The sequence below is a fragment of the Lepisma saccharinum genome, chromosome 1 (genome assembly GCF_977018435.1).
Source record: "Lepisma saccharinum chromosome 1, izLepSacc3.1, whole genome shotgun sequence".
Lineage (NCBI taxonomy): Eukaryota > Metazoa > Arthropoda > Insecta > Zygentoma > Lepismatidae > Lepisma > Lepisma saccharinum.
In genome coordinates, this window is record NC_139229.1 from 162,421,444 (window position 1) to 162,563,143 (window position 141,700).

Sequence of the window (141,700 nt, forward strand, 5' to 3'; positions counted from 1 at the left end):
TTCCAGTTTGTCCTATATATTCCTTGTTACATTCACACTTCATTTTATATACCCCTTTTTCATTCTCCCCCTCTTTTTTTCCCATTCATTTTATCTTTTTTGTATGCAGGACGATAGGAGTGAAGTAAAACATAAAATTCACATCATCGAAAATCAGATTAGGAAGGAAATGGTTAAGATTAAGGGAGGAAAGGCAGGGGAAAATAAGCATAAGAAATAAGAAAAGAAAGTTAAATAGTGTTAAAAAATGGGTTAAAGAAAACAACGTATTTTTGATCAGATCGGACAAGGAAGATAAAACGGTTGTTATTGACAAGGATGAATATAAAAGAAAGATGGAGGATTGTTTTGCGGTAATGATTTTGAGGTGTAGATCGAAACCCTATAAGCAAAATTAAAAGCGATGTCAAGAAAGGGGGTAGAAACCAGTATCACTTTGGCTAGAACGGAGAAAAAGAAATTGATTGAAAGTTGTAAATAAGGGAGTATACCAGTGGCCTTTGGGATTCCAAGAACCCACAAAGAACATAACCCTTTAAGACCCACAATTCCCATGTATTCACATCCAGGGTATTGTTTAGCCAAAACCCTTGTATTCAAAATTAAAAAGGTTGGGGATAACACCGAGTATACTGTAAGGAATTCGTGGGATGTGAAGAAAGAAAAACTCGAAATCACTAAGGAAGATAGGATAATGAGTTTTGATGTTGTCAACTTATACCCCAGTGTTCCTAGGGACAAGGCTGCAGATTGCTTAATGAGATGGTTAACGGAAAAATGGTGAATGTCATTGTTGCATGGGAGTACATAAGATGATTTCACTTGTGTACAGGGTATAACTATTTTAGCTTTAATGACAAGATTTATACGCAGATTGAAGGTTTGGCCATTAGAAACCCTGTCTCTGGAATTGTATCCAGAATTTTCATGCATTATATTGATAAAGCCACCTTGGACCAGCCGATGGCGGCTATTAAATACTTTGGGAGGTATGTGGACAATACCTTGATTATAGGAGACGAGAAGGGCCTTAATAGGATGTTTGAGGTTTTGGGGGAACAAGATAACAGGATCAGATTTACTAAGGAGGAAATGAAAGAAGATAAGATTAGCTTTTTAGATCTACAGATTATTAACACCGGAAAGGGAATTAGGACTGGGGTATACCATAAAGCCTTGGCAGGAGATCTGTATATTCACAACGAATCAGAACATGCAAGAAGAACTAAAAATGATAATAAGGCTATGTAATCACAGGGATGAACTGGGGAAAGAAGATAAATGGATAAAAGCTGTAGGAAAAAAGAATGGGTATAAAGAGATTGAATTGAGGAGGTTGCAAAGGGAAGCTCGTAAAATTTGCGAAAGGGAAGAAAAGGAAAAGAATAAAGATAGGGTAGTAGTGGAAAGTGTTAAGGATGAGGAAGGGGAAAGGATAAAGTATAAATACAAGGGGATCCCGTATTTCAAAGAAGTTTCAGAGAGAATCGAAAAAAGTGGCCAAAGAGTATGGAATTAAAAGTGGGATGATGCACCACGAACAATTGAAAAGCATTTTACTGAGTACAAAAAAGATAGAATGAATGGGGAAAAAGAGGGGGAGAATGAAAAAGGGGAATATAAAATGAAGTGTGAATGTAACAAGGAATATATAGGACAAACTGGAGGAAGTATGAAGATTAGATGGGGAGAGCACGATAAGGATATTAGAGGGGGGCTCCAAGAATGGGGTTGTCTGAACACATAATTGAGGAAGGGCATAAAATTAGGAAAAGAGAGGTGGTCAAAATTGAAAATAAACCAATAAGTAGAAATGTGTATGAAGCGGCGTTTATTTGCAAAGACAAGAATAATAAATTGAATAGGGATGATGGAAATGTGGATGAATTATGGATCAAGATGGTCAAGAGATGGGACGTGAGTAAAGGAAAAAGTATCAGTTTTTAGGTCACTCTGGTCGTAATCAACGTGACCCGCAAGATCCAGGATTTCTAGGAGAGGGATGGTAGTGGGCGGGGGCAGGATTCTGGCAACTTCCGGCATTCCTCGAGAAGCCAAACCAGTCGCCATATGGTATGTGTGTCACGATGTTAGATTATAACGTGTTAATGTGATGAAGTTTCTTATGATTCATATTTAATTTGAAGTTCTTACAAGGGGAATATGAAGTTTTATGTGTACTGGGGCCAGTTTGTACGAAATACGTTTTTATCCATGATTTTTACCATTACCTTACCCCTTGTCTTTTATTGTAATTGACGTGGCAATGAAGTGATTCCACTCGCCAAGATTGTGAACCTGATGAAGGGACCAGTTGTGTCTTGAAACGTTGTTTTTTTTTATAAAACGTATACTCACCAATCGTAAGTAGTTCATTTTATAGTATTTTTTTAAGTACTTTTATTATATCATCGTGAGTAAGTCGTACACACCTTAAATATGAGTATAAATATTTCATAAGATACTAAGGTTCGTTTTACGATGATATTTGAAGTGGTGTCTACTAAATAGACAAAGAAATAAAACTGAAACCTATTTTTCTTTCTGGAAGAACTACCTCTACAAACCATCATCAGCAATTCAATTTCACTCAAATAACACTTACCCAGTTTTTAAAATGATCAAGGCACTGAGCAAAGGCCGAAAATTCACCAATATCGTGTTATAGCATATTCTTGGCCGTAATACCCATGCTAGTTTAATGACAAAATACCAAACTTTAACCCAAAGACTTTCGGCGATATAAAGTCAACAGATTTGCTTTTCAAGCCTGATGGATCACTCCTGTTTAGTTACAAATCATCTCTTTCATATATACTTATTGGACAACATATTCTTCACTGCAAAACTACTGAGAATTTTCAGTTGTGGATGATATGGCTCTTGTCCAAAGGATTGGAAAACCAAAAGCAGGACAACTAGCAGACTCTTCATAGAGAAAAAGTCTTATTTTTACCCGTCATGTAAGAGAGTTGATATTTTCACTCAGTATGTTTCATGCACAAGTGCAACAAGATGCAGCAGAGCTACACCTATTTGCGAAATTATCAGCAGCAGACAAACTATTTTTCCTTAATCCTGGTCCAATTTCATGGCACTTGCCACTTTCAGCCTGTTTGTGGGATCGGTGGTGTAGCAAAGTTCTGAGCTAAGGAAACTATCGGAATATTATGAAAATGACCCAGAAGCGACCAAAAAGTAACGGTTGTATGGTTTTCAGTAGGAAAGGCTGAAAACTTCCCCAAGAAGTAAGTGTTGATGGACTTCATTCACAACAAAAAACGCAGACAAGAATAATATTCCACGGGAAGCATGCACTTCATCATAGTTTCACTTCACTTGTGTTTTCTTGTGACATTACCGATGTCTTGACTGATCTCATGTATAATCTAGCTCTTGGAGTATGGTTGAAAAGGAGCAATACTAAGTTATAATACCCACTCATAAAATTGCAGCAGATCTGTCTGACAAATATCAGTCATATTAGAAATCTGTCCCTTACAGTGGCTGTGCGGTCTAAGGCATCATGATTTGGGCTCTGGCTACGAGGTGCACGTTTCTTCTGGGAGAAGCGTAACAACTTTTCTCCTGAGATTTCGGCCTGTATATGGGATCGGTGGCCACCCACCATTGTAAGGAAACTGGGGAGCTATGAATGAGTAGGTAACGCGGTCATGGAAACCTTCAACAACGACTGGGGTTCGTCGTGTTCACCACACTTCACCCCGTAACTGGGTGGGTGATCTTCCACCTTGGCAGGTGGGAGTGCGGTAGGCAGTCTGTAGGTAGGCCCTGGCCCTCACAGGATGTTGTGTTATTTTTAGGATTCCATAACTTGATTGATTGTGATACTGTATGTCATAATATAATATAATATTATTAGAGGACATACAAAAAGCCAGCGTGGGAAGTTTTTATGGAACAATTCCTCCTACCCAAGATGTTCTTCGACTTCGACTGCACAAAACACGAGCCAATTATCAATTTGGAGAAATTATCTAATTTGGAGAAATACATTTCATACCAATCCAAATATTTTTTTTCGCCAGAAGATGGATGGATACTTTAAGGTAACATAATTATGTACTCCGATCATGGCAACTCTTAAATAATTTCCCAATGAATTACTGAGCATAACATGTTACAAATGGAGTAACGGATTAGGATGCTCTTGTACATCGGCAAAGCTCCCCTAATGTCCAGGTTGTGAATGTTATGGAAAAGAGTGCTACAATGAGCATACACGGGCAACTGCAGGGGTGTAAAAGTGGCCCTTCCTCAAGACACCCACATATCAACCTCACTTCAACATAGTACATTCTGAACTGCATTTTGCAGACTAGTAAGACTCTGGCGTCTGAACCCATGGCCAGTACAATCCTCTATGGGACTTATCTTATGAACTGTCTATGTGTGTTTGTCATTGCCCCTTCCATAGAATGGCATCGTTAGATCCAGACTGCATAGCGGAAATTCCACCTCAGAGTTTGAAGTTAGCGACGATTTTCATGATGCAGATGAATTTGAAGATTTGGAAGGTAGGTTATATTCATAATAATTCATTGTTGACAATATAAACAGTGTTGCAAACTCTAGTATTTTATGAATGAAGTGAGAAGAGGTATTTTTTTTGGATCTATTCATCTTGCCTCTTGCTTGATTCTCCTACATACACTGATGTATTTTTAGTTTTTCCATTTATTATTTTGTATAGTGTATGTCAAATGAAAATTTATTTTATTTATTTAGTTTATTTATTTGTTTGTTTAATTTTTACAGATGATGCAGAACCAACTGATACATCATCTGGTCCTGTCCTGCAGCCACTTTTTCATGCAAAAGCTAATTACCTGTAATTTGTAATTATTTTTTGTCATGTGCACATAAGAAGTATTCTTATGCAAGAAATTTCCAGATTACGAACTTAAAATATCTCTATATTAACATTTGTTACAATGTTGTACTTTTTTTCTTCTTCACAAAACAATGCTGAAAAAATATTCAAAAATGTCTGAAAATGAAAATAAAATTTAACAAATTTTTGTTCATTGAAAAAAGGAAATTTTGTAGATTTAAGAAATGTGTGATAGATAAAAACAAATTAAAAATATTTTTTCTATGATTTTTTGAAAAACAACGAAAAACCGCACTCCAGAGATAAAAATGCTGTATTATGAGGCCAGACCCGAATGTATTAAGTCCACTTTATGCACAGTAAGACTAATCGGGACTGGGCTTACAGTTTAAAGTAGGATCCGAACCACTATGTACTTCCACCATGTATTGAACCCAGGGCCCCTTGATTACAAGGCGACGACACTACCACTGTGTCATCGGGGAGGTCCCCATTTGAAATATATATTTAAAAGCACTAGCTTTACGAAATTACTTCTTCTTGGAGTTTAATATAAACTATATTTTTATTTCCGATAAGCATGGATTGATTGTAACGTCTCTCATGATAAACATTCTAGAACATCTACCTTCAAAGTGTTATTACTGTCTGCTATATTTATTTCAACAGAGCAGTAATATCATAAAATATCCTCGGTGTTGTGCATATTCCAGATCCACTTGCTCTGGCTACATGGTACCTTGCTTAACTTCCCAATAGAAAATAGGTAACTTTACTTTTTGACCACCCCTTGCACATCATTTTAAAGTATATCATTTCAAAAACTGTAAATCGTTACGAATGAAACATGTATTCAAATGTGCATTAAAGGTTGTGTGTCTTCTTCGTTATATCTTGGTAAACTGAACTGGAGAGTCTTAAATGCCAGGTTTCCAATCTGTGTTATAATACAACGCCGAGAAATATGGTTTGATTCATAACTTCAGAACTAAGAGAGATAACTTCCTCAAACAACTTGCAACATAATCATGAGAAACTGTACTTTACTTTTTATCATAATCATATTTTTGATCTGATTGATATTTATTTACCATATAATGAAACAAAATACAATTTCAAGAGCAAGAAAAATATTTATCTTTGAAAGTTTTTGTTTCTATATTCAACGGGTAACAATACAACTTAAGATTAATGGTAATTTTATACTTCGTTGGAGTTTTCTCTTTTGAATGACACCAGTTTTGCAAGTCTGTGTAGCATAGTAACGTTTCTATCATGAGAGACAGCAAGCTAAGTGTATTTCACCTGCTGCCATTTTCAATCCAATATGACGTCCACTGTCCCAGGTTGCGAAGTTGGCAACATCATTTTTTTAACTCACCATGATGACCTCTTTCAGAAAAATAGTGTTGCCGCTTGTAGCGGTGACGTTCCCATGAAGTGACAAGTTTTGGCCAGTTTGTCATCCTACTATTAGTATCCTGCACTCATTGCAGTCATAGTAGTTATGAATTGCAATCATTGTTGATTTTTATTTCTACAATGCTGCGTGACTTATAACTTCCTTATAATTGATAAAACTATTACACTCTACAAGTTCCAGAATCACAAACTGTTGGTTGGTGGAGTGGGTCCAGGTGAACTTGATAGAGCAGAAGTTGTTAGGTTGAGCCAGGAAAGTGAATAGGGATGGTTCTCCATGTGCCCAGAGCATGATATGGCTCGATGAAACGGAGGCAGAGAAGAGGTTTTAGGGGTTGGGTCCCCAGAAACTCTTGTTCGAGTTTGCCAATGAAAAGGTTGGTATAAAATGGAACCATTCTTGTGCCCATGCCTGTGCCTCGTATCTGAAGGTAATGCTCGTCTTCAAAGGTGTGAAGTTCTTGCATGCAAAGACAAGGGGACCTAGGTTGGTCAGGAAATTAGTGCTGAGGTTGTGGGGTTTCTGTCTGCTGTTGAGATAGAATCCCATGGATCAGAGACCATGAGAGTGAGCTTTGTTGGTATAAAGGGAAGTGACGCTGGAAACTTCCTGTTACACTGAGTATGAGAAATTACTTAAATCAAATATACGCTACCAAACTTAATCCTTTCTTTCGCATGACATTGGATTACATATGCTGGTAAAGCACTTCCAATCGCAAAACACACTTATTTAAGGACTTAGCTGTAATGTATGGAAAAACTGTGCCGTATATCATGGAAAACTTTTAAAAGCTAAGTATGAAGTTTTGCCAAAAAAAGAAAACAATTGTTTTGTGTGTACACAGACCAGTATTACTGAATACAAATTACATTACATAACTGAAAAAAAATCCTTCAATTTAAACTTCTCTACATTATTTCAGTTGACACAAATTCATTGAACCCGTGGGGTTTAGTAATGTCTCTACTATTCTTCTCACAGTTTCATGCTGGTACTGGAACAGTCCCTGTTGGCTTTTCTTCCCTTTCTGTTACTTCTACACTTGTGTCAATTGCAGAAGTGTCTGCACTATCAACATTCTCTTTTACATATGTTCTCATTAAGGGTTCCTTTGGTGGCATCCAATCTGGTATGATTTTTTCGTGAACCCTCCACTTGCCATACTGATTGGATAAGTGTTTCTCAAACACAATGTACTCTAAAACATCTTTGGCTAGGATTTCACTTCCATGCATCAACCTGCCAAATCTATCATAAACTGCCAATACCTGTGAAAGTAAAATACTTAATTAATTTTACAACAGAAAACATTTCCAGTAGGTTTTTCCCCCCTTTTCTTTGAAAAATCTCAAATTGTCTTTTCTCAGTCAATTAATTAGGAAGCATCACAGTATTAGGCAGGATAAGAAATATGTGTGTGTGAAGCATCTATTAACACTAAATATAACTACTGTTTGGCAAGTAAGTCAAAATGGGCAAATGACGTAGTTAGGTTTCACAATATATTATTTATCAGAGACTCATAAATTGTTCCAATATTAAGTTGTCATTATCAGAATAATCACAAGATGGTTCATATGTCGTATGTTCTAAATTTTGGTACCAGAAATACCATATTTCTTTGAATTCAAGATACCACTGAATGAAAGATGCCCCTTGAATATTGCTTCAACTTTTGAGGGAAAAAATGTACTTCCAATGTAAGGTACACAGATGTTCATACCGTCAATAATAATAACCTGTAGTCCAAGTATTAGCAAATTCATCATTAGACATTGTATTACATGACACATACTATGTTGTAGCACATTTTCATTAAGGGTTATCTATAGGAGCAGTATTTGCTATGATAGCAGGACTAGTACATTGATTTCCACTGTTCACAGGAGTAATAATAAACCCAGATTGATTAAAAATTCAATTTATTTCCATATTTATTGGAGTCAACTTAACATTCTTTCCGTAGCATTTCCTCGGGCTAAGAGGAATACCACAGCGATATTCAGACTATCCAGATGCCTACACAATAAGAAATATTGTCTCAAGATTAGGGTCAATCTTATCATTTACAGCAGTAGTTATTATAATTCTTATTACTTGGGAAGGTATAACAAGTGCTCGACCAACACTATTCAACTTACAACAAGCATCATCAATTGAATGATATCAAATATCACCTCCATCCGAGCATGTCCAGTGCATACCTACAGACTGGTAGCCTCACTCCCACCTTTGTGGCAGATTATCCAACCAGGGTGGTGTGTGGTCAACATGACGAACCCCCACTCATTGTAGGTTTTCTATGATTAGGTTATGCTACTCATATATAGCTCCCCCATTTTCCTTACGATGGTAGGTGGTCACTGATCCCATACACAGGCCAAAATCTCAGAAGAAAAGTTGTTACACCTCTCCCAGGAGACCGGAACCTGCACGCATCCCGCAGACAAGAGCCCAAAGTGCATGCTCACAGTGTCATACCGGCAATACCTGTACTCTACTAGGACAATCCCGTATAGTATTAGATGTAGATTTTTGTTACGTTATTGTTACATTTACCATCAACAATATTACCATGAGAAAATTTTGTTGAGGGTGATTTTTATCAATACCGGTAAAACATCAAGGAAAAACTTGATTATTGAAATTGCCAAATACTCCATTCCATATTACACTAATGCCACGGTATATTTTATACATATACAGAGGTTGTTCCGTCTACATTTGGCCAATTTTGACTTACCCAAAAATTTAGACGAATCCATGGCGCCAGGTCCGTAAGTGCTCGATGTGTGTCCCTTGGTTCCTAACAATAGCCCGACAGCGTAATTTCCACTGTAATAGGCTTCTCTGAAGAACTGGGAGGGGAATCTTGTCCCATTCACTTTGCACAGCTTTCCAAAATCCTTCCACAGTTGTCACATGCCGTTTTCCCAAAGCCCGCTTCAGCAAGCCAAATCCACAATAGTCCATAGGACTTGTGTCTGGAGATTTAACAGGTATCTCATTGAAAGTATCACCTGTATACCACTTGCCTCCTCCATCTCCCTGTAGAATGCGAGGGACGATCGTGAAGTATGTGATGAGGCCTTGTCCATGTGAATGCGCACCAGATTGGCATCATTTCCGTACATTGTTGGAATCTCATGCTCGTAGATCGGCCGCATGATCTGCTCCTGATAATACTGCGAGTTTATTTTGCAGTTCTTCGCCACCCTACGAATCTTCAGTTTACCTCGGTAACAGTATCCAGTAACGACCATGAACCCTTTTGGGAAGGATTCTTTACATACACGGACCCACCTTCTGAAGTTCTTTGCGCCTTTCTCTCGGTACATGATGGCTCTCGGTTTACCGCAGTCGGAAAGGTAAATCCATGCTTCATCGAGCGTTACGACGTGCTTCCTTCCACCTTTGTTTTGCCAGATGCCGTTCGTACAGCTTCCGGGCGTTACACTTTCGTTCCTTTTGGTGGGCATCCGTGAGAAGATGGCAGCGAGCTTTCATGACGTTTTCCAGCTTGAGTTGATGGTGTAAGGTCCGGCTCACAGTCCCCATAGACACGCCAAGACGATTAGCCATACACCTTTGTGTTGGCAGATTTTCTTGCATTGCCATTTTGCGCAGTTTCCTCTGCATGGTAGGGGTGGCCTTGGCCTTGGCCCGCTTCCTAGGCAACTTCGTTGGTGATCCAAATGGTGGAGCTTCGTTGCTCTTGTACTTTTTAATAACATTTTTTATTCCACTTAAACTGATGTTGCAACCATTCTTCTTGCACTGTTTTCTAATGACAGAAACACTAAACTGGGCGTCATAAAGAGCCACAACATAGCCTTCCCAAAACCGGCTTAGTTTGGGCGGCATGTTGGTCACAGAGCGGAAACCCACACACTTGGAAAAAGATTTCACACAACACTCACAACAATGGTCCTGTTTTGTGCGTTATTTTCGTCCCCGCAGATAAACAACTCCGTTCCCAGACAGTCACTGCACAACACTGCAGGATGCCATGCGCCAGTTCGGGTGAGTCCAATCTGCCCGGGAGGAGGGGAGGAACGAACTCGGCCAAACGTAGACGGAACAACCTCTGTATACTCGAATTCAAAATGCCATCGAGTCCAAGATGCACCTAAATTTTCAACATCCAAAAGCTGAAAAAAAGGTGGACCTTGTATTTGAAGAAATACAGTAATATTAGCACAAATTATTTTATCTAGTAATAACTAGACTTACCTGTTGTGTATGGAATCTGACAGTAATCTGTGCAAATATATTGTCTTTCGTTATCATGTCACCTGTACGCACATGAACTACTCTTGCTGGCTCCAATGACTGCAGAAACTTCCAATGAATTGTTTTGTCTTTCACATTTGTCATCATTCCCTAAAGTTAAAGTTAGATTAGATAGTTATGTGAACATTTTTATAAGAATTCAAAAAAAGGACTGAACTGATTGATATCAATATACAGAAATCAACTCATATTATATACTATCTCAGAGATTAGTTATCATGGGAGATATCCTACTTGCTGGAATATAACTTAATTACATACATTATAAAGGAAATATGCAAAAAAAAGGAGATGGATGTCATCTAAAGCTTTGATTATTTTTGCAAATGAACAGAATATTTTAAAGAAAAACTTCAAGAAACTAGTACAGTAACATTAAGTTCTAATTGGTAAATAAAGGGGCTAGTATAAATGATGTGATCAATTTGAAACTTATATTACTTGGGTTTAATGTAATTCAGGTGCAGAAAATTGGTACAGATGGAAAGATAAACTCAAAAAAATTATATGGGTCTACCTTGCAGTCACACAGTATGCACTGTCTGTCACCAGGAGCGACATTAGAGAAAAAAGGCCGGGCTAGGTGCCTCTACAGGTGGTTCCTATCAACTTTTTCTTACAGATGCAGTCCCTTCACTTATATTCAGAGCACTACTAATGAAATGCATACAAACTGGATGGATATTCAGCAAAACATAACATGGAAATGTCGTTGCACACAAATAACAAATTTGTGAATGTGGGAAAGCTCTCTGGTCTCTGATGGAACTATTTTCTTTAATGTCGATCCTGGTGGCACACTATGTGGCTGAAAGATCAACCAACATAAACTTTTTGAATTTATATTTCCAACTGTACCAATTTTCTGCACCTGAATTCCATTAAACGTTAGTAATATATGTTTCAAATTGATCACGTCATTTACGCTAGCCTTGTATAATCATCATTCACCCTCATTGCTGTGATTACCTAAAAATGACACAATAGAAGATATAAGTATAGGTGAATATGTACACACATTAGTTCTGGTGTGAGAAAAAAGTAAGTATTAGCTCATCCAAAAGAAATAAAAAGAAAGAAAACAGTAAAATGCAATAATCTTCACCATACGGAATTTTGTCATTTTCAGGTTGCATAAAAATATATTTTATAGGTAACCAAAATTATACATATTTCTGGATTTAAGAATTATGACTTGCTTTAAATTTTTGGAGATTCTTTCTTAAGACTAGTAACTTCCATGCAGAATATTATATAATTGAAATTTTCTACACACAGCAATACAAAAAGCACACTCTATTATCAGTGTTCTTGCCAAGGAGTCCTGGGCTCGATACTCTGTGGAGGCACATAGTGCTTCGGATCCCACTTTTAAACTGTAGATCCAGTCCCCTTTAACCTCTCTGTGCATAAAATAACATGAGTAATAATGATTAGTTCTACACACTAAAAACAGAAAACAGCCCATAATCAGCAGCAACTTATGTTCGAAGTCCAAGTTCTTACTTCGGCATGGCTGTTAATGAACACCCTTCAATTTCATTTAATTAACATTTGTCTTTACTACTGTGATAGCCAGTAGCAGAGAAGTCATAAGAACTGTACAAAGAAATTACAATCAGTTTATTGTAATAAATCTGAGAAGTTACTTACAGGGTAAGCGTGTTCAGTTACATATTCTCGCAGCTTATACTTGTCTTTGCTGTAAAGGAAGGAATTAAGTAAAAGATCAATGTTAACATAATAGTAAAAACAGTCATTAATCCAATGTACATGAATGTTCATATAATATATTGCATCAATATTTTCAGTTCAGCTTCTGTTTGTTATTGTACTGGCAGATATGGTAGATTGGATCAGAAAAAAATTTCATGTAGTAGCAAATCTTTTGCATCTTTGAAAAATCATGGTATTTTTTAAAAATATATATTATTATTATTATTTTACCACTGTGCTAGGAGGATATATTGAAGCAGTTAAGCAGTTATAAAGCTCCACAATCGATCATCGCAGGAAGCTACATGCTAAAGTGACAGGAAATGACAGGGATTAAATGCAGCTAGCATCCAATCATCATAACAACATAACTTTTTTCATATTTTTGGAAATGAGCGATGCAGTCGTAAATAATTACAGAGAAACTTAGTACTCATGGTTTCCGCAAAGCTGTTCTTAGTTTGTTTTATTCATTTTGGGGGCCACTACCACCATCCTCATTGGAACTTGTTGCGTTGTTGCTTGGCACGTTTAAACAAGTTCCAATAAGGATGGTGGTAGTGGTCCCCAAAATTAATAGAACAAACTAAAAACAGCTTCGTGGAAACCGAGAGTACTAAGTTTGTCTGTCATTATTAACATAACTTTAATAATTCAGGTACTCACGTTTTCCGCGAAGATGTTTTAAGTAATTTTCTTTCTATTAATTTCGGTAGCCACTGCCACCATCCTCGTTGGAAATCAACAGACTTCATGCTTTGAGTCTTACTAGCTATGCAGCATTGCACCCCAATGCAATTAATAATATAATTAGGGACAGTGTAAAATGTACACAACTTCAAAACATTCAAACTATTAGGCTGTCAATAAATAACGAGGCAGAGGATATTTCACAGTACATATGTAACAAACCTCAGAAGTATTGTCCGCCACTGTTTAAGCATTTATCCCATTGTGACACCAGTCACAAAATGACATGCTCGTAGAACTCCTTTGGCTGCTGTTGGAACCAATTGCGCACGTATTCCTTGACGTCATCGTCCGATTGAAACCGTTGTCTACGCAGTGGTTTTTTGAGCTCACCGAAGATGTGGTCTGGACTTCCACTCGATTTATTTCATACAATCCTTTGTTGCGTTGGCTAAGTGTGGTTTAGCATTGTCGTGCAATAAGACGACACCATGAGAAAGGGGACCGGGACATTTTGATGTGATTGCCTTCCTGAGCAATATAAGTCAAGTATTAAAACCTTACGTTACTATATTTTCTGAGCCTTTATTTAACCCAAATTTAAAAAAGAAAAAGAAAAGACTTTATTATTCTAAGTATGGAATGTAGTTTAACCTTACTTTGCAACGTCAGAAATAGGTGACATAAGTTACCTCATACTGACCAAAATGAGTTGAATCTAAAAGTTGAGATTTTTACTGTGAGTTAGGTTCATGAAGGGCTTCCTATGTGCCAAATTTCAGAATTTTTAAAGGGGACCCATCCGAGATATTTAACCCTGAAAACTGTCAAAATTCAATGAACGGCCATGTTTGAGCCCATGCTGTAAAAAAGGGGTGTATTTCTAAGCACTGATATTTTATATGCAGACACCCTGCAGCTAGGTCTACACATGAAAAAAAAATCAAGCCTTAGACTACACCCCTTCATTAAAAAAAATCGGGTTTAAAAATGCAATTTTTTAACTATTGTTACCTCATTTTCCACCATAATTTTCGTACTTACGATGCAATTTCAAGCAAAACATACCTGAATATCATAGGAAGTATACTTCATTAGCTACAAAATGAATTTCGTTTCAGGTCTCTAACTTTAATGGTTTTTGAGATATTAAGGTTTCTATATACTGCTACATGAGCACAAAAATCTATGCGCCATGTTGGAAAAATGGCTGCCCCAGGAGAACTAAAGACAATATTTTTTCACCATTGGTTTTGATATCTAGAAACATGTACAAACCTAAGTACTAAAAATGAAATTTTTCTAAAATGGTCATGCAACCATTTTTTAAAAAATTAGTTGATTTGACATGGAATGACCCGTAAGTCAATTAGACTATTGACAATATCTAGACAACGGTGAAAGAAAACTACATGAAAATTCACGTCAATGCTCTAGAAGGAATTCTAAGTGTATGTAATTTTTCATATTTTGAAATATCCAAGAGGTTTTTCGAATGGAGAGGAAAATTTGAAAACATTCTCCCATTCGCATGCCAAAGGTCCAGCCGAGCCTTAAAGATGTCTCATCCGATTGGCTATCGGTAGAAATGAACATTTCTTTTTTCACTGCCATAGATGCTGAGCTAATCCGCCTAACCAAACTGAATATTACCGACGGCATGTCCATACATGTGTTTTACGTGCCATTTTTCATGCTTTGTAAAAAATTTCATTTACACTTCCTGTTACATCTGGCAACACTGCGTGGACACTAATGAAATCCAATCGTTGTTCCCCAGTTTAAAAATATATACATGAACAAGGCTTCAATTTGGTATAAGCATTATATGTGTAACACTTCCGGTTCAAAAGTTGTACTATCCCCAACTCCCCGTTACGTTGTAAATGGAACACACTGTAGTATAATTCCAAGCATTTATGTCGTAAGTACAGGTTTTATGTTAACCTAAAAGCTATACCACCTTGTGGAAATATAATCACATTAATTATATATTAAATGCATGCGCATTATCTATGTAACTAGTACTGTCTCTCCTGTTTTTTTAAAATTATGTTATGGAATTTAAAATGAAAAATCAACAGTAATTGTAAATTTACTTACTGTACAAAGAAACTGTGAGCATTAACGTAAATTTCTTGTGCTTCATTCACAAAGTCAACTGGTTCAAAATCTTCATCAAAATTTCTTATTTTCCTCACTGCTGACATAGATTTCCCCTTCTTTTGGAGCCAGTCAAATTTCTGCTTTGCTCCCTTAAAAGACAAATACAACATTTTTATTCAACTTGTCACTTTCATAAACTGTTCTCCAATTATAATTGCATTAGGAATGATAAGGTAAAGACAATTCAAAGTAATTCTCCAGCATTACGAAACCCAGAAGTTTATTGTCATAGCAATAGAAACATGCAATCTGACCCTATCCTGGGCAAAATCAACCCAATGTAGACAATCCTTCAATCTCCTCCATCTTCCAAGCAGGAAAAAGTAAGTAATGAAATGTCTCTCACCCCTTTATTCACTCTATTTGTCACTCCTTTTATAATGGTACTTATTGTTCATGATTAGAGCCCAGAAGTTCAGGCATTTATTTTCGTTAAAATAGGCAGGCAAAAAGGCATTTATAATGTGGAAAATAGGCACTAAAAATGATAAAAAAAGGCAAAATAAACAGAAAAAGGCACATTTGGAAGTCGCTTACTTTTATCTATAATTTCTGGCAAAATGTTAAAATCTACATTGGGAAGAGCATTTCAATTTTCACCAAATTCACGCACGTAACCATGTAACTTAGCACTTAATGGCACACTAAATTTCGGCATGATGACAAATACACGATCGTTTCCCTCCAAAGTGCAGAACTAAACTAAAGATAGAGAACTTGATTTTGGAATCCATGCAAAGGCCCTTGGGCATTAGTGCTGTTTCTTGTCAATAACGTCCTGACACGGACGTGATGACGTAATTGTGAAGATGTTCTGCAACAGGTTTTCAGCAGTCAATCATGCACAAGGAAATGTTAACCGAAAGCCAATATCCTAACTCAGCATGAAATACTTCTCTCTCACACTTTTTTACTTCAGCAATGTTGAAACATGCGTGAGTTCAATATTACTTAAATAAAGCGAAAATTATTCACATAATAAAAGGAAGAAAAATAAATGCCAACAACGTTTTTTGGGAGGAAAATAATTTATATACACAGTTTTTTTTTTTTAAAAAAAAATGGTCCAATTTCATTGAAAAAGGCAAAAAAAAGGCATTATAATTAAAAATAGGCAGTGGGGTCCCAAATAGGCAAAATAGGCAAAATGAAAAGGCTTCTAAAACATTCGAAACAACATAAAAAACGTATATCCGGAAAAAAATTATAAATATATCCAGTAGATAAGAAGAGGCATTTTGCCAAACTTCCGGGCTCTATTCATGATTAAATAAAAAAACAGGAACAAGAAACACCTTAAACTTTCAACAAATCATGTGCACAGATATTTTGGAAAATATATATCAAAAAGTACTGATATGATACGAACATGTATTTAGAAATACTAATATAAAATGTAATAATACATACTGTGTATAAATAGATGATTTTTTTGGTAATATTACTTATTTTACACCTCTCTTGCACATCCATGTTAAAAGTGAAGGCTTTGAATATTTGAATTGTTAAGTCCACTTTCTGCACAGACATGCTAATCGGGACTGGACCCACAGTTTAAAGTGGAATCTTAACCACTGTGCAATGTGCCTTCACTGGGTATCAAACCCGGGACCCCTTCATTACAAGGTGATGACGTAGGGGAGGCCTTAGGAAGTGAAGGTCTGAACCATGATTTTGTAAGGTGGATTTCCACATGATTTTTTTTTTTAATATTGTAGAATAATATTTAGAGGCATGATGAATTTTTGGAGTCTGGATTTTTATATAGTATTTCTTGAAAATACACACAGAACTATGCAGCAAATTATAATGAAATATGTAGTATGGTTTTCAAGAAGTATATTTATTGTATATTTCCAAAATCATTCTGAAATTTTGATAAAAGTGATTGGTTGATTTGGTGTTTTAAGTCCACTTTATGCACAGTAAGGTTAATCAGGACTGGACCTACAGTTTAAAGTGAAATCTGAACCAACATGAGCCTCCACCAGGTATCGAACCCGGGACACCTTGATTACGAGGCCACGACGCTACCACTGTTGATAAAAGTGAATGTGTTAAGGGAAACAGTGATTCAAATCTTGTATATTTTACAAACACAAATTAATCATTAAAATAACACCTAGGTTCGAACTGTGAGAAGGCATGTGTGCTTCATTGTGTCTGTTCCCTCATCCATGCATTTAAATATTATTTATTGCAAAAATAATCTTAAAAAATATCTGCACCAAATTATCATACCCAAAAAGTCACTCAATTTACAGTAGATTCTATCTTCATTCGTTATTGCAAAGTTGAACTAACATGCATACAAATAAAAATCTATTAATCTTCCTGTTCATAAGTTGGCATACTTCAACTTTGCTCATTCTAAATATATACTTAGTGAATGACCTATAGTTAGGGATGCGAAGGTTTCATTTTAACGATAACACCGAAAAGTTGAGGAAAGCAAAATAAAGTGTTTAAATAAAATGTATTAGGGTATGTTAAGGAGGCAAGTTTTCGGAGTTTCGGAATCGCGAAATAATGCGAATTACGCCATTTTTCAGAATAACACTGAATTTACACTTTAATGCGAAAAACACCGCAAAATATGCAATATAAACTGGGCATAACAAAAACAACTACCTGAAGCTCTGTCATTTCTAGTCTCGCTGGTGAAACATCAATTCAAAAGAGATTGTCATGCTTCATTTATTGCAGTTTGGCGCATTAACGATTGACAATGCTTTGATCTCATCCTGAAATAAAATTCGCTGTCGGGATCTTCTCAGAAGGGAAGTTCCGTAGGAAGGGGAAATTTTCCAGGGAGAACCTGTTGTGTTGTAGTGTGGGGTGTGCGTGTATGTGTGTGTACATAAAACTGTATTTTGAGGTCAGAGTGGGATTTTTTGGCAATGTTAGGGAAATTTCATTCAGTCATTCATGGTTTGTGCACAGACTTGCATTTCCTTTTCCTTCTGTGGTGTACTCGATCGATAAACTACGGTGTACTTCGCAGCATGCCAAAGCCATCAGTAAATGCATTAGTTTTCATCTGAAAGATGTTATAGTTCAGATGGACCTACATTATTTTGTAATCACTGAATTGCAAAATATCAAGGGAGCGGAAGGATTTCTTGATTAAGCACAATGGAAGTGAGAGGAATAAAGAGATGAAAAGTTTGTGTGTTTGAATTGTTGTTTTACGTCCACTTTATGCACATAAAGGCTAATCAAGACTGGACCTACAGTTTAAAGTAGGATCCGAACCACTGTGGTGCCTCCACCGGGTATCGAACCTGGGACCGCTACATTACAAGGTGGCGACCTTACCACTATGCCATCGGGGAGGCCCGAGAAGAAAAGCAAAGCGAGTGAAATGAACTAGCAACTTTCTGTTGTTGAAGGCTTCGAGAAGCTCAAAAGAAGGAAAGAAGACAAGGAGTACATCACACTTCGTTAAAGCAATCATTTCATTTCAATGAATTGAAAGAAATTGCTTTCTCTTTATACAGTATAAGTGTGTTTTGTACTAGAAGTGTTGTGTTGTGAGTGAATATTGGGAACACTTACTATGCACTGTATGTGGAAAACCATCAATGTTATTGTAAATTGAAAAGTGAATTTAAGAAAACGATTTTTGAAAGTTTTATTCTGTGAGAGTGAAAAGTTGGAAATATGATTGTGTTCAAAGATTTGGTTGATATCCTTCAATATACATTTCATATTTAGTGGCCGATGACATGAAATGAAATAATTTTCTAATACTAAAGCAATGTGAAAATCTTATGCATAGAAGAAACAGTAAAAATGTATGTACAAATAACCGATTTTCAATTAATAACACCGAATTTTGTCTTAAATCGCGAAAAATAACACCGAAATTTAGGGAAAATAAAACGAAAACTTCAAGTCCCTACCTATAGAATTTTTTTTTGTTGTTGTTGTTTCCACATATTTATCGGTTGGAAAGGCAACACTAAACAAAACCGTATCTATTACACTGTCATAATAAATCTTGTCTTTTGTTACTTGGAAGACACTTACTGGTAAGGTAACAGCTGATATTTTGCCATCTCCTTCTGGCGGTACATATGGGTCCATAACACCCCGCGTACAGCTGATGTAGAAAGAGCGCTCCATCCAGGGTCTTGGAGGCAATATACCCTTCTCTTTAAGTTTCGCTCGCATTTCATCTTCTGTTAAATTTTTGGAACTTTCATCTGGGTTGAAGTTCGGCAATTCCACTTTAATATACTAAAAAAAACAACAACAGAAAATCGATTTGGACATGAGAAACAGAACAAAATTATCTGTGCTATGAAGGTATGCAAGAACCACTATTCAAGCCAAGCTCTATAGTAATCAAGGTACACATGAAAGTCTAATGCCCTGCTCATTTATAACTTTTGTCAGATGCCCTCTATTGACAAGGGAGACAAACTATTGGAACTGGTCAATAGTACGAACATAGAACATCAAAAGTTTTCAACAAAGTTTGCATTAAAAGGTTCAATCAAATAAATCTTAGAGGTTGATACTGAAGAAAGAACACTTTGTGTGTCAAAAAAGTAAATCCCCAGGCAGGAGCAATAGCAGGTTCAAGTTGGAAGTTTCCTACCCAAAATTGAAAAACAATATTTGTATACTATACAAGTTATGACAAAAACAAAGTAAAAATGTTACTTCTAATATTATTATTGTTTTAGTGGATGAAATGACTTTGTATGTTAAAGAACAAATAATGTTGTTTCATTGTCACATTTGATATTCTCATTAAAAAAAAGGTAAAGTGCTCCCCTGTGCTTAGCACCATGCCATGAAGGCATATAGGGGGCGTGGGGGTAACGCCCCACACTTTCTTGATCCGGTCGTGGTTGGATGTGATGTGATTAGCATCACGCCCCTGACTGCCTTTACCCTCCAGGGTTTCCTCCAGGTAGCCAGCCATGGCATTCGACGCTGGGTGAGCACCAGGGCCACTTCCAACGTTAGAAAAGTTCCCGGATTTGAACCGATTTGATATTCTCATGTGTGAAAAAAAATAGGTATTCAAATATAACATAATAAACAAACCAGGGTCATGTTACAAAATAATATTTATTATAAATTTATGGACTTTCGTCATTAATATTCTAGTCTGGTGTTGTTTTGGATTGTCGTATCAGGTGCTATATTCACTAATGTGAAGCCTTCAGACTGGGCTGACGTACATTATTAACACATCTCTTGTGAGCTAAAAATTACAGCAAACATTTATAAACAACATAATCTTCATAAACCAGGATTTTTTTTTTCACTCTCCAGAGATCGTAGAGACGGACAAGGGTATCAATATGGGTATGCTACAATCGCTTTACAAAGAACATGCAATGACTTTAGCCTTATTTTGCTAATGCAAAACTTTTTATTGTAAAGGTTAGAAAAAAATGAAACATGAACTTCTGGCACAGATGAATTACAATAAAAGTTAATGGAAAACTGAAGTTACAAACATTTGAAGATGGAAACCTGACATAGAATACCTTGTAGTTCAGGATCAATGTTTATAAATTATCACTGAGCAACAATTTCTTCAATCACTAACTTAAATTTCACTATGTGCTAAATGTTAATTTTCAGTTATGTGATTTCAATGCAAGAAAGCATGGAAGAAAGAAAACATGCACTAGGCAAGTTTAAAAAAGTTACACACTTGGAAATTGATGAATGATTCCACCTTATGGGTAAGATGAAAACTCTACTGTACCCTATCAGTATCGGTTGAAATCAGTTCAGCCCTACTTACTATTCTTTGTCATAAAACAAAGTTCACATATGGCATCTACACATATGAGCAGAACATCTTTACCATACCAATAGTGCAGAGGATTAAGTTATATGTACCACTGGCCTTCTGTTACGCAATTATTATTTATGTAAAAAATGTAGAGCTGGATTTAAGGTTTAAAACACCCTTGGTCAAACTTAACAGGATAACATGACATGAACATGACTAGAAAGTTACATTTAATAATAAAATTGATGTTACCTTCAATGCTCTTAACTTCTTAAATTTAGGATTCCAGTGCTTGCTTTTCCGATGCCTCACAATCTGAAGATTTACTTGTGCAGTGCATGCACAAGGATACAGAAGCCCTGGAAGATTCTGAAACAAGAGCAATACATTTGAGTTGGAACTTGAGAGAGTATTGATAAATTATCACAACTACTTACTTTCTTCCTACCTTAACATTCAATCGGACTGTTACACTGTGGAATTGCTCATGACTGTCTGTTTGCATGTTGCACGTCAAATTTAATGTATCAAAACTTGAGGGAACCAAGCCAGACTTTTCGTCTCCAGATGTAGGAGTTTCGAACTGCAAAAAGCAGTGTTGTCACATTCCTGCTTTTTCAAATTTAAAAAAAACATCTTCTGCTGTCAACATACACCCTGTATCATTTTGTAAAAATAAAATTCCCCAACTTTTCCAGGTTTTCCAGGCCAAGAACCAAAATTTTCGAGACCAACTTATTAGGACAATTCATGTATTTAAACATGTGTGTAAGAAGGTCAAATCAATATCAGACCTAGAATTCCGGTTAACCAAGTTCTTATTATATTCACTTTACATGTTATAAATAATAAAGACAAGAGAAACTGAACAAAAGTTGACTGCTGGATAGGAACATCAGGGGTGAGTTTCTACATAATACCGATTTCCTTTATGTTCATCTCATTTTCCTAGAGTATTTAATATACAGGGTATACCACAAGTGATAGCACAAACTGAAACGGCGAAAAGTACAAGGTTTATTTTTTAATTAGGGGCGGTTTTGAAATAAAACTAAAACATGCAAGGGAAGAAATGTAATCACCTCTGTGGCTGTTCATATGTACATTCAGCTACTTCTCAACGTAGTTCCCATAGTTGTTGAGACACTTATCGTAGTAGCAGATGAGCTTTTGTAGACCCTCATCAAAGAAATCTGCCGCCAAGTCAGACAGCCAATCTGTCATGGTCTGTTTGGCTTCATTGGTGCTGTTGAATCGCTTGGCTTCATCGGCGCTGTTGAATCGCTTCCCAGCGAGGAAAGTCTTCAAGTGGGGGAATAGGTGATAATCGCTAGGGGTGAGATCCGGACTGTACGGAGAGTGGTCCATCCGCTCCCAGTCAAATGAGTCAATGAGCGACTGTGTGGCAACTGCAGTGTGCGGCCATGCATTGTCATGCAGCAACATGATACTGGAAGACAGCATTCCTCGTAGTTTATTCTGTATTGCTCGGTGAAGTTTCTTGAGTGTGTTACAATACAAGGTTGGGTCAACTTTAGTCCATTTGGCAGAAACTCAATCAGAAGCACCCCGAACCTGTCCCAGAAGATGGTGAGCATGAGTTTCTTGGTGAAGGTCACTTGTTTGTGGGGGTGATGTGTGGCACAATTCCTTGGATTGTTGTTTCGTTTTGGGGGTGTAGTGGGACTGGCAATAAATTTCGCTGTCAAAAACCTGATCACTGATCGTATCTCACATTTGGTGGGATTTTCAATCACCTGAACCACTTCCATTGTCCACCACAACCACACCAAGCGTTTCACAACATGCAAATGGCATCTGTTTACGTGCAAGGCATGTTGGTAACTAACGCACATGCGCAAAACGCCAAGCATGCAGTGTTGCCAACGTGAGTGCAAAATGGCCCCTAATTAAAAAATAAACCTCATACGTGGAAGTAGAAGCAAAAATGTCTCAGTAAACATGGGGTCGCAAACGAACCGTTTGTGAGGTAATTGCAAATGTATGATTATGATCCGCAACTGACTTGATTGTTAGTACACATGCTTGTCACCTGACAAGTGAAGTGCCTGTTATGCTCTCCATCCTGTACAGGACGTACGTTTTGTTTATAACACCCCCTTTCAGCAGTGTTTAGTTTTAAACAAAGAAACCTCTAACTGCACAAGAAAACAAACGTACGATATGTACAAACAATCAAGTCAGTGGCAGACTGTAATCATACATTCGCAATTATCTTGAAAATGGTTCATTTGTAATTCCTTGTTTACTGAAACATTTTTGCTTCTACTATCGTGTGCTTCTTACCCAGGGTACGAAACCATTGAAGATTGATGGAGGAGGGGGGGAAGAATAACTTAGCCTACACACAAAAAAAAATATACATATGTATGCGTTATATATGAAATTTATGATATATATTTATAATGTTATTAAATATGAAAGTAAATTAGTAAATATTTAAAACTACATTAGTATTAAATGCATATAAAGGAAATAATTTCACACTTTTTTATGTATTAGATCTTTACTAACTGGTTAAAGATGTCAACAAATTACAATAATAGTTAAAATACTGTAGCTTTATTATGTATAAGTTTTTGTTTAGTCTTGCTTTCTATTAATATAAATCAATTTAATATCGTAGTTATATTAGTATTGCATTCTTGTTTCACTTTTACTGTGCATTTTGTTGTTGGTGTAATTTTTTAATGATCTCTTGAAAGAGAGAGAGAGGGGGGGGAGAGAGAGAGGGAGAAAGAGAGGAATAATTCAACACTCACACCAGCATTATTTTGTGTGTGTTTTCAAAATTATCCTTAGTAAAATATACTTGAAGTCAAAACTAATTGTGTATGTTTTGTTGCTGTAACAAAAGCTCCCCCCTGAAAATTTTTGGTGGGGGGAAATCCCCCTGGATTTTGAACCCTGTTCTTACCGTTTCTGTTTGCACTATCACTTCTGGTATACCCTACATAATTTGTACTGTAACTACCCGTAATACTCAGTATATCATACAAGAGTATAGTTTGTCCACAACAAATTTTTTAAAAAAAATGCTTGTCCTTTTTTGTTACTTAAAAAAACTATTTTTAGTGCAATACTACAAAAATGTTGATTTTTACAGAAAAACAGTAAATTTCTCTGACATTTCCATAAAATGTAAATTTCCTGACATTTACATAAAATGTAAATTCCTTGACTTTTCCAGGACTTCCTGATTTCTCAGACTGGTAGAAACCCTGTCTTTCCCCGCAGTTTAGGGAGGGGCAGAGAATAGAAGACCATTTGCCAGACCTTGGACCTCAAAATGTTGCTGTAAGGCATAAGTTTGGCAATGCAGTGTGCCATCTTGGCAATTAGACCAAGCTGAGTGATTCAAGGGTCATGCGTCCCTGCTTACTCTCCTGTGCAAGAGCCGAAAATAGAATTCCAACTATTTTCTCTCACTGTGCTGGTAATAAAAGATCAATTTAACTATCCCAGATCTTTCTGTATATGTGCTGACAATATAGGACCATGAATTTTGTTGCAATAAACTGCCTTGGTGTGCAGTCACACAGGAACACACAAAGCTTATTGGAATCACCACATAATTTAGGAGAGAAAGTATGTGTACTCAATTCATACACACTGGTGGTGGTTCCTCCATGGAACAGCATGTTTTCTCTTGTTTTGTAACCCTTCTAGCATTTATATTCATTTTTTTAAAAAAATACCACTGAAAAACTGCTTACATTGTCATAGGGATTAAATTTTACGGCGTGTCTCACATTTGAAACAGCCCATACAGGGTGTCTCAAAAGTAATAGCGCAAACTGACACAGGTGAAAGTACATGATAATAGAAGCAAAAAAGTCTCAGAAAATGAGCCATTTTTCGAGATAATCGCAAATGTGTGATTGCAAGCCGCCACTGACTGTATATGTAAATAAAGCAATATGCAGCAAGTAACAACTAATAATAACAATGAATCCTTTTATTTAGAGGGTAAGCTTCAGACATATGTTGCTCTAACTATTGTCATAAGCTACATAGCTTCCCGAAATCAGTTGGACCCATGGGCATGCTGTGGATGGTAAAGGTACGGCTGCTGCTGCTCCCTTTGAACTTTCCACGCAGTACTATGGGCCACACCAATTTCACATGCCACAGCCCATGTACTAATGGATGGTTTTCCTTCCACCCGATCCAGCATGGCTTCTTCAAGGTCGGGTGTCCTTGCAGTTCTTTGTCCTCCTTGTTCGTGGAATTGAGGTCGCACTTGCCCAGTCTCCTGTAATTGTTGGAAAAGTCTGGGAAACATAGTGTGCGCTGGATGTCTGCGCTGTGGATACGTGGTCCGATACAATCCTTCTGTTTCTCTAGTTCTCACTTGCTCATCCATACACAAACACCATATAAGCCAGTGGAGCGAATTTACAATACCGGACACCTCCCCGATTTTTGCAATATTTCACATACTCACTAATTGAGGCCTCGTAATTACAAATTTGAAGTTAAAATTTGGGGTCACGTGTATAAATTTGGAACGACTTAAGATGACCGGACCCCTCTCCGATTTTCTTCTTATTTGGCATATTTGGCATACTCACCAATTGAGGCTTCCTAATAACGAATCTGAAGTTAAAAGTTGTCAGAAACGTCTAGAAATTGCAAAATAAGCTAAAATAAGGTGTTAGTTTTCGGAATGGAAAACGTCGATTTACACGATTTTTTTTTTTTTTTTTGCAAGGAAATATATATATATTCCCGATACAACGACGACACCAAATTTTAACTATGTTTGCCTAACCTAACTGAAACTAACCTAACTACACGTCAATGGTTCATGGGGCTAGCGTTAATGGTTCAAAATTATTTTGCAATTTCTAGATCCTGATACTACCACAACACAAAATTTTAACTATGGTTGCCTAACCTAACCGAAACTAACCTAACGACACGTCAATGGTTGGTGGGGCTAGCGCCAATGGTTCGTGGGGCTAGCGTCAATGGTTTGCAATTATTTTGCAATTTTTAGACGTTTCCGTCAAATTTTAACTTCAGATTCCTCATTACCAGGCCTCAATTAGTAAGTATGTCAAATATGAAGAAAATTGGAGAGGGGTCCGGTCATCTTAAGTCATACCATAAATTGCAAACTAAACAAAATTGAGTGGTCCGCGATCGGAACAGAAACCCTGAATTTCTCTACGAAAACAAGGGTTATTTCAATATTTTGCATTTTAGAACGAAATTTTGACTATGTTTGCTTAATCTAACCTTACCGTAAATGGTTTGAGGGGCTATGCGTGAATGGTTTGTGGGGCACCGTAAAAAATGTCAGTTTCGTAGCACTTGAGCGACAAATTTTAACTACACAATCGTGATCAAGTCTCCTAAATTATTGACTATGCGAAATATGAACAAATACCCTGTCTTATTAATATGTACCCAACTAAAAGTTACTAAAAAAAAACTTAAGAACTTACTTATTTCCTACCTTCAAAGTCTCCATCTTCCTCACACCACACAGATTACTGAACAAGTGAATGCTCCATTGAACAAACATGGTTTCCATGCTTATATACGGAGAACGATCGCGGTAATAGGAAAGCTTATTTTACAACTTCTACAAATCAATAAACAATTTCAACACATCACCCCTACATGTTAACCTTAGATACTTCTTTGGGACTACGTATTTCGTGAGTATAAGAAGTAGGATAGAAATTACGGATGGGTCCGGTATTGTAAAATCTTACCAAGCCGGTTCCTCTAGTGTATACTCCACTGCACTGATTCCAGCCGCGACACTTGTGCTTCTAGACTACACACACCGATTGTGACGTTACATCTTCTCCAGGGCATCATGGTGGGTTCTTTTCCCTTTCCTTGATGGTTCCCCTCTGTGTTGTGCGTGGTTGCTTGCCCTCCAAAGGTTTTGGCTTGTAACTTTTGACTGGGGCATTTCCGGATCTGATTTCCCTATCTCATTTTGTTGCATTTGTTCCCTTCAATCATCCCTGCAGTGTGTAACACGGTCACAGAAACACCCTGTATATAGGTATTAACTGTTCATAGATCAGTATAATTGAGACAATTTCCATGTTGTACCTAGACTAAGTTTTTCTTGTATGTACGCATTGCTTGCATTCTAGACTTATTTTATTGTAGAAAACAGAAATACAGACAAAGATGAAAAATCTGTTGAAAATAAATTTGTGTGCATTCCATTCCACAAGGGATTCTCACATAAAATTGCAAAAATTTTTAGAAGTTTTAATTTCAAAATTATTTTTAGATTTTTAAACCAAGAAATTTGGAATGTACATTTAATGAATTCAAAATGAGTCCATAGTCCAAGGTGCCATTATGCCTTTTACACGAAAACAAACACTTCTTCAACTAAAATACCGCATTTTTCTAAGTGCTACCGAACGCACTTAACGGTGCGATATCGCTTACTTTGCGAATGATATTGCTTCTTTTGTTTTCAAATATCAATGTTTCCAACATTCTTCACCGAAAAATACCATCACGTGTGCAAATTGTGCACGGGTAGCTGACGGATAACCCCACGAACCATTCCAATAAGGTTTGGTTAGGTTAGGCAAGCATAGTTTAAAAAAAGGGGTTGGAAACACTGACATGATTTCCTGGTCAAATAGATACCACAATGAAAGAAAATACCTTGACTAACATTAGAAACCTTAGAGAAACTAATTTCCGTAAATAGTTTCGGTTAATGTCTGTTATCTCGGAGTCACATTTCTTCATTTTTACAGAAGAAACTACTTACGGAAATGAGTTTCTGTAGCATTTTGAAAGTTCGTGGAGGTATTTTCCTCACCGTAGAATGCTGCACAACAAGAAATAAGCACTTTTGATATAATAAAGTTGCATTTTGTGCAAAGCGACAACATTATACCGTTGTTTCCATTATGTACCTGCAGATGGCGCGAGCGTCAAAAGTCACGTGGTCTCGCCACTGTTTCCAAACGTGCCTTTCTTTTAACTATGCTTACTTAACCTAACCTTGCTGGTCTGTGGGGCTATCGTGAATGGTTTTTGGAGCTATCGGTAACACTTTACTATACCGGAGACGGATTTCTTCAAATTTACAGGAGAAAGTACTTACGCAAATCATTTTCTGTAGCGTTGTTGATGTTCGGGAATGTAGTTTTGATCCATTTTAATGCGAATGCATGTGTTTTTCTACGAAAATCTATTTCCGACGCGCTATTGCTGCTGCCGCCATTTGCTTTCTGCACAAGAGCACAATACGCGCTATTGCTGCTGCTACAACATGATGTGTCGAGGATGCGTCGTGAAGTTGTTGCCGGGAGTGGAAGATGCCGTGGAATTTGTAAATCCGATGTTGTCCGTATATGCTAAATTGAACGAAAGGAGTGCTAATGGAACCTAACCTAACAGGCCTACCCTAACCTATTAGGCATACCTCATCCCCGTGATGGTTCGTGGGCCATCGTATGTAAGAAATATACATTATTTTCGTTAGAAATCTATTATTTCACCTAAAGAAATGTTCTGCAACGCAGAATAGTACGTTATCAATGTAAAAAATTGCAAAATAAATCATTGATAGGTGTCTCCGGTATAGTAAAGTAGTACCAGGCTATCTGTCAATGGTTCGTGGGGCTATCGTGAATGGTTTTTGGGGCTATCAGTCAATGGTTTGTGATGACATATTGAACACGAAATTAGGTATTTTTCGGTTAAGAAGGTTGAAACACTGCATACCCACTCCAAATCGACAAAACACAAGCACGACGTGCGTCGATCCACAGCTGTGCACGCCATATTGTATGTTCCGCAACAGAAGAAGGACCCAAAAGAATTACTCGTAATGTGAAAAATCGAAGTTATTTTCCTGTAAAAAGCATATTGGCACCTTCAACTATGTTCCGCAATACATAATTGGTAAGTACGAACCATTTGAAACTGAAAATATCCGATAGAAATGTCTCTCCGATATAACAGACATTTTCCGTAGTTTCTTCTGTAAAAATGAAGAAATGTATCTCCGATGTATGAAACTGTTACATTTTTTTTTTATCTGAAATAAAAACAAAACAGACTGCTTCTTTTCACAGTTAAGTTGCTATATTACAACAATGTAACATTGATAACATCCATTATATAATGGATTCTTTTTGTTTAAAAGATTGCTAACCATTTTTATAACTGTATCTTTAGTCAAAATAAAAGTCTGACGAAGGGAGCGTGTGTTCTCCTGAAACGTCACAAGGAAAAACTGCTTTCTTATGCTTGTAATAACAGTAAACTACAGGAAAATAACTAGACTAAGGCTGACCATTAAGGGTAACAGTTTACTATACCAGAGACGGATTTCTTCAAATTTACAGGAGAAAGTACTTACGCAAATCATTTTCTGTAGCGTTGTTGATGTTCGGGAATGTAGTTTTGATTTATTTTAATGCGAATGCATGTGGTTTTCTAGGAAAATCTATTTCCGACCCGGATTTGCAGCTGCCGCCATTTGCTTTCTGCACGAGAGCACAATATGCTCTCGTATTGTCCGTATATGGTAAATTGAACGAAAGGAGTGCTAATAGAACCTAACCTAACAGGCCTAACCTAACCTAGTAGGCATACCTCGTCCTCGTGATGGTTTGTGGGGCTATCGTGAATTTTTGGGCTAACGTCAATGGTTTTGGGGCTACCCGTGGATGGTTTGTGGGAAATAAGGAACAACACTAAGTACCTACTCGTTAATGTAAGAAATACATTATTTTAGTTAGAAATTCATTATTTCACCTAAAGAAATATTCCGCAATGCAGAATAGTACGTTAGCAATGTAAAAAATTGCGAAATAAATCATTGATAGGTGTCTCCGGTATAGTAAAGTAGTACCAAAACGGATGCCATATTCGAAACCACAATGTCAGTTACCCCTAAAATGGCTAATTTCTAAAAAGTATAATGTAAAAAAGATATGCCACAATTTACAGCGTTATTATTAGTCAGACAGTGAAAAATTACAAGAGAGTAATAATATATATCTTACATAAATATATCCGAATCCGTTGCGCCATAACATATTTATTGCCATCTTGTATTTTCTATGCCAAAAATTACTATTTTCTAGTTTAGCCTATTCTAAAGTTTAATCAAGACAAGCCATTATTATGGCCTGATCCTATTTATCACTTATCAGACTTCCAACACTACAAATAATTTTCCAATTGACTTAAGTTATGAGACAGATCATAAAAACTAGATCATTGAATAACATTTCAGACAAAAATCTCTGTACAGGCAAGTGGCGATACAAACATGTATATATATTTCTATTATTATTATTACTATAAAAGTATGTAAACAGTGTTTATTTGCAGAATCAAATCAAAACATTTGCTCTTGGCACATCCGAATTATCCCGTGGTGACTTTACTACAGTCTAGGGGTGTGCGGGACTTTTTGGGTAGTGTCTGCTGCCACGTTCTTTTTCTGCTGGTCTGGAACCTCAAAAGAGATGCACGTGGCAGTTAACTCGGTCTTTGTTTTATCGTGATTTCATCATGCTATGTATTCAATTATAACACATACTGTGAAGTTGTAGCGATTACTTTCACAAAAATGTTTTAAGATTAGGTCCCTTAGCATTCTTCTAATAATAAACCTAAATGCTCTCCTAGTTAGGTTAGGATCCGTTAGCGTTAAAATAATATCGCTAAATGCTTTCTAAAGAAAAAGGTTCTAAATTACCTCTACATTCATTCCCACTAATCATAAACTTGCATTTTTCTCGTCTTCATCTGTTCTTAAGATTTGTAACATCGTTTTAGCAGACAAATTACGTGGCAGGAGCAAATTTGACGCTTATTCTTACTGCTGACACGTGCGTGGCGCAGACTCGGCCCAGAAGAAATCTGTACGTGTGATATAATCTGTGTCGTGATTGAACTCGATTTTGTAAGCTGTAGTACAAGTGAGATGAGATTTCTTGAATTTGAATCTGTGGTTCTTTGTTTGTGTCTGTCAGGCGTCCATGTGTGAGTCACACATCATTCCTGGAACTGGAAGTTCGTGAGTCATTCCGTTGAGAAAGATGAGAAGGTATTTTTTGCCTTATGTAACTAATAATAAAACTGTATTTATGTACGTACGCTCAAAACTGGCCTGTCATTAGTAAAAAGCATTTTACTTAGTAGTAGTATGAGTTGAGCCATGTATTACGCAACACCTTAGTAGTTTCTGATCTAATATCTACTGTATAGCTACACTTATCGCAGCCTATTTAAAGTTTCCTTGCGAGTGCTTGAAACGTCATTGTGCTAAAATATGACATGACAGGCAAGGCAGGTCTTAAAAGGCAGAAAATTGTGGCCGGTGACTAGCCCTTACATAATGGAGAAGTCATCTTTTTTTGTACTTGCAGATTTTAGTCTTCCACACGACACTATTTATTTCACTCGTCCATTTCGTCTTTTTTTTTTACATTCGTACTTACCTATTATGCATTGCAAAACATTATTTAAGGTGGGATTTTGCTTTTTTTCCACTGAAATAATTGTAATTTCTCACATTAGGAGTATTTATTGTTCGTTGTTTTTTCTCTTCTGTTACACGCAATATAGTGGAGAAATCTTGACTAGTGTATCATGTGTGGGTGTGCAGTGTTTCAAACCATCTTAACGGAAAAATTCCTACTTTCTTGTTACAGTTTTTGGAGCGAATTTACAATATAGAGAAAGTCTCCAATTTTGTTAATTTTCGGTATACTAACTAATTTTGACCTCCTAATCATGAATATGTTGAAGAAAGCCGGGGGTCACGTCTGAAAATTTGAAAAACAGCCGATTGAATTTTTTTTATATATAGGTGTATATGCATAGTTTTACGAACAAAAATGTAATCTCCTGTCATTGTGTCCAACCATGCCGTTGTTTTACAAGAAAATGATTTATGATGTTCAATTCTAGTAAGATCCCTATTTTTTCGATGAATTTAGGGGTGAAATGAGTGCTAATGGAAGTTAACCTAACAGGCCTAACCTAACCTCGTGAGAATGGTTCGTGGGGCTACCCGTGGATGGTTTTTGGGGCTAACGTCAATGGTTTGTGGGGCTACCCGTGGATGGTTTTTGGGCCTAACGTCAATGGTTTGTGGTGCTACCCGTGGATGTTTTTTGGGGCTACCCGTGGATGGTTTTTGGCGCTAACAAACAATTTTTCATCAAAATGTACAATTTCCAGACGTGACCCCCAGTTTTTTACAACAGATTCGTGATTAGGAGGCCAAAATTAGTTAGTATACCGAAAATTAACGAATTTGGAGACTTTCTCTATATTGTAAATTCTTACCCAGTTTTTTTCCGGGTTCCAAAACACCACGAACCACCATGCACACATAGCCCCACGAACCATTCACGGCAAAGTTAGGTTAAGCAAACATAGTTAAAATTGTCATGTTCTGGGAAAACAATTGCGTCGTTGGATACGCTGACCGGGGGTTACGTCATCGAAGTTAGTAAGTATACCGAATTTGAAACAAATTGGAGATATTTCTGTTATTGAAAATTAATGTTACCTATCCTTACCGTCAATGATTCGTTGAACAAACATACAATCTACACCCAAATTTCAACTCCATATTCATGATTATGATACCAAAAGTAGTAAGTATACCGAATTTGAAACAAATTGGGGATATTTCCATTACTGAAAATTAACGTAACCTATCCTTACCGTCAATGATTCGTTCAACAAACATACAATCGACACTATGCAACATGCCATTTTCTCACATACAAATGAATACTCCATGCAACTGGTATAACTTTCAGCATAACACACTAGGAACCACACCATTGCCAAACTTACCTCTATTCGAAGCAGCATTCCACAACCTCTTCCCCCTCCATATCCTAATCATCACTGTAAATAATTGCACCACATTAACGATCTTTTCATTCCTTCCCTCCTCCATTCTTCCACGATCAATGGTCTCCATCTAATACCAATGATCTCCAAGTGACAAATAAAAATGTTGCATTGCTGTAGACAGCGTAAGGAATACTAATCTTCAGTTGTTCACATCAAATATGGCTACCATAATAGTGTATCTATAATAATTGCACATCATTTCGCCATTTCTATATGCAAATCATACCGAATAATCATCAAGGAACACAGCCAAACAAAGTTCAAACCGTGACTTCCCACAAGAAAGGTAAACGCTCCCAAAAGAACAACTCGTATGTCGCCCCAAAAATGATTTTTTATTTTTTTTTATTATTTATTTTGCAATCACAGCTGAGCAGAGTTAGTATCGGGTGGAGGGGCAGTTGTTGTAACAGTCCGCTGATCCCCCTTCCTAGAATTTGGCATTGTTGGGTCAGAGTTAGAAAGAAACTGTAACCTTGTTTTTTGTTGGTGTTTGTCAAGTCCAGGGTACAAAGGAAGGTTAATTATTTTTGTTAATGTGCTCTCTTTCTCTTTGCAGCTTTCTTAGACAAAGGGGAGGGTGGGCAGCTTTCTTAGTGTGTTCCCTGGAGGGCCACCTGCAAGGTCAAGTGACCTTGTGCAATTTCCTTCTCCATGCAGGTGTTTTATCTTGAATAATTGAAACTTTTTATAGACTTTCGAGTGTGCTACTGATAATTACATGTGGTAGAAACTTGTGCCTTTTTGGGGTTTTGTCCCCTGTACCTTGCCTCATGTGAAAGAGAAAGAAAACACAAGAAAATGAAATAAAGCAAGTTGTCACTGAGCACTGATAAGGAATACCCTCCTCCCCCACGTAGGCCCCATTTGTGTATGACGACAAAAATGGGAATGTGGGCATTGGCATAGGTGTAAGTTGTAACCAAATTTGGAACAACCGGACCCCTCTCCGATTTTCTTCATATTTGGCGTACTTGCTAGTTGAGGCCTCCTAATAATGAATCTGAAGTTAAAAGTTGTTGGAAACGTGTAGATTGTAAAATAAGCGAAAATAAGGCATTAGTTTTCGGAATGGAAACAGTCTATTTTCGCGAAATTTTTTGTTTCACAAGGAAATATTTATATTCCTGATACTACGACAACACCAAATTTTAACTATGTTTGCCAAACCTAACCGAAACTAACCTAACCACACATCAATGGTTCGCAATTATTTTTGTTTCCGACAAATTTTAACTTCAGATTTATCATTAGCAGGCCTCGATTAGTAAGTATGTCAAATATGAAGAAAATCTGAGACTGTTCCGGTCATCTTAAGTCATACCCCAAGTTTTTATGTTTCTTGAAATTTACAACTTTTGTTAACCTCCTGGGAGCAAACTATTAATGAATATTTTTTCATGTTTTTTTTGCAAATGTAAGATTTATTAGCAGAAAAGTCCTGACACTAGTTAAGTAATAGATGAAAAACTAGATAATGTTCCCCACCCCCAAAGTGTTCCCCCCTCCTACCTTAAGCTCTAATTCATGCCCATGGTAATGGAGACGGTTGCATTCATCACTGTAGTGTTTGTAGAATTCTTACACCCTTCAGTCTCCCTCTGTGGTGGAGTGGTTAGCATCGCGTGCTACCGCTCCAGGGGTCCCAAATTTGAATTCTGGGCTGGGCTTACCATTCTCTCATAAACTTTATCATATTATCGCTCATCCTTATCTGAGCAGTTAGCCAAAATTTTCAGGAAAGCGTAGTAAAATGATCTCAATCAATGAATGAATTTACTACTTCCATTTTAAAATGTTTGCTTTTATAGAAACTCATCTTTACATAGATGTTTACATGAAGGACTTGATACACTCCCCTGTCAACAAGTATGGTGAATTTGTACAGAATTGAAATTCTCAAAAAGACACTTTTGGAAACACAATGCATGTCTTTGTGACCCTGCTCTCATACTTTGTGTAAAACAGGGGCATTAGATGTAGGGGCGGCAGGGGGGAAGTTGTAACAATATCCCTGAAATAGTTTAAAATACCCCAAGGTCGTTTGACTCAAGAGGCTGCCAGGCAGAGAATCGGGACTGCTGTACTCCCTCCCCTTAAGGTGATGAGGGACAACAACATACCAGTTGTTTATTTCAATATCGTCGGAATGGACACTGCTATTAAAAAAGGGTGTAGTATGCAAGAGAGCATGAATCTCTCCCCATGTGGCAAGTGGAAATGGTTTTTCAAGTTGATTTTAAAGCTAGCACAATGTTACAAAAATATGATGAATAAGAATTTTCAGAACCCCATGTATTCCTTATGCAGGATAAAAAAGAACCAACTTAAACTTCAAGTTACTGCTAATCAAGTGGAGTTTTCAATTTTTCCATCTAGCATTCAGTACTTCAAAGTGTCCTTTTCCTGTTGTATATTTGAAGGCAATCAGAAGTTTTATTGTCCCAAAAGAACGAATAAAATAATTCTTCCATAAGCTTAATGTTAAATTTCTCCCCATCTCCTTCAGCCATCGTGGCACAGACCTCCCTCCCCCTCTGCAGCTTGCCATGGAGGGTTGTTGGGGGAGGGGCAAGAAGAGGCCTGAGGAGAACAACATGTTCCTTTCAGAGGGTCCAGTAATGTCCACCAGAGTAAACGAGGGTTGCAAGTCCTCGCTGTAATAAAGATGGGATTTGCGAGCATCAAGGTTTGCCAGAAACCTCTGGAAAGCAGATAGGGAAAAGAAACAAAAGCACACAGGAGGGAGTAGATTTGAGATAGTTAAGCAAATTTCTTTATAATACACTAAACATAATATGTAGTTTCTTGTTATATGCTGCATATAAAGTCTAAATATTTGGGGACCCTTTTTATAATGTGACTAGCTTATTTATTTATTTATGATGCCCTGGTCCTAGGTTTGATTCACGTCTGCGGCGTGATATGGCTGCAACGTACTTTAACAAGCCTGGAAAATTATGGGCAAAATACAGGAAAGGCATGGAGTTACTATAATAATTATGTAATTCTTCATCGATTTGGTCACAAAATGTTTTTGGGACAGAACATAAATTGCACAAATACATATTTACATTATGTTCCATATTTATTTGATCTACCATTGTTGAACTGTTGCAAATTGAAAACTAACATATGTTCTTATTGAAATTGTTTTTCTCGTCATCGCAATATTCCGTTTCTGTGCAATACATATTAATATTTGGCACACCTCTGCCTTCAGAAGGATGATTGTACTGGGGTGAGAAATCAAACCGTGTTATTTTGATAAAGGACTCTCTAAAATTGTCTGAACAAATTATTTGGATTAATCTTGGATTTAGGACGACAAACAGACTGGTTTTTGCATATGGTATATTTATTTTGCTGTTAATGAAGATGAATTTAATTAAATTCCATTAAATAATTTTGTACTTTCAATCATACCACTATTCTGCAAAATTTATTTTCCATCATGGAAATTATGGAGAATTATCAGGGTTCTATGAAATACAATGATTATTATTTCCTTCGTACCAGGTAATAATTGCACAACCAGATTCAGACACTTACTCACAAAGATATATATGCACAACATTTTTTTCACAATTTTTCGTGTCTTTTATATTGTGCTTTTAAAGAAATAGAAAGCACTTGATTGTAGCCGCTTGTACGTCATCGTAACAGATGATTCCTTCAGGAACAATGGACTGGCTAAGCCTGACAGTGACCTGGCTCAGGTTCGATGCCTGCTGGAGGCACATGACACTGTGATTTTGATCCTATTTCAACCTTTAGGTCCAGTCCCGATTTGCCTACATGGTACATACAAATCAAAATTTCAGTGTCTTATTTTGCAACACACAACTAGTAGCCAGCGGCAAATGTAATAGTAGGCTAATTGTCCATTGATGTTTTCATGTGTGTTGCTAGCCCTGTCTGCAAGGAAGGAATTGTTCTGATATTGAGGAAAACAGAATCCTCTCCTTTATTGGTGATCTTTTACAATTTGCTGTAAAACAAGCCGATTGAACACGATAGGAGTCATTTGGTCTACGATTATTTGCTGCTGATTGTACATTGCCTTCAATGTGAACAGGATAGTTGGCCTTTAGCCTATTTGATCCACTTAATGAGTATAACATTTTCACAATATTTACGTTTGTATCCTCACTCCACGTAACGTTTTATTTGCTACTCAATTCAGAGAGTTGCAGAAAGGGTATATTAATCGTTTTTTTCTTTTTTTAAATTTACTTCAGTCATATATCTCGGTGTATCGAAATCACAAATCTAAGGATTAGTCGTAAATATACTACGCAAATCTTGTTGCGTAATTTCACAGAAACAGGCGGACAATGTTTAGCAGTCGCTATTGTAATCACGATCTTATGCAGAAGATGTGCACATTTCAATTTTGTGAAAATTGTCAATGAAGTCTTTGAAATATATTGTATGAACATGTATGGGTAAGAGCAGTGTAGGGCTTCTGTCTGCCACATGGTAGACCTGGGTTCAGTTCTCAGGGTTGGTGACCAAAGGTCGTAATTTTTCTGGTCTTGTCCTGCATAAAGTAGTTCTGTGGCTCAGCCACCCTCAAATAAATAGGTACCTGGGGGGTAAAAGCAGCCGGAGCATGGTGTTGATCACAGCAAATAGTAGAGATCAAGAATGTGTGGAGCTCTACTGCCACATCCCCTAAATGTTTCTTCATGGCACGGTGCTATGATGATGCTATTTGATGTTTTCTGTGCAAAACTACCATATTGTGTTGCCAGAAAGTTCATATCTTCGTGGGATAAAAGAAGTATCTTTATTTGTATCTGTCACATAAAACAGTTTTATTTGTGATATTAGTAATTTGGAAAATAATAACTAATTTCGAAGTTATTTGAATTTTTTTAATTAGAATCTTGTATTCTATATCTGCCCATTACAGTACATTTCTAGACAGCATCACCTGTATAGGGTATGTTATTGGGTAAACAAAAGGAAAATCAAGCAGTCATTTCCAAGGTGGAAAAAGAACTTCTGGTTTGACCAAATTCCCAATGTAAAGAATTGAGATAACTATTATCTTGGACACTATGTTGTCTGAACAAATCACTCTGATAATATAATGAATAAGTATTTTCAGAATCCCATGTATTCCTTAATTTTGGGGGGTGGGGGGAATTGCACAAACTTCAAGTTACGGCTAATCAAATGGGAGCTTTCGACTTTAAGGATGACAGATCAAATCTTCAACATGTTCTGTTTTTCTATGCCATGGAAAGTTTGATATTCCCGAGAGAACAAATAAAATAATATTCCCACACATGTAGTGCTAAATTTTTCCTAGCTCCTACAGCTATCCTGGCAGACCTCCCTAAATGTTCGAAGTAGAAAAAAGTATCTGTATTTGTTTCTGTCACATAAAATAGTTGTACATGTTGCCTCGGAAGAAAATACTAACTCTGTTTCAAAGTTATTGTAATTTTTTTCGTAAGAACGACGTATTGTATATCTGCCCATTGCAATACATTTCTAGATAGCATCACTTGTATAAGAGAGTTATTTATTTGTTGTCATTTTCCTGATATTCAACATTAGCTATGATATTATTATACTTTCTAGTAATTATATGTAGAATACATTACATAGACAAAATATGTATGAATGTTTTTGATATGTGTGTGCATGATTATCAGTAAAATTAAATGTACATCTTTATTATTTTTATTTTGTATTAGTCTGCTGTAAATTGTGTTGTGACAAATAGTAGTTATAATAATAATAAAAATAAATTATTATAACAGTTCGGTCTATTTTCGGAAGGAAATATTATTGTGGAGACCTTTATGGTTTAATGTACGTGAGCCCTAGATCATGCAATATACACAGATCTAGAACAAGAATATATGTACAGTTCAAAATGTCCTGGGTATAACGTTATGTACTCCAATACATTGTACCACATTAGTTAATGTCAATTATTCATTGAACAGTGTTCCGTGCTATACCAAGTTCATTTGATATGCGGCGTTCACTTTTCCTGGGAGAACGTAAGACTTTTTCCAGAACGCAACCAGTATTGTCATTGGTTCTCAAGATTCTGGGTCTCCTGGACCTCTCTTTGTTACAATTAAGCACTGCACCAGTTTTCCTGAACATATCCACCCATTGCAGAATAGTTTTTTCAGTGGTGGTAATTTTCGAAACACTTCTTGGAAACTCTCGCAAACAATTTTCAGTGAAGGTCCGTCGTTTCTTCCAGCACCATAGCTGCGAAAATAATGTCCAACGGCCCAAATGCTTTCCTCTACGGTGTACTGTGGCATTCTTCAGTTCTGCAAAGACAAAAACATCATTGAAGTCAATTTATTCTTTTAATAACGTTTGACATCAGCCAACAGGAATACAGTACGGTAGTATAAGTTTCGGTTACCTTATGTGTTCGATTACCTTTTATAGGGCCACCCTGTATATACAGTTTGATCCAAAAAAATATCCCCACCCAAAGGTTTTATTGAAAGCACATGAGAATGAAAACAAGGACAGTATTTTATTGTTATTTTATTATTAAATTGAAACATCTTTTTATACACTAAGTTTTATAACATATCAGATGGAAGTCAGCCATGCCTTAGTACTTTGTGTGTCCACCTCGAGCCTTTTTAAGAGCTTGAACTCTTTTTGGCATTGACTCTACAAGTTTTTGACAAGTACTGTGTTCAATTTCATGGTGCCAAACATGAACAATTTTCTCCATTAACTCTATTTGACTAGTACAGCAATATTTATTAAGTTTTGAAGTCATAATCAACCACAAAATGGGATTCATATTGAGTGAATTGCAAGGCCACCCTAACTTCTGAATACCCAGATCTGAGATACACTGATTGACAATCCTACTTCGGTGACAACTGGCATTGTCATCTTGAAATATGAATGGCCCAAGGATTGTACCACTGAAATGGTCCCTGGCTGTATTCAAAACCTGATTTTTAAGTATTTCACAGTACGCTGCTCCATAGATTGTTCCTGTGCAAATTTTCATTCTTCCCACTCCGTCTGAACATATTGCTTCCCAAAGCATTACACTCTCACTGAATGACACATTCCTTGTTTACCTCCTCAGGTGGCTCCATCCACAGTTTGAAATATAAATAGAAACTCCCCTAATAGTTTTGATCACACACAATTGTCAATTTTCATTCCTCAACCTTTCACTTTTTTTCCTGCCACAGCCACCTTTTCCTTACTTTCACTAACACAAAATGAACCGCTGTGTTCATCTCCACTTCCAAAATCCACATTTTTCTCTTCATCGCTATCGAAAAGCAACTTTTCAATCACAGAATTTTCTACAACATTCTTACGTGGCATGTTTGCAAGACATAACAAATGAAGGTTTGTTTACATGAGAAAACTGAACAAAACATGCCTGAAATGGTATGAAAAACTTAGCGCCACAAACATACACGTCATAGATTCGATAGACCATACAACCTCTGCCATCTATTGACAGAAAAAGAAACTACGTTATGAAAATCGGGAACCTGTCAATTTGACGAGTAGGTATGGCTAGCAAACATCCAGACAGGCCGTCGATTCGACGACAAGGTATGTGGATGGGTTAATTTTTACTGACACTTTCTCAACTTTCTTCTTTTTCTTTACTGAAATACATCTAAGCCTCATTTTACTTCTCTTCGGTATTATCTTGTCTAAAGTTTTGCATTGTTTAAGTTTAGGTAACATCATTTTTCTCAGATTTTCCTTGAAAACTTTCTTCTTTACTTATCACTGCATGAGATTGCTGTATTCCGAGTGACTCATCAACTTTTCATTCCCAACACGCACAATCGTTCCTCTAGAGACTGTACTTTCCAAACTGTCTCTTTTTGTTCATTTTCTATAACCACTTGTATTTGATCAGAATTATCTTCTATCTTTTCGTTGTTCTCACGGACCTCATTACAATCATCTTTCACTTCATCTATTACGCCGTGACATGATGCATTATTATCCTGTCCTCCATTTTTTCTATCCTACTGACTTCCACCTCCAAAATGCCCAGTCTTTCCTCCATCTTGTCATTTATTTTTTACATGGAAGCATTTATTATTTCCTTCCATTTTATTCTGTTCCTGCTTCTGCTCGAATTTTCTGTATAAGTCTTCCTGCACGAGCCTATCTTTTTCCTCTTTCTGTCTCCGTTCTAACCTATCTTGCTCTCTATCTTGTTCCATTTTTCGTAAAATCTCTCCCATTTCAGCTTATCTTGTTCCTTTTTTTCTTCCCATTTTAGGCATAAGTTCTCATGCGCTAGCCTACTCTGTTCCATAAATGACAAAATTGAATTCAAGACATCATTTTCCTTTCCCTGACCAACGTCAACGTGAGATACATTTTTGTCACTTTCTTTCGAAACACCCTGTTCTTTTTCTGTTATTTTCACTCCAACGGCAGGTTATTTCTCAACTCGATTCCTGCATCCTTCACAGGAAAAAGTCTTTACCAATGTCAGTTTCTTGTCATTTATACTCTTCCTCACTCATTCCTATACAGTCTTTATGCAGCCATTGTTTGCAACCCAAACATTCTATCACTCCATCTGCTTTCAACAATCTGCCACAACAATCCAATATTTCCCCCCACCCCACTTTGGGTGTGAAGTCCTTTTGTGGGAACCATGCTGCGGACACACACTGACCAAAGTTACAACACAATGATAAATGTTTACATAAACATTGCCAACAACTACACAACACAATGCCTGTTACTTTTTTTCCTTCCTTTTTTTTTTTCACCAAGACAATCTAAGGCAACTCCCAGGAGTTAGTTTCGGGCACCATATAATGATAAAGTTGAGCTTACTGCTTTCCTTCAAGCTACGAACAGTTCTAATTAACAATAAACAATTATGAGTCCATTGTCTTTGGGACTCAGTATATTATTTAATAGGGAAGTGAAGCCTTTTTTCATCCTCATTCCTTCTGAAGCATAAGTCCTACAACAATCAGTTATAGATAAAGGTGAAATATTAAAGTGCTTTGTTGTTTTCAAAAGAACAGGCCAGTAGTACAAAGAGAACAAGAAGTGCATAATCAAATAATGCTGAAAAATTCATAAATTAGTAATATAATAAACTTTAAAATAATTTTGAACTGTATGTGCAGAGTTAAATAGAAACGTCCAATATTTATATATTATTGATGTAAATGTTCTCTTCTCTTTTGCAGGATGTGGTCTTACACACAAATGATGCTATTTTGTCTGGTAAGTTTGAGTTTTTATTCTGCAATCAGTAATGTATGTATGACAGTTTTCCTCCTAGAACCAAAATGAAGTCAAATGTAACATCAGAGTTTTTGTATGGATTTCTACAAGTATTGGGCAGTAAGAATTAACCACATTGAAGCAGAGAAGCAGTTCACACTTTTGTGTAGTGTTATGAAGAAATTCTGCCAGATGCCTGCATAATGTTTTTTTTTTTTTGTTATTGTTTACCTAAAATGTTTACCACATGTATTGCCTATGAAGGCAGAATTGATATGCAAATGCACGCTTTTAATGAAAAGGCATAATTCAAGATTTTTTTCCTTGTGCATTTTGACAAAAGTGTAATATACAGGGCTACTATAAATGATTCATTCATTTTCAAAACACTGTATTTTCCTTAGTATTGCACATATGGATATGAATGATACATGAAAATAACTGTAAACTCACCAAGTTTGCATCATGCCACACCAGTTGGCAGCCCGAGTACAGTGCCTGTACAAAATGATGACAAACCGAGAAAAGGGATTTTGTGTGTTGGAATGTGCGAGATGTTCATCTGTTATTGCAGTGCAGCCTGCATTCAGAAGAGAGTATAGAAAAGAACCAGGGAAGGCTCAGGAAACGTATCTATGCTTCTATGATGACCATTGACAGGGGATTGCTACAAAATGTATGGGTTGAACGTTTATAGTGTGAGGAAAACTTGGTGAGTTTATAGCTATTTTCATGTAACATTCATACCTGTATGAGCAATACATTGGAAAATGCAGTTTCTTTAAAATCGAATGAATCGTTTATTTATGTTGCATATTTTGGCAATTTGGATCATAAATGCATATTTTGTTTTATTTTGCATATAAATTGTATAGTTACTTCTTTTTGGTCAAAAAAGAAAGGTTCTGCAAATTTTTAAAAATAGTTTCTGTAGCTATTCAAGTTCTCATCTCAATTAACTCTTAGCAACCAACAGGCCTGTACCCAGGATTTCTTTGAGGAAGGGACCAGATCCAATAATACACCTGCTGCAAAATTACTTCGGACCTCATGTGAAATTTGCCGTAGTAAGCGGTCTATCACTTTATAGCCTTGTATCTAGTATTGTTTTATTTCGACATGGAATTGTTTCTGCATGAACATGTCTGGCAACAGTGTATTACTGCTGATATGCAAGTTCATTTCATTTTGTATTGTTAGTTGACACAGGATAGGTGACTTTCTGCTGTGGTGTGTGTGATAAATTGCTGTGTTTTCGTGTGGTGCACTTTGTGTTGGATATTTTCCTACTGTATTTGTGTTGAGTATTTGACTACTGTACAGGTATATTTGTGATATGCCGGGAAAGTACTGTAGTAGTGTGGAAAAAGCCAGCATTATTGCATAACGAAGTGAAAACGTCCCGATAAGGATGATATGTAAACAAACAGGTTGTACAAAATCAACCATAATGAAGATACTGGTAGCTGCCAGAGGACTGCCTCACTGTCATTCCAAAGCACAAATTCGGTGGTGGGAGGCAAAGAAAAACAACCACATCTACAGATGCTCTCCTAATGAGAGAAATAGAGAGAAACCCTCGACTGACAGCATCAGAAGTTCAAGAAATTCACCCAAGTCTGCTGGAAAACGTTAGTGTTCGCACGATCCAGCACCGTTTACAGAAAGACTTGGATTTGCCATGTAGTACTGCTGCTAAGAAGCCACTACTCACCACCCGCATGATGAAAGACCATTTTGCTTTTGCAAAGAAATATGCACACTGGACACCAGCACAGTGGAGGAAAGTTATGTTTTCCGATGAAAGCTCATTCCATGGGAGCCTCTAAGGTTCGACGCTCATCATCTTCAGATCGATACAACCCAAAGTATACGGTTCGACCGTTAGGCACTCCCAGTCTGTAATGGTGTGGTGGTGTTTTTCAGGTGAAAAGGATAGGGCAGCTTTATATTTCTTACCGTAAAATGTGACGATGAACGCATACCGATATATCAACGTTCTTAAGGACCATTTAGTGGATATGCTTCATATCGACGAGTGTGATGTTTTCATGCATGATAACGCTCCTTGTTACACAGCTAAGGAGGTAAAAAAATGGCTTGAGGAACAACAGATAAAGATGTGGTCTGGGAATAGCCCCGATCTCAACCCAATTGAAAATTGTTGGCATGGTATGAAGCAATTCCTGGAAAAGAAGATGATTCAGAACCTACAGACCCTCCAAACAGAACTGAAGAAAATGTGGTTCATTGACATGGACTTAAATTACTTCCGAAGTCTTAGTGATTCCATGCCAAGCGCATCCAAATGGTTCTCAAAAGTAAAGGCAACATGACTCCCAGAGGCGGTTTCTGAACGCATGCGTCAATTGTGGGAAAAAGGACAGCTTGCTCTGCGATGACATTAATGAGCATTTCTACATTGTAATTTCTTCATATAGGAGAAGTATTATTTTACACCAGAGCGCTCAACTAAGCTTATATTACATTTCTTGGATCTGAAGTGAAAGAAAGTAATAATTCTTTTTCCGCAATTGACGCATGCGTCACTTCAGATCCAAGATATATAATATAATCTTAGTTGAGCGCTCTCATGTAAAATAAATACTTCTCCTACATGAAGAACTTAGAATGTAGAAATTCTCATTAATGTCGTCACAGAGCAAGTTGTCCTTTTTCCCACAATTGACACATGTGCCAGGAGATGCCTCTGATGACTCCGTACTAATGTATGCATTTTTTGTGCTTTTGTTATGAGGTCCGAAGTCATTTTGTGGTGGGTGTATGTTTACATATATGTGAAGAGATTACAAAATAGTAAGGTAAAGTTCCCCTTGCATATAGTACCGTGCCATGAAGCTAGATTTAGGGGATGTGGGAATAGGGCTCCACACATTCTCGAACTTGGCCATTATGGAGGTGATGTGATCAGCACCATGCTCCGGCTGCCTTTACCCCAGGGTTACCCATTGATTTGAGGCTGGGTGAGCACCGAGCTGCTTAAACAATTGTTGAAACATATTAATGTGTTACAAAATTGTTGAAGGATCATTCCACGTGAAATCACCCAGACCAGGTTGCTTCATAGTCATGGATTTGCTTGAATTTTTATTTACTGATAGATACTTGGTCCAATATGACAAATATGTAATATTAGACTTTTCCAGCAAATATGTTGTTACATTTTTTTGAAAATTTGAATATTTTCATAACTTGGCTGGATGAACGAACACACCACATGACACAAAATATGCCATATCTTGGAAACTATGAGTAATATTATTACGATTGAAGTATTGTTGGAAAGGAGGAGGACAGTCCAAATAGAAAATACGGGTGTTACCATTATTACATGCTCAGATAGAAGAAAAAAATCTTCAAATAAAGTAATATGTTGTGATGAAGAACACTCCACTTCAGGTAATTGTTTGATAGGGAGGCCAAGGGTTTACCACAATGAAAATTGATACACAGGATAATCAATAGATCACAAGTTTCAGTATTCAATGTATGAACCATTGTTTCCACTGGCACACAGTTATATTTTTTTTTAAAATGACCCTAAAACCAGGGGCGTAAGTAGGCTGGGACAATGGGGCCCCTGAGGTAAATGGGCATGGAAAGGCTGGTAAACTATAATGGATTTTACTGACTTATGTTGTTGTTAGACTGACCCGCTGATGGCAGAAGCTGGTGGTTTTGTCTAGTTGCAGTAATTATGCCACGATTTTCCACTATGCTAAGCAAAGAATTCCAGGGGGGGGTAAAATTATGGATGTTTTAACGTAAGTAAGGATAGCAACGCTGGCCGGGAAATTGGTGTACGTAAAGAAAGGAACCCAACAACTTGCACCTCAAAATTGCGTTAGTCATTATTTAAATTTGGTTCTTAATGCTGTAGAAGTTTACCGGAAAGGAGAACTTTTTCTGTAACAGTTCAGAATATCTATGATTTTTTGGGTAACAGTATTCTGCAATGGCAAGAGTGAAATGAACAAGAAATAAGCCGAATCCAATTCTCAAAACTCTTAATCGAACACGACTGACAGGAAGATAAGAAATTGTGTATGCTCTTAGAGAGGCTTTTTGATGGTTTGAAAGTTTGTTTCTCATATAATATTTACAAGTAGGAAGCCAAATGAAATAATTAGGGCTATTAGCCTTAAGTGGAAAAATCTATTATTTCAGTTTCATTTTATTATTGACTCTTCAATGTAAAATCTTAGACCAGATTAATATGACTTCCAAGTTATTTCAAGCAGACTCTCATTGTATGGCTGCATATGATCTCGTGAAGAACGATCTCTCAGAAATAACTGAGTTTGGGTGTATTTGAATTATTTTTTGAAATCATGAAAATATGTGCCAAGTAGGCCGCGGTGGCTCAGTCGGTAACGCGTCTGACTACCATGCTCAAGGTCCCGGGTTCGATCCCCGGCCGGTTCAAATCCGGGAACTTTTCTAACGGTGGAAGCGGCCCCGGCGCCTACCCAGCGTCGAATAACATGGGTACCTGGGGGAAACCCTGGGGGGTAAAGGCGGTCAGGGGCGTGATGCTGATCACATCACCCCCACTCACGACCGGATCAAGAAAGTGTGGGGCGTTACCCCCACACCCCCTATACGCCTTCATGGCGTGGTGCTATGCACAGGGGAACACTTTACCTTTACCTTTTAGGAGGATTTCAAGTTAATTCTCTGACAAGGAATTGACAACCGAGAGAGGTGGTTCAGCGTATCAGTATTTTACCCGAAGAGAGAGGCAACTTGCTCACAGCTGGACAATCATTTTAATGGCATGAAAGCAGATATAGACACATAGAAAGTGCTACAACCTTCTTTTGTCAAGATCTACAGACACTGAGCTTTGGAAAGAACCTAAAATAGTTGCAAAAAATATTTTCAAACCTTTATTTCGGTCACATACAGCCTATTATGAGAAGTTCTTTCAAACTCAAGATAAAGGACATGAATAATGGGAAAGATCTTTCGCATCTCCTTGCGATACAACATAGTTTATTGATTTCCAATTATATTGATGTGTTCATAGCTTGTTTCATGTACAGTCGCTGGCAATAGAAATGGAACACCTAGATCCTGAAATACTGGCTTCCCTGTAATGCATAATATGTGTTGCCCAATTCTACAGTTTCAATATCAACTTTTTAATAGGAAGTTCTTCTACCACCATAGAGTTAGGCAACATACATAACGCATTGCAGGGAAGCCAGTATTTCAGGATCTAGATGTCCCATTTTTATTGCCGGCGACTGTTCCTTCTCACAGTAGCAAAGGCAGATTGATCGTTTTCTAAATTTAAAATTATAAACCCCTATTTACTCAGTACAATGAAAATGACTGAGCCAAGAAAATCAAGTTTAACAATAAATGCTTTTGCGTAAATGATAATAAATTAATCTACAATGTAAGCATTGCAATTCATTATGGAACAAGGAACGAACAGCATGGTCCAGTTGTTAGGGCTTCAGCCTACCATGTGGGGGACCCATTTCGATTCCCTGGGGGGTTATATTGGGAATAAATTTCCATCAGTGTTCCTACACAAGAGGGTCTGGTGTCTCACCCAGGTAATCGTTAAGCTTAATTTGTTAATGAGTAAAGAATGTATTCACAGTATCTGTTATATTAATTATTTTGTACCATTTGTCTCTAGAGTTTGTGAAAAACATCTTTAATCATAATAAAATAAAGCGGATTGCATATGCTAGAATTACACATTTTTGTATTCATAGATAGAGCCACTATAATTGCAGTAACTGGGGGCCCCACTTAAGTAGTCTTACCCGAGGCCCCCATGAGTCTCATTACTCCCCTGCCAAAAACTCACAAATTACCACTAATATGAATATACATATTATTATTAGAAATGTTGAATACGTGGGAGAAGCATTACTGTGATGTTTATCCACTTTTGGCTCACAGATATTGCACTAAGACCAGAGTTTTTGTCTAGAATGCATATGGGTCAGTTAATAGCGATGGCCCATCACTGGCAGCTTGACCATTTTTAAAAATGTTCATATTTTTGTTGTTCTAATCCCTATGCAAGGGTAGTTCAAAGCAAGCATTATTTTTCTAAAACTTGACTTTGTTTAAAAATGATGCCCATTTTTTATTTCATGACTTCCGGTATTTTTGGCCTTTGTAGACACTTGCGATAATTATGATATAACAGCTAAGAAAAATGATAGAAATCTGTATTTAAAAACATTGTTTTCAGTACATTTCAAGCTTTATTTTATGTCCTCTACCTTTTTCATAATCTCAAATGAAAGTGGCAGAACTTTAAGGCCAAAACTGATGTTAAATTTTGAAGAAATATCAAAGTTTAGGGTTTTCTTTATTAGGGAAGTAATGTTACATCAGGGCTGTAATTTTTTTTTAGAGGAAACCTATACACACAAAGTTTTAGCAGAAAATATTTGAGCTCTGCTACTGGTTTCCTCTCTTAGTTATGGCTCTTTGAAAATTATAGTTTTTCATTTATTCAAAATTTGAGCCTTTATATCTGGTGGGGGACCTAATAGAAATTTGATATTTACAGTACAAAGAGTACTCTATGAGAGGTAACTGTGAAAAGAAATTGAGATTGATATTCCATGGATAACAGGGGGAATTGGGGCAAAGAAGTAAATTTGTGTTGTTCGTTACAAATAGATATACCCTTTTAATGAACTCTCACACAACTAAAATTATTGTATTTATTAATCACATTATGCAAATGGCATAATAAATCTGTTAGTAGCTATTATGAATGGAAAGATGTGTAAGACATAGGTTCGTCTGAACAGGTTAAGACATACAACTGGAATACCATTAGTGGGAAGATTAAAAATCTCCCAATGGTGAAGCCTTCATTCGCTCTCTCCCATGCTAGCGACCTTTCTCTCTCATAAATATATTTTTATGCAAGTAATGTCATATTTCCAAGAGAAAAGGAATTTTGTTTATTTTCACATGGATTTTCTGGATAAAAGATAGATGCAGGTGTCGCTTTCTTTCCAAGCTACAGTATGTAACATTGGCATTTTGAATGATGATGCAAGTCTAGGGGCATGCTAAAAAAATTCCATTTGGGGTTTTGTGTTTACAAAATCACAAAGATATCTTGTGAAAAGTCAGGTATCAGTTTTCACGTTTACCTGAAACCGTAACATTTTTTTGCTAGTCCCGCCAAAAACATTAATTCAGAAATTCACTGCACTAGGAACAATTCAGATCCCGTGAGGCTAAAACACTCAATAAAGGTGATTCTATTCTATTCTATTTTAATGAACTGGAGTAGTTGCACCTTTCCACTAATGGTCTCTACTTGCATGTCTTAACCTGTTCAGAAAAACCTCTGCCTTACACATCTTTTCATTCATAATAGCTACTAACAGACTTACCATGCCATTTGCATGATGTGATTAATGAATACAATGATTTTAGTTTCATGAGAGTTCATAAACAGGAAATATTTATTTGTAATCAACAACATAAATTTACTTTTTGCCCCAATTCCCCCTGTTATCCATGGAATATCAATCTCAATTTCTTTTCACAGTTACCTCTCAGAGTACTCTTTGTGCTGTAAATATCAAATTTCTACTAGGCTCCCCACCATAGATACAGGGGCTCAAATTTTGAATAAATGAAAAACTAGCATTTTCAAAGAGCCATAAACAGTAGCAGAGCTCAAATATTTTCTGCTAAAACTTTGTATGTATATGTTTGAATCTCCTTATTTAGATGTCACTTTTCTTTAAAGCACCTTTTGTAAACACGAGTTGATTCATCTGTGGGCCATTGATCTGCGAGAAATAATGTAGCTAGAAAATGAAGAATGAAGGAAGCAATGTGTGCTGCAAAAAGTGCCCATGGAAACGGACATTTAAGGACATGAAAAGGGGCATTTTCACCCTTAGAAAAGGTTTTAGTGAGTAATTTTTTTAATTGTCTGGGCCTTTTGGGACAATTTCAGTGGAGGGTCGTAATGAAGCATTTTTTGCCTGCGGGACTTCCTTCATGGAGAGCATTTATGTCAGTGAGTGGTGGGATTGGGGCTTTTTATATATTGGACTTGCCCACTTTCGACATGGTTTGCTTATTTGGAAAGTTTTGAACGTAACATTATGTGTGTATGGGCTCTAATATGTTACAAATAATCAAAATATTATTGTCTGTTTCTTAATAATAACTGGGTAAATAATATTTGTTTCAAAAAGTTCGATGTTTTATGTAAAATAATTCAACAGTGACACTAAATTGGAAAAAGCAATATTTTATGTATTTTGTCATTTTCATATTTTTAAAGTAATTGAAAAATAATTGTTTTCCATCATTTCCCTCAAATTCCTACCTCTCCTCTGTAATAATTTCAGACTCTCATATTTTGAAATTCGAAAAGTTTAGCATAATTCACTTACAGTAGTTTTTGGGGTGAAAATAAACTTTCTGTAAGTTCCCTAGCAACGTCCGTTTTCATGGTCAACAACAAGCACGGCAAACTCTAAAGAATTGTTTCTTATTATACCTCTAAACATATAGTTAAAACAACCACGATGTCGATATTTTCATTTTGAGTACCAATATCTATATCTGGACTAAATCTCCCTATGTAGATGTCACTCTTGTTTGAAGCACCTTTTCTAACCAGGAGTTATTCATCTGTGTTTTATCAATCTGTGAGAAATGATGTAGCTTGACAATGAAAATAGAATGAAACAATTTGAGGGGTAAAAATGCCAGAGGAAACTGGTTGCTAAGGACATTTTCACCCTTAAAAAGGTCCAAGTGAGTGATTTTTTAATTTTCTCGGTCTTTTGGGACAATTTCGTGAAGGGTCGTAATCAGCCATTTTTTGCCTCCAGGGCCTCCCTCCTGGAGAACTCTTATGTCAGTGAGTGAGTGAGTGGTGGGATTGGGGCTTTATATTTATTGGATGGGTTTGGTATTCATAACGCGTCTGACTACCATGCTAAAGGTCCCGGGTTCGATCCCCGGCCGGTTCAAATCCGGGAACTTTTCTAACGGTGAAAGCGGCCCCGGCGCCTACCCAGCGTCGAATAACATGGGTACCTGGGGGAAACCCTGGGGGGTAAAGGCGGTCAGGGGCGTGATGCTGATCACATCACCCCCACTCACGACCGGATCAAGAAAGTGTGGGGCGTTACCCCCACACCCCCTATACGCCTTCATGGCGTGGTGCTAAGCACAGGGGAACACTTTACCTTTTTACCTTTTTGGTATTTATCTCATTGTTTGCATTAAATTTTTTTCTCCTAATTTTTACAACTAACACCAATCAAATTACAAATAGATACCTGATTAAGGAAATGTAAGTTCTCTCAAAACGTTACATTAAAAAATGTTTGCCTGCCAGCAACAACCATAAATTAGAAGAAAATTTGGTACTACTTTACTATACCTGAGACACCTGGGAATCATTTCTTTCGCACTTTTTTACATTGCTAACGTACTATTCTGCATTCCGGAACACTTATTTAGGTGAAATAATTGAATTTGTTAGGAAAGTAATGTATATTTCTTACATTTACGAGTACTAACTGTTCTTGTTTATTTCCACACACAACATGGCGATAGCTTACCGTTGATCGTTCCTTGAGCCAGAAAAACCATTGACGTTAGCCCAAAAATTCACGATAGCCCCAAGAACCATCACGGGGTCGAAGTATGCCTGCTAGGTTAGGTTAGGCCTGTTAGGTTTGGTTCCATTAGCACTCCTTTCGTTCAATTTAGCATATACGGACAATACGAGAGCGTATTGTGCTCTCATGCAGGAAGCAAATGGCGGCAGCAGCAATAGCGCGTCGGAAGTAGATTTTCGTACAAAACCACATGCATTCGCATAAAAATGAATCAAAATTACATTCCCGAACATCAACAACGCTACAGAAAATGATTTGCGTAAGTACTTTCTCCTGTAAATTTGAAGAAATCTGTCTCAGGTATAGTAAAGTGTTACCGAAAATTTTAAATCAGTTATGCATAGTGTTTTCATTGAATGTAATATCTAATGCATAGTTTTTCATTGAATATAATGTCTAATGAGTACTTGTTAATGCAGGTGAATACTGTATTGGTGAGCAGCTGTATGTCAGCCCTTATGGGAAAGGTCAGTATGTGTGCATTTACCTTTTATTATTGATGATTTATATACTTGTCTATATGTGTGCAAATTCAAAATAAAGACCAGGTCTATTCTCGTTAGAATTTTTATTTTATATATTTTATGAATAAATTATACAAACTTGTATTGAGATTTTTTTAGTAAGAATATATACTATTGAAATAATTGTTGCATGTGTCCAATTATACAGGGTGAGGTAAGGTAAGTAGGCCACCAAATTTGATGTGGATTGAGTATTACATAAAACCAACACCAGGTTTTCCTAGCATAATTGAGAAGTTCAGTATTGGAAAATAATATTTTTCAAATACTGAACCTTATAAAATTGGGGAAAAGAAATATTATTTCATGGTGATGGGGACCCCACTGTTGTGGATAAGTGGTCCATCCCAACTATTTATTTCTAATAATACTAGACGTGCAATTGGGCAATTAATATATACTCTGATATATAAGTAGCATTAATTACCTTCAACAGTTCTTGTGTAGTAAGTGAAGAGAGGATTTAATCATTTGTCACCCAAAGTTAATTTTTGTATTGTTTCGTATAATATGTTTAATTTTATAGTTACAAATTAAATGCACAATTGAACATGTAAGCACTTCCAAATGACTTTATGGGTGGAAAAGTACAGGGTGTACATAAAATAACAGTTTCAACAATTTTTTATTTCTCATAGCGACAGGGTATGAGGACAAATGTTGCATTGGATGAAAGAAGAACTGGGAAAGATTTTTTCAATCATACCTGCAAACTTGTACGTAATTTCCCTCACTGCCGCAGGCAAGAAAGCATTCTGTGTGCTTGAGTTTGCGAAGTGTGGTTGGATGGTTACTGTGCAGCATTATTCCGTTTACAATTCGGAACATACCCCCATCCAGCAACAACATCCGGCAATGGTATAAGCAGTTCCAGACAACAGGGTGCATCTGTAAAATCAAAAGTTCAGGATTTCTCCATGTAGCACAGGAGAATGTGGAAAGGGTTAGAGCGTCTTTTCAGCGCAGTCTCAGCAAATGCAAAGCTGTGCAATTTCTTCCTTTGGGAATTTTTGAAAGACCATGCCACCACTACCGATCGAGCTGCCTGAATTTAGAAACTGATTGTTTCTGCCATTCAATCCATCACATCAGACATGCTGATACGAGTGTGGCAGAAAATGAACTTCCGACTGATGTATGCCATGTCACAAATGGATCGCATATTGAGCACTTGTAATGTAAGTTGCACAAACTTGGACAGTTCTTCTTTCATCCATTGTACCATTTGTTTTCATATCCTGTCACTACAAGAAATAAAAAAATGTTGCAACTGCTATATTATTTTATTTTATGTACACCCTGTAAATTTAATAACATGGCATTTTTACAACTAGATGAACAAACCAAAACTGTTTCATTTTGTGTGTAAAATGTATACAATTTTTAGCCTGTAACTAGACATGGCAGATCAAAAATTTTGAATGTCAAATCATTATATGCTCCTATTAGTTAATTTTCATGGGACACTTTAAAATATTTATACACCTGGCCCACTTGCTTCCACTATGGTTCAACTGAGCCACCCTATTTATACACTACTAACAACACTGATTTATGGCCATCCTAATACATGTTCTTGTGTTTTGTATTTCATGAATATGTTGACCATTTTTTAAATACACATTGGTTTCTGTAAGAAAGTCAACACAAAGGACGAGTGATGCTTCCAGAATTTTTTTTTTTTTTGCTTTGTTACAAGAATCCCTTGCAAGTTCTGAAAACTATGCATTAAAACAATTCCATAGTGTTTTCCAGATCTGGTGTAATGGATTCGTAAAATTATGTTGCCAGATACTCCACTGATGAAACAGCTGTTTTATCCAAGGGCCTTACCTTCGCCCCCACAACTACCCCCAATCAGTTCTGCCTGCTTTTTGACATACGCACCTTTGTCCACAACCTCCGATGGCAACATTTCTGGGCCAAAAACCCCTCATTCCAAACCACTACCAATGAAACCCACCCAAGCCTCCTTCAATTTTGCCCCCCCCCCTCCTCCTCCCAAGATCCTCCCCACCTGCCTGCCAACCATCCCTTGGAAAGGTGCATTACCACCATCATTTCCACCACCTCTTGACAGCTCATTCCGAAATGACCTTCACAACCAACCAAACATCAACCCCTCCCAACAGAAAGCTCTCCTAGATCTCTGCAACAATCATAACATCAAAAGCCTCCCAGCTGACAAGGGGTCCACCACAGTGGTCTTGAACTCTCAAGATAACCTGGTGGAGGCCACTCGCCAGCTGGCTGACCCCTCCACCTACAAACCCACCACAGTTGACGTATCCTCCGCACACCTCAACAAAATCCAGGACTTCATCCACACCCTTGGCCCCCCTGAAGGCCTGACATGTTATTTCCTGACAACCCCCACTTTCTATCTACTGCCCAAAATTTACAAACCTGGCAACCTTGGTAGACCCATTGTGTCCAGCTACAACACACCTACAGAAACAATCTCAACCTTTGTTGACTTCCATCTCCAGCCTCTTGTGAAAGCTCTGACCTCCTACCTCTGTGACACCAACCACTTCCTCCAGAAAATCAGAACCCTTCCACCATTGCCCCCAAACACCATCCTTGCCACCATCAACGTCACTTCCCTCTACACCAACATAGCCCACTCCCATGGCTTCCACTCCATAGAATTCTACCTCAATAGCAGATCCAAACCTCATAACCCCAGCACCAACTTCCTGACCCACTTTGTCCTCACATGTACCAATTTCACCTTTGAAAACCAACATTTTCTACAGATCGAGGTACAGCCATGGATACCAGAATATCCCCATCCTACGCAAACCTTTTCATGGGCGAACTTGAGCAAGAATTCATGGACACCCAACCCCTCAAACCCCTCCTTGGGCTCAGCTTCATCGACGACATCTTCATGCTCTGGACACATGGAGAACCATCCTTATCAGCTTTCCTGGACCAAATCAATCATTCCGTTCCATAAAGTTCACTCCCCCAACCAGATCACCTTCTTGGATGTGGACATGCACATCAAGGGAGGACATATGTATGAAAACCTCTATACACACAAAACCCACCAACCACATGCAATACTTACACCTCTCCAACTCCCACCCGTTCCACACCAAAAAAGCCATTGAGGCTTTGATGATTTGATGAGTTGGGGATGATATTGGGTGATGAGAGTAGGTGGGTTGGTGGTGACAGGTTTCTTGGTGGTAGTGGTGTGTGTGACAGCTCACGATATTTGTATCCACCTTAACAAAATCAGACACACACTACACTCTCTTCTTCCCATTCTTCATAGTGATCCTGAAACCAAAAACATCTTTCCCGACAAACCCAAAGTGGTTTTCAAATGTCCCCCTAACCTCCAAAACATCCTGGTCCACAACACTCCCTCACCACACAACCAACATCCCCCTGCCCATAAATGCAACCCCCCTAGGTGCAAAACCTGCCCCATTCTTATTACCTCTCACACCCTCCAGGTGCCCACAGCCACTGGCAAAATTACCCTCCACCCCAAACTTGATCTACATCCTCACCTGCAACATCTGTGGTGATTTTTACCTGGGAAAAACATCAGCCGCCCTAAACCTCCACATCAATAACCACCATGCCTCCACCCACAACCTGGACTTCACTGTCGCTGTCCATACCAACCATCACAATATCCTTTCAACTACTGCTTCCAGGTAGTGATCATCCATCTCTTAACCCAAGCAGCCAACACCTGAGTTCGCCAAAGATGGGAAAGGGCTTATATATCAGCCATGAGTGCAACCACTCCCCCTGGCCTGAACAAGGCCACCCAGTAACTTCTGCAACCCATCCCGCCCACCCACTCACAGTTTTGACGAGCCTGGTGACGGAACTTTGTTTTTTCCGTTTTACGCACTACTTCTTCTACGATCGAGACCTGGCAACTCTGCCAGATCTCAACTTCCAGTCCCGTCTTTTTTCTTACACCGAAGATGCAGTGATAGTCTGCAAAAATTCTAATTTTTTCACTGTCTTGTGAGTACTTCCTTTCTCCTCCTTTGCTTTATATATATATATATAAACAAACCATTGGGGCCACTTACCTCACCTCACCCTACTTCTGCAATGAGATTGTTTCTAGATGATATGTATAAGGAAATATAGTACCAAAGAAGTTTTCCATGCATTAGTATCAGGTTTGCAGAGTTTGCAAAGGTAAGCTGAGGAAGTTTTGTGTGCAGTGTGAATGGTAAGAAAAGCACTGTTATGTTACGAAAGTTGCCAATTTTGTAGTTTAAAATCTCTTCAAGCAAGCACTTTGATGAAGTTCTTGTGCATTATTTCATTCTACAAGCTGTGGACACTGTCCTTTCTTTCATTTGGTATGTGTTTACATGAGAACTTAAAGCAAACAAAGTGTCTTTGTTTGAATGGGAATTCCAGTTCCAAATTAGCTTGGGCTTCTCCAGTGAGTTGATATTTTGTATCAAGTGAAGTAGTGAATACACACAAACGCATGACATTGGAACTAAAATGTTGAGGCGTGGAGTGGACATAGGCCATATGTACAATATGGCAATAGTTTGTGGAACTGAGTTTTTTAGAAGCCTTATCCTTTATGGGTATACTTTCCAATCAACAGACATAATCTTACTTGAACCACTGGCTGTGAATAGGATCTCTTATAATGTGACTTTTGGAACCATCAGACTTCAAGCTTCTGGATTTTACATATGAGGTTGTGAAAAATGTAGGATCCTGTGCATACTCGTACATGCTTTGTTTGGTACACTGCTTGCTGATTCTCACTGAGAAATTAAACTTCATTTATCCTATGATTTAGTTTTGTACAAGCAGTGCCTGATGTTCTGAGGCAATGTTTTTAAAGAGTATGAACATACCAATCACTTAATTGAAAGTTTATTTTCTAAGTGTTTTGAATACATCTATATTGCAAATACAGAACATGAAGGCCCATTTCTTCTCTATGAAAAAAATAAACTGCAAGAGTTTTCCTTTGAAATGCTGTGAACCTGATATGTGTGTGTTGTAAACCTATAACTTCCATGCATTTAAATGGGTATATTTATTGTCATATGAGTGGTTGTGTTAAGGACCTGAAGTAAAAACCATGAATGTAGCTATGCAATGAAGCTGATCACATCTTACTTTAGTTATTATTACAGTATAGGCCAACCACGAAATATTTGGGTAACACATTTTTCCTGTGAACCTAATCTATGAGGGTATAGTTTATATTATTATAAAGAATGGCAACAAAACAGGAAATTGTAGAGGTTGTGGAATTTGGGGAATTATATTTTACTAGGAAATATGAGATAATATAAAGAACATCAGTATGAAATTTTTTGGGGAAAAAAATGGTAAAAATTGTTGTACATAAAGAACCCATCTGTGAAACTGGTTTTTAAGAAGTTCTGTTAATTTTGGAATTTCTTAAAATCCAGTTTTGCTGATGAGTTCTTCACTTCAATATAATACCAGGTGACCAAGAAAGTTCATGCGGTTTTCACAACTGCCCGTAGTTTTCGTGGGGTAGTACGCAGTTCAGCTGCCAGGGGTACATGTACGTGTGATTGGCGGAAAGCTCATTCCTTGGCACGTCGGCTAACGTAGATAACAGGTCGCAGTCGATAGTTTGGGAGCAAGCATTCGCAGTGAACCATGGCTGTGTCGAATGCAGTAATCAGGGCGTGTTTACTGTACGAGTACAAGTTGGGCACAAAAGGAGCCGAAGCAGCAAGAAAAATATGTGCAGCGTTTTGAGAAGGTACAATTAGTGAACGGACAACGCAAAAGTGCTTTCAGACCTTCTCGAGTGGCGATGAGACACTGGCAGACAAACCTCGATCGGGCAGACCGAAATCTCTCGATGTGGACCAACTGAAGGCAGAAATTGAAGAGGATTCACGTCAAACGTGTCAAGAACTCGCTCAACGATTTGCTGTAAGCGCTGAAACAATTCGTGTGCACTTGCATGAGCTTGGCAAATCATGGAAACTGAGTAAGTGGGTCCCGCACGAGCTGACTGCTGCAAACCGTCTCCAACGACTGAACATTTGCACTTCCTTGCTCACTAGGAACAACAACTGTCCAATTTTGGACCGCATTTTGACGTGTGATGAAAAGTGGGTAATGTACGATAACAAGAAACGCTCTTACCATTGGCTATCGTCAAATGACACCATACCTTTAACTGCAAAACCTACTCTTCATCAGCGGAAGGTGATGCTGTGTGTCTGGTGGACTACGGCTGGGATTGTGCATTATGAGTTCTTGGAAAGTGATAAAACCATCAACAAAGAGGTGTACTCCGCGCAATTGCAAATAGTGGCCGAAAATCTTGCAAAAAAACAACCTGCATTAGTGAATAGGAAGCGTGTTCTTTTCCACCAAGACAACGCTAAACCACATACAGCAAAGATGACCCTGGAGGTGATTTCTTCTCTCGGCTGGGAACTTCTGCCACATCCAGCGTATTCACCCGACATCGCTCCATCAGACTACCATCTTTTTTTGTCTATGGACAACCATATGCGCAATCGACATTTCCAAACTCGCGAGGAGGTTGAAAACGCGGTGGTGCAGTTTTTTGCGGCCCTACACAAAGACTTTTTCAAACATGGCATCTACAGGCTTGTACAAAGAAGGGAGAAGGTTGTAGAAGCGGATGGTGGATATTTTGCAGAATAAATATAAGGTAAACACATTTGTTTTGGACCTTTTCTTCTTTGTACTAAAACCGCATGAACTTTCTTGGTTACCTGGTAATTAGTTTTGAGGTGGGAAGGTTTTTCATGTAAACATATTACAAAGTGGGATTTGTGTTTCACAGATTACATAAAACTGTTTTGAGTGAGTGAGAGGGAGGGAGGGAGGGAGGGAGAGAGTGAGAGTGAGTGAGTGAGTTTGTTTTCAACTACTTTTTGTGTTCTTACATTGTATTTCTTACATAATACTGTAAGAACAAAACTTTTCACATTCCAACATTCAGAACAACGGAACAGATGTATTTAGGTTCAGCTTTATAAACTTCACCAATGAGAGATCTGATTTGATCTATTGTCGGGGAATGAACTAAGTTCACACTTCTGTTGTGTTGTATAAAGCTGTCAATTTATCAATTGTAGATCAAACACTGATCCAGTTTTTTTTTTAAAAAATAAAAAATAAAAATACGTTGGGCAACATGAAGACATTTGTAAACATTGGGGGCCACCCCAATGGCATAGTAACGTCGTCACCTTGTAAGCAAAGGGTCCCAGGTTCAATACCTGGTAGAGGCTCATAGTGGTTTGGATCCCACTTTAAACTGTAAATCCAGTCCCGATTATCCATACTGTGCACAAAGTGGTCTTAAAACACAAAATAAATATCAGTCAATTTGTAAACATCGACAAATCACAGCATATGGCAAGTATATGTGTGGAGTTACCAGCTGCCCAATAACAAATGTTTAAAAACTGTTTTTAGGAAAATGCATATATTTAATATTTGAGAGGAATGAATCTGAGGCACCGGCCATAGTTTGTGTACATACTGAAATTAAATAAAATCACGCAGAGGGCAAAGTACATACTATTCAACCTTTGGTATTGGTGTGAGAAGCATATGAATTATTTGTCGATAATGATGAAACAAACTATTAGTACAAAGGAAAGAAAATATACAAAAATGGATAATATTTTTAACATATTTCTTTTAAAATGTAACACAAAAGATATGCAACATCATCCTCAGTGTTGTTGGCTATTTCAAAGAACAGCTGTTTTATCCAATGAGCCCCTAAAGTGCTATATTGAACTTAGATGCATGTTCGATCTTTGTCATTATTTCCTACTGTATATTTTGATTTTGTTGAGCATGAATTTGAAATGTAAACTGATATAATGTAGAGTTAATGTGAATATCTATATTTATGTTTTGTGTGTGATGCTAGTTTGTAAATTAATGATTGTATGTAAAATGCTATAAGGTAATAATTTTATCCCTTGTAATTTACAGTTGTTACAAGGATTTAAACATTTTTTTTTTATGTAATATTTCAGAACACATCTTCCCTCCATCAAACATTTATTTTTACTTTTAAAAAAATGTTTATTTGTCACTTCAAATATGCACAAGTACTTGATTGCATATATACACTTTTTATTCACTTTTATGCATAATTAATGAGCTCATTTTTGTGGCTGTGGCAATTTTCTTAGTACTTCTTATTTACATGCTTGTTACTTTAGATATTTTTATTGAAATTTCTAATATGTAGTTCAAGTTAATATTTTCTTGATATGTATGTTGGCATAGTGCAGTGCAATTTAGGTTTTGATAGGAAAAAAAAATTCCATTTCAGTGTTGTATATCAGGCAGTTTTTTTTTTTTTCTCCTGAAGTCTTGTCTTCCATATTATGATTTGGAATTATTATTTGCATCTATGGAAGAGTTTAAAGATTTAAGCAAGGAAATTATAAGATTTAGAACAGGTTATGTCATTATATCATCATATAATCATATCATGACATCACATTATTGTGTTCAGTCCAAACCATCGCATCTTGTTAATAAAGAAGGAAAAGTAAGAACGCAGAATAAAATTTGTGAATAACACGTAGCTATATTTAGCTTCCTAGCAGCTGAACAGAAAACACTAAGAGACTTTGCAAGTCTGCAACCATTAGAAAACTTCTACACAATTAGAAACAGTTGTGGTGAGAATCCGTAATTTGGAAAAAAATGACAAAAGTTTAATGATATTTGAGGACTGGCATATAATGCTAGTCCATGTACGAAACTCTGGCCCTCCTCACTTTCCAACTATCATTTGCTACATCTCGAGGTTCCAGTTCATTATCAGCAGCAGGAGCATCATTATTATCATCTTTCATAAGATCATTAACACTGCCATGCATAAAAGTTTGTTCTTGGACAACTGTGCTTTTTCCAGCACTTGTATAATGTTTCCCAATCTTGGAAAGATGGATCATAATAACATCATTTTCCACAACCACTCAAGCCATCTACTGACTTAGCAGGTACACAATTTCACCTGCTTCATATTTGGAGTCCCATGAGCACACTCTCCTCTGGATGAAATTGCACAGGACCAGAAACCAATCTCTTGCCACGTCCAAAGTCGAGAGATCAGTTTGCAGCTGAAATTTGAAGACACATTCTGCTGGAGAACATCCATGCACTGTCTGCACATCAAAATTGGAATAAATTTATCCATGTCACATTGAGCAACAGATGCACAGTGTGCAAAATTCTTCTAAAGCATGTTCGTAACAATGCCAGCATTCCTTTCAGCTAACCCATGGCGGTGTAAGGAACTGAGTGAAGAAGTTTGAAACTTCTCTTCATGAAATCGAAAGAAGTAAATGTTTGACTATTGTCAGTAGCTTAAGTTTGAGGACATCCAAGGTATGATGAAAATTCATCCAAACAACAGATCATGGTATCAAACTTCAGATTTTTTCGCCCTCCATACAGATATCCAATGTGAAGAAGCGCTATTAACCCTTAGAGTATGGTGCCTCTCCTGCATGTAGAGCCTTCCAGGCTGGGACTTTTGAAGTGTGTGGTTTTCAAACTTGTCATGGAACACAAAAAAATCATAGCTCGAGAACTAATTGTCATAGAGAGATGAAATCCTTTTTTTTTCCCCTTCGGAATGACAGGGCTTTTAGCGGATGTGAAATTTATACATTGTACCTCCCAATGTTGAATGTTAAAGGAAGAAAACTTACAAAATCAAAATTTTAAAATAATAATAATAATAAGGTATGCATGCCCCTGTGAGCAACCACTACAATAGTGAATGAAAAATGTATGTAGCAGTGGTACATTTACTTTCAATGGAATCACTACAATGCAGAAGTGTCTGTGACTGTACATTCCTACAAACATGCAAAGTTGCATTGGAAATTGGCTGAAACTTCTTTTGGGGGAAAAGTAACGTATGAGAGTGGCAGTCTTGCCAGCTTATGGGAAAAAATCCAGAATATCACCTAGTATCAATCCTATGGACGATGAATTGGACCGATTTTGCAGGGAAGCATGACAAAGACCACTCTTTGAGGACATGTAATGCCTATCCCCAATAAGGAAAACTGAAAATATGCTAAATGTAGAAAACAGTAACTTTTTGGAATTTTTGAAAAATAAACGTTTCCAACTGGGCACCTAATTATCACTCATTGTGAACATTTTCTTTTGTTTTCATGATTTTATATAAAAGTGAAATATATCAGCCTATAATTCACTGAGAGAAAACAAAGACATTATCAAATTCTGGTTGTTAATATTAGTAACAATGGATTATTGTCTTGTTATTCGAGTATGTCATACCTTCATAAGACACCTTCATCAGCTGGCCACTGGATAACAACAGGAACTTTATATCTGAAAAGGGAAGGATATGAAGATGAACTAGCTCAAAAGATTGTGATGCAATGGGCCATGAATCAGATTTGGTACCAAGTTTACATGGTCTCTTATTATATCAAGAAGAAGTGTCTGAACTTAAGAAAGAGTTTGTCTTAGAAAAGTATGTCTACATTAAAAGAATTTCAGAAAAATGAACAAGCTAGTTCTTTCATTGTGAAAGTTTGTTGATGGTATTTGTGCAACAAGGACAGTGCATTCTGAATGCATGATTCAGGAAGGACCAACCTCTCACCAACAAAAATACACCCATTGTATATGGACATTGTATTGTGTCAAAAAGTTTTCTAAATGGATGTCTTTTTGTTATGCCATTGGCTTGTGGTCATCTTGTGTGCACATATTTGTAAACTTTATACAAGTCAAGATCACGCTCTGAGATTCTAATGCAATATGCATTAATAAAAATGATTTGTTGCTATTATGAACAATTTGGTCAACTGTCAGCTGACATGCATAATTGCCCTACACTGAATCATGTGCTACACAAATCCTAGGTAATGCATCAGCTTATTCTACATGAGGAATACACTGTTTTGAAATTGCATTCTTCAAAAATCAACTTCCACCTGTTGATTCTACATATATCAAAAGCAGGCAGATGCTTCTAGTATCCATTAAGTGAGATAATGACTTTGAATTAGTAAATCCAGTGAAAGTACACCCAATGAGGTACTTGTGCAAGTAAGTAATTCACACCATGAACTAGAACAAGTGATACCTTTTCTGACTGACTGTAATTCCTCTTGGCAATGACAAAGTACCGGCTGTGTGCATAATAGGTCTGAGGATGCCATTTACTTTGTGTATAATGGATGCACTCATTCCTGTTGGTCAGGCATCAGACATCAAGTACAAGTTTTTAGGAAATCTCTGGACATTCAAAGATTCCTTCTGATGCACATCTATCTATGACCATCGTACATCCTTCTTTGTCAAACTATACAAATTCACAACACAATCAGCGAGGTTTGTCATGTATGAAGCATAATACATAATCATACCAACAAATGATGTGGTCTCACTGACATTGGTGGGTGCCTTACATTGAATAATCTCACAATGGAGAAATTCCTTCTACTGAAAGCAAATGTCCCTGGGGTATTTTGTGTTCTGTACAAAGAATGCAAGACTTGTTCATTAATACGAACAACCATAATCAGAAATAGTGAAATATGACCCTAGCTGAGTTCATGCCGAATGGAAGTTTTAGCTGTCTAAACAATGTGAAACCAGTCTTGATCTTGTTCAGGTAGATGTAAATGAAGATAAGCTTGCCGAAGTTCAAAATAAACAAACCAGTTGCAACCAACCGTCTTGCTGAAGAGATTTTCAATTTTGGTTAGGGGATGTCACCTCTTTCTCAGTTGAGGATTAACAGTGTTTTTAACACACCACCTTAATGTTCCATTTTTCATCTGAATGACAACATGAAGCATTATCCATGATGATGATTTGATTGGTACGGTGACTCCCATCACACACAAACTTCTGCAGCTCATCTTTAACTTGCTCTTTCAATGAGTACAGGATGCTAGAGCACATTTTATAAACACAGGTTTTGTCCTTCAACAGTATATCTATCTCAAACTGTTTTGTTGATTTAGATAGATTTTCCATCAGAAAATCCCTCTTCAACGTATCAACCAAGTCCTTTGCTGTTGAAGATTCAACTGTTGAAGCAATTAATCGAGGAATATGGGTAAGAAACAGGCAACCATGTCAAACCCATAATGCCACGATTCAGCTTCATCTTTACACCCAAGATCCAAAATCATTTCATTCATTGAAATATAACATCAGCATTCACTTTTCGCAAAACACGAAGATTATAACCATTTGCAGGTTTATGAACCATGGAAAAATTGTGAATGGAGTAACCTTGTAATCCAGACTCAAAAATCTTTAGCATGAATCGATATATAAATTGAACCACTATCTACAAGGATTGAAATCTTAGTCATTGACTTTCAACTTAATTATCATTGATGCTACTGTTTAATTTTTTCCACAAGAAAAGTAGACAAAATTCCAGGATTGTAAGTACAAGGAAATACTTAGGACTAATACATGTGCTGCTGTTGACAACAAGTTTAGTTTCAGTTATCTTCTTGTCAACACAAACAAAGTCACAATCAGCAAGAATACAAGATATATGTAAACGCGACTGAATGGAAATTGGGATGCCTAGGATTTTGTTTGTAATTTGGAAGAAGTATTAACAATGACGGAACTTGCCCCATCGTAACACATTATGTACCACATAATGCTATATCTGAATTAGCATATTCGATTTTTCTACAGGTGGACAAGAAATTATTTTCATTTTGCTGTGGAAGTAGCTCCAAAATCTGGAGCCTTCCCAAAGGGATGGTGGGAATGAGGAGGGAGAGAGAGAGAGAGAAAAATACCACAAGGTTTGCCTGTGTCAATGTGCAATTTCATGTTATGCTTAATGCCACCATCACTTGAGTGCATCATATTCTGTTTATATTTTACTCAAAGATTGCTCTTGTACTTAGACTTAACCACAAGCAAAACGGTTTCGGATATTGCTTGTAAATCTTCAGCAACATGCTTCGAAATATTTTAACTAACGATGCCCTCGTTCAGTATCCATAGCCTTTTCCAGGGTTAGATCAAGATCTGAATGTACACTTTTTGTACCTAAGATAAATGCATGGCATATGGAATCAACTTGATGCTGAAATCATACCTGCATGCATGCTTGATCTGCACAATGAGGTCTGGAATACTTTGGCAAGGTTCTTTTTAACGAGGAAGAATTTGTGCCTCTCGAGTACAAGATTTTTCTTTGTGTGCAATGTTGAATCAGCAGTTGCTTACTTCCATTGCGACTGTACTGTAACATCGATTTAAGTTGCACAAGATTATTTAAATCAGCATTCGTTCTGTGTCCTATGGCTCCCATCAATATGTATTTAGCTTTTTCATCCAGAATATCTTGGGGGAAATGTACGAATCTATCAAAGTACCTATTGATATGTTCTTGTTCTCTACAGACATCCAAAAATTGCAAAACCTTCTGCATTTCTGCATCATGTGCAGAGATTCTTACCTTCTTTAGATATAGTAGAAATAGGTAGAGTGTAATAATTCCATAACTCATCACCACTTTTCTTGCATCTTGTTACACAAGAAGGAAAAGTAAGAATGTAGAATGAAATTTGTGAGTAACATATATATATATATATTTAGCTTTATAGCAACTGTACACTAAAGACTAGAAAAACTTCGCAAGTATGCAGCCATTAGAATTTATGCAGAATTATGATGTGATGAAAATCTGTATCTTGGCAAACAAACAAATGACAAAAGCTTGATGATTACAAATTTTGAGGTTTGGCATGTAACTGTAGGCTGTATAAGGCAGATACCTTAAAAGTAAATATGAAGTAAAAGTAGTTAGTGTAACGACATTACCAAATTCATTTTTTTTTATGTCAGTTTTTCTCAAAATGAGGAAAAGTTATGTGTGACCGTTTATATCTTTTAGTTCTCAAATTTGGAATGGTTTATCCTGGAAAACCTCTTTATTGATAAAGGAATTTTACCTTAGTGCTACAATTTTTTACAACAGCAGCAGCTCGTGGCTCTGAATTACGTGAAGAAACCCCATTTTCTAATAAGTATGTGTAACTATTGATCTCATTTTCCCTATAACGGGTACCCCATTTTTTCCTACTAGCCCTTCACCTCATTCAGAGCCACCTGCCACCATTGTTAGGCAGTTGCGATTATTTTTTGTTTTAAATGAATTTGTAGTATATTTTGAGGTGGAAAAGTCATAAATATAATACAATTGTCTTTCTTCCAGCTAGTAGAATTGTCTACTTGAATAAAGGTAGCTATTTTACACCTGCAATGTTTTTTCAAGTATCAGTTTAAATATGAATGAAAATATCAGATTACTTTGATAATCTGCAAAAGTACGTGATTGTGCTACATGTACTAAACTGTGTCGCCCTGTTAGTATAAGAACAGTTGTGTAAAATATTGGATATGATAGATTATGAACTGGCTTGTAGTGGCACTTAATTGAAAATTGTATAACAGTGTTTTACAAGTTTCCAAATTTGAAGTAAATTTGAAATTCTTGTATGTTAGAGAGAAACTGTTGAGATATGCCTATGCATACTACATTTCCTCTACAACTGAAACAATGCACTTATTTTCTTTCAAGAAATTATAGTTATTGTTCTTACTAAACAGATGACATGCAATATTGCAGCAATTTTTCATGAAGGCTTGTGTACTGTATTTACATGTTTACACAGAATATTAAAAAAATATTGTTTTCAATATTGCAATATTGCATTTCATTTTATTTATAGAATTTGCATTCTTTCTTATTAAATTGTTTTTTTTATTCCTAGTTTTGCAGTTTATTCCTCGAGAGTGGAAAATGCAACAAATTCTCAAGTTGTTGGTGTTGGTGCAGTGTTTCATGTTAGTTTCACAACTATGAACTCTCCATATTGTACTTTTCTTTCATTTTGTAATAGGTATTATATAAAAATGAAGTCAGAAGGAAAAACTACAGTTATTTATCTCATGGGAAAAATCAAACCTATGCATTAAAACTAAACCCAAACATAGAATGTCTAGCAAAGATCTATTTACTAAATATAACAATCTATTGTCTTGTAATTTCTTCATTTTCTAATTCCACGTATGTTTTATTCAGTATTGTAAAGGGACTAATTTTGGCAAAATTTGGTCTTAAATATATTTCTTATTGGAAGAGCACGTCCACCACATTTTAGTATTGTGTTAAGACTCAAGAAGTCTTACTGTGGTGCAAAGTTCATACTTCTCCTCTTTCTCCCAGTGGGAACCACAGTAGTCTAGTTGGTAGGGTGTCTCAATACCAGGTAGGAGACCAGAGTCTCAGAATGGGTGATCAAACGTTGCAATTTTTCTGGTCTTGTCCCCACATAAAGTGGCTCTTGGGCTCCCCCTACCTCAAATCAGTGGGTACTTAGGTGCAACCCTGGGAGCTAAAGGCAGCCAGAGCAGCATGGTGCTGATCACATCACCTCCAAAATGTCAGAAATCTAGAATGTGTGGGGGACCTACCACTACATCCCCTAAAGGTGCCTTTATGGCATGGTGCTATATGCACAAGGAACTACTTTTTTTTACCCCCAGTTGGATCCACAGAGCATCAACTTTCTGAATTTTAAAAATTTTCAATTTTTGGGAGCTTATAGAAAAAAAAGGGGCACCAGGCAGCTGATATGATTAATAATTTTTGGACTGGCACTGCACTGTAAACAGGAAATATGGTTGAGGTTTTTTGTACCCTTCATGGTTATTTTGTGCCCCAAAGATGAGAAATTATGAAAACATATTCATTGGATTCATTGCAGTGTAGCATGGAAACTACTAATCTCAGAGCAAAAGTCATGATAAACAAGAGGAAGAGCATTTGTTTGTGAAAAAAAAGTTTTTTTTTCATCATTACATTTGGAATTACAGGACAGAAGTTAGAGTAGTTTTCATAAATGTCTGATAGTGCTAATATCACCAGACTTGGCTAATGGAGAATGACCACTAGATAAAAACACAAGCTTGAAAATAAATTTCAATATTGATTTTGAACACTTGAAGGATATAGAAATAACTGGTTAAATTATTAATATCTTAACAATTTTTTAAAAACTCCAAGCGTTGGTTGAAATGATGTGTGTCATTTTCTTAGCTATTTTCTTAGCTCTTGGGAAGCTTTGTGTTCAACCATACCAATTGTTGAATTGGTATATATACCAGGCGCGGTTGGCCCTATAGCGCACAGGATCAGTGAACCCCCAGTAATATACGATAATCACCTCGAGAAGGCGCAGGACAAGGCTCCGATCTCGTTGCCTCCTCCCTTCCAGTGTTGCTGTGTGCGGTTGAAGTTTGAAGCGCACACATTACATATTCAATATTCTCTTTGTATCATTTTTGTACTGAACTTCTTGGAATAAATGCAAAATTGTGGCAGAGATGGATGAGTGGAAACAAATAAAAGCTGGAATTAGATGCGATGAATTAAAATAAAGGAGATACATTACCAAAATAGCTCGTGCATGCATTCAGAGGTTTTTCCTTAAAGGTGGAAACACTTCGGGTTCGCGAAAGAGAAAGAATGGCGCGAAGACGTGACTCGCTGTCGCCCGGTGTCAATCGTCTCAAGTTTGTTAGTTTTTGAAGTGCTTGGATACTTGTTGGAAAGTATTAAGTGATGCTGCGAGTGAAGCGAGGGATGGACTTTACCTAGGTTATGTCACATGATGCAGTGTAGGCGTTGCAGTCCGCGCAGGTAAGAAATGACCGATAGAAATGCACGTAATTAACGTAAACGAACTTCCTTGTCCACTGAAAAAAAGCGTGTGCTGGTCGACCAGCCCCAAATTTGAACAATTTCTCTATCTTGTATCAATGAAAGGGTCTCAGGTTCGATTTCTAGTATGCACATGCCATTAGTTGCCATTTCCCTTTAATAAATGTAGGACCAGTTCTGATTAGTCGGCATGGACGTCCGGAAGGGGAAAAGGGAGCAGCCCCCCATGGAAATTGAATGTAAACCAAAAATTATATATTACACGCATTTAATTTCAGTCACAGTAATTTTTGGTAATTATTATAAAAGCGTTGCAGTAACTTCAGACTGAAGGAGTGTTTTTTTCTCCTCCTGAGGAAAAAATATATTACTTGCCCCTACTTGAGGACGTCCATTCCAACAAAACTCAACTTTTTTCATAAAGGCACAATTTATTGTAGTTTCAGCCCTAAATTTATTCGCACACCCCTAATACAAAACCTTATACTCCCATATAAAAAAAATTCTGGACAAATCTTTTAAGCCCGCCCCCCCTCCCCATCCTTTTGTTAGGCGAAGGAAGTTTATTTTGCGGAAACTGAATATATGTCACGACTTCAGTGAACCCCCGGGTAAATAATGCACGAGCCGCGCCTGATATATACACATGCATTTTAGTACTTTATTATTATTATTATTATTATTATTATTATTATTTATCTCGGGTTACAATTAAGCCATTGAACATTTCATTTAGAACAATATTAATACAAATAATAGCTATCCAACTACTGCATTATAGAGTGATGGTTTGAGACTTATATTCCAGGAACATAGCATTATTAATGATCTAAACACCTATGTAAAATGCTGCTATTATGTAACATACTAATGTCTAGAAGACAATTACTGACATGAATAGTATAATTCCAAAATATATGGGTGATTCTGAAAATAAGTTTCACACAGCAAATTTTTTTGGACATTATACCGTCTGCAGTTACAAGACAGTTGTTTGTCTCATTGAGTCTCCAGAGGACATGGCACATAAGTAGGTGGAAGGTAGGAATATCTGTCTGTGCCGTAAGTGCTTCAGTCATGATGGTGAACAGACAAGAAGGAGAGATCTGTAATGTATCTACCTACCTCGTCTCTTTTTCTATCCTTTAACAGAAAGTAAAAAATTAGTAAATGAAACGTAAGAAGAGAATGAAAACTTAAAAGAGTCTTGATTTTACTTCAAGCGATTGATTTCAGAACAGTGACATTCCGATGCAACTTTGCTTTCAATATATACTTTTGGCAAATTATTTCTAAAAGAAAATAAATGAAATGAATGAGTTCTATTCCTTGACGTGGAAGGAATATCCAAACCCATCACTACACTTTACAGAAAGTAACTGCCATCAATTGTCGTTCAAAGAAAATTATTCCTCAACCATGTTCCCTGTGCCGATACAAATCTGCTAAAACCCGGTTATTCTACTCTGCCTGGACAAAGAAACGTGTAAAGTTAGAAAGGAAAGGGAGATTAACGCAGGTATTTCCACTAAAATGCTATGTACTATGTCTGAGACATGTCCACCACTTTCATGTGCAATGACCTTTTTGACTGAGGGAAATCTCTAAAGAGCGATATGTCCACAAGCACCGAACAAAGAGGAAAGGATTTGTAAATGTATCTTAACCAAAAATTGCTGTTTCTACGCAGCACAGGTGCTTTGTTAGCTACCAGGACCTTACACTTGATTTGCAGACTTGACTGCGATTTTTATCTGTGTATGGATCTTTGTGTCACGTACTTCTTCCCGTTCGTGGAAACTTGAGTCTAGGTTCATTTAACAAGTACAGTCACGGACAATGCAGAAGTGTCCATGACTGTACAAAAATATTTTTCCAATTTTTTTCAAGAGCAAAGGTAAGTTGAAAAAGGTAAACAAACTTTTGAAAAGGAACAAGTGTTTGTCTTGACCACACTTGATATCAGTAGAAAATTTAAAACCGATACTTAACGATACAAACACCCCTGGTACCGGCCAAAATGCCAGTGTTGCCTAATGTATGAATTTGAGTGAAATATTCAGTTAGTAAAAACTTGTAATATAATAATAATGATAAGATATAAAAATACTAATTATTTACTCAAGTCTTAGCTTGATGGTTCCTATCAAATAAACAACTGTGGTTCTCCCTTTTTTTCTTTATTTTGTACGGTACTGTCATTTGCTTCGTATTAAGTATAAGGGAAAGTCCACTCATTAGTAATTTCTTCTGATAAAATGTTGGTCGATCTTTCCAATCAGGAGCCTTTTCAAAACTGTTATTCAGCTGCATTTTATAGTGATGTTTCGAAAACAACAATTGATGATGACTGGTAAGAATTTGATGTGTGTGTTAAAGAAAAAAAGCTGTAGTTTACTGTCTTTTGCTTCTCAAAATCACTGTGAATGTTTAACTAATTGTGCGAGATAAGTTGGGAAGTGCATTGAAATGACTATACATTTCCTTGAACATTAGAACTATTTAAAGCAGTTAATGGGAGAATTGAAGTAAGTCATAGCAACTATTTTTTTTCCGCACGAATACAGGACCAGCACAAAAATTCGAAATATATAAATAGAAGAGGACACTGTATGGAACTAAACAATGCAGTTCATGTGTACCAGGGGTTAGTAGGGAAGTGCCAAAAATATTTTAAAATACTGTTCTACATTCGTGTATTAGTTACAAGACTACATTGGCAGTATAAAAAAAAAGTAGCCCCTCCCTCCCCCAAGAATCCACGACACACTGCCAATGATAAGGGAGGCATTGAATACCATCCTCCTCATCAGGTGTTAGTTGTGACATGTCACGTTTCATGGCGATGGTAATATCCTCTCAAGTCCGAGACCATCTCCTGTGCAGTTGTTCCTTTACTTTGGGTATGAGATCGAAGTCACGTGGGGACACACCTGATGAGTATGGTAGATGCTCTATAACTCGACAAGTTTAAATACAAGATGCTGCAATCCATTGTTTGCGCACCTCACATCACATTTCCCCACTCCATTGTCTGCGGCGATGTTCGTTCGCAGTGTTGCAACCTGGAGGAAGTGAATTGTCTGAGAATGTTCAACGAAATTTGAATGTGAAAGTTATGAATTAGTATCCCGTCACCTACGCTACCTATTCATTACTCTAAATTCTAAATACATTTTGATATTTTCCCTTTAAACCTTAAATGAATTAAGTTATATTAGGGATATTTTTTACCTGCATAAGAAATGTATGAAATAAAACGATAGAAAAATGAAAAATATATAAACGATAGAACTGAGGTCGCCTTCTAAATGTTTTCCAGTTCTCCTTCTTCAGTTTCACTCTCCCACTCATCCGAGTCTGTGTCTAACGATGAATCTGTGTCCGTGTCTAAATCGGCTTCACCAAGTCTAATTCAGTTCATCTACACGCTCATCCATAAGTCCATCTCTTTCAAAGTAAGAATCTTGCAGCCAAGAGTAAAGAGCATGAACATTTCAATGCTTTAGAAAAGAACATAGGCAAGCATGTTATCAGATTGCGTTCTCGTAGTGATTGTTGTAGGATAAACAAATGAACCACCACCCCACTAGTTGAAAAAAAAAAAGTGGCCACTGCTCGATGTCGCATTCAGAAAATGAAGTCATTCACCCTGTAGTTTCTCTTCGTTATAAACCTTAACGCACGTGCATAATACTACAGTTTACGATCGGCGCACCGCACACATTTTCAAAGGCCGGATTAAATTAAATGAACCACTGATATAATAGGAGCCTGCATGCACCGTCACGCTAAACAGTGAAAATTGTGTCATTTGTTTTAGCTTAATTTTGCTGAGTTGGCACCACTGGTACTCTTAACGCCAGACCAGTGAGTAGAAGATTGGTGGGGACAATGATGTAATAGGAAGTGCTCCACAGCGATCTGCGCATATCGGGACTTAACTTGTCAGGCTATAGTACCTCTCATCCCCAGTGGTCAGTTAACTCCCGTAAACATGCTGCTTTATGTTGTGTTGCATTGTTGTCAAGATTGATCGCTTATTCCAGAATATCAGGACATTTGTCCCTTATGGCTTCCACCATCTCCCTGTGGAATTCTCTTGCTGTTTGCCCAGGGGAAACAGCTATTTTCACATAAGAATGCTGTTCACACCGAGTAACTTTCTTCCTGCACGAAGGTTGGCTCACCAATGAAGTTCTCGCACCCTCTGTGCAAGAACGGTAGTTCCCATTGATATCCTACGATGAAATGTACTTCTATGGGTGACTCACCCTTCATGATGCAAGATCATACTAGTATTGTAGTTGCTATGACTTCGTTTTGTTCTGCCAATGTAGCCTTGTTACTAATGCACACATGTAGAACGATACTTTTTTAAATGTTTTTTTTGGCACTTCCCACCAACTCCCTGGTACACATGACCTGAATTGTTCATACATTGCTCAGTTCTATACTGTCCTCTTCCATTTGTATATTTCAATTTTTTTTACCAGTCCTGCATTCTCACGAAAAAGAAAATAGTTGCTATGACTTTTATGTACAAGTATTCCATTGGAAATATATCAATCGGTCAGTTTTATTTTTAAATGTTCAAATGTGTGAGATAATCAGAATATTAAAATATTTGTCATTTAGCCCTGATGCTAATATGCAGGATTTTGATGCAGCAAGTTCAGCACTTGCATCTCACTCTACACAGGCTCCTTTGGAGTGATGCATACAAGTGGGAAAATCACATGCAAATGTGGGTTCAGCGAACTAACTGCTTCAAACTTAATTATAAGTACTCATTTTTGCATAATTTCCAACGTCCTTAGATTCCGCAAATTTTGTGAACACTGTGAGATGCTCAGACTATCTCTAATTAAATATGAACCCATACTTTCCTATTTGCAATTAAAATTACCACCTGGGCGTTAGTGTCGCTTCCAATATGGCTGCTCTATGTAGGATAAATCTTTTTTTATATTTAGTAGTAGTAGTACGTAATAGCAGCGTGTTGTCATTGCTGGTATGGAAGAAACTTTTAAATTACGCGATATTTTTAAATATTGCGAATGCGATGTGAATTCCAGGAACTATAATGAAAGTGAATCTGTGCTGAGAGCGAAGCATTTAATTATGATAGTCAAAAATAACACTGAAAACTCAGACGAAACTAATGTATACACACTGGTTCTTCAAAGCAGTGCTTTTTCATCTGCACCTCGGTTGTAACTGGGGCTCTCAGAAATGATTTGAAAAGAAAGCAATTCACCTGTATTGCAAAGCTTCGGCAGGAGAAAAATGTAAACATGCCGTTCCATTTCTTTCCCCAAAGAGGCAGGCTGGTTTAATAACAACACAGGATAATTATAATAATAACAACAATAATTTCATTGAGGCTATCTTCAGTCTTCACTGAAAATTGACTTAACTGAATGAAACGGCAACATTAGCATGTCAATTTCCCTTTTCTGACTTACCTTTATGATTACAGACATTCATTAATTCTCAAACTATTTTCATCTTTGCACTTAATCGACTTGCACCTGATCCAAATTACATACATAATACATTGGTTTAAAAAAATATATGTTATATTCATAAACAACAATTTAAAACTTAACTTTCATGGTAATAAAATCATCTTCGGAAAATAAAGTGAACAGACTCGTGCATTCTTCGTAATTTCCTTGCTGCATTTCAGTTATGCCAATTTTGTCAATCAGTTCTGTTTTCCCTGATTTATTTACAAATTTCATTTTGTTGATTCCATGGGGTAGAAAACACATGTAAGCTTTTCTCTTTTCACTTATCCTGACACACAAAATGATTTAGAGCAAAAAACTGAACAGTAGACGTCACTTTTTCTCATGTTCCCATGCTTTGAACGGCTTCAACAAAGCGAAGTGTCCTACATGGAGTGGTTCCTGAAATTATCACGAGATGGCATATCAGATAATTTTAATCGCGAATACTATACTGGAAAATACACAAACTGGAGTCTTTTTGTAAAGGAAGAGGAGTGTGGCTACTACTTGAACTGAACAATATCCAATATATATATATATATATATATATACAGGGTGTTTCTAAAGGTCGTTTACAACACTTGGGAGGTGATTCCTCACACGAAAACAAGCGAAAAGTTTAAGTTCCATTTTTACGACTGAGGCTTCGTTTCCGAGATAGGAGCCTCGCAAAAGGTGACAAAATGAACGTCACACCTGACTGGGACGAATACTATCACATATAGAGAGGCGGTTCCAAGGGAATCATAAAGGAATCGTATGTGCTCAGTCCGGAAGTCACTATGAAAAGTTCACTGCACGCATGCGCAATGGAGTCCTCAAAGGAATTGGGGATTTCCAGCAAGAAGAATGCATGGAAAGGGTATGTAACGCAGCAAGAAGGACCGTGACAATGAGAAATGCATTAAAGACTACACACCCCGAACTCAAACATCAAAACATGAGCACGGAACACAAAATCCGAAAAGTTGAGCACGGTTGCATACCCCAGTTACACGCGAGGAATGAACGAATCATGTCATGTGGCATACGAGAGACACATTACTCCACCAGGAGGAGGGAAGGAAAAACACAATATCAGATGATTACGACAACGTGTATTTTTACATGCGACAACTACGTAATATCCCCCCCCACACACACACACAACAAACAACAAATGCTGCAATGTCTTACGCACAGACAGTGTGTGTCACTGTACAACAATTGAAGATGTCACTTTCACCACACAAAGGGGGGTGGGGAGAAATACTAAGAGTGTTCTCACTGGGATTTGCCGAGGGCGATAATCACAGACGGGTTTCAAAATGTCTGCCGTTCACGTCTACGCAGAGATGACAGTGACGAATAAAAGGATTGTCGACTACGAGCAAACAAGTCAGGTGTATCTGCTACCGTCGCGGCGGCGACGTTGATGCGAGCAACGAGGTCCTCAGCTGATGTGACAGGTGTGTCTTATACGAGGGTGTTCATTTCTCCCCAGAAGAAAACATCTAGAGGGTTGAGATCTGGCGACCTCGGTGGCCAAAGCAGAGGCTCATCCCTACCAATGAACCTATTGCGAAACTCGTCATGCAAAAAATGTCGTACATTACGATCGAAATGAGCTGGTGCCCCATCGTGTTGGTACCACATTTCTTGCCGCAGTGCCAAAGGTACGGTCTCCACCAATTCAGGCAGAACCTCACTAAGAAATGCATGATACGTGCAACCATTCAGGCGACCATTCAGGGAGAATGTATGATCCAATTAAATGATCATGTACTATCTCGCACCACACATTCACTGAAAACCTGTGATGTTGATGGGCCACAAAAAGTGCTTGTGGGTTGTTCAAGTCCCAGACATGACTGTTTCTACTATTGACGACATCCATCCTGGTGAAAATGACTTCATCTGTCCACAATACCTTTGCCCCGAAGTGAGGGTTTGTGTCCAGCTGATGCAACAACCATTGGCAAAACTCCATACGAGGGCAAAAGTCACGAGGTAAAAGTTCTTTACTTTCTGCAGTTTAAAAGGGTGCATTCCTTCCTCTGACAACACTCGCCAAACATTCACATGAGACGTGTTTCGTGCCCGAGCGAGCACGGGCGTACTGGTGCCAGGATGTTCTGCGACCACTGTTAACACATCTTCTGCAAACTGATGTGTGCGTACACTTCGAGGTTTTCCAACTTCTTGCCGCGGTGGAAACACTGACCCTGTTTCACGCAGTCGACTGTCCACTACCTGAAAGAAGGCGTGAGACGGTAAACGTCTATGTGGAAAGCGTTCTCCATAAAGACGCCTTGCCTCATGGCTATTACCACGTGCCTCCCTATACATGAGATGCATGTCTGCTAGCTGCTGGGTCGTATACGCAGCCGTCTGTGTAATAGGGAGCTGGAACTGCAAAGTATCGTTTTTGTTTAACACTGGCACACTGCACAAATTGGCCGTATCACCGTACGAACACCACAGACCAATTTTTGCGATATTTGACTTGCCCACTCCACCACGTCAACTTCTTCCAATACAACATACTAGTACTCTTCAATGCCTATGACAACCTAGAGTGAACTGCTGATCATATCCCAGCACCTTCAACACGACTGGGACGACTGCCAGAGAGAACCAACCCTTCGAGCTCCTCTCGCGGGTACAGCAGTCATGAAGGTCAAACGTAGACTACGAGAGCCAGGCTTGCCTAGCAGCGCTTCCAAATCTGGTCTCTTTTACGTCACAGTGATCGCTTGCGAACACTCTTGGTATTGCTCCCCACCCCCCCACCCCTTTGTGTGGTGAAAGTGACATCTTCAGTTGGTGTACAGTGACATGAACGGTCTGTGTGTAAGACATTGTAGCATTTGTTGTGTGTGTGTGTGGGGGGGGGGAATATTACGTAGTTGTCACGTGTAAAAATACACGTTGTCGCAATCATCTGATATTGTGTTTTTCTTTCCCTCCTCCTGGTGGAGTAATGTGTCTCTCGTATGCCACATGACATGATTCGTTCATTCCTCGCGTGTAACTGTGGTATGCAACCGTGCTCAACTTTTCGGATTTTGTGTTTCGTGCTCATGTTTTGATGTTTGAGGTCGGGATGTGTTGTCTTTAACGCATTTCTCATTGTCACGGTCCTTCTTGCTGCGTTACATACCTTTTCCATGCATTCTTCTTGCTGGAAATCCCCAATTCCTTTGAGGACTCCATTGCGCATGCGTGCAGTGAACTTTTCATAGTGACTTCCGGACTGAGCACATACGATTCCTTTATGATTCCCTTGGAACCGCCTCTCTATATGTGATAGTATTCGTCCCAGTTAGGTGTGACGTTCATTTTGTCACCTTTTGCGAGGCTCCTATCTCGGAAACGAAGCGTCAGTCGTAAAAATGGAACTTAGACTTTTGACTTGTTTTCGTGTGAGGAATCACCTCCCAAGCGTTGTAAACGACCTTTAGAAACACCCTGTATATATGTGTGTGTGTGTGTATATATATATATATATATATATATATATATATATATATATATATATATATATATATATATATATATATATATATATATATAGTGTTGCATTCCTGTTCTTCCTTTTTACTTCACAAGGTCTGGTGATACAAACCAGATGTAAATGAAACAGTCAGTAGTTTTTGTATGTTGTTTACACTTTCAAAAAATTCATGACTCAGGACATGAAAGCGACATATTAACTTGAGCTAAACTGATATCAATTTATCTTGACTCCTTACTAATTATTTATAATACAGATATTGTAACAATATGAAGATGTTGAGAATAGTTATAATGGATGATATTCAATGTGACGTCAGCGGCGGAGAGCATGGTGGGAAATCTGGCCAAACAACACGTGCTCCGGCACTCAGTCCGGCAAGGGATAGCAAGCGTAAAGCGAAGCATATGCTGCGTGCATGAAAATGACCCTATATTTTACATTTTTAATTGTATTACTATTATTGTATATTTTCAAATGAAGTTTATGCATTATGTATGCCATTGTTTATGTATTAATTGTGAGAGAACATCATACCTTTATACAGTTCCGTCGGTGGTTAAGATGGCATGATTTTTCCAATCCGGGGTCAAATATGAATCGTATTTGAAAGACGAGTACTGTGTTTATGGCTAGCGTTATATGACTTTTGTGTTACTGTTTACATCTGCATGCTTTGCAACGTGTGTGGTTGCTGTACGATCTCTAATAATGTTCACAGAACATTTGAAATGCTGCTTATCAATCAACAGATGCATTTGCAGTATGCGTATATTTGTATACACTTTTCAGCATATCTTCTATGCCTGCTTCAATACACATATGAAAAGTGACAGTGATACATTACGACCTTAAAAAATATAGTACACAATTTTGTACTTCGGAACATTTCTATAAAGTATTATTTTCACGAGACAAAGTTTGTTTTAATTCACTTCTTTAAAAATATATTTTTAATTTTCTTTAAAATTCCCTCCAGCGGGAATCGAATTTCGGATCCTTCGATTACAAGGGGATAGCATTAGCCACTGCATTATAGAATAGGTCTGATTGATTCCATGAGAGACAGGCTCCATAGTCCTGTATTTTTTTTACATTCTTTTGTGGCAAATAGCAGCTTTTTAGATACTCTGGTCATTGTTGAAGTCTAAGTTTGGTATATAATCTAATGTGAAAGTATACATTTGGTTTATAATTGTGATATTTGTACCTTGAATCACTGCCACAAAAACTGTGAGCACAATGCTTATCAAACGTGTTTTTCAACATGCTCCGTCTGTGCTGCGAAATGTTTGCCGGAATCATGGCCGCGGGCGTGCTTTCGCACAATGAATTGTGGGCGACGTTGTTCGCTGAATATCATCCGTTATCAGAATATAAATATTCCATTACACATTTAGCATATCGGTCTACAAAAGTTTTAGTTTAATATATTCATAATCACGCCTGTATCAATTTTTTTTTGGCGGGGACTCATCCCTTATCTGCAGCAACCATCTAAAGGCGAAAAAGTAGAGGGTTAGAACCCCTGAAGATGAATTTCTCAATATATTACAATTTATTATAGAAGATGTTTAATCTTACTAATTAAGTCAAATTAATTGTCAAAATATAAATTAATTGCTGCTATTTAAATTAGATATTTGTAGAATCAAACTCCCCTGGCCACATGCCTGTTCATAATTCTCAAATGAATTTGAATTTTAAAGTAGCTGTCATTAAATTGAGAAGTCCACTTTTCCCCACATGTACTTCCAAGTTTTAGGTAGTCATGAACAATGTTTTAGTCTTTATTCTATCTTTGTTGAGATGATGACTAAAATTGTAATGGAAGCAAAGTGGCAATTTAATAATTGCTTCTATACATATTATTCTGGAGAGCAGATATTATGCCTTTGTGGTGATAGAATTTTAATAAATATATTTATTTACAGTAATATCTGTTGAATAACGGTTTATGCTGATAGGCTCCTCTGTATTGCAGTATTATCTGGAGAAATTACCAGTGGGGGAACATTTTTTCATACTTAATACCATTGTCGCCAATTGACTATCTAATTTTATATTTGCATACCCTTGCATGTACTTTAAATTATCTTTCATTAAAGTTTGTTAAAATGGCGAGATGGATGGGGAGTGATAGTGCAGATCATGCAGCCAGTTCCAATTTGAGGTAAGTTATTTGGGTAACATATAGGTTCTGTGGAGTTCGGGACAGTTATATCTAAACCCTAATTTACTTTATCTGTGATTCATGTAAATATTTGCATTTGTCTTGGGCTCAGAATGGCTTGTACAATGTAAATGTATGCATCTCAGTGTATTGGCTAATGGAATGGTATTTGATTTAACACAACAACATACATGTATGGCACTATAAGTTGTGAATTGCGCTGCAACACTTTATTTTTTTGTCATATATAACATGCATGTTATTTGTACATGCCAATATTGATATTTCTTTTAGTGTCTTAGTGTCCTTCTTTATCAAACTCTGACCTTAAAGAGAATTAATTTATGCTACTTTATCTCTGACAGACTGTGGAAGTTCATGAATTTAAAGATTAAATTTTAAAAAAACCTAGCTGTGTTAACAATGAATGTATATTATAACTTATTGATAAGTCAAATGAAAATTGTGTCAGGGATCTAACCTGAGTTTTTGGAATTTTGTGCTAGTTTTCTGCAACTAAACTACCAAGCAAACCTGTATCCTTCCTATAATTTCCACAGTGTAGTTCTTTGTGTAAGTTTTATTTTTAAAACTGTAAGCTGACAATTTGACTTGCTATCCTGCACTGTCACAACTTTACTCATTTGGATGGGAACTTGTATACCTGGAATGGACATATAAAGGTTCAGAAATCTAACTAGTTGAAATTGGCAACATGCATTTGACTTCTAGTTCAGTGCTAAAACATTGGCATGGAATATCAAAGACTCAGTTTTGACCTCCTGGTTGAGCCATAATTGTACTGTGAGACAAACATTCCAGCATTCTCAAAGACAACTTCAAATTTGGAATTGATTCTAATACGAGGGAGAGTCCGAAAATAAGTTTCCCGTGGCGACTGTGGACAGAGATGGGAAGGAAAAGCAAAAAACGTAAATGAGAAAAGGAATAGCATACTTACTTTATTTTTCCACATAGGAACCCCGGACATTCAGACATTTGTCATACCGCTTGATAAGCTTCAAAAAACCCTCTTGGAAAAATGAGTGTCCTGTGTACAGAAGAAGTGTTGCACGAAATGTGTCATCTCAGCATTGCTTCCAAAGCGCCTTCCTCCGAGGGCCTTCTTCAAAGCCGCAAACAGATGGAAGTCACTCAGCGTGAGATCGGGACTGTACCTCGGATGGGTAAGGTGCTCCAAACCAAGGGTTGCAAGATGGTGTTGCGTAGCCCTCGCCGAGTGCGGTTTCGCATTGTCACCCAACAAGAGCACGCCAGATGTGAGAAGGCCAGGCCGCCTATGCCGAATAGCCTGCTTCAATTTGGACAGGGTGTGACAGTAACGTGCAACGTTGATGGTTCCTTGTTCCAAAAAAGTCCAGCAACAAAACACCACGGGCGTCCCAAAAAACTGTGAGAAGCACCTTACCTGCCGAGGGAGTTGTCTTGTACTTCTTCTGGACAGGAGATGACCGATGTTTCCACTCCATTGATGCGGCCTTCAATTCGGGTGTGCTATGGTGGACCCACGTTTCATCCCCCGTCACAATCCGAAAGAGAAACTCATTTCCTTCCTGGTGATAACGCATGAGATGCTCCAAACTGACTCCCATGAGCTGGTCCAGATGTTCTTGGGTGAGTTGATGGGGCACCCATCGTGCTGACACTTTCCTGTACTGAAGCATGTTGTGGATGATCTTCTGAGCTTGCGCATGGCCTATTCCCAGTTCTTCAGCGACATCATCGATGGTAATATGCCTGTTCGCTTTAATCATGTCATCCACCAACCTGACGTTTTCGTCTGTAGTGGACAAACGCATCCGACCAGGTTGCGGTGTGTCCTGCACTTGCTCACGCCCCTCACTGAATTGGCGACACGATCTCCACACCATTTGTTTTGACATCACTTCTGGCCCATACACTTCCACTAGGTGGTTATGAATTTCTGCTCCCAATACTCCACGTGCCCATTCATACCGGACAACCACTCTCACTTCCTCCTTTGACCACGAATTCAACACGCACCTTCTCTCCATATCTGCGGGGCCACGACTGATAGGCACCTCCCATCGTTTGTACGCACTATGCTCACGCCATCTGTTGGATCGCGGTCGTACTTCACCCACTGGTGTATGGGTGTCTGTTGTGTTCCAGCACGGCCTGTTTTCCCCCATTGCTGTACGATTTCCCTGGTAAAACTGGTGGGGGGGGGAACTTATTTTCGGACTTTCCCTCGTATAATGGTGATCAAATGAACTTCTACAGTCTAATATTGCATATTTAGCCAGAGAAATTAGAATTAATTAGAACTGCTTCAAATATGGAACATAGCTTTAATGAAGTTTAGCAAATTGCTTCATAATGCATTCTATTTAATTTCTTTAATTTTGGTATGTATTTATTTACATTTATTTGAATGAAATAAACTTGTTACTTTACCAGAATAGCCTTGTTCTTCCTGCCTTTTCCCCTATAATCTACTTTCATTATTATAGCTTGCATGGTTTAAATAGCCTTTTGATTGTAGTTGGTGGTTCCATAGCCAAGATTTGTGAATTCTAAATATTGTGCATGAATTGTTTTTTGGGTGGAGGGACAAGTTTGACTTTTATAGTCCTGTATGTATTTTTGAAGGGTGATGGAGGGCTTACTTGCAGCATTGTTTATTAATTCTGATTAAATAAGTTTCCCTTTGGAAATGTTCGTGCAGGTAATTATTACTAAAGTTTGATGTGAAATGTGAATTATTTACACTTGTCTCTGCAACTTTATAATTTTGTATGGCTTCCAACAAAGAAATAACATGTTGAAATAACATTACGTTTCAAAATTGAAATTGTTTGTGAGAATGTTGCATTTTCTGTTAGAAAAAATACTATTTTCAGTTCAGTTTGATTTTTTTACAGGGTAAGTATATTTTGTCAAATATGATTTGTTTAGTTCAAAATTAATCCACTACTAAAATAATTTATTGCAATTGTTATTACATTTAAGTAATCACAGCAGATTTTTTCACTTAATGAAATAGTGCCTTTGAAAGGTTTTAATATGAGAACAGAATAAACAAGAATAAGTCACTCAATAATGCAAAGAAATGTGCATGTGTGAAAGATTTTCATCTCTTCTCTTGGAATTTACTACCTTATCCATTTTTTCAGTTTCATATGAATCTGTAAGTTTGAAATAACAAAAAGGAGATTTTTATTGATACATATTGTGCAGCTTTCACACTGAATTGGTATGAAACATGCAACATGCAGCTTTATGACGTTACAGAAAGGTTGAAGGAAATAAAGAAATGTTATCTCACTCCCCTCCTCCATGACTGAAGGGCCTCCCTGATGGTGCAGTGGTAGTGTTGTCGCCTTGTAATCAAGGGGTTTCGGATCCCACTTTAAACTGTAGGTCCAGTCCTGATTAGCCTTACTGCGCATAAAATGGATTTTAAACTTCAAATCAATCAATCCATTACTGAAGGTCATTAACATATGTTAATGTCTAGCTAACTGAATTTCAGTGCTGCTCGTTGCTACTTCTGAGGCTCCCTGTTATCCAAAGCAACAACAAAAAAAATTGCTCCCCCCTCCCCTTAGTTTTGCCTGTACCTCCCTCTCTTCTGTCCTTGTAATGTAATGTATGCTTAGGTGCTTTTTATTTTCATTTGGGAACATAGCTGTTTTATATATTTATATATTTAATAATTAACAGTAGTGTATGTATATATTAATAGTAGTAGTAATAGTAGTAGTAGTGGGGTAATGTTCTACATCATTTATTATGAAGAATCGTATATGGTTTTCAGATACTGAAGAACATGTACATTATTCAAACACAAAAAGTACTGTAGCAAATTAGTAATTTTTGTGGCCTCAAGTCATCATCAGGTGATTACACAAGAATAAACTAAATAAGTATGTGATTATGTTTGCAAAGGCAGTATTATAAGTTGAAAATTGGTGTTGTTGGACACATTGGCAGTCATGAATGTAATTTTTTAGATTATAGACTGAAAGAGATGCCCCACATGATGCTGAAGTTGGATGAATGTTAACCAGTCTTAGGTACTAGGGGCAGCAGAGTAATGAGGTTATGGTATCATCCCAATGATAGAAGAGTTCCAGAAATTAGTAGACAACTACACAGTTTTCCAGTTTGTACAACATGGAGGTTGATTGGTATGGCATTCCTTAATGTGTTGACCTTGAAAGTGGGATGATACACAGGGTTTGCCTATAAGAAAGCTTCACTCTCCAGGTAAGTATGTTAGGTAAGTATATTGTGCTCTAATGTAATTTCTGTTGTTTCTATATTGTACAAGATAGCATAGTGTGTGATCATATTCTTTCATTTCCCTTTACCAGTGCTACTTGGATACTCAATGTCCGGATGGTCTGTACTGCTACTACCCAGCCAACAACTGTGCAGAGTGTACAGATTGCAGCAAATACAACAGGCAGGAGGGAAGTCTGAAGTGTGCAAAGAAACCTACTGATTGTGGAGCATGCTACATAGGGTAAAACTTTTAAGTTGAAAATTAGTCCTAATATTTTTCTTTATTTGTATTTTTCTTATTTACATTGCTTTTGTGTGCCTTTAGGCTTATTGTGGTGATGAGGGTGAATGATGATTTGATGAAATTGTATGACAGCCAGTATGTTCCTCATTGGACAAGATACAACAGGAGGCAGATAACTTCACCTCAAGAAATTGATAAATAAAGTGCATTCTTTTTAAATTATTTTTAAAGTAAGTAAATAGTAAAAATGACTATAGTGGAACCACAAGCAAAACAACCTGCTCAGACCCGCGACTCCTGTGCACCCTACTCCCAGGAGGAGGGGAGGTGGAGAGTTGACCTTGTTTGCTTATGGGCCAAGCTGAAGGGAAGAAGGGAAAGTTGTGTGGGGACTTTTCCTCTAAGGTTTTTTTCCTTGTGGTCGATGTACAGGGTGGGCCAAAAGTCCCTTACCACCCCTTGTAAAAATCGTTTTAGTGGAAATTGATGAATAACAACCATGTGTGACCACATTAGGCCTAGGGGGAAGTCATAAGGTGGGGGTGCCCTTGATGGTGGCCATCTTGAAAGCCGCCATCTTGGATACAAGTCCAGTTTTGTAAATGGGAAGGTAGGCATGTGATACATGATTTTAGGCTAGAATTTGATAAGGAAAACAATGGTGAAGTCGTAATGTTGAAATCTTCATTTGTTAAAAAGGTACAGGCATTCAAATGTTGGAATAACACTTTTACATATGGTGCTCTACGTGAGCACCCTCCAGCGCCACGCACGTGTGTAGTCGTTCACCCCAATTGTCCATGACCCTGCTAAGTGTGTGAGGTAAAATATCAGCACAGGCTGCAAAGATCCTTCCTTCCAGGTGAGCAACATTCCTGATCTTCTCGGCGTATACCTTGGCCTTTAAATGACCCCACAAATAAAAATCCAATGGAGTCAGATCGGGTGAACGTGCCGGCCACTCAATGGAACCACGATGCCCGATCCACCGTCCAGGAAATTGTTCATGCAGATAATCACGGACGTTTAATCCATAATGGGGAGGTGCACCATCCTGTTGGTAAAATAAGGGAAATGTGCCATCCTCGGACAACACCGACGGCAGGATGAGATCACGCAAGGTGATCTGGAATGACGAATGGACCAATTAGTTTGGTACCCCATAGGCCGCACCACACCATAACTTTACCAGCTCCTACCAATTTACAGGGGTCAACCCAGTGAGGATTGGTAGCGGACCAATAGCGACAGTTTTGTTTGTTGACCTCTCCTTGCACATAAAAATTCGCTTCGTTGGAAAACAGGATTTTTGAGGCGAATGTGGTATCTGCTTCAAGTTGGGCAACTGCCCAGTCACAGAATTCCAGGTGTCGATCTGGGTCGTCTTCTGATAAATAATGTTGAAGTTGCAATTTGTACGGATGCCAATTGTTTTTCTTTAGGGTGCGTCTGATGGATGTACGGCTGACACCACATGCCGCTGAGAGGCGACGAGTACTGCGGTGTGGTGATGTTGCAACAGATGCCAACACTGCTATGGTTGTGCCTTCGTCTGTTGCAGTAGTGGGTCTTCCAGACCTGGGTTTGTCCGCTACTGAACCAGTATCCATGAATTTCTGGAAGAGGTTGGCAACACTCACATGAGACACAGGATGTCGATCTGGGTGCCGTTCATTAAATTCAGCTGCTACAACCCTTGCACTCCTTCCACCTCATGCCCTTATTAACTCTTTCCTCTCCTCTGTGGTTAGTGGCATGATTTAGGCACCTGCAACAAATAAAAAATGAAGGTGTGATTCCAACATTTGAATGCCTGTAACTTTTTAACAAATGAAGATTTCAACATTACGACTTCACCATTGTTTTCCTTATCAAATTCTAGCCTAAAATCATGTTTCGCATGCCTACTTTCCCATTTACAAAACTGGACTTGTATCCAAAATGGCAGCTTTCAAGATGGCCACCATCAAGGGCACCCCCACCTTGTGACTTCCCCTAGGCCTAATGTGGTCACACATGGTTGTTATTCATCAATTTCCACAAACGATTTTTACAAGGGGTGCTAAGGGACTTTTGGCCCACCCTGTATAATTTATAGACTCATTCCTTCAGATCTGAATTTTCAACCCCCATGAAGTAAGTGTTACTGTTAACATGTAAAAAGTTGTTTAATCCATAATGTTTCTATTTGTTATGTAAATGAACTCGACACCACTAAATTATATTTTCTCTTGCTGGAAAAACACCATCACTAGTTATGGTTGTTTGAACTGTTTGGTTTTGAAAATTTAGTACATGTTCAGTTGAGGCATATGTCACATCCTCATGTACCCTAAATAAATTCACTTGAATTATTTTAAATCCTGCTTTTTCATAAGTTTTAATAGCAGATATGTAGGCTAAGAGAGGACTTATTAATCTAGTTTTTCATATTTGTAATGTTTGGGTAGTAAGAGGGTGGACTGGTTGACTAGGGTGACACCACCCCTGCTGCTCTGCTGTCAATGCTGTATATTACTAATTCTTCAAACACAAAACAAGTCTGTTCATCTTTCTAGCATGATTTAGCCCTTAGATGTTTATATATATTTCATAAATGACCAAGAATCTGCAGATTGTTTTGAAAAACCAAAACCCATATGGAGAGATTTCAAAGAAAAATAATTAATTCCAAGAAGTTCAACATGAAAAATTAATACAGTTAATCTGGAGATAAGTTTTGTAACAAATCAATTATATAAAAAAAAAACATTACTTTATTGTACACATACAATGTAGTTGTAGAAATTACTAGTGTTGAATTGTTAGGGCCTGTTTTATATTTGTTTAATAACTTTAAGCACTGTATACTGTGTATGATATATCCTTTTGAATTCTAAATGCAAAGAAAATATTTTCCTGAAATACTCAATTGCCTTTAGATGAAAACGTAAACTGAGCTCTCTCCCTTTCTCATTGCAGAAGCATTATGAAAATATAGTCCCTTGTGTAATCAAGTCTCATTTTATGATTGATTTCAAGGTATTCTGTAACCAGTGACTTATCTTCAGAAAATTAGAATTACATATTTTTAAATTTGAGAAGGTTTGTTTTTCCTTTTCAGATTTGAAGATGAAGAGCATTTAAATGGCATAAGGAGTTTGACATGTACCCAACGCATACCTGCATCTGAGAATGATATAGGTTAGAATGATATTTTGTATCATTACATCCTTGAATTATTTTTGTGTGTTCTGTGTATATCTAAAAAGGTTTACTTATTCTTGAAACATAACATTAAGAGAATAATTGCCATTGGTTAAACATGCTATTGAGCATGCAGTTTTAGAAATTATTTTAGTGAAATTAGCTACACAATTACTGATCTAAGAGACACGTACGTGTGTGTGTGTGGGGTGCGTGTGTGCGTGCATGCGTGCGAGAGAGAGAGAGTGATTTGGGTGCATCGCCACATACAGCCATTTTTCACTCTCCAATGTACGCAGGGAAATATCCCGCTATCTAAAATTCTTACTAAAGGTTTAAAATATAGTCTGTACTACTTGCTGGGAATTCCGGGAATTATGCATGGATTATTGTCTCCGGGAATTATACGTGAATTTTCTCCGTAGACGTGAAAAATTGCATCTTTTTTTTACAATTGCAATCCCTTTGAATTTATACATATTTATAAATGCCCTGAAGCAAGTTTTTCACAGTTAAGCTTTTATTTTTATCGAGGAAGGAAAAGAAAGTTGCGTGGGAAATAAAACAGAATTCTCTCAATCAGTTTACTTTGTTAGTGCCCTTTGCAGAATAATCTATCTGAGAGACGGAATATTATTGCAAGATATCTTGAAATTGATTAAGTAAATTTGAGTTTGAAATACTTATACAATTAAATTTTTTTCGTAGATTAACATTTATGACTTGTGTTTGTGAATGCATTTCGAGTCTGAGTATGTGAAATAGCAAATGTAAACTCCACACCTAAATTTTAATATTTTAAACATATATACCGTTTAATTTGAATGGAATTAAAATTTTTGGATACATTGGAGACCCTTTATAATTTTAATATATTTGTGTGTGGGTGGTGGGAGATGAGAAAACATTTGCTTTTACCCTTGATTTTTTTAAACGTTCGCTTTGAAAACCGGGAATTATACTTGAATGTTATCATGGTCCTAGAGTGGCCACCCTGAAAAAGGTTAAAAGTGCAAGGTTGTAAAGGGACCTGCACAAGACAAACACAACACATTATAAAGTAAGAAAAGAAACAAAAACTTCCTCAGAGACAGTGGAAGAGACTAGGTTTTCAAAAGCATTTGTTAAAACACTGTCGCCGTCTCCCAACAGGGATGATAAACAGTTGGAAAGATTAAAAATCTTCCTGAGGAAAGCAAAATCGTGTGAGCATGCATGCATGAAAAATTAGTTTTTCTTTGCTGTTGAATACATTTTTACTTCTCAATCTAAATTAAACACATTGTCTTCAATTAATGAATAAAGAAAAATAATTATGTGTCAATATTAAGTTGATGTTTATTGAGAGGGAAAGTAAAGATACACAGTTACTAGAAAGAATCGACGTGAAATTCATAATTATTCCTGCATAGTATTCTTTATCTCATATAAGATGGTATCATTCACAGTTAAAAAATGACTATAACATTTTACACATTGAATTCTTTCAGAAAATACTGAAGAGGAAGACCAACATTGGCATTACTGGCTTTTGGCTGCAATATTTGCAATTTTATTAATTGCAGGCTTGGGAGCAGTTGTTAAGCATTATTGGAAGGGTATGTAATCAAACGGTTTATTTTCAATGGACATTTCCACTATATGAAATTTTTTTTTAAACCTATTCATCTTATGTACCATGTTGCATAAATGTAGCATGTGCAATATCCACATTATTCATGTCAGTTCCTCAGACATTTTAAAGTCTAGTTTTAAACTTAGAATCATTGAATTTAAATTTAGTGATAAAGATTTTTAAAATTATGTAAGAAGAATTAGTAATAATGTCCATAGTGTAATTTGTTATATGCACAGTGATTAAAGAAACCAGTTGGCATGTCACTTTTTGAATGTTCCAATTGAAATAATTAACTGTTTACATAAGCAGGTGGCTGCATAATTTTTCTTTTAGGAATATTTAATAACATTGCAGATGTTATTTCAGCAATGGATGATATTCAGAGAACAACAGCATTGTACATATAGTCTTTGCCGAAATGATTCAAGGTATGATTATCGTGATCATATGATGAATGTGCACTTTTGACCTTTTCCGAAGCCCTACAGAACTGTGAAAAGTGTGTAAAGTAATAAAATAAAAATTTTCTCGCTATAAGGAGACTTCTCGTACACTGAATGATGACATTAAGTTGAATATCATCCATTGTAGAAACTTCACTTTACTTCTGTTATAGTCATTGGATATACAGTACTAGTTTGCACAGTTCAAGCTGCCCAACTTCATGTGGCTCTATCAAGAAACTTTGCACAGTAAACCTACTTCTCAGTTATGTATTTTATGAGTAAGTGGTGTATTTGTGTAACTGTCATTTAATGAAATCCACACAAGCACTGTGTAAATCCTGGAAAATTCTGGGATACCATCCTATGGCTAAAGGGATCATACACAAGTCTAGGAATTTTAAATATCGTTGTATTTGCAACGAATATGGATTTCTCACATATTAGTAAATCCAAATTTGCCACAACAGGTGTTATTAAGTAAAAAGGAAGTACTTTAAAATATGTAATTTCTTTTAATTTGAATCCTTTTTTTCATATTTCCACTCAGAAATGTGCTGTACACAAAGTTAAGTAAATTAAGAGATGTGACTCCCTGCACTGCAGTGGTTTACACTCTTGCCTTGTAATCAAGGCTTTAATCCCCGGTGGCAACACATTGCACATTGATTATGCTCCCACTTTAAACTGTAGATCCAGTACCGATTAGCCCATTTGAACACAAAGTGTTAATGTAAATGTTACAACACAGAAGTGTCTGTCACTGTACTTCAATGATTATTTGTAGTTTCGTATGGTGCATCAACACTTGTGATGCATTGTTTTTAAGTAATTGTATCCAAATGAAGGAAACAAGACGTGAATCTGAAATCAGATGGAACATAAAATTAACTTCATGCCCTTGGTCCTGAAGTGAAGTGAGTATTGTAAGTCCACTTATGCACAGAAAGGCTATTTGTGGCTGGGCCTATAGTTTCAAATGGGATGCGAATCACTATGTACCTCCACTGGGATTTCAAGTGAGGTGGAAGACCCATCTATCACCTAAACTCCATGGCACAACCGCCCTAGGAGGCCAGTACGTGGCAAGCGGCTTTTCATTGGGTGACATGTGGTCAGCATGTCAAGTCCCATTGCAGTAATTTTCTTGCTTTTGAGGCCAGGGTCCAATGGCATGCCCCAGGGGGTTTGGTGGGGGTCATAACATCTCCCTTCCCTTTGGTCCTGTTTCCCTTTTAAAAAGAATCAAATCAAAGGCAGGACAACATAGCAAAATAAATGAGGGTTTGAAAAAATCCTGTGCATGCTATTGCCAGGGTCTGCCATTATTGCTTTCAAGTAGCTCTCAATTTCTCCTCACGATGGTGTGTCAACACAAACATTTTTTAAATCAGGACTGGTTGCACCAAAGGCTAGAACATTAGCCATTCTCCTCTGTGGGAGCTCATAATTATTATTATTTTTTTTACAGAATTAAGAACTTACAATTTTTATTTACTTTATTATTGTTGTTTTTATTTCTTGTCAAGAACAGTACAGCCAATGGCAAATGTAAAAGCAAATTGTCCATCATCATTCATTGTATTTTCCGCAATGTGGGGATCATGAATTGAAACAAAGTTGCTAATGCCGAGAACATGTCTATTTCAGCATGAGCACAAATCCAATCCTTAAAACAACACATGGTATAGAATTAAAAATATTGAAATAGTGATGGACAATTTGCCTATCATTACTTTTGCTGTGTGCTGTACAGTCATGGACACTTATGGTTTGTAGCAATCCCATTGACTCAATGGAATCATTACAACCCAGAAGTGTCCGTGACTGTAGAAGATAAAAATGTATGTAGCCAGTAGCATAAGATATTTATATTTATATACATGGGCTGTTATACATTAATTATTGTTTAAATCATATTCTCAATTCCCAGGCAATAATAGGAACAATGTACGTGCCCAGGGGACCATAGAACATCCTTCATATGTATTAATTCAAGAACGTGAACCTCCAGCTCAAGAATTTCATGATATTGGTAGGTTTGTCTTCCCATCCTATTCTTCTCTTTCTCTTTGTTTCTGCTCTCCTCTCTCTCTCTTTATTTCTTAGGGCTGAGCCAATACCTGCCAATACCTTTCCAGCATTTTGATCTTTCCCTATGTCTGCAAAATTTCTAATTTTCATTTATTGTATTGGGGAAAAATGGATTTTGTATTTTCATACCAGGTATTTTAATATCTTAATGTAAATCTTGAATATTTTAAAGCAAGCTAATGTGTATATAATTGGGAGTGGAATACTTACACTAATTTTCTGTATCAGTATGTTGAACAACTTTTAATTGGTACAAGTATCGGAATCTGTATGTGTATTGGTTCAAAGTTGTATTAGCTCAACCTCAAATATATATACTTGGGCTGTTTGGAACTGATGGAGACTGTGTCCCAGGTGCCCATATGCTGTAACCGAGAACATAAGTGAGGGTGGTGTGTAAGAGCGGTGATCTTGGACTGTGCACTGCCTGAGCTTCATTTTCCTAGCTGCAGATGGTGCCACATGGCAGACATTTGTTTCTCACAGTGTAGTTGAGTCATGAACAAGTAAGGTGCTGCCAAGTAGAGGGGTATGATTTCAGCATGGAAGGCGACTACCATGGTTCCTGTGGAGAGAAGGTTTGCTTGCAGTTATGATGATAATCAGCTACAAGCAGTGTGCGAGGTGAATCTGCTCCAAGTCCTGAAACCAGCCCTTGACATTGTTGCTCATCTCGAACCCCTGGCATGATTCAGCTGGTATCGGACATAGTAATGAATGACAGGCATGTGACTGTGGAAGATCCTTTCTTGGCACTCGCACTTCTGGCTGTGAAACCTGCCACATACAGTTTCACGACTTGGAGCAGATTCACCACACACACTGCTTGTAGTGTAGTCAGATGATACGGAAGATAGCAACAGTCGTTGGACAAAAAGGCACTTTTCCCAGGGTTTGGCTGCTGGATAGTAGTGATTGGAATGGAGAATGTCTGAAATATAAGGCTGGAATTGAAGGAATTTCATTAGGGATGATTTGATACTGAGTCACTACATAGAGTTAGAGGGCTGTTGTAGCATGCATAACCGATATGTACAGTTGTTTCTAGCATTTACGAGTGGATGTGTTGGTTGAAAGGGTGTAGTTTGTGGGTAATTGCTACTCTGAAACCATTTTCTTGTGTTTGGTGTGGGTGGTAACAGTGAAATTGGAGCTTTGGGTGGATGAGCATTGATTATTAAGTTCAAAGTTCAAAGAGGTTTAGGTTTTATTCAGGGAAAGCCATCACAGATCTGACAAATGAGAAGGTATATCAGGTTAGAGGAGTAGCAAGTGCCTTTGATGTAGATGGTGAGGTTACAACAGTTGACCAAAACTTGATGTAAATGTTGGTTGGAAGGACTTTTGTTTTGGTGTGTTGAAGATGTGCACTGGAGAAGTGGAGGTATTGGAAGTGGTTGGTAACCTTTATGTGGATGGAGGTTGCCAACTGAACTCATTCTTCCAGGAAGGTGATAGCTGTTAGAATAGAACCAGATAGATTTGGGGCTTGTGAACTGTTGTTGATTCAGGAACATTCTCCATGCATCCAAAGCTTGAAGATGTCATCTCTGAATCTGAGCCGGAGGAACGGTTTCATGGGTTGGGAGTGCATTAGCTCTTGTCCCAATCTGCCTTCGAAAAGTTTGGCATATGAAGAGGTTATTCTGGTGCCCATGGTCGTCCCTCTATTGGAAGGAAGTGTATTCTCTTGTTACATATGAGTACAAGATGGGCTATTAGGATCAGGGAGTTGTTACTGGTAATGCACTCATCCATCAATTACCTCTGTCTACCAACATGTCCTGTTGTAAATACTGGGGAAGATTTTACATATTAGTTTTGCCCTCCACACATAGCTCCCAGCTCACCCTAGCTGGTTAGTAACCAATCCCTAACTTATACCTGTCTGTTTGAGCCCAAACATATATTTCCAATATTTTCTATCCCACCAACCATCCAGCAACCTGTCAAAACTGGTAAAAGTGCCTCTTTTTTTCAACATCTGTTGCTTGCTTCTCCCATCATCTGGCTACACTGCAGTACCATGCTGTCTTCGTTTCTCTGGTGTAAAATACAGTAAACAATGTAAAAGTATTCCAATCTTACCAGAATTTGACTGTGCTTGATGTCTTAAACAGGCCATGCTGTACTTGAAGATTATTGCAGATGTTTTAATTTTCCTAAATATTACTACCGTGCGTTCATTTCGATCTTCAGCCGAGAGATCGGGAGAAGCATGGTGGGCGGTGCTGACGGAGATGCCGACATTTGCAGCCTGTAATGCCCGCTTATTTTTATGGACATATGCAGACATTTATAAATTCTTAGAAATAACCATTTATTTTACTTTGCATGTCTTAATAGTGTAAATCATATTATATACACATCAATATCTTTACAAGGAATATTTGCTTACATCTTTTAAAAAAAAAATAACAATTGGTTACTGCCAAGAAACTGAAATTTATACATATGGTTGGCATACATTTATTATTGATTCAAGTACATTCTTAATTCCCAGGCAATATTAGCAATGATGTACATACCCAGAGGAGAATGCTAAATGGAGAACTTCCTCCATATGAGTTATGTATTCAAGAACATGGACTTGCAGGTCAAGAATTGCATGATGTTGGTAAGTTAGTGTGTGTGTGTTTGTGTTTGTTTGTTTGTTTGTTTGTTAACTGAGAAGGAAATGGGAAACACCAGACACTGCAAAAGTTGAATTTTTGTCAGCCACAGACAGCATCTTCAACTGTAGATAAAAGATGGTGGAAATGTGAGTGAGTGTTCGACCTGCAAAGTTGCCAGGTCCAGAGCAGAGTTTCCTGCCTGATTCAGACTTCGGGAAATTATTTCGTAATTTTCAGTATCTAGAACAGTTATGACATTTTGAGAAGTCTTATGTTAAAGGTGCCTAATGTGTTTGGATGTTTTTCTTGGATGTGTTGCTATGAAGTTTGAACTACTTAATTTTTTGTTTCCCAAGTCTACCATTTGGTAATAGTGATTCATGCAGTAGAGAGGGGGAATGGATATTTAATTTTTGTTACTTAGCTTTGCTTTTCTGCCACTTCTAGCTACTCGTGATAATGAGTGATGACGTGAAATTGATGAAGAGGCACTCACAAACAGTGCCGCAACCACAGGGGGGGCAGGGGCCATTGTCTGCTCAACCTTGAATGGAAGTCCATTCTAGGAGGGCAAACATTTAAGTAAAAAAACATGACTAGCAGAATCTAAGAATAGTTGGACAAGATGCAATTAGTTTCTTCTTCCAGACGACCAAGGGAACTTGCAGAGGGGGGACACAGAGTTTCAATTGCCCCCATTGATTTCAAATTTTCGTAACATTTTCTTGATCGCTTCGCTCGCAGTGTCTGCTATTATTATAGTCCAAGTTCAGAGCCATAGCGCTGGGGCCAAAACGGTCTAAATGAGATAAAAAAATGTGTTAAAGAAAATACCATGGTGCCCTGTGAAATTATTTGCACCCTATTAAGTCAATATGTTTTCAGTTTGAAAAATTTGGATCTGAAAATTTTCTTGCTCGCATCGATCCCAATATGATTGTTTTCTGTAATGCATTCTAAATTACCTGAGAAAGAAGTAAGACCAAATATGTAGCTACTTCAGACTGTTGCTGCTAAAAGACAAAATTTGTATTATTTTTACTGTTGATTTGTTATGAGGTGGATGAATTGATTATGTAATGTTTTTAATGTATTCTCATTAATATATATATATATATATATATATATATATATATATATTAAAGAAACTTTGAATGCATACACAATTTGGCATTAACATGTTGCATACTTATGTATTTTCTTATTTTACATCATTCCATGTTGCATAAGTAAAATATATGCTGTACATGAAAGTAATACATGTCATATGTACAAATACAGGGTGGCTCAAAAAGTCACTTAACACCCCCGGTACAAGGCCACTGCAGCACGCAACATGGAAATGGTGATGACCAGTCGTTATCAGGCCAAGGGGGGACCACATTGAAGAAAGTAACAACAATATATAAGACTGACAGTGTTGAAAGCTTACAGAAACAATTTCCAGAATTTTGTTTCTAGCATCAGTCCTATGAATGCTGTATTTACCAAATTTGGAGGGAAACACGACAGGATATGTAATGCTCATGCCCCAACTTGAAGAAGGAAAAGAAAGTTGGAAGTTTCTGCCTTTGACTAAGGTCCCCACATGCCCCTAACTGTTTCGCATTGTTAAAATGTTCTTTTGTTCTCGTTATTGCATATATAAGAAAAAATGTGGTTGAGGAGTTCTAGATTTTTTTAAAGAATCTATCCCATAAATTAACAGAGGGAATCTCAATCATCCTATGTCAATAGTTACAGTGCTTGCACATAAGAATTTGATTATTTGTGCTATACAAGCCTTCAGTACTGAACTCATGTACACAATCTTTGTTCCAAGCACTTTGGAAACATCTTTCACATGCAGTGAGTTCAACTATCTGTAAAGAAAATTAACCATAGGCACATGCATTTTTCTTGTACAGCTGTGTACATTGTGGCAATAGTAAAACATAAGACCATTGCTGACCAGATGTAAAAATGTTGCCTCAAGATGTTTTAATTTTAGGCCAGGTACATCTTCCAGGAGATCACATTTTCCCAAGCAATTAGCCTGCTCCCTTATCAGCCAAGCATGTTCAGTGCTGAACTTACAATCTTCTGGGATCGATTTCTTGCTTGGACATAACTATTCCTTTGTATTTGTTTACTGCCATGAGATTATTTTCATCATTCATCCTCATTCAACCCAGTGAAATAGAAAAGCTATCTAAAATAAGGAAGATTGGAATACAAAACTTTTCTGATGAATAGGCAGCAATAAGTTCAAATTTGAAAGTAACTTACAAGAGTTTACATTGTGTGATAAAGTTCATATAATGTATAAGCAGAAAGAATCTAAAAAAAAAAAATCCAGTATAATTTTCATTTGAGCGTACACTTTCACATGTAATAGCCAAATAAAATATTAAGAAGTATAGTTGTAGCTTTTGTGAAATTCATACAGGTGAATTTTTCAGGTTCCTACAGAAAACTAAACTCAAAATTGTTTCATGTCAAGTGAGAAATAATCTGGAATAAATTATCTGAAGCTTACTGTCATTTTTCGTTAGGAAATAAAATTGAAATACAAATTGCCGTTCACTTAGTTATTTTTGTTCTAGAAGAATATAGCCATCTGTAATTTAATTAATGTTTTATTTTTTATTACAGCCACAGCTGAAGTTATGTACATTGAAAAGGAATGTAATGCGGTGCAAGAAGCAATACCATTTCATCCATCAGTATATTCGGACAGGTGATTCTTTTTTTCAAATCATTATATAGGGTTATTTCTCTTGTAGTCTACAGTTATTTCAAGCATAAAAACACAGTTTTTCGTTGTGAAGTTTCAGGAGTACACACGCTCCCTTCATCAGACATTTATTTTTAGTTTGATTAAAGATACAGTTATAACAATGGTTAAGAATTTTTTAAATACAAAAGAGAATCCCTTATACAATGGATGTTGTCAATGTTACATTGTTGTAATATAGCAACATAACTGTGAAAAAACAAGCGGTCTGTTTTATTTTTATTTCTGATAGAAATTTTGATCACATTATTATTATTAAAAAATTATTATGAATCCCAAATATCATCAGGCAATTCAAAATCATCGTTGCTTTAACAGAGTTTCTTGATGTTTTCTGTTACATTAAATTTTGAAGATGGTGGCTTACTCCACTTATGAAAAATAAAACTCCATTAATTAATTTTTTCCAGTGTTCTTCTGCAATGAACGAAGCTTCCCAGACATTCATATCTGTTTCCCGTTACTCTTTTTATAACTCTTGTCTTTTTAATCAAATGTTTCTCTTGATGATGTGAGCTGACAAACCTGTTCTTGGGTTTAGATTTATAATGTCCAAATCGTGTTCGTGCCATCTTATTGTCATTTTCCTTGCTGTTTGTCCTACATAATCCTTTGAACATGAACAACGTATATTATATATTCCTGTCGTTTCCACATCTGGTAGAGATTTTCTCATTTTGTATTCATTAAATGTACATTCCAAACTTCTTGGTGATTTAAAAACAATTTTGAAATTAAATGTTCTAAAAATTTTTGCATGAAAATCCCTTGTGGAATGGAATGCAAACAAATTTCTTTTTAACGGATTTCTCATCTTTGTCCGTATTTCTCTTTTCCTTTAGTTTTCTTGCGACTTGTTTTTTGATTTGGTTTATTCTGTTAGTGTGAAAGCCATTTTCTTTTGCTATATTAAAAAAACCTTTCTTCTTCATTTTTGATATCCTTATTATAAGAACATAGTCTTTGTGCTCTCAGAAAAAAAAAATATTATCCATTGCTATACGAGAATGTTCTGAATTGGTATGGATGTATTTTTCCCCTGCTAGTTTTTTCCTATGGACTGATGTTTCAATTGTTGTGTCAGTTGTCTTAATTTTCAGATAAAGGAAAGAAATTACATTGTTATTCATGGGTTCACAAGTGGATTTTATGCGAGGGTGTGATTCATTTAACAATTTAAATACGTCCATGATGATGTTCTCATTTTTAGCAATAATTAGCACATCATCTACATATCTGATGTAGAGAATGATATCTGCACCTATCTGATTAACAATTGGAGATTCTATGTAATGAAGGAAAATGCTCGAGATGATTGATAGACCATTACTTTGATGATAAATTTTGCCATGAAATATGAAGTAATTGTAATTTGCACACACAGTAAACCATCGAACCATTTCCCATGCTTCTACCAGGTTAACCTTCATCTCAATAAGTCATCTGTGGCACCTTCTATTGGGACACTAGGATATAAATTTTTAACATCAAAACTTGCAATACGATACATATTATTCCAAACTATATTAGTTTCTGTTTCACTTCATATGCATTTTTAACACTGAATGGTGTTTTTTGTTTAATTATAGCAAGCCTTTCAACTAAATATTTGGATAGTTTGTACACAGGATGTGTGAAAGTTGCAATGGGTCGTATTGGAGTTCCCTGCTTGTGAGATTTTGGTAGTCCAAAGGCGATTGGCAGGTTTGAATTTTTGAGAATGAGTTTTTTCTTCACTTCTCTTGGTATCGTGATACTGCTTTCAATTACTTTGTTTACCTCATTCATTATTTTAGTTAAAGGGTTCTGAGAGCTTTCTGTGAAATTGTTTACATTGAAACATTCTTCCATTTTTTCTTTATAGTCCTTCATACGGATAAGGACAGGTTTATTTTCCTTGTCCGATTTTATTAAGAAAATGTCATTTTCATTTTCTCTCAACCAGATCTTGAAACTACGAACTTTTTTCCCCAACCTTATATGCTCTTTCTCCCATTCTGTGTATTTTGGACCTCTGTTATTTCTTCTGTTGTATTCAAAACTTAACCGTTCATCAAGAGCATCATGTCTGAGACTTCGTAATTTTCTCTTTTCTTCCCCATCATCTAATAAATTCAGTGCTTTTTCTATAGAAATCACAAAATCCTCCGTGTGTGTATAAGCACTACCAACTGAAAATTTCATTCCGAATTGAAAAATTTCTATATACTCATCAGGTACTTCAATATCTTTAAGATTTATAAATAATTTGTTCTCTTATAGTCTACGGTTATTACAAGCATAAAAACACAGTTTTTCGTTGTGACGTTTCAATACGTACATACAAGAAGAAAGAAAAAAATATATAGGGATAGACCAATTTTAACCTTTTGGAACCCAAGGCCATTTGGTGCCCAAGCCGATTTTGAGCAAAATGCAGAGTTTCAATTAAATGAGTGTAGATCAGAGACTAATTGCCCTAGAGAGATGAGTGATATACCGTTGTACGCGGAATGAACCAGAGATTCAGACTATATGAAATTTATGCAAATTCGGCATATATGTGGCAGTGGGGAGGGGGCTAACTCTCAAAATTCCAAAATTTCTGGAAAGAAAATTTGGTTCCCCCACCCTCCCCTCAAGAAAAAAGTACATGACAGTGTCGACATGCACATGGAAATGATCGCTGACATGTAAGGAACACAAAAATATTTGCATTATTATCATATGACCAATGTAACTTGAGTTGTAGCCCCAAAAGGAATTGTCGGCACGCCACTGATTCAAGCTTCAAAATGCAGCGGTACCTTGAAATGACTTTAGCTCAGAGACTATTTGCCCTGAAGATATGAACGATATACCGTTGTACGCAGAATGAATCACAGATTCAGAAGATATATAATTTATGCACATTCGGCATATATATGGGGGAAAGGGGGGAAATCTCCTGAAAATACTTTTTTTTTTAAAAAAAATAATGTTTCTCCCCCCCCCCAAAAGAAAAGGATATGAAAAGTTCAAAATGCACATAGAAATTATCCCTGACATGTAAGGAACACAAAAATATTTGCATTATTATCATATGACCAATGTAACTTGAGTTGTACCCCCAAAAGGAATGGTCGGCATGCCACTGATTCAAGCTTCAAAATGCAGAGTTACATTGAAATGACTATAGCTCAGAAACTAAATGCTCTTGAGATATGAAAGATATACCGTTGTACGCAGAATGAATCACAGATTCAGACAATATATAATTTATGCACATTCGGCGTACATATGGAGGGGGAAAGGGGGGAAATCCCCTCAAAAATACTTTTCTTAAAAAAAATTGTTTCCCCCTGCCCCCCTGAAAAAAATGTCAAAATGCAAAATTTATGCAAATTTGGCGTATATATGGAGGGGGAAGGGAGAAAACCCCCAAAAATTATTTTAAAAAATTGTCACTTCACCCAAGAAATGTCCTTGCACTTGGGCACAAAACAACACCTACGCACAACATTCACGGACGAAAAGCTAGAACGCAGTGAAAAATGAGCGCCAATTCTTGCAGCTGCTTGAAATTCTATTTTTAGACAATGTAGGGTAACCTCTGTTGCATCTTGTGGACACTTGTGCTAAAAAAAACAAAGGTTTCCTTCAGCGTGCTTCGAAATTCCATTCTCTCAATGCAGATTCAACAACTAGTCTTCCCCCTCCCCCTGCTTGCGCCCTCACGGAAAACTTTCATTTTGACATCAGATACTGATAAACAAGCTTCCTTTGAATGCAGTTAACAGGAGGGAGTGAAAAAGCATTGCTTTAGAACAACAAAGCCTGTCTTCCTTTGTCGGCAAAAAGAAAAGCCCCTTTCCCCACCTTTCCTCCTCCATTTTCATGACAAAAAAAATGCAAAAAATACATTTTTGTTAAATACATGTGTTAGGAACAATATATTAAAAAAATTGAAAATCTAGCCGAAAATAGAAAAGTTATAACGTAAAAACTACGACCTTGACACAGCATCTCGATCGAGATGCTTGGGACCATGAGGGTTACATTTGGGTATCTCGATCGAGATGCTTGGGACACAAAAGGTTAAATTTTTGCTAGTACTGATAAAGGACTGATATAAAGTATGCAGATTTGGATGTTTGCATATGTTTCTTGAAAATGATTAAGACTTCATTAACCTCTTTAATTAATGCATGTAACCTGCCGATTTCAGTAAGTTTTGTTTTGAAAAAGAAACTACTTATTTAGACTTTCATTGTACAAAACATCGGCATATTTAAGTTTGCAAACAATAAAAACAAAATGGTAGAATTTTGCTCTAAATTACAGGCTATTTATAGATATATCAGATAAAATTATCAGTAGTACAGTTGAATCTGAGTTATAAGTATGTCAAGATGAAGAGAATATAATACGTATAACTGAGAATTACTTGCAAATCATATTTAAATAACATGTCATATCATTATTAAAGTACAGTAATTGCATCTATTTTGAGTTACAACATACAGTATAATACATGTTATTCTGTCATGAAGTGGTAAATTAAGAAATCTAAAAGTTTGATTCTTAAGTACATTACTTTTGCCACTTTAATAGTTTTATGTTGATTAGTGTCCACTTCCCATATAAATTTTAATTTTCCTCTCTGTTCTCCATGGCTCCCAACTTTCACTGAAGGAACCGCTGTTCTGTTTTTATTATGGCACACTGCAAACCTCAGCTGTCTGCATCTTTTTTATGTGTGTGCTTTCATATCAGGATTACGTAAAATAAAATTGGTATAATGTTCTGAACAAATGCTGCAAATCTTTCTCCTCTGATTTCATGACTCCTCTCCTTGCCTTCTCTGTAACACCGTTGAGCTGCACTCATCTTTCTCGCAACTCGAGACCAACCGCTGCCATGTCCGCCTATGCTGTTTCATATTTGTGTTTTTGTAACAACAAGAATGTATGCTTCTGTGACATTGTCGTAGCTTGGTTATGCACAAATCAACTATTTTATGAAATTTAGTATGTGTAAATAAGAATTAAGTATAAATACATTACGTACAAATAAGGTTTAATTAACATGTTTTTAAATTATATTTTGCTGGGACCTACAGTAATTTACCTATATAACAAAATTACGCAAAACTGAGTTACATATAAAGCAGTCTCAACTGTATTACTGATACATTGAGTTATGCTTATACAGTGGAACCCCTATTTTACGTTTTCCCACATTATGTATGCAATCTTGATGGTCCCAACATAGCAAATTGTTAAAAAAATTCATCAATCTTACATTTTCATACATTTTTTTTAGCCTGATTCCCTGAAAAATGTAAAATTGAGTTTTACTGTATTAGCTGATATTAGTGTACCAATAAATCTGACCCTTTCTCACAATAAGGTATGGAACAATTTACTGATGAAGCCACTTATTTTTATTATTTCAGTGAACCGGAATCAACTCAGGCAGGTAAGCATGTTAACGACTAAAAATTACTCCTTCATAAAAGAAAAAAATGTACTTTTAAACTTACTATGATACAGTTTTTTTTTTATTTTTTTTTTATTATTTTTTTAATGGAGATAACAGTTATTGGGAAATATTAAGCTAACTTGCATGCATTAAATTTTTGATTGGCTTCCAGTGATATTTTTTACTACAGTGAAACTCTGATTTTATGTTCCTAGATTTCACATTTTTCCCGCATTATAATTCAATCTTTATGATCCCAACAGGGATTTTTCATTTTCGTCCATTTTAAGTTCCTTCACCTTGGTGCCTTGAGAAACAAAATTGAGGTTTCACTGTATACAGTATTACTTAACCTCATCCAGCAAATCTGCCAATTGAAACGAATTCTAGTGAAATTGACCCCTCCATGTAGCTATGCCTTTATCATTATCATTCCCAACCTGTAACCAAGCAAACCACCAAGTTCCACATTCAGCTACAGACCCATACCTTACTAGTTAAATCTATAAGCTATTGGAGTGAATGGTGAACAAATGCCTTTTCTGGTATCTGGAAAAAAATGACTTAGTAATTTCCAATGCGGCTTTGTGCCAGTCATCTACTACGAAAAGTCTTTTGAATCTTGCGTCTTTTTTTTTTTATCAATCTCACTGCTATTTTTTTTCAACCTCAAGATAGTTATCATTAGAGCCCGGAAGTTCAAGCATTTATTTTCGTTAAAATAGGCAGGCAAAAAGGCATTTATAATGTGGAAAATAGGCACTAAAAATGAAAAAAAGGCAAAATAAACCGAAAAAAAGGCACATTTGGAAGTCGCTTACTTTTATCTATAATTTCTGGCAAAATGTTAAAATCTATATTGGAAAGAGCATTTCAATTTTCTCCATCTTGATTGCACATAACTACAAGGTGTTTTTTTTTTAAGTTCTCAACATTCATTGAAAGTCGTCTGTCAGAGAGAATGTTTTTCATAATAGAAAATGATCTTTCTACTTCGACAGAAGTTATTGGAGCATACATAAAACAAGCTAATGTAGCTGGACTCATTTCGGTAACAGCATTTTCACCTTTTAGAATATCACAAATTGTTTTCAATTGTTTCAGGTCCTCATTTGCACTCACTACCCATTTGCCCTTCTCCACAACAGCTGACCCCTTTTCTCCTGGCACTTCCATCATCTGCTGCATAGATTCCTCGAAGATTTTTCATGGATGCTATAAGAGTCTCACCTCTTTTCTCTAGCTTTGAAATTGTCTCTGGCAATGCACCATAATGTGCAAAAATAAACGACAGTTCATTCTTCAGTTCTGAATAGCGCAGGAGTTTTTTCACTTCACGAATTGAAGCCGCTTCATTTTCTGGAAGAGCATCGATCACCTCACTTTCAAGGTTGTTAGCATAATACATAGCTGCTGATATCCAGGTTCCCCATCTCGTCAAGACTGGTTGCGGAGGTAAACTAAGCTCAGGCCCAACATGCTGAAATTTTCGGTTTCGAGAGGGAGATTTCAGAAATATCTTCTTTGTGTTCGAAATCTGCCTGTCCACTTCTGGGTGCAACACCCTAACTTCTTCGGCGATTCTGTGCATTGCGTGGGCTACACATGTGATATGAATCATGTTCGGGAAGAGAATTTTCAATGCTATGGCAGCCTTCTTCATATAGGGAGTTGCATCACTGATAAAAAGTAACACGTCATCATGATGTACACCATCTGGCCAGAGCAGAAGTAGGGAATTTGAGAATAACTGAGCTATTGACGAACCATTGACTCTCTCTAGTTGTTCTGACGTGAGAAGAAATGAAGAGGATTCTCCGCATGTTGGTTCCATATTTCCTATGATGACGTTGGCCATTTAGCGTCCCATAGCGTCCGTAGTTTCATCTATTGAAATCCAGATCTTTTTTCCACCAACTTCAACACGAATTCTTTGCAGAGCTTTTTCGTAGCAGATGCTTAAATATGTTTTCCGCAGCGTAGATTCCGACGGCACCATTTCTTTAGTGTATTTCTCCAGGAATTTTCTCAGTGACTTGTTTTCCACTTTCCAGAAAGGTATTCCTGCTTCCATGAAAGCTTTGCACAGTTCAAGAGAAAAGTGAGATTTCCTGTTGGATGAAGTGCTGTTGAAATTGATTGATTGATTTGGTGTTTTAAGTCCACTTTATGCACAGTAAGGCTGTTGAAATTAGGGATATCTTCTTCTGTCCGATCATTTTAGCAGCTGCAGGTTTATGTTTTGCTGTTGACACATGCTGAAATATAAAGTATTTTTTTTTTTATGGTTGATTGTTTTTTCACATATCTTGCAGAGAAGAATAGTACAGTCTGTCGAAAATGTGCTTTCACCAAATTCACGCACGTAACCATGTAATTTACCACTTTTAATGGCACACTAAATTTCGGCATGATGACAACTACTACACGATTCTTTCCCTCCAAAGTGCAGAACTTACCTAAAGATAGAGAACTTGATTTTGGAATCCATGCAAAGGCCCTTGTGCATTAGTGCTGTTTCTTGTCAATAACCTCCTGACACGGATGCTGGACGTGATGACGTAATTGTGCAGGTGTTCTGCAACAGGTATTCATCAGTCAATCATGCACAAGGAAATGTTAACGGAAAGGCAATATCCTAAATCAGCATGGAATACTTTTTTCTCACACTTTTCTCCTTCAGCAATGTTGAAACATACCTGAGTTCAATATTACTTTATTAAGGTGAAAATTATTCACATAATAACCGAAAAAAAAAATAAATGCCAACAACGTTTTTTGGGAAAAAAATAATTTATCCTACACATTTTTTTAAAGAAATTGTCAAATTTAATTGAAAAAGGCAAAAAAAGGCATTATAATTAAAAATGGGTAGTGTGGTCCCAAATAGGCAAAATGAAAAGGCTTCTAAAACATTCGAAACAACATAAAAAACGTATATCCGCAAAAATTTTATCAATATATGCAGTAGATAAAAAGAGGCATTTTGCCAAACTTCCGGGCTCTAGTTATCATTATGCAATTCTCTGTCACCTCTATGACTGAGGCCTTCAAGGTAATCATGCTACATTTTTAGTCAATAGTTTAAGAAAGCATCATTTTTGTGTTTCTGTGGAAATACTGTATCAGAGAATTTTCTGCAGGAAAATGTGGAGTCCCACAGGGTTGTGCAATATTTTTCTGTTGCCATGAACAGTATCTGTGATTTGTTCCCGTGTCAGGTTTACTATATGTGGATGATCTTGCTCTTCTGTCTCTGGTAAGAAACTTGCACCCTGCTGTGCATCCACTCTAGTTGACATTGCATCATCTTGGAGTGGGATCACATTGATTTTTGTTTTTCACCCATGAAAACCAAGTACATTTACTTAAAAAGCAGAGAATCATGCACTCTGATCCTGTTCTTTATCTGGAGCATACTTGTTTGGCTTTTGTCAATGAACTATGCATTTTGTGACTACTCTTTGACTGCAAGCTACATGGATGCGACACATTCTCCAACTGAATATCTCTCTGCCTTTGAGCTCTAATTTTCCCTAAAATTTATTTCATCAGTCAGCGAATCAATCCATTTGAATAACGTTCATCATTTGGGCTTTTGACTAACAAATCATACCAGTGCCATTTAGTAGCCTCTATGTTGAGTCATTTGTACTTCCATTAGAGCTCATACAATTTTGTGTGGATGGATCCAGATACCATGATTATGTTGAATGTATCCTCATTCCTGACATTATAGTTCCTGTCTTCCCATATAAAGGAATTAGTTACAAGTATTTTGTCCTGATTTTTTGGAACTTATTTTATGGTTGCATTTTTACAATTCATTATGTGTGTGTGTGTGTGTGTGTGTGTGTGTGTGTGTGTGTTTATGTGCGCATGCACACATGCCAGATATATTGTAGTTGTTAATGTCACACAAAGTAGCCAGTAAACCTACGAAAATGCATGAATTTGCTAATGAACTCAGACAAACCTTGGAATTGCCATGTAAAATGCAGAAAAGAACAATACAAACACAAACCAATTATCCAACTTCTACTAATTAGATTTTGCATATTTTTATTTTATTGTCGTATCAGTTGCTCAATATGGCGTACTATGGGCCAATAATTACGTACAGAGCAGAGACTTGGAGAATGAGAGAGAGAGAGAGAGAGAGAGAGAGAGAGAGAGAGAGAGAGAAGAGAAGAGAAAGATGCTGGCAGTGGAGATGAAATTTTTAAGGTGTATATTGGGGAAAACTAGAAATGATAGAATAAGGAATGAGGAGATCCGACAGATAGTGGGTGTGGTGAAGTTTCAGGACAGAATAGATCAGGCACAGATGAGATGGGAATCAGGCCAAGGGAGAGACCAAGATATCTGTGGAAAGACAGGGTGGCTACTCACCGGGAATTCTGCATGGATTATTGTCTCTGGGAATTATGCGTGAATTCTGCTTGAATTTTTCTCTGAAGACGTGAAGAATTGCAACCTTTATTAATCCAGATCCCGTTGAATTTATACATATTCATAAATGCCTTGAGGGCAGGTTTTCACAATTTAGTTTTTGTTATTATTATCAAGGAAGGAAAAGAAAGCTGCGGGAAAATAAAACAGAATTCTCTCAACCCATTTACTTTGTTAGTGTCCTTTGCAGAATAATATCTGACACGCTAGATAAGATATCTTGAAGATGATTAAGTAAATTGTATTCTGAAATTCTTATATTTTCTTAGATTATAATATAAACTGTAACATTTGTTACTTATGTTTGTAGATTTACTGTATTTCTAGTCTGAGTATGGGATGTGGCAAATGTAAACTCCGCACCTTAAATATTTTGAATATATCTACCGTTTAATTTAATTATATTTTTTTGGACACAATGGAATCACAAACACCCTTTATATTCGTAATATATTTGTGTGTGGATGTGTGAGAGGCGGTAATGCATATGTAAGTTGAAATAGAGAAAACATGTGCTTGTAGCATTGAATTTTTTAAAGATTCGCCTTGAAAACCGGGAATTATACTTGAAGTGTGTTATGATTCTAGAGTAGCCACCTTGAAAGAGCAGATAGCGTAGGGTGACCGTACGTCCCATCCATATTATTAAAAAGCCACATCCTTCCTTTTATAAAAATCTAGAAATTATCTTGAAAACCCAAGTCTAAATTTGAGAAACATTTCATGTTAAAAAAATAAGCATTGTTTTGTATGTGTTCCGTTATTTGTAGAACAGTGAATTGGCATGCAGTGTCTTTACAAATTTGCAAGAAGAACTTAAAATTCCTGCATCTTGACACAAACTCACAAGGAAAATCTAGAGTTGTGTGTCTGATATGTGGGGTAAGATTTTCAGGGAGATTTATAGACGATTGATGAATAATATAGCTGATCTCAAGAAGATTGGTTGTTCTGCAAAATACTTGTGATATTACTCAACTTCAGCTTAGGACTAACATTAAAGGTTGATCAGAAAGGACGAGAAATGCTATGTAAATCATACTGATATTAAATAATTAACACCTTTTGACAAGGGGAGATCATACTTAATTTATAGTTTATGATATATCATTTATGTGATCCTTCCTTTAGTAAATAATAACAATACGTTAAAAATAGTAATAATTTTATAATTAGGCCTAACCGATTTTTCCACCGATTTTTCCAGGAATGGGGGGGGGGTGTAAAATGATCTTGAGAATGTTCCATTTTTGGGTCAAAAATATTATGGTCACCCTAAGATAGCGAAGAGTGTTGGAGAAGAGGACAAGATTAAAACACCGTGGAAAAAGAGGAGTGGTGGAAGACCAGGAAATGTAGAGGCTTGACTTCTATGCCAACCCAGCCAGAGGCAGAAAACTGCAAAGGATGATGATGATGATGACATTACATGGTGAAAGTAACCCTATGTGTCTGTCAACCTCTCTCTACAGTACACCGTAGACTGTATTTTGCAGACCCCCCCACACACACCTCTACCTACCTACCTCTCTTTGTACATTTTTGTGTGCTTTTATATAAGTAGATAGCTATCAATAAGAACATTTTTTTTTTTTAAAGAAAGTTCACCAACTCATGTAGAAGAGAACAATTCCAATGACATTCATGCAGAAGAGTACATTGATGCACTTCAAGATGAGGAAACAATGCAGAGCTATTGGACTCCTGGGTAAGTGATAAATAATATAAAAAAGCATTTTTTGTTAGTATTATCAGATTTGCTTGTGCATGTGGAGTTTATCTGTCAAGTACACATGCCACAGTCTGTAACGTCAGCAAATAGGTGTTTGTATAGTACAGTAATTGATTTTGTGTGCTTTCCAAGAAGGTTGCATTTGCCAAATATTTAATGTATTTTCATTTGGAAAACGAGAGAGCATGAATTTTATTCCAGTGCTAGTAATCCGTAAGAAATTTTTAAGGTTGTTCACAAATGAACATTCAGTATGTTTAAATAAAGATAGTGTTGCATACATGTGTAGCAATATACTGATGATGGATAATTTTTTTTTTTTTTTTCAGTAACCTGGAATCAACTCAACCAGGTAAGCACATTTTCACTTGCAAATTAGTCTTTCCTATGAGAGAAGAGTACTTTTTAAGCTTATTATGATACAGATGGCATTTTCAAAATGAGTTTGTTAAAAGTAGAATCTACACTCTGTAAAGAGAAAATAGTGACACTTGGTCGGATATGGTTTTTACAAGATCCTTTAACCAAAATAATTTTGTACATGAATTTCTGATAACATTACAATGCATATTCGCAATGAGCAGTCCAACCTTAACTACATACACCACAGTTTCAGCTTATTGACATGACTATAATGAATTGAAATGCATATATAACTAGCTGTGTGTTTTTCTATAAAAAAGCCTTTGTAGAGAGTAATACATAAAAGTCAAAGAAACAATAAGAATAGCACAAAACAAAAAAATAGAATATTTTAAGGGTAAGACATATTGTGTATGAACATCGAGAGTACAACACAGCAAACTAGTATTTTGTATGACCACCATGGGCCTTCTGCAGTGCAGCCAATCGTCGATTCATGCTGGTTACAAGGTTATGGCAAAGTGTAACCTCGATTTCATTGAACCAAACCCAGTTTATCTGTTCCATGAATTCCCTCCTATTTGAGAATGTCTTGTTATGCAGTCTTCTGCTCATAATGGCCCACAAATTTTCAATAGGATTCATGTCAGGTGAGTTTGGAGGCCACCAGAGTCTCTAAATACTCATGTCCTGGAACCACGTATTGACGATTTTTGCTCGGTGACATGAAGCATTATCGTCCTGGGAAACAAAGTAGTCCATATTTTCTCCAAAGTAGTCTCTAGCTGTTGTCAGAACTTTACGTTCCAGAATTTGAAGATATTTTCGTACATCAACTGACCCTTCATATATCTCCATCCTTCCGACGCCTTGAGCAGTAAAGCAAGCCCACACCGCCACTGAATTTTTGCATCTCTAAAACACAATCCTTTTCAAGTTCCTTGCCCTTTCGCATCCACAACTTCACACCATCATAGTTTCCCACTATTCCAAATCTCTTTTCATCGGAGAAAATGACGTGTTTCCACTCGTCTTCAGTCCAATTTGAATATCGCCTCACAAACTCACGTCTTGCTGCCCTGTGTGCTTGTTTCAGCGTCGGCAAGGACATGAGTATTTTGAGACACTGGTGGTCTCCAAACTTGCCTGACATGAATCCCATTGAAATTTTTGTGGGCCATTATGAGCAGAAGACTGCATAACAAGACATTCTCAAATAGGAGGGAATTCATGGAACAGATAAACCCGGTTTGGTTCCATGAAATTGAGGTTACACTTTGCCATAACCTTGTAACCAGCATGCCTCGACGATTGGCTGCACTGCAGAAGGCCCATGGTGGTCATACAATATACTAGTTTGCTGTGTTGTACTCTCAATGTTCATACACAATATGTCTTACCCTTAAAATATTCTTATTGTTTCTCTGACTTTTATGTATTACTCTCTACAAAGGCTTTTTTATAGAAACACACACATCTAGTTATATATGTATTTCAATTCATTATAGTCATGTCAATAAGCTGAAACTGTGGTGTATGTAGTTAAGGTTGGACTGGTCATTGCGAATATGCATTGTAATGTTATCAGGAATTCATGTACAAAATCATTTTGATTAATGAATCTTGTGAAAGCCATATCCGAGCAAGTGTCGCTATCTTTTCTTTACAGAGTGTATAAATATATTATTTTGTCATACTTTTATATGTATATAAATAAACTAGAAAGACAAAACTAAAGTAACGTGTCTAGTTTTTAAGAAATAATGTATGATACCATGTCATGCTGGGTGCATAATTTGGCTGGCTTCATTTGAAACCATCAGTCTGCTAAAGGTTAAACTATCATCATTACCTGAATCTCATTCAGCATACAGCCAATTAAAATAAATTCCAGTAAAATTGACCCCTCCATGTAGCTCTTCCTTGACCATTATCATTCCCATCTTCAACCCAGAGAAACCACCAGCAATTTCTGCATCTAGATAGAGACCCATTACTCTGACAAGTTCACTCAAGTTGTTGGCTTTCACTACCAGTTGACAACTGTTGACATTATTCTGACATTTTATTCAAGTTTTTAAGAGACAGTCACCTCCATGTTCTTACTTTTTTCTTACCCAGAAAATGGAAGGTGGTGTGGGAAAAAGGAGATGAAATTCAATGAATAAATATAATAAACATTATGCTGTATCCCAGGAATCTCTGGAGCAAGTGAACCAAAACAAGTCTCTGATTGATTGAGTTGGTGTTTTAAGTCCACTTTATGCACAGTAAGGCTAATTGGGACTGGACCTACAGTTTAAAGTGGGATCTGAACCACTATGTGCCTCCAGTATCGAACCCAAGACCCATTCATTACAAGGTGATGCTGCTACCACTGCACCATCGGAGAGGCCCTAAACAAGTAAGTCTCTGGGCAAGTAGTGACTCGAGAGGGCTAAATCAATGAACGTGTGAGAGAGGAAGTGAGTACATGAAAAGGAAACTGCAGCGACAGCTGCCAGCTATTTGCAGCAGCTTATACTGCTTCGCTCCACCCACTTGCTTTCTCCCTTTCTCTACCATTATGTGCAGCCTTGCTCCACAGATTTCCAGGACAGAGTGTAACTGCATTACAGATTTTTGTGGGCAGAAGCCATCACTCCTATGAACAGAATTATCTGTAATTTATTTCCCTGTGTGAGGTTTATGTGCTGTTTTTGTTTGGCTGTTTGCTTTCTGGACCTACTCTTCGAGTTCGTAACTTTCTTTAAATTTTGTCTTATTATTCTTGGTGTACTGGCCACACTGTTCTGCAACCGGACCCTGTGGCTGAGTGGTTAGCACATTGCGCTGCGATGCCAAGGGTCTCGGGTTCAAATCCTGCTCGGGCTTGGTTGGTTGTTAATGTCCATTCATCAATTTCATCACTCATCCCCATCTTCGCATATTAGCCAAGAGGCACAAGACTTGAAGTAAAATAATAAACTAAATCAATCAACTAAAACTAAAATCACACTGTTCAAGGATAGGACAAATGAGCAAGAACAAGATGAGGAGCAGGAACAGGAACAGGAGAAGGATGAGAGAATAAGAAACAGAGAAGAGGAGGAGCATGTACAAGAAGATATGATGATAACAGAGAATGAAGTGAGAGAAGCAATTAAACGGATACGAATTGGGAAAGCAGCAGGATAGGATGGAATAGCACCAGAACTTATAAAATATGGAGGACCAAGAATGGCTGAAATACTACTGAATATATTAAGGGAAGTATGGAGAACTAAGACTATACCAGAAGAGTGGAAAAGGAACATAATTGTGCCAGTACACAAGAAAGGGAGTAATAAGGAATGTGATAATTATAGAGCAATATGTCTATCATCAGTGGTATATAAGATGTATACGAATATATTGGAAAGGAGGCTGAGAAAAATCATAGAGGAACAAGCTGGATTTAGACCTGGGAGACAGACTCAAGATCACATTTTTATATTAAGAACAATGATTGGGAAAATGCTGGACAAAAATAAAAGAATATACTTTGCATTTCTAGACTTGAAAACGGCATTTGACTCGGTACCTAGAAAATATCTATGGGAGGCATTAGAAAGTAAGGAAGTACCTAAGGAACTTATTAAAGCAATAAGGAGTGTATATAAGGATGTAAAAGAAATAGTAAGAATAGAAGGAAACGAGTCTAAGGAATTTCAAATAGAAAAAGGAATTAAACAGGGAGATAGTCTCAGTCCTTTACTTTTCATTAATGTAATGGATGAAATAACTAAAATTTGCAAAAGAAGAACCCCAAGAGTACAAATAGGATATTGGAATATGAGAGTAGTACAACTGCAAGTACTGCTATATGCTGATGATATAGTCTTAATTGCTAGCAGTGAAGAGAATTTACAGAGGAGCGTAATAGAATGGGGAGAAGAACTTGCGAGAAAAGGGATGAAGATTAATATTAAGCAAAGTAAAGTTATGCGGGTGGCAAAAGGAGAAAAAGATCATGAAATAGCAGTTAGATATGGAAACGAGAACTTGGAAGAAGTAGATGAATATGAATATTTAGGAACCATCATAACAAGTGATGGTAGGTGTGATGAAGAAATCCTAAATAGGAAAAGAAAAGCAAATACAGTATATTATCAGTTCAGTAAAACAATAATGGGAAAGAAAGAAGTGGCAGTAAAGACAAAAATGCAGCTATACAAATCAGTATTGGTCCCTACATTAACATATGGAATGGAAAGTTTACCACTTCAAGATAAACATCTGAGTAAAATTCAGGCTAGTGAAATGAAATACCTGAGAAGAGCTGTTAATAAGACTAGGAGAGATAAAGTGAGGAATGAAAGAATAAGAAGAGAAGTGGAACAGAAGTCGATAGAGAAAACAATTGAAAAGAGACAGCTAAATTGGTGGGGACATGTATTTAGAATGAGTGAAGACAAAAAGGTAAAGCAAGTTCTAGAAGTAAAGGTGCAAGGTAGGAGAGGTAAAGGAAGACCAAGGATAATGTTTGAAGACAGAATGGAAAAGATTGGAAGTGAAAGGAATAAGACAATAAATATGATGAAGAGAATGATGAGAAACAGACAGGAATGGAGGAGATGGATCGAGGCAACCAACCCTACGCTATGATGGCAGAAGGGGACTAGAGGAAGTAAGTAAGTAAGTAAGGACCTCTCTTTCTTCAGAATGTTACCGGAAATACACAAATTGACTATTAGTACAAAATTTAATAGTAAACGAGTACAATAAAAAATGTTGACTCAAATATCTCATCATTTGCATTTGTAGTGAATTTTTGAAGTTGTAAAGGGATTTTATGGACACCCAGTATTACTTGCACTTGTGACTATATCATGCTAGCCTAGCTTCAGTACCATCACTAAACTGGAGCACATGGATTTGCTGTCTTGTTAGACTGTGCATTACTTGACATACTGACATGCATACCCATGAACTTCCCTCCTTCCTTACACACACACACATTTGACCCCCTTCCTCCTGCAGTGTATTTTAGTCTGTGTGTTTTCCATGTAGATGATATATTTAACATATAAAATGCGGGGTTGCGAAGTGTCGGCAGCATTTTTATCAATGTGATAAGTACCCCAATTTCAAAGAATATTTTACAGATGGATCCAAACACCATGATTATGTTTGCTTTGTCCTCTTTGGTGGCAACCACCATTATAGTTTTTGTTTTCCTATATAAAGGAATCAGTCACAAGGATACCCCCCCTTTTTTCTGTTTTTTTTCTTTTAGTACAAACTTTTCATATTAGAATTCACTATATAAATATGCATACCAGATACATTGTATAGAGCCACCACAAACAAAAGAACCTTCTGCCAAAATCCTTCATGCATCTTCACCTTCATCAGTTCAGCTCTGGCCATAAGGAAGCAGGTTATTTCTTTTGCAGTTGTTAATGTTACACAAGGTAACCAATAAACCTAGAAAAATGGGTGAATTTGTGTGCTAATAAACTCAGTAAAACATTGCAGACTTCATGATGGTTGCGGTAAACGCGGTTTAAAATTACTTACGTGAAATTTAGAAGATTTCGCACTTCCGCTTTGCACAATTTAATGGTTCAATCCTATTAATTTCGAAGTTCCACTGTCTTCATTCACAAAAGGGTACGGCGTTTGAAGCGGAGATGGTACCGCGTCAGTGCATTGTTTGTTCCCGGGTGGCGGTGGTTGCGATTTCTCCCGTTCGGCGGCACTGGCACGTGCATCTTGGTTTGCGTCGTCTGCTTCCTGTTGTCCGGTGGTGTTGCCGGTTGGGGGGCTGGGCCCTGCTGCAAGGTAATGTGCCGTTCCTGTTCCCCGCGTGGCTGGAGGGGGGTCGAGTATGTGCACAGCATATGCACATACTCGACCCCCCCTCCAGCCACGCGGGGAACAGGAACGGCAAATAAAGGATTGTGGGAAACAAGATTGTATCGAAGCAGACAAACAGTTTAATCCATAAAAAGTTATAACAATCATCAAATTATTTAGTTAGAACACTTTCAAAACAATAATTTGGCCAATACTGTATATTCACCTATGTAAGTAGGGCTGACTCAGACCCTTTTTCAGTTTCCAGGGTGAGTGATTTCAGGTGGGATATTTACCAAGTGTCTGTGTGTTGATTCACTCTGTGGTTCACCTAACTTCTAATAAATGAGTGTGTGGGGAATAACCTTCGGTGGAGCAAGAGTAAAGGCCGACAGAATATGGTATTGATCACATCATTTCCACAAATGCCCAAGAATGTGAATGTGAGGGGCCATACCTTTACAAATTAACCTCCCCCAAGGTCAGGTCATGTGCAAAGAGTAGCTTTATCTTTTATATCCTATAGTTAGGAAGGACATTTACAATAGTAACTTTTTTTTAAAGAAAATTCACTGCCAACCCATGTAGAAGAAGACGACTCCAATGGTATTCATGCTGAAGAGTACATTGATGCACTTCAAGATGAGGAAACAATGCAGAGCCATTGGACTCCTGGGTAAGTTATAAATAAATAATAATAATATGAAAATGCATTTTTTTATTTTAGAACTATCAGATTTGCTTGTGCATGTGGTGGTAAATCTTCAGTCTGTAACATAAGAAATTGGTGTTGGTATTGTTCATATAAGTTTGAATTTGTATGCTTAACATAATGTCAGTCTTCCTGATATTTGACTAGCAACTATGCTATTTTGAAATTCCATGAGCATGAACTTTAGTACTACAGAAATTAAAACATTTCAAGAGGTTGCTAACTGCCTTTGAGACAAACTCACAATATAGGTTCTGCACTTAACAGAAATAGAACATCCACAACTCTTTTGGAAACTACTTCTGTAAACAAGAGAAGCATAGGCATGTGCCCGCCCATAGAGTTGTAGTCACGGACACTTCTGTGTTGTAACTATCCCATTGAAAGTCAATAGAATAGTTACAACCCAGAAGTGTCCGTGACTGTTCAGCTCCAAAATGCTAATTTATTAAGCACACACAGACCATCGCAATTGATTTTGCAACCTGATTTGTGCTTTCACCTTATATATTTTATATATTTTTTATCTTTCTTCAGGGTTTATCCTCCAGCCAATGAACAAGAAAACCAACTGCTTGCCAATGATAACTCGAATGAGGAACTAAACTTTCAGACGTACGCTCGCCAGTCATCGTTCAGCATGTTGTCAACAGCCAGAGAAGACAGTGCAGAAGCATTAGATTCGGGCACTGTTACCCCATCCGTTTCCACCAGTACATTGAACAGGTCTTCTGTACAAAGCCAATACCCAGATGGCGACAACGATAGTGATGGTTGTGAATCATGTGCCAAAAGACAACGTATGGACTCAGGAATTCCATCCCAAGAAAGTTCTTCCGATTTGGATGAAGAAGACGTATACAATGCTGCCATGCCTGAGGAAGTTTGTCTTGAACTTCAAACTTCCACAAGTTCATTTTGAAATGGAAATGTTGTAATCAATTCAAATGTGAACTTCCATGTAAGACATCTGTGATGTTGGAACTGATTTAAGTTACTTTTGTGATTTATTAGTTGCATTTTTATCACCAGACACAAATATAATGTGAATGTAAAAAGTTTTAGTATAAATTATATATTTATATAAAATGTCTGGTAGTACGAACTACATTATTCTGGAAAGAAATCCAAAGTTTTGGAACAGCTTTTTTTCTCTTGAAATATGAATTAACTCTCTGAGAATGCCAGGCCATTTTGTATAGTGAATTATAATTATGTTCATACACAAATATTGCTTGCATTTTCTTTTGTTGCAATTTATATGTAAGAGATTTTGCTCAGAACATAATATGTACTATGTAATTTTTGTGTGTGCAGGATCTCTCTATTATTATTTTTAATGAAAGTGTGATATTCTTGTATAGTTTCTACTATATTCATCAAAATATTCAAATTAAAAGCCTTGCCCATCTGGTTAATCTATATACACTGCTCTCCATAAATTAAGCAACAAATGGTGATCATCCAATAGAATCAAACACAAGGCTGGAGGGTGTACATATTTTATTTGTAACAAAAGTGACCGTTGTCTGACAGTAATAAGGGATATGATCCCTAACGCATTCGTTGCTTTCTTTCAGCGTGCCCACCACTCTTCTTCTCTTTTCTCCAACTGTTTTCTCTTGTACCTCACATTTTCTTGTTGTTGCTTAATTTCTGGAGGGCAGTGTAATTTCCTAAGGTTTTCTGCATCAGTAACCATGACTGGTTTACAATCAACAAAAGACTGAGAGAATTGACTGGGAGTTGATGTTCCTGTGACTGAACTGGAAAGGCCATCTCTCTTCCTTTTTCAACAGTGAAAAAGAATCTTGTGCTCACTAATCTGAAAGCTTTCCTTGATGCTAATAAATAAATGCATTTGCAAAGAGAGAGAGAAACTCTTTTATCATACAATATAAATTTGTATACTGTGTCACAATAGCTCCTCATGGGTACTTTTGCTCTCTCTTACTCAGTGTATGATCAAAGCTTCAGTTTTGTTTGGCAATGTTGTAGTGAGCATATGAATGTTTACCTATTATTTTTATTAAATAGTTAAACTAGCAAATTGATAATATGTTGAGCTTCACATTTCTGAGTTGCATATGAGTTTTTATGTCATATTTTTAATTGAAATAGAAATCTTATTATAAATGTTCTTATTGGACTGGCACATTATATTCATTATTTTAATATGTGATGAAATATGATGTGGCTACATTCTGATGTGGTTTTCTACAATTTAATTATGATGAGAAAAATATGCTTACACATATTCAACATACAAAGTTAATTAATTTTTTTGTTCTTCCAGAAATTTGATAATGATCACATGCTTCTGCATGAATATTAAATATTGTTAAAAGGGACTGCCCTAGTTGTTACTTACAATTCATGGACCTGTAATTGAATGCTCTGTAATTGTTAGTTGTTTTTTTTAATATTTTGAACTACCATTGTCTTCACTTTTTAAGAGATTGGCATGTAAATATATAGAATATCAGAATAGATTTATTACTAGTTATTTTGCAAAGACGTTGATTATATATTATCTATTTTTTAATAAAAAGTACGGTTTGAATAAACAGAAAGTTTGACCTGAAGGATATTGTTGAAAATGAAGCCTTAACAGGTTATGAGTCTGGACTGTAAGACTGATAAATTGTTTGACACTCATTTTTTCTGTTGTCTGAAATGAGTCTCATTTGAAATAATGCTCACATTTATTTATTATTGAAATATACCAAGTTCCTGTTTTTAGCAGCATATATGATAGGTGTGTTGACAGCTAGGAAAGTGGTTGTCCCTTTTGTGTTTCGATGGTCCCCAAATCAAACATTACAGGAAGCCTGAAATCTGTCATCTGCTACATTCTGTGCATTTCACTTGACAAAGTTGAAATGTGGAATGTGCAAACTAACCACCACCACCTCACAATAAACAGGGACTGGACTGTTATTAATTAGTTGTTCTCATTCTTGACTTGACAAGAACCTATCTGTGAGCCACCTTCCCAGTCTTTCTACTGTAAAAATGCCTTTTTTATTGCTATAATCATATTTTTTTTTGTAAACTCTTCCATTCTTTTTTCTGAACTGTGTACTTAAGATTTTTTTTTTCAATTTGTAACTTTTTTTTTTTTGAATGCCTGTATTTTGTAAATATGTAGAAAATATATATTGTAAGTTTGAAATTTGTTATATTTTTTAAATATATCTCTCTTCCCTTAAGCAAAAATGATATGCATATAATTTTAGGCTTTCATATACGTATATATATATGAAACAAGACTTAGTTTTACATTACTGTTACCACAATTAAATTTCTGCAAGAGCTATGGATATGAAAATGTGCAATTGGCAAATATATCCAAAATGAATAAAATAGAAGACATGCAGTTATATTTGATTCAAGAAGACGTTAGAAATTGCCACACATAGGTAATCAATATTCAATGTACCTAGTATCTTTCACAATGCAACTTTAGTGTTTAAAGTTAGTGAAGCAAATATTCTCAGCAGGGATGGATTTCAAGGGAGGTGTGTTTAGGGGTCTCAACACCCCCTCCCCCCTTGAAAGAGTTGCCAAATACTCCCTCTGTCCCATAATTATTGTCCAGTACATTTTTGTTTGTTGTGTCATAATAATTGTCCGATATTCAAACTGTGACATTGGTGTATACAGAAGAAGAACATGAAACACGGGAATGATTCATACAACTTTATTACTCAAGGATCAGTACAAATTGTGCTTTCCATCTGCCTCTTAGTCTGTCATTTCTGTACTACCATTTTGGCATACCGGACTATAATTATGGGACAGAGGGAGTACTACAATTAAATAAGCAAAATACTTGTATGTAGTTCGTTTATCAATATAAAGTTTTATATCCAGTATATTTATATGAATATATATCAGCTCTAATACATAATCGTGAACTACATGTTTTATCAGCTGAAATTTAAAATGTTCTGTTCACCTGCCAATCTTGAATTTTTGCATTGTTTTGACATTTATTACTTGGTAGAACAGCTGTTCTTTTTAATACCTATTTGTACTAGTTTTGAATAGAAATGAGTTGGATATGTGAATATATGCTGTTTTATCTTCATTGTTACAACAAATTTTTGCCTTTTTAGTCATGTACACATAGGAGAAAGCAAATTGGCACACAGTGATCTCTTGAAGATATAGAAGTCCAACAGACAATGCTTTCAAATACTTGAGCCTGTGAACGTCTCAGTTCCAATAGTATCCCAATCACTGTGTGTAAAAATAATCAGTTCTGATGTCCACAACTCTGGAGTAATCTTACTATCTGACAGAGATCTTGCACATACCTTCAAATGACACTGTGTAAGCAAGTAAACAATGGTTGTAAGATAGCCACAAATCATACTCTCCACTCTGTTTAACAAAGCAAGCCAAGGTTGCCGTTGCATGTATACACAAACCATTACAGTTAGGAATTGTACTGATACCATCTGCTAACTCTGCACATGCCCTTCATGTTGTCATTCTTACAAGATAATGAATTTAGTAATACTCTGACTTTTGTATACCATAATACTGATGTTTTTAAACTCTAACCAATGGCAGTTAATTTTAGTAACAAAACTCATATATTTGTCTTACGCACAAAATAAACTTCTAAACAGGAACAAAAAGAGCCATTAACTCTACATGAGGTGGTGATAATGTATATTCAGCCAGACCCAAGTCAAGAAATTTAACTTTAAGCAGTGTCCCTTTTCTGGAAGAAGAGTTCTGAGTACTCTTCATAAGTTGGTTTTGTATGGTAAGACTAATGAAAAAGCATAAAAAATGGAATGAACATGTTCTGTGAAAATCATGCAAAGTTACCCTTATCGAAGATATTAGTAGCTATATATACACTTGTACGCAACATGGATATTCATCTTGTTTTGAATCATTAAATTAGTGCCGACTTTAATGATCTTGCATATTCCAGAATGAATTATAATTAACCCCTAAAATTACAAGTTCCTTTTGGAAATGTTTACATTAGTAGGGCAAGTTAAATAATTGTAATTATGGAGTATACATTTATTTATTAGGTCCAAAAAACACATTTCTAGCTCTTGAAATATACAAGTACTAAAACTTCGTAACTACATACAATTCAGTATAAAATTACTACATAAAAACTACATATTCACATTTACAAATTCTAACAGTATTTAACCCTCATTTTGAAGTTTACACACATTTTCCCTATCCTCCCTGTAATTAAAGCAATGTAACTTTTATTTCTTGCTTTGCACTTACTGTGTTGTTGGTTCACTTTTTTTTTTTGTTTTGTTTGCTTGCATTATGTTAATATGCAAACAAATCACACTTTAAGAAATTATATGTAATGCACTGATTTCGAGCTTATTCTTCACTATTACATTTAAACACCAGAAGTCCCTAAATTAAAACTGGCATGGTGTGGGGAGCAAGACAAAGCCAAGGAACTTTCGCCTGGCCTTGAGTGTGTGCCTGACACTCTGGGTCAGACATGATGAAGCCATGTCTTAGGTATTATTAAGACTGCATCATAGAGTTTGAGTACTAATACATATATAGTAAATCACTAGACACTTATGAATGAAGCTTTCCACGGATATCAAACATGTATGTCAATTAATAACACGTTAACATATAGTATATATTCCACGAATATCCATCACGGGAAATCCCATGAATATCTAGGATGGAAGTTCCTCGGGATATCCAGGACCAGATATCTCATGGACATCCTATGGATATTCATGATGGGGTAGCCCATAGCTATCCATAATATCCATGGATCTTATCTGGACATTTGTGGATATCCCTTAGAGATTGGTGCAGTATGGGTTAGTATTGATGATGAACAGTTTAAACTGGGTGAGAAAGTTATTGCATTAGAATGGCCTTGTAATTTTAGGGAAATGCAAGACTGTGATTCTGGTTACTTACTGGAAGAGAAGTGGATCAGGGTCGTCGTTAAGGATGTGCAACGCATGCCACCGAACAGGGCCTCGTGCTTCAGAATATTTATATAATGTAATTGCATATTTTATTCACATTCATTTCTTGTGCAAACACATTAGAACAGAAGAAATATAAGAAAAGGCACATACATTAGTCATAAAGCTCCATTTTAATCATATGGAAAAAGGAACCCGAAGTTTCAAATCAGGAAAGATTTTGCAAAAATTCCGTCCTCCCTAAGATGCTTGAATTTCTTACTTACAGAGAAACTTAGTACTCATATTTTCATGAAGCTATTTTAGTTCTATTAGTTTCGGTGGCCACTGCCACCATCCTCGTTGAAACTTGTGTTGTTGCTTGGTGCATTTTTGTTGTTTTTTGTTCCTCGATTGCTGCTAGGTGCGATGATGTTGTCACCTAATCTGCCTTTCACCAGTGTTAATTGCTGCAGTAGGGGAATCCAGGCATGGTGTGCTTGTCCACTATCGACATTCAGTTCAGGTTGGAAGTGCATGCGTTTCCTTTATTGTATTGTCTATGAGTGTGTAAGTGCTTTGTGTTTGACGTGTAGTTTTTCGATTTCATGGCAGTTGTATGTAACGAGATGATACACCGTAGCATGGACATTTGTCTCGGTCGCATATTCCCTTTAGTGTGGGACAAGTCCAGAGTTAAAATAGAGGTAAAGAACTGGAGATACTTTTATTCTTATTTCCTCAAAACACTGATTTTACCAAAGTCATTATACCAACAAGTTTCAAGTCATTATCGTTCGAACCAGTAGTGCATGCAGCTTCCCATCCAAGTATTATATTCGCAGTTACGCTACTCATTTGTGGCTCCCCAATTTCCTTGTGATGGTGGAGCAGCCACCGGGTCCATATACAGACCCATACACAAACCAAAATCTCAGGAGAAAAGTTGTTATGCTTCCCCCAGGAGACTCGAACCTGCCATAGCTGGAGCTCAAAGGTAGCATCTTAGACCGCACGACCACGTATGGAACAATGATAGTGCTTAACAGTCATAATTGTAGTACAGATGTCAGGTAACACTTTCGAGAAACTGATTCCACACCTATGTTCTTTAGCAAGGAGATGAAATGTTGTTGTTGTAACAATACATATAACAACAAAGTACCATGATTACTAATCAAGTGAAGGCTTCATATCTTAGACTTTGATTTGATTTTGATTTTGTGTTTTAAGTCCACTTTATGCGCAGTAAGGCTAATCGGGACTGGACCTACAGTTTAAAGTGGAATCCGAACCACTTGTGCCTCCACCGGGTATCGAACCCGGGACCCCTTGATTACAAGGCAATGACGCTACCACTGCGCCATGGGGAGGCCCATATCTTAGACTTTATTGTGAGGTTATTGACACTCATGAAAGGTCACTTAAGCAGTAGATTTTCCGAAATTTAGAAATTATAACTACTTTTCTACTAGATTTCGACAGTTTCCAAAATTTCCATGAGAATTTTTTCCAATAAATGGTTACAAATCCTTCTTGAAATCATATGGGCCCTATTTTGATTTTGTCTTCTTGTAAACTAAATGCTATTTATTATCCGCAGAATTTAACGAACTTTCTGTTTCTTTCTTTCAGTCATTTATTCTAAGCAAACATCTCCACAGCTATTCCAGATATACGTGGGTGACACTAAAAGTTTTTAGATGCGGCAACACTGATTGCAGCAATACGTTGTCTCTAGGATATGTTGAAGTTAGTAGTCTGTGAAGTGTGATAATGCTGCAGAATTTATAGTTGTTAATTGTTGTGTGCCAGAAATTAGTCAATTATTGTCGTGTGTGTACAGTAAAATGGATTTAACACGGAAGCACTTCAGAGCAATGATTTTTTACGATTTTCGAGCAGGTTTAACGCAGCAGCAATGTTATGAAAGGCTCCGAAATGCATTTCAGGAGGAAACCCCATGCCGTGCGACTGTGTTTAATTGTTTTTTAGAATTTCGACGTGGACGTCAGAAACTCAGTGATGAATTACGTGATGGTCATCCTGTGACAGCAAGTTCTCAAGAAAACGTCGACAGTGCGTCGCATGATAGAGGAGGATAACTGGGTGACATATGCAGTTATTAGTGCAACACTGGGTATTGGTATGAGTCAGGTTCAAACGATCCTGCATGACCGCCTTGGTGTCAGGAAGCTCTGTGCCAGATGGATCCCACACCATCTTACTCAGGAGCAAAAGCAGGCACGGGTCACATGGTGCATGAAAATGCTGGACAAATTTAACCAAGGACAATCAAATGCAGTGTATGACATCGTAACAGGTGACGAAACTTGGGTGTACTGTTATGAACCCGAGAGCAAACGACAGTCGACGCAGTGGATCTTCCCGGATGAAGACCCACCAACAAAAGTCAGGAAGGGACGAAGTGTTGGCAAACAAATGGTTGCCACTTTTTTCAGTCGGACGGGCCATATTGCAACAGTGCTGCTACAGGGACGTCAGACCGTTAATGCTGAATGGTACACTACGGTTTGTTTACCGGAGATTGTACGGAAAGTTCGTGAAAAACGCCCACGAAGTCGCATTATTGTGCATCAAGACAATGCACGCAGCCATACAGCAGTACGAACAATTGAATTCTTCAAAGCCTCCAACATCGAAGAAATGACTCATCCTCCTTACAGTCCCGACCTCGCCCCTTGTGATTTCTTCATGTTCCCTAAAATCAAGGATACATTACGAGGTTCTTCATTTCCTACTCCCGAGGAGGCAGTCACCGCCTTCGTTCAGTGCATTCAAGAGGTGCCTGCAGATGTGTGGTCCCAGTGCTTTCACACTTGGTTTGAGCGGATGAACAAGTGTATCAACTGTCATGGAGAATACTTTGAAAAATTATAGCATTCATACTTTTGGTCTCCAGTGTTTTACTTGCGCGTGTCTAAAAACTTTTAGTGTGACCTATCGTATTTTAATTTTAACAATTCATCCAACCAACGCATCATTTGAAAGGACTTTGCTTTAAAAAAGATACACAGATGCATAGGAGAGACTTAATAATTGCTATCATTGATAATGGATAAGAATATATTTCTGGATAATTTAAGATAAGAATCATTCCTTGTAAGATGGCATGACTAACATCTCTGAGGAAAAATCGCCGTTTGGATTTAAACTACATTTTAAATGTATGAATATTGTTTATTGACTTGCTTTATTTTACTTTGCTTTTTGTGCCATTTTTGGCTAATTTGTGAAGATGAGGATGAGCGATGATATGATGAAAGTGATGAATGGACATTCACAAACACCCATGCCCATGCCGGGATTCGAACCTGGGATCCCTGGCAAATGTATGAATAGAAGGTAGTTGGAGGCAGTGATGAATTCAGGGGGTACCCCCTCCCTGAAATTCAGAAATATGGCAGAGCATTCGACAATAGCTAAGAAATTAGGCAATCATGTTCACTTTGGCTTCCTTTCATTCACTTTCATTTAACCTAAAATGTTCTTTTGTGTTTCTTCATAGTAATAAGCACTGATTTAGTTCTTTTTATAAATTCTCATAGTCTCCTTCTTAAATAACAGTTAGTTATACCTAATTACACTTAATTCCATTTAATTACATATAAGTAAGGGACAATATAAAAATATTAGTATTGTTTTATTGGTAATATAATTTGATGTCTATGCAGGCCCATAGCTAGAATTGATCTCCAGGGGGCTCACGGGTTATGAAGGAGGCTTTGTAAGCCAAGTCCATTTTTAAAACAATTAACAGTATTAAATGAAGGTAAATTATGTGTGTGGGGTCAGGGGGGGGGGGTCAGTAAGTTATGTAAAATTTACAAATTTTGGGTGCGTCAGCACTAAGGCTATTTTGCACCCATCACATTATATGGGGTCCAGCCCCTTATCGTTACACTTAACAACTCTAACGTTGCAGAACTAAAAATCATAAAATATTAAAATCTTCTGACTTTTGTTAAAAGCTGAGGCTGTAAAGGAACACTCAGCACGAATAAGGACAAAACACAGGACAGCACAAACAAAATTATACTGGCCATGGAGCCAGTCGTCAGAGCCTCGTTAGTCTGCTGTCCAGGGTGTACTACGTGGACGTGAGGTTGATTATTGGGTGCACTACGTGGAACGAGCACCTCTTACACCCCTTCTACATCTTTTAAATCATCTCTTGATGTATTAATTGACTGATACAGAAATGATCCCTTACACACTCCATACTACTTTTTATGATACAGATATTTATATCACACAAAAAATGCACAATATTCAATCCAGTGCCTATAGTACATTTCACCCCCAGCCGAAGCAATGAAACTCTCCTTCGTTCCCAAAACTTGAGAGCTGTTGACCTTTGATGCACATGTGGAAGTAATGTGGATGATGACGTCAAAGTCATAGGTTTCTGTCTAAACGGAAGGTCGCAACGGGCAGTGAAGGTGCAGATAAAGAAGCTCCCCTATGAAATAAGTTACGAAGTCCAGATAATCTTCTAAATACTTGCAGCTACTTAAACTTCAGCTCATAAACAAGATGAGCGAATGTAATAGCTGCTGTTCATGTTCTGTGAATTTATCCTTAAAATTATGAACTGTCTACATTTTCACTCTTCACTGTAAACAAATTATACAAAATAGTTTTACCTCATGTCAAGGGGGGCTGATTGAAGCCCCCCCTGGCCCCTGCCTGGCTACGGGCCTGTGTCTATGATATTGTCCCCCGTTAAGTTTGATGTCCCCTACGGAGGAAAGTGACTGGATTCAACACTGGGGGAGGAAAAAGTTAGAAAGTAAATAACTTTTCTTATTGTAAATAGTAGTCATCTACATGTTGCCAAATTTCGTCTGTGATTTACAGAAATCATTGGGTTGGGTGGGGGAAGAATAATTATGTGGTACTAATAACTATGTTAGTTTTAGTGTAGAATTTTCCCGTGGAATTGATAATGTAGGTATTTTCACTTTTCACCTATAAAGGTCTCATGGGTATTGTTCGCACAGAGCCTCTCGTATTCTAATGACAGCCCTGACATTTCTAATCTACACATCTAAATATCGACATTAATTAGCAGGTAGGTTCTGTTAATAAAATCATTCATTAACAGGTAGGTGCGATATCATATCTGTTAACCCATCCTGGGTCACGCAAGAAAAATTACGTCGATGGTCACGCACAGTGCCAGAGACTGGGCTCTTTCGTACACGTGTTATGTCCATAGGCATGCACAAGGGGGAGGGAGGCAAGAGGGGCACTTTTCCCTTATACTGTCACTTAGAAGAAATTTAGTGCATAGCAATCTTATCACCATTATTAAACAATGTTGTGTTCTTAAAGAGAAATTAAGTGTTTTCAAATTTCAAGCAACTATGGAGGGGGTGCATTATTTCCCATGTAATTGGACTATAAAACGTCGTTCTTTTAGCAAAACCCTTTTTTTTTTCAAAACATATTTTAAACCGAAAACAATAACTCTTACAATGTCATATTATGTCATGTCATATTGAGTGCCAAATGTATTGAATTCAGACCTCTGATATTGTATACAACAGCCAATCATTGATCCTACTCTGAAAGAGAAGCCGCATTTACTTTCTAGTACTGGCGGCAGTCTCTGTACAGATAAGTGGCCCCTGTATCTCTTTCGTCAGAGTTATTGTTAAGAATTGTTTATTCAAATGGTCTTTTGTGCTTTTAGATATTGCCTATGTGCATGTGCACATACCATGAAGGCATATGGGGTGATGTGGAGGTAGAGGTTCACATATTCTTGATGTTCTGCCAAATATATAGCTACCCAAAATTATGCCTTCATTGTGCTTTAAAGTAGTTCTTTAATTGTTTGTAAGTTTAATACACTGCCATACACAGGATTTTTTTTCGGGAGGTGCTGGAACTGTAAAAGTACAGTCAACGGCAAATATAATAGTAGGCAAATTGTCCATCGCTATTTTAATTACTTTTTTATTCTACAGAGTGGGCGAAAAGTTCCTACCCACTGCTACACAGTTGGACCAGTCAAGCCGCATAGGCGAACGTACTTCAAGAATGGTTGGTTCAGTCTTCAGTCTTCAAGCCTGCACTTCGACTGCAGCACCTTCATACAATCAGTGATAAAACTAACTTTTCGCATTCTGGAGAGCGACATGATGGCGGATACAAGAGTGTTTACTGTTGAGGAGGGTCTGGTGGCTTGTGTTTGGGTTCACGAACGTCCAAGAAGCGGGAAAACAATAGATGAAATTATGAATGACTTTGTTGTGCATTTTGGAAGACCGTGACCGAATCGGAAAACTTTATTGAGGTGGGCAGACAAAGCTTTTGAAAGGGGAAGTGTTCTTGATGCAACACGTAGCGGGAGGCCAAGCACTCGAGCCGGGACTTGTGCTGCTGTGTAGGAATCCATTGAGCGATCGCCCGTGAAATCAAGGCGGAAACGGTCTGCAGAGTTAAAGACATTCCAAGATCGACAACAAGAGATTGTACGCGAAAGGACTTAAAACTGAAATGTTACCGTCCGGTGTCAGCTAATGAGTTAAGTGAAAGAAAATCCTCACTTCCATGAAGAAATTGAGAACAATCCACTGCATGTTATGATATGGACAGGAATTACAGGGAAATTTATTTTTGGTCCTTATTCTTTTATGGGTCTGTGAATCAGGACACGTATCTGAGGATGCTGAAAAGTGGTTGTTTCCAGAACTGAGAGCCAGACATGACGTTTTAACAGGATGGTGCTCCATCGCATTTTGCATTGGCAGTCTGAAGGCAACTTTGCCAAATGTTTCTGAAACGCTGGATCGGTCGTGGGTCAGATAATGCTCCTGCCCCATTGCCCTGGCCTCCAAGAAGCCCAGATCTTACCACACCGGACAATGCACTCTGGGGGTCTTATTAAAGAAGAAGTGCGAAAACATCGGTACACCACAAATGATCAGCTGAAGGATGTAGTTCGTGCTGCCTTCATGGGCGTCCGGAATGGAGGGGCATGCCCCCCTCCCTGAAAATGAAAGTCAAGAAAAAAATTATATATTTTTCACATATAATTTCATTTCAGACACAATAATGTGTGTTCATTATTGCATGAACATGGTAAATTCAAATTTAAGCAATGTTTTTGAGGAACAACACTATTATTAGGGAAAATGTGCCTTGTTGCCCCCCCTGGAAAAAATACCTTCTTTGCCCCTCCCTGGGGCATGTCCATGTCTGCCTTTGATACAATCACACCAGATTTGTTGCAGCGCCTGAACAAACGAACATGGTGACGAATAAAACTGCTTTGAGCATGGAAGGCTGCACACAGATGTTTCGGATCCTTAATCATGTAAGCATTGTTTTATTATTGTTTTATGTGTATTGAATAATAGAAGTGATTTGTAATTTGTAATACCTAAAAGCTGATTTATTACTTACGGCTGAACCTCGCCCGCTAAATAAAGGAATTATTATTATTATACACCTGTGTAGCAGTGGGTAGGCACTTTTCGCTCACTCTGTACACCATGTGCTTTTTTAAGGAGTGAAATTATGTTGGTTCGAAGCAGGTATTGTCCTCTGCTTATTGACGTCTTTATTTCAATTCATTAACATCACATTGTGTAATACAGACCGAATGAAAATGGTGATGGAAAATTCGCCAACTGTTTCTTTTGCTGTTGAGTGTACATAGCTGTTTTCTATGGGGTGGCAATAAGATGTTTTGTATATTTAGAACTTTTCGCTGTCAAAAATTGCAGTCGGAGGTCATTTCACAGCATGTTTATATTTACCACTCTGGTTCCCATACAGCACAACATGGTTTCAGATACGTTAGCAACACATAAGTCGTGAAACATTGTAACATTGCGGCAATGTTGCAGAACATTACAAAAATGTTTCGGGTAAGTTTCAGTAATGTGGAAATGTCCGCGAACATAACACAACATTGATAATGTTACAGAAACATGTAAATGTAACATTACCGACATTACAGACATATTTCCATTAGGTTGCATAATATGTCAGTTACATTACTGCAATGGTATTTTACATTGTGGTTATATTGCATGTATTCATGGATGGCATATTTGAGGGGGGTTATTGGGGTTAAGCCCCTTCAAAAATTATTACAATATTAGCATGTAAATCATTTCCTGAAAATACAATTCACAGGATTTTACTTAGAAAACTAGGTTTAGGCAAGATATCTAAATGTATTTATTTTACCTCTCATGAATTGACCACATATCTTAATTGTAGCAATTAATATAAGGGGAGAAAAACTGCATAAAAGTACTGGATATTAATTCATTAATATCAATTAACAGATAGAGCTAAAAAAAAAAAGAAACTCAAATGAAAATGAAATATTGACAACTAAATCACTAAATTCTAAAATAACATCAAATTTGTATAAAATAGTGTTTTACATGCTATAATAAAACTCTCCCTGGTTTGTAACACCATGTCATGAAGTAGATTGGATTTGAGTGATGTTATCAGCATCATGCTCCAGTCGTTATCCATCCCCTTTACCAATTGATGAGAGGCTGGCAGGATGTAAAACATTTTGCAGAATCATGGTCATCTGATAATTCGATTCTGTCTGCATTTCTCAGGGATAACAGGGATAATGTTCAACTTTCATGGTTTTTCAACCTACACAGTGGTCAAACTATCAGCATTACACAGGAATATTCCAAATTAGATTTCAAATGTTACAAATTGAGTATGTGGTTTTAAAGTATATAACTTCCATATACTAAAAATTACCATGTTTAAATTCTGGTGTAACATATTGCTCTGTTTTGTAATATTCCTGTTAATAACAAAAGAATCAAGACGTGACTTCAGCCTTTCATCTCAAATAAAATAATTAAATAGAACACTTGCATGTTTGTAGTTTATCAAAACCTTGTACGTACCTACTTGAAATTCTTGACAAGTCTGCATTCTAATAATATTAATTGTGAAGTATTATGTATTATTCTATAAACTTGAAATACCTCTGGAGATCATGCAAAGGGTCCTAAAGTAACCTGAATTGGAAGACAATGTCTCTTATACTTACATAACTGGAGAATGGAGACACACATTGACCATGAAAAGAGATTCAGTTAATGAACCAGTAAAAAAATTTAAAAAACTGGGAAAAACTACCTGTTCACAAGAGAAATGCAAAATGGATAAAAGCTAAACTTCAGGAATTTTTGTGCAGTAACATTACAAAAATGAGAAAACGCCAGACAATTGTTATGATGTTTGGCCGGTTTGAGCCTACACTGTAAGAAATATAAATGAGAGCCTTGTAATCAAGGGGTGTCTAGTTCGATACACAGTGGAGGTACATATCTGTGTATAGTGTGTTTAAAGCAACAATAACAACCAAACAAATATAAATAAAAATACTTTGATACAGTTATGATGCCAGTGAGTGCTCAGGCACAATTCATGTCCAAGGGCTTCCCCGATGGCACAGTGGTAACGTCATTGCCTTGTAATCAAGGATCCCAAGTTTGATATCTGGTGGAGGCACATAGTGGTTCACATCCTACTTTAAACTGTAGGTCAAGTCCCAATTAGACTTACTGTGCATAAAGTGAACTTAAAACACCAAATCAACCAACCAACCAAGCAATTCATGTCAGCATTGAAGTTCAAAAATTACACATACATTATGTGGTTATGGTTATTATGAAAAAAAAACATTTCTTCATAAAATATATCCTTTATTTTTATTTTTGTTGTTTAAATACACTTTTTTCTGTAGTTCAGAAGAATTCCATTGCAGGTTCTGCAATATACCCTCATGTTGGAGTGGAATAACATTCAGTTCCTTCCTGTAAAGGAAATAGGGTCATGTGTAACATCAATTCGGAATTAACATTCTAGTCAGAACTTTCATTTAAAGAAAAATATTTTGCATCAGTAAAATAACAAGCCAGATTTTTTTAACTTCTAGTTCCCATATACCAAATATTCTTAACTTCAATTTTATTTCTAAAATATATTGTGTGTGATAATATCTGCAAAAGAATACCTATGCCACACTAGGGCTTCTAAACAAAGATGACTTTCATCAACAAAAAAGACCAACTTCATCACAGAAAGAATACTCCAGCTGCCTCCACGATGGAGTGGAGTAGTTATCACAAATTGCTATGATGCCAAGGGTCCCGGACCGAAGCCTGGCATAGGTATTTGTGAGTGTCCATTCATCAATTTCAGCATCCCCATCTTTGCGATTAGTCAAAAGTGGCAGAAATACAAAGTAAAATAAGCCAATTCAATCAATCAACAATCAGAAATATTGCACAAATTTGGAAGACATTTAATTTGAAAATAAAAACGTTGCAACAATGTGAAAAGTGATCAATAAGTTATCGGGAAATTGTGATTTGACCAATGTTTGAAGATGAAATTTGGCATTCTGGGCTGTGCAACAAGCTACTGCATAACATGCCAAGTTTTCTTGTGAGATGATAGAGTTGCAAAAAATCTAGCTTTTTGAATGAACTGTTTCTTTTTTCGATAAAAACCAGGCTTTTTTTTTAAAGAAAAAACAACAGAAATTTTGGCTTTTTACCAATTGCAGCTAACCTATTTCACTTGAAGTTATTATTAGGAGTTTACAGGTTTGTACTCACATATTTTACAACTAGCTACAAAAATTTTTACATGATGCAGCAGCAGCCAAGAGACATATATTGGCCAATCTCATATTGCATAGTGGTTCAGCTACAATCCTAGCTTACCGAGGAAGAGGGGGAGGGGGGTTTGCAGTCCAACCACCTCTTATTTTTCAGATTTTTCAACTGTTTGAAAATAAATTACATGGTTCCCTGGAATGTTCCTAATATTTCTGTATTACTTCTGCTCATAAAAACATAAATGTAATGTAATTAGGAGGCAAAATGCACTTGGGGGACATATCATGCGTCATCTTTGAATGCGTCTCATTCGAGATACTCATGCCAGTGACAGTGTACAATTAGTTGGTAATGATGGTAATTATTGTAATAATTATATTTAATAAACAACTGCACTTCTACAAACAAAAAATCATTAATAAAAATCATGGGTTTTGCGAGTTTTAGGGAATGATAAAATATATGTGACACACTCATGTAATAATTGGTTATTATTTTTTATTTGTGATAGTAATTTCTGTAATTATTATAATTAATAAATAACTAGCCATATATAATCAGCAAAGGAAGCAGTGATTCAATAATAAAATGGTTTCAATGTGACACCCCCACTACCATGCGTTGCTTCGGTCTGAATGTTCTTTCTCTATACTTAACAAGATTATTAGCTACTTCATCCAAGATTAAGATTTAGTTTAGCCTGCAAATCAGAGAGAACAATTTGCAAGTACTGTTGTTGGAAAAAGGCCAGATTTTTATATAAGGTACCTTTCATAAAAATAAATGGACCTCTGGAGTGGAATAAATTAAATGCTCTTGCCTTGTAATAAGAAGGGGTCTGAGGTTCAATCCTCAATGGAGGCAGAGTGCTTTGGATCTAATTTCAAACTGTAGGTCCAGTCCCGATCTCTTAAATATTTTTTTGCCATTTGCGGTCAGTCTTATTTGCTTCTGCTTCAGTTTTAATGCCAGTGCATTTCAACAAAAGGTCCGTTGCACCCAGGAGTTGACAACTAATTTAAATCTAATTTCATATTTGACAGCAAGCCTATACATAATTGAACTATGTATTACTTTTTATGATTATGCCATAGTTTATATATTAATATTGATTATCATTGAGAGTGCATGTTAATTTACACAAACTTTAAAGATCAGAAATGTATTTATGAATGAAATTCTTGGGATCAGGGCATCGACTTTTAAGAAATAAATTTAGTAGGCTGTGATCTCAAAGGTGAGAACCACTGCAACAAGTAGCAAAATTATATCACTAGTTGCTCCGTGTCAAGGTTTAGCCGCCATTTAACCAAATTATACATTATGTACTGGAAAGCCAGAATACAAATGTATTTTACCGAACACAAACTTTAATGTAAAGAGATTTCATACAAGATTCTCAAAAGATAGAGGAGTATATTATTTTTTGCTTCATGTAAATTATCCTATAACAAACTCAAGCATTGAAAATCATATCATACTATTAGGTTACATTAAAAACACACAAAACTACTCTAGTTATGTGAATATTTTTATACTACATAGATATATTTAATAAGCCTACCGAAATATGAAGATTACACTCTGAAAGAGCAGCCCATTAAAAAAAAGCCAGCTTTTTTGAAAACATTGTTTATATCTAGCTACAAATTTCATATTGTAAATTGTATTTTATATTTAGAAATGAGTGCCTATTTTACAGTAGGGAGATATACGAAAACCATGCAACAGGAAAAGTACTGCCAACTCCTGCATTTTCATTGATTTGAGCCACTTTTGTGAAAAAGCTCAACCAAAAATAGCTACGGAGAAAAAAAAACTTGTTTTTTTCCCCAAAAAGCCAGTTTTTCCGACCACTTCCAACTCTATGAGATTATAAAACAAACATGGAATGACAGTTATTCTATACATTTATATCAAAACTTTTACAGCAATTCCTTCAGTCAAGCATCTCAAACTCACTATGCCACATCTAAGGGAAGGGATAGATGTGCCAAAATGAGACTTCTTTTTCTAATGTCTGTGATTTAAGAATACAATAGGCTCAATTTTGGAAAGGGAGAAAATAAATTAATTATGAGCCCTGTATGTTTGTACAATTTCTCAAAGAACCAAAACCATTCTTGGAAAAAATTCTGCATCTCACATAAAAAATGATAACACAAACACTTTATTGCCTCCCTACTGGCATAGTGGTAACGTCGTTGCCTTGTAATTAAGGGGTCCCAGGTTCAATTTCCGGTGGAGGCACCTAGCAGTTCGGTTTCCACTTTAAACTGTAGGTCTAGACCCGATTAGCTTATCTGTGCATAAAGTGAACCTAAACAAAAAAACACCTCAAACCGCAAGTAACACTTTCTTATGCTGTGCGAAAGTCACACAAAAGGACAAACAGGAATATATGTCTGCTATGTAATTTAACCAACATTTGCAAGGCTGATTTGGAAAATAAATTTGCATTTCATTGTCTCTGGATTCTGAGTTTGAAGTGGAAAATGTTACATGGGGATGTTTGATAGAGCCTTGGGGTTAGTTTGGGGATGCTCATGTAGTTTAACATGGTGACAGTGAGACAACTAGGGTGGAGGGGTGCTTGCGAAAATGTTTTTTTTTTTATGAATTTTTATGCTTGCCATATGGAGGGAAAAAGTTTCACCAAGTTTTCTTGCTATATATGCCTTTAGCAAGCTGTCTGGTGGGAGGAAGAATGGCTGATGGGAGCAATGGCAGATATCTATATCTTGCTGATGCCAATGTTCTCACTGTAAATGAAGGAGAATGTGATGGTAGATTACACTTTAAAACTAGCACAACCACAAGCCCGGCAAATATCTAATTCGTAGTTAGGTTTCTGTAACTGCAGTGTAAATATGTTAATCTGAATCAGTGTATTGCTTTTCATGACTTTTGAGAGTAAAAAAATGCAAATTATTCCAGTTTCCATTACATCATTATAACTTACTTGTTTTGTTTGTTGTTTCTGAGTTTGTCCCGCACATGCCACTTCTGCCATATTAGACACCTCTTGCTCTAGCATTTGTCCAGTGTTGGTGAACAGATCCTAAAAGAAGAAATTTTATGAATTAAATCAGTAGTAATTTCTTTCTATTTAAATTGGATTCCTAATGTGGATGAGTACTCAAATAAATTACTTATAAATTAACATGTGAAATTCTCGGTAGTGCATAGAAGACAAATTGCAGAAACAATAATGCAACCTTGGACATTGGGTATATTCTACCCCAGCCCGAACACAACCATTACTTGCAACAGTCAGTAATGAACTGACAGGATTATTTTGATGGGTGACTGATAGTGGAATTAATGTGTAGAGTATGAAAAGGATAGTGGTGGAACCTACCCCACATGCAAGGTTGGAGTTAATGTTTCATTTCCCCCATAACATTGCAATTGAACATTCATTCCCCCCCAACTGTGGGACCATTATTACCATTACAGCAAATTACTTTTCCCCCACAATTTAATAATGGAAAATTATTCATCCTTGTAGCATTTTAAAATAATAGGATTCAATTGTCCGGAATGGCACAGCAGCATTTATCAATCGTAGCACACTTTTGATGGACTTTCAATTCATCCAGCACTAAAATTGTTGCTTGAGAATAAGAAATATATTAGGTGTATTTTTTTAATTATTTTTTTATAAGAGGCATTTTCCTGGCTATGATGTTTATATAACTACATATTAACCATTCAGTACCACGAAGGTCCACCTAACTAGCAGACTCACATTTTCATTTGGCTGACAACCCCCAATCCCTCTCATACAAAAATTCCTGGGTGCACCTATGCATGCACATATGTTTAAAACAAATAAAACTGATTGAATTTTTTGATATTCTCCTCTCCTCGATTGCTGACCTTCCTTGGAACAATTTGGTTTGATTTTAACCACATGCCTATGTATGCAGGGCATCTCAAGCCTCACCAGAAAATAAGTCATACCTCCATTCTCACAAGACTGGAGAAAAAAAATGAGTAGAGAACATACTTTTGCTCTCAAAATGTAGATCACAAAATTTAAAAACAGTACTGCCAGATACAATGAAAGGAAAACATGCATTCTCTGCTTACAAGTGATAAACCTAACTGAGTAACTTAACGACTGGTGCAAGTAAATAATAAATAAAATTAGAAATTAAGTTTCGATTAATGGTGAAAATATTGGAAAAGCTGACTAAATATCTAGTGATATGGTCATTCCAAATTTTTAGAGTGGTGCTTACTTAACCCATGCACATAACTGCCTAACCTAACAAGCAGCATGGAAACTAATAATACAACACAATCTCTTATGAATTAGTGTGTATCTCGTAACAAACATTCCTCATATTACAATGAATAATGAGACCAGATTCAATAATAATAATAATAATAATAAAAGCATTAGCTTCATCACCTGGCACAGTTGGTCACTGTAATAGGAACGACTGAAGATGACCGGACCCTTCTCCAATTTTCTTCATATTTGGCATACTCACTAATTGAGGCCTTGTAATCATGAATCTGAAGTTAAAAGTTGTCGGAAATGTCTAGAAATTGCAAAATAAGTGAAAATAAGGAGTTAGTTTTCGGAATGGAAACAGTCTATTTTCGCAAAATTTTTTGTTGCACAAGCAAATATATATATATTCCTGATACTACTACGACATGAAATTTTAACTATGTTTGCCTAACCTAACCACACGTCAATGGTTCGTTGGGCTAGCGTCAATGGTTCGCAAATATTTTGCAATTTCTAGACGTTTCCGACAAATTTTAACTTCAGATTCATCATTAGCAGGCCCCAATTAGTAAGTATGCCAAATATGAAGAAAATCTGAGAGGGGTCCGGTCATCTTCAGTCATACCCTGTAATAATATACATGTAACCAGTCACAGCACTGTGACACTACTGCAAGTCATGGCATGCTGTATCTTTCAGAGGGCTATGGTAGCCAGTACCATGTCTGTTTTGTCTATAATTGTATACTTAAATGTAAACAGAATTTTGATTAAGAGTGTCATGTACATTTTGTGTTATCAACGGCTAATTTTATTATTGCCACCAAAGGAGCTGAAGTAACAAGAATCGAGATTCAAAAATAATTTACAATTTTACTTCGTGCATGTTGTAGATCCCATCCATATTTTAAAACAAAGTCTGATTGCATAAGTTTGCAAGAATGTGACAATTATATTTTTGCAAGCAATGTAATCAAAAATAGAGTTGGGAAAAACAGCTTGGAGACATGTGCGAACATGTAACAAAAATATTTTTGGGCCATTTATACAGTATGCATAAACCTGACCTGCCTAACCTACTGACGTATGCATCCAATAGGTGAAATAACCTAAACTTGACTTACCTATACTATTCACATATTTATTCCTGCTATAAATAGGATGCACACATGAGTAGGTTAGGCAGCTCAGGTTTATGCCTACAAAAGGGCAAAAAAGGTTTTTGTTACATGTCAGCACATATCTCGAAGCAGGCATAGCTGTTGCTACCTACTCATCTAGCCAGTGTGTAAAATTCAAAAAACTGCATGACAATGGTGCTGCCCTCAATTTACACATTGTAACTATATCGCAGAATGAATTAGTTGAAACGTGAATATTTTTAGATAGAGGCTGGGAACGTAACAACTTATATGGTACAAGGTATTCTACACCTCTTCACTATACACACGAAAGATAGAAAATTTTCTTTTCCAAAGAATAGGGTAAGTTTTGTGCAAAATTAGGGGGGGGAGGTATAATGTAAATGCAAAAGGTGTATATTTAGGCCACAGCTTCTTCAACAGGTGATGAGAATAGCATATGGAATTGCTATCACAACAGCCCTAAACCTGGCCTGCCTAACCTAACAAATGCATTTAGGAATGTAATACCCCTTCACACCTACATTGCGGGCATTGTAAAGTATTTACGGAAGAATTTTAATGCTTCAAATTTGAGCTGCCTAACCTAACAATGAAAGCATTTTGGTCTGTAATAATTATTCATAACAACGTCAAGTCACATTAGCAGCAACAGCAGTCCACAACGGAACACTTTCCAGTATTCTTCCACGTTATTTTATTTGTGCGTGCTGGAAATGTTCGGTAAGACTGCAGAATATGGGCTGCTTAGGAGGAACGCGATTCATAATTTTTTGGTAACGTTTTGTAGTTAGTAATCTGGGAAAGTAAGTTTTAAGGTGCGGAAAAAAAAATTTCTTTAAAAAACCCAGAAAAACGTGTCCAGGTTGGGCGGTATTGAAATCGTAGCAACGAAGGAAAAGGCATATTCCTGCACAAATCTAACGAAAGTAAAAAATGCCTATGTTGTTAGGTAGCTAGGTTTAGTTCACTTAGCCTAAATAATAATTAGTCATTGTATTTATGCTAATGAAACCTAACCTAACCTTGTAGGCATTCCTCGAAGAAATAATGAAAGAAACTGTGCGTAAACAATATGGACACGAACGAATGGAGAAATGCATTGCTTTTAGTAGCAGGAAAAACATTTTTTATTGTATTTATGCTATTGGAACCTAACCTTGTAAGCATTCCTCGTCTGAAATAATGAAAGAAACTGTGCGTCTGTGGGTGGAATCCGGAGCGACAAATCAACTCGAATGCCGCGAAACGAAGGGTCTCACTTATCGCACAACACTTGAGCGCGTAAACAATATGGACGCGAACAAATGGAGAAATGCATTGCTTTTAGTAACAGGAAAAACATTTTTTACGCGCAATAGTATAATAGTAATCGTAAAAGGAACACCGGAAAATGGAAGTAGAAGGTACGTACTTTCAGGGGATATAAATTGTGTTTGTCTATTTAGAGGAAAAAAGCAGCCCATGTTCTGCAGTGAGACCAAATGTTCACTTGTCCCTCTGTACCCCAAAAGAAAGTGAAATATCTTGCATTGTTTATGAAGATTTTCTTGTTTATGAACGTTTTCAGTTGATTTTAGCTTTCGGAAATGTGTTATTGTGAAGCAAAGTACGTTTGTTTCCTTAGCATGTTACTTTACTGTGAAGCAGAACAGCCCGAAGACTTCACACAAGTGAATATAGCACCCAAACCGACTTTCCACAAAAGCAGCTATAATTTTACGTAGTTAGGTTAGGATTGTTAGGTTTGGTACTGATAGTCATTTTCGGCATGTTCTTTCGCTATTTTACTGTACATACAAACAATGTTTACCAACAAAAAGTGGAGAAAATACTTAGAAATTGAAGATTTTATCTTACGTGTGCCATTCTATGGTATCAAATATATCCGTTATTTGAGCTTTCCTAAAGCTGGAACCACTTTTGCATTACATAAAACATTGAAATCTGTCGATTAAAAAAAATTCTACTTAATTCTCGAGGGGTACAGTGGGTAAACGGTCCCGCGATAGTCAGCCACGCTCGGCAGAATGATAACAAACTCTACATCCTTGATTACGTTGCACGTAGAAATAGGAATAAATTACACGGTACGTAAATAATTCTGTTGTGTGTGTGTGTATATATATTATATATATATATACATATTAATATATGTATGTCCACACACCCTACTTTAATTTCACAATAAAAGTAACATACTTTTCGCACTAATCTGAAACTCAATTTGTTTCCAATCATGGAGGAAGCAGAATTAATTATAGTAGCCTATATTTAATTTATTTCATGTTGTGAATTCTGTATTTTCGTCGTAAAAAAGACTACTGTTAAAAAAGTAAATATTAATACACTTACCTCTGCCTTTACAAAGACGATTGTTCCATGAAACAAAGCTCAGCTCAAACCACGCTACTCATCAGCGTCGTTCAACTTCTTTCGCGCAGTGGATGATGGGAAGCAACGAGTCGGCTATCGCACGTAACTACGTTGAAAGATCCCTGTGTAAGATGTAACGAGCGCAAAATATGAAAGCACCACGCAACGTTAAAGCAACCATGACAGGGAAACACTGAAGTATGTTATGTAAATGAGACTTCGTAACCTTTCAGAAACATGATTCTGACTTCGTGTGTTGTTTTGGTTTCTCCCGAATTTTTCACGGTTTTTATTTGAAAATGTTGATCTTCTCAAAATTTCTAAGGGACAGCCCCCTCACGATCTCCGCGAAAACACAGGCCTCTTCCCTTCCCTCCGTAATGCAAAACCTCACCGATTACCTCAGCTCATTGAATTTTCATCAAGTCTTGTCCCCCCCCCCCCTCCTAAATCAAAGGATCTGTGCACGCCTATGGTTATGTCTGGTTTTCAAGTGTGTCAAACAGCTGCACCCGGGGTGGTGAGTGAAATAACTGCGAGAGAAACAACAGTGGAACGAAGCGCGAACGGAACAAGATCAGCCCCGGCCTTAGGAATTTTGCCGCCCCCACCCCAAAAACGTAATGTATGAACAACTAAGCTTGTTATCCGTTGCAATTTCACATGGTATAACCAATTTTTAACATAATAAAATGAAAGAATACATAATGTAAGAAGATAAGTTATTCACAAATAAAAAATAATATATATTTAAGCCTAATAATAATGAAATATATGTTGCATTTACTCTCCATAGTTTCTGCCGACGTGCAGAACTCTCAGCTCTCCTGTTTTGTTTCACTACTTTTCGAATTCTTCGGCTTTCACTACATCGCTTGCCTCAAGTTTCAAAAATTTGTGCAAAACTCCACTTCGTTTTTTCTATATTGCGCTCTTTTTCTCGTTTGCGTTTACGATATTCTGCACCCGAGAGTTTTTTCCTTTTATCAGATATACCTTAGTTTACCATTACAAATGCAACAAATATATTTTTTAAATCTCTTACGACGACTTGACGAATGGATTTAATTTGAATTTTCTCCGCCCCAAGACGAGCAAACTGCCTCAAATAATGCAGCTTCCATTTTTTATACATTTTGACGCCCCCTTGAGCTTGCCGCCCCGTGCAAATGCACGTGTTGCACGTATGGTAGAGCTGGCCCTGAACAAGAGCACAAAACGGATTTAACTCGAACGGAATAAGGGTAGTTTTTCCCTTTCGTGTTTACTCGGTCGTCCCCAAGGAATATAGAGATTAGGTAAAGCCATCCGAAGATTGCCGATCTTGCACGAACACGTAACGTCACCGGAGAAGCAG

At 36.9% G+C, this 141,700-nt stretch overlaps 2 protein-coding genes across 3 annotated transcripts; one reads left to right on the forward strand and one right to left on the reverse strand.

Moving 5' to 3' along the window:
• Positions 1–7,060: 7,060 nt before the first annotated feature.
• On the reverse strand, positions 7,061–30,214 carry mRpL45 (mitochondrial ribosomal protein L45). Its single transcript, XM_083125317.1, has 7 exons — positions 29,946–30,214; positions 21,163–21,279; positions 19,179–19,388; positions 15,084–15,235; positions 12,228–12,276; positions 10,515–10,664; positions 7,061–7,549 (listed from the first exon to the last, which is right to left on the reverse strand). Exons 1-7 carry the CDS (start codon positions 29,988–29,990, stop codon positions 7,265–7,267), a joined length of 1,008 nt encoding a protein of 335 aa, XP_082981443.1. The 5' UTR covers positions 29,991–30,214; the 3' UTR covers positions 7,061–7,264.
• Positions 30,215–30,911: 697 nt separating this feature from the next.
• LOC146003364 (uncharacterized) lies at positions 30,912–119,119 on the forward strand. 2 transcript variants are annotated; one of them, XM_083141645.1, is made up of 14 exons: positions 30,912–30,997; positions 42,033–42,069; positions 52,160–52,207; positions 84,585–84,736; positions 87,843–87,922; positions 89,416–89,523; positions 91,920–92,021; positions 94,584–94,697; positions 97,330–97,414; positions 102,888–102,910; positions 108,965–109,073; positions 109,427–109,449; positions 115,845–115,956; positions 116,530–119,119. In XM_083141645.1, the coding sequence occupies exons 1-14, from the start codon at positions 30,990–30,992 to the stop codon at positions 116,912–116,914; spliced, it is 1,386 nt and encodes a 461-aa protein (XP_082997771.1). In that variant the 5' UTR covers positions 30,912–30,989; the 3' UTR covers positions 116,915–119,119. The 2 variants fall into 2 exon arrangements, with proteins under 2 accessions (XP_082997771.1, XP_082997777.1); XM_083141651.1 differs by lacking the exon at positions 30,912–30,997 and adding an exon at positions 32,385–32,410.
• The last annotated feature ends 22,581 nt before the right edge of the window (positions 119,120–141,700 follow it).

What these genes read in the sequence shown, in the direction of transcription:
- mRpL45 (XM_083125317.1), bottom strand. Translation starts at nt 29,990, where the DNA reads ATGGCAATAAATATGTTATGGCGCAACGGATTCGGATATATTTAT. An exon ending in TATCAGCTGTTACCTTACCA is followed by an intron (nt 15,236 to 19,178) that starts GTAAGTGTCTTC and finishes TTGTCTTTTAAG; the next exon opens with GGAGCAAAGCAGAAATTTGA. An exon ending in TAACTGAACACGCTTACCCT is followed by an intron (nt 10,665 to 12,227) that starts GTAAGTAACTTC and finishes CTTTAACTTTAG; the next exon opens with GGAATGATGACAAATGTGAA.
- LOC146003364 (XM_083141645.1), top strand. An exon ending in TGTCAGCCCTTATGGGAAAG is followed by an intron (nt 52,208 to 84,584) that starts GTCAGTATGTGT and finishes TCCCTTTACCAG; the next exon opens with TGCTACTTGGATACTCAATG. An exon ending in TCAAGAATTTCATGATATTG is followed by an intron (nt 92,022 to 94,583) that starts GTAGGTTTGTCT and finishes CTTAATTCCCAG; the next exon opens with GCAATATTAGCAATGATGTA.